General features: G+C 41.1%; 1 protein-coding gene, 1 long non-coding RNA gene and 4 pseudogenes across 4 annotated transcripts, besides 6 other annotated features; 3 read left to right on the top strand and 3 right to left on the bottom strand.

Annotated features, from left to right (window-relative positions):
- Window positions 1–25,426: 25,426 nt before the first annotated feature.
- LINC03098 (long intergenic non-protein coding RNA 3098) lies at window positions 25,427–69,508 on the bottom strand. Its single transcript, NR_110396.1, has 4 exons — window positions 69,416–69,508; window positions 36,014–36,132; window positions 34,720–34,855; window positions 25,427–27,987 (listed from the first exon to the last, which is right to left on the bottom strand). It is a non-coding gene; the product is annotated as a long intergenic non-protein coding RNA 3098 (long non-coding RNA).
- Window positions 41,438–41,939: an enhancer, noted in NCBI's record as "H3K27ac hESC enhancer chrX:118453061-118453562 (GRCh37/hg19 assembly coordinates)". NCBI's record gives its function as "activates a minimal SCP1, AML or CMV promoter by ChIP-STARR-seq in naive H9 embryonic stem cells {active_cell/tissue: H9 hESC(naive)}" and the evidence as "EXISTENCE:reporter gene assay evidence [ECO:0000049][PMID:30033119]".
- Window positions 87,330–87,389: a silencer, noted in NCBI's record as "silent region_20956". NCBI's record gives its function as "represses an Ori minimal core promoter by ATAC-STARR-seq in GM12878 lymphoblastoid cells {active_cell/tissue: GM12878}" and the evidence as "EXISTENCE:reporter gene assay evidence [ECO:0000049][PMID:35858748]".
- Window positions 94,297–94,591: a silencer, noted in NCBI's record as "tiled region #13303; K562 Repressive DNase matched - State 12:CtcfO". NCBI's record gives its function as "represses a minimal TATA promoter and a strong SV40 promoter by Sharpr-MPRA in K562 cells {active_cell/tissue: K562}" and the evidence as "EXISTENCE:reporter gene assay evidence [ECO:0000049][PMID:27701403]".
- On the top strand, window positions 103,364–114,496 carry AKAP17BP (A-kinase anchoring protein 17B, pseudogene; annotated as a pseudogene). The gene is made up of 4 exons (NR_171575.1): window positions 103,364–104,116; window positions 106,175–106,305; window positions 108,202–108,387; window positions 110,087–114,496. The product of NR_171575.1 is annotated as an A-kinase anchoring protein 17B, pseudogene (transcript).
- PGRMC1 (progesterone receptor membrane component 1) lies at window positions 116,571–124,752 on the bottom strand. 2 transcript variants are annotated; one of them, NM_006667.5, is made up of 3 exons: window positions 124,346–124,752; window positions 120,573–120,728; window positions 116,571–117,886 (listed from the first exon to the last, which is right to left on the bottom strand). In NM_006667.5, exons 1-3 carry the CDS (start codon window positions 124,671–124,673, stop codon window positions 117,783–117,785), a joined length of 588 nt encoding a protein of 195 aa, NP_006658.1. In that variant the 5' UTR covers window positions 124,674–124,752; the 3' UTR covers window positions 116,571–117,782. The 2 variants fall into 2 exon arrangements, with proteins under 2 accessions (NP_006658.1, NP_001269550.1); NM_001282621.2 differs by lacking the exon at window positions 120,573–120,728.
- Window positions 124,140–124,289: a silencer, noted in NCBI's record as "silent region_20955". NCBI's record gives its function as "represses an Ori minimal core promoter by ATAC-STARR-seq in GM12878 lymphoblastoid cells {active_cell/tissue: GM12878}" and the evidence as "EXISTENCE:reporter gene assay evidence [ECO:0000049][PMID:35858748]".
- Window positions 124,690–124,949: a silencer, noted in NCBI's record as "silent region_20954". NCBI's record gives its function as "represses an Ori minimal core promoter by ATAC-STARR-seq in GM12878 lymphoblastoid cells {active_cell/tissue: GM12878}" and the evidence as "EXISTENCE:reporter gene assay evidence [ECO:0000049][PMID:35858748]".
- Window positions 124,980–125,029: a silencer, noted in NCBI's record as "silent region_20953". NCBI's record gives its function as "represses an Ori minimal core promoter by ATAC-STARR-seq in GM12878 lymphoblastoid cells {active_cell/tissue: GM12878}" and the evidence as "EXISTENCE:reporter gene assay evidence [ECO:0000049][PMID:35858748]".
- On the top strand, window positions 125,324–138,531 carry NUDT19P6 (NUDT19 pseudogene 6; annotated as a pseudogene).
- A 564-nt stretch (window positions 138,532–139,095) lies between these two features.
- Window positions 139,096–140,316, bottom strand: HNRNPA1P28 (heterogeneous nuclear ribonucleoprotein A1 pseudogene 28; annotated as a pseudogene).
- On the top strand, window positions 140,319–141,032 carry NUDT19P1 (NUDT19 pseudogene 1; annotated as a pseudogene).

Genomic DNA, 144,179 nt, shown 5'->3' with positions numbered 1-144,179 from the left:
AACAGGTGGCATATACTGAGTGCTTCTTATGTGCTGGACATTGTGCTAAGTCTTCCGTGGTACTATCTCATTTAATTCTCATAATATAGTGGTAAATACTATTATGATCCCATTTTACAAATGAGGAAACTGGACTTCAGATATTATGATTCTGTTTAACAAATGAGGAAACTGGACTGAGATGCAAACACAGGCAGAGCCTACATTTGTCTTAAAAATTATTGTATAAATCTAAAACGTGCAAATGCAATTTTGTTCTGTGGATGTATTGCACAGTCTGAAATCCAGGCTTTTAGTGTATCCATGACCCAAATAATGTGCATTGTATCTATTAAGTAATTCTCAGCACCCACCCTCTCCCACCCACGTTCTTAACTACGCTCTTATTCCTATTCCTCCTTCTTGCCATTGCCCCCCCCACCACCATACACCTGCATACACTTTATGCTTTGCTCACAGTCCCTTCCTGGAGGCCCTCCTTAAGCCTGCCTTCCTAGACAGGGTTCTATATTTCAGAATCGTCTCTTGGACTCTGCCTGTTTCAGTGATGAGGTAGTAAAGAAAGAAACCAGTTGGCTGTTTGAGCGGGTCCTCCCAGGGGTGGAGGGTCTGTTTTGCAAATTTGAGGATTCAGAAACTTTGTCAGCTCTCCCAAAAGTGTTCAGGTCTAGGGATGGGATTGCCCTACCTAAATTTGTAACTGGTTGATTGCGAATCCAGAATACCAATTTGTGGATTTACACTGAGAAAGATGCCTGCAAAGTGTTGCAACCAGAGAGCAATATTGAAACGGGAGAGCTGCCCAGACAGGGCCTTGCCAGGGGTCTGATAGTGAGATTCTAATGCCCATGAGTAGGGTGCTGGTCTCTCTGCCACCGAAGGGAACAGGACAAATGGGCCGGGAGTGCAGGCCATGGGCTTGACTCCTGGGTAGCAGGGTCCCAGGGGCTAGGTTGTCTCAGGGCTTTTCCTCAGGCAGCCTGAGGCAGAAAGCCAGATACTTATGTGGAGAAGGGCCAAGGCTGTAGCAGGAAAGCCAGTGCCAGGACTTGAATTCAGAGGACAGAAAGGGGAACATGAGGAGGGAAATCAGTAGCTCAGGGAGATGTGGCCAGGCAAGCAGTGTTGGATTCTTTGCTCAGTCTGAGCCTTGTCTTGGACTCTTTGGATTTAGGCCTGCACCAGGTCATCCTGGTGATCAAACCCCAGCTTTCTCCTGAGGGCTTTGGCTTGACCTGACCTTCAGGTCCTTGGCAGACTGTGCTGCCTCTGGCAGAAGCTTCACACTCTGGCTCTGACCACATAAATCCCAGTCCTCCCCAGGATGGGAGGGTTCAGGTATTTAGCCACAAATCTATGGTTCCTGAGGTCCCCACTAGCTGCCCTGGCAATGCCCTGCCACCCTCCACTCCCTGAGTCTGCCATGGTCCAAGAAGGAAAATGCAAATTTCCATGGGTAGGTTTCCACTTTGGCACACGAAGAAAGTACAAGTGAGGGCAGAGTTGATTCCGTGGCTGGTTCAGAGATCGAGAAAGGCTTTAGGTAAAAGTCTTACAAGAGACATGTTGGATTTTTCCACTGCTGCTTGCTTTTCTCTTTTTGCATCATTGGATTAAAAAATCATTAGATTTTTTGCCTCTGTCGCATTGTCTGTCACTTTTGGACATTACTGCGACAGGCATTAACTTCTTATTTTATTAGTAGCCATTAACCATACATAATTGATCTATGTGGCTTCTAAAGAGCCACATCAACTGCACCTGTGTTCCAGTCACCTCATCTGACAGCTGGCTTCAGCAATCACCCAGCTGGATGAGCTGCCCTGGATCAGAGCATTGTCTGTTAATCGCTAGTGAGTACCAAGTACCTAGAACTCAGCAGGAAATATTTGTTGAATGAATGAAGAAATAAATGTGTGACTGAATGTAAACTTTTGTTTGTGGTCCAGTTTGTCCCAACATTCACAGAAAAGCAGACTGTGGTAACTGCTCTTTTTGTTATTTATTTATTTATTTATTTATTTATTGAGACAGAGTTTCCCTCTGTCACCCAAGCTGGAGTGCAATGGTGCGATCTCGTCTCACTTCAACCTCCACCTCCCAGGTTCAAGCGATTCTTGTGCCTCAGCCTCCTGAATAGCTGGGATTACAGGCGTTGCACCACCATGCATTTTTGTATTTTTAGTAGAGACAGGATTTCGCCATGTTGGTCAGGATGGTCTTGAACTCCTGACCTTAAGTGATCCACCTGCCTCAGCCTCCCAAAGTGCTGGGATTACAGACATTTTTTGTCTTTTAAAAAGTATACAGGTGATACAGGAATCATTCTCATCATAAAAGATTCAAACATTATAGAAGCATACAGAACAAAATCCTTACTACTCTCCCTCCCACCACCCATACCCTGAATCCCAGTCCTCTCCTTGAAGGTAACCACTGTTACCAGTTCAGTGGGCATAATTTCTGTCTACTTTTCATGTATTTACATACATGTAATGTATGTGTGCTCATATATACATGTGCCTTTCTTCCATAAATAGGATTACATTGTATTTATTGTTTTGCAACTTGCTTTATTGTATTTAGCAATATGTCATGAGCATCTTTCCACATCAATACATCTACATTATTGTCAATAATTGCATAATATTGCACAACATGGACATATCATATTTTATTTAACTAGTCTTATATTGGTAGGTATTTTAGTGGTCTACAGTTGGTCTCTAATATAAACACTGGTTAATAAACATCCTTGCTATCCGTATTTATTGTATATACTTTAATAAGACAAGTTCCTCCTGCCCCATTATTCTTCCTTTTCAGCATTTTTCTGGTTATTCTTTCTTATTTTCCATATGAACATCAAACAAGCTTCTCTAGTCCCCAGAATAGGCAGTTTTACTGGGATCATGTTAGATTTGTAATTTAAATGAAAGAGAATTGACCTATTTTGATGTTGAGTCTTATTATTCATTTATTTATTTTTAAATTAAATTGTATTATTTTGTTGTTGTTGTTGTTGAGACAGATTCTTGCTTTTGTCACCCGGGCTGGAGTGCAATGGTACAATCTCGGCTCACTGCAACCTCCACCTGCCTCCCGGGTTCAAGCAATTCTCCTGCCTCAGCCTCCCGAGTAGCTGGGATTACAGGCGTGCGCCACCATGCCCGGCTAATTTTTGTATTTTTAGTGGAGATGGGGTTTCACCGCATTGGCCAGGCTGGTCTCGAACTCTTGACCTCAGGCGATCCACCTGCCTCGGCCTCCCAAAGTGTTGAGATTACAGGCATGAGCCACCGCACCCAGCTATCTTTCCATTTTTGTCTGAAGTTTCTAAAAATATTTTATTTTAAAATCATTACAAAATTAATAAATGTCTGTTGTAGAAGCTTTAGAACACTTAGAACTGTATACATTAAAAATTATCAGCTTTCTGTGCCCCCCTCCCTGCCTCCCGGTTTCCTGTTGCCCACAAGTAACCACTGTTATCAGGTCATGGTCTCCCTCACGTCTTCAAAAATAAGATCATGCTATTCCTGTGATCTGCAACTTGCTTTTTTCTTAAAATATTTCCCAAGTAGCTTTCCATGTCAGTACACACAATGCTGCCTCAATATTTTTAAACTGCTGCAGTTTATTACCCTCTGTGGTTATGCTAGATTTTTAAAAAATGCAATGCCTTGTGATAGACATTTGTGTATGTCCAAATTTATTATAAACCATTTTATAATAAACAACCTTATTATATAGTGTCATGCACATTATGTGATTTTCTGTAGGATAAATTCCCAGCAGTGGAATTACTGATGTCAAAAGTTATTGTGTATTTAAAATTTTAATTGATATTGCCAAATCACACTCCAAAAAGTTTTTAACAATAGTTAAAAGACAGTATATGTTTTTCTAAAACCTTGTCATCACTAGGGCTATTAATCTTTTTAATATCTGCCAATCTGTAGTTTTCATTTCTATTTCTTAAATAAGTGTCAGGTTGAACATCTTTTCATATAATATGTTTGCTGGTAATTTGTAACTTGCCTTCTATGATTTCTCAATTTTCATCCTTTGTCGATTTGCCTGCCTTTTTAATCTTATTAATTTTATTTATTTATTTTTTTTTGAGACGAAGTCTCATTCTTGTCCCTCAGACTGGAGTGCGATGGTGCAATCTCGGCTCACTGCAACCTTCACCTCCCGGCTTCAAGCAATTCTCCTGCCTCAGCCTCGCGAGTAGCTGGGATTACAGGCACCTGCCCACCACGCCTGGCTAATTTTTGTATTTTTGGTAGAGATGGGGTTTCACCATGTTGGCTAGGCTGGTCTCGAACTCCTGACCTCAGGTGATCCACCCGCCTCAGCCTCCCAAAGTGCTGGGATTACAGGCGTGAGCCACTGTGCCTGGCCAATCTTATTAATTTATAACAGTCCTTTGTGTATTACCAATACTAGTCATTTGCTTTGTATATTTGTTACAAATACTTTCCCTATTTTTATGCTTCTTGGCTTTGTTTATGCTGTGTTTTGGCTGTTTATAAGTATTCAAATGTCATACAGGCAAATGATTAAATCTTTTTTATTTTTGATTGTAGATTCCAAGATTATAAAAATATTCTCCTGGCTGGGGCACAGTGGCTCACAACTGTAACCCCAACACTTTGGGAGGCTGAGGTGAGTGGCTCGCTTGAGGCCAGGAGTTCGAGATCAGCCTAGGCAACACATAACCCGGTCTCAAATAAATAAATAAATAAATAAATAAATAAATAAATTCTCCTACATTTGATTTTACTCCCTATATTGTTTTATTTTGAAATTGAAATCTTAATTCCATCTGGAATGTATTTTTGGGCAGGCAGTGAGGTAGGGATCTAGCTCTATATGTTTCTACATGGCTAGTGAGTTAAGGATATTTAGGTGCTAGTAAAGGTGCTAACTCAAGCTAGCTTGATGGGGGAAAAAAAAGGAATTTATTATAAGAATATGGAGTATTTCTCTGGAACCCAGATCTTGGATGGAGCTTAATCTCCCAAACGGCTGGAATCAGAGAAGGAAATGGTGTCAGGAATGCAAAGAGTAGCTTGTTGCCATTCCTCAGCTCTGCTGCCCTCTGAGCCTTGGCTTCATTCATCTCTGTGGCTGGGCTTTCTCGGCTACTTGGTCCTGTTGGTGGAAGCTGTGTATACCAAAGCTCAACACGTGAGCTTTTAGGTTTCCTCACTTAAAGATGCCAACCCTTCAGACTGGAAGAGACTCTGATCAGTCTAGCTTGGGTCAGGGGTTCACCTCTGATCCAACTAGCTTTGGCTAGGGAACATGGGTCACTTAATGTGTACATGGCTGTTGTGGACCCACTCCTGAAACCTTATGAATTGGAAAGGAGAAGATAGAAGATAGAAGTTCTCTGGGAAGAATCACTGTTACCTGGGCAGACACATCTACTACACTATTTGTCCCAGCACCATTTTTTTCAGCACTATTTTTGAACAATGTGTATGCCCACTAATAATCTCTTCCACTCTCCTGGATGACTTTTTCATGCTGCATTAACTATGGCAAGTGAACAGGGTTCCATTGCTAAAGGAGACTTAGAGGACTCAAATGGCATTACTCTCAAGTATATAGTTTACTACAGGAAAAGGATACAGCCAGGGGTCTGGAGTGGTCAGGTACAGGATCCTATTGTCCTCCTCTCTAAGAGCCGTGACAGCAGGATGCACTTTATCACTTGGACCAGGAACCACTGACATGTGCACAGAACACCTCAGAACCAGGGAGTCCAAAATGGACTCTCAGATGGGTTTTAAACAATTTTTTGACAGTCACACAGGCATATTTTAGCCTTAACAGTAGAGCCCTTTGAGGGAGGGACAGGTGTCACACTGAGACCAGGTACAAATAATCAGTCTCACTGTTACCAATACATAATGTCGACAAGCTCGGACAAACCACCATGAATCTGAAGACTCATGGCTACAAAACAACACCATTAACCAGTATGTTTTGTGTCTTGATAGGAGGTCAGTGTCATGCCAGAACTTCAATAAAACAACTAGGGCTAATTCTAGACCTGCTGGAATTAACCTCACAACCCATACTTTTTCCTTTCTCCTCTGTTTTTGGGTTCTGTTGTTTTAACAATTTCTTGTGATCTGAAAGATTTTTGTAAATCTTTTTTGCAGTAATTGAAGTCTGAATGTTCGATTTTATTTTTCTTACTTTGGACATTTACTTCAAATTTACTTCAAAATTTACCTCTAAAACATATGGACTACTTTGGAAAAACAAGGATTGATAACTCTTTATTCTATAGGCAGTGGCTAGCATTTGTTTTTTTGAGTTGACTTCTTAATCATTAAGAAAATTACTCGAATAATTCAGTTTACATCAAAATTCTCTTCTGCCTGCTTTTAGATTGAAAGTAAGTTCAACTTGCAGTATTCAAATACTGTGGAAACCCAGTTAATTTTCTAAATCATGCAAGGCAAAAACATCTTACCTAAAGAGCTTTCAAAAACTCACGATTAAAACATATTTTGGAATAGAATTACTTTATTTCAATTTTGCTTTATAAATGGAATGAACTGAAATGCATTAAACCCCAGAAACCTGTGTTGCCACCATTTGGTGTAATTCACATGCTGAAAATGTAATATTTTTAAAAGGCCCCAGAAAGCCCATAATAGGCTGTCTTACTCATGTTTGTACTCTCATCTTTGTTAAAGATAGCACATGGTCCCATTAGCCCCTGGACGTTGTCAGGCCAAATGCACAGAAGCATTAATTGAATACACAGAAGTCTCAATTAGGCAGTGGCTTTTTTTTTTGTCAGTAACATAAGGAGAAAAACATTTTGATTAAAGTTGGGAATGGGGAGGGGAAATTTTGTTTCCATTGCAGATACCTGATTAGCTATGAAAAGGGAACGTGCTCTCTTTAAGCTTTGGGTTAATAATCTGAAAACCTATTTCTCTGGCTTTTGTTAAAAAAAAAAACAATCAGATGTGATGCTGGAGGCAGAAACCATTAAAAGAAAAGAATGAAAGCATAGACCACATTTTAAAACTCTATTAAAATACCATAAATAATGTTGAAATTCAAACAATATATTTAGAAAAAAATATTTGCAGCCTATATGAGATGATTCTAACTAATTGATTAACATAAAAAGATACAAGCTTAAATAGAAAAAATTGGAAAGGACCCAGTTGTGATACAAAGTAAGAAATATAAATGGAAATAAAGATTAAAATGTGTTCTGCTTCACTGGTGATCAAAGTCATGCAAATTAAAATCATATTGCTATTTTTACAAACCTACCGGGGTGGCAAAGATTAAAAGATTATTAGTATCTAGTGCTTAAAATGGTGTGTCAAAAGGGCATTCTGAAATATTACTGATGAGAAAAGTCAATTGAGTGCAATTTGGTAATGTGTCAAAACTCAAAATGTGCATACTTGTTATTTAGCAATTCCAGAGATCAGAGATCTGTATTTTGCACATGCATAAAAATATGTTCAAAGATATTAATTGCAGCATTATTTATGATTGCCAAGGAGATAACTACCAAAATGTCCATCAAAGGGAATTGGGTAAATAATTATGGTACCGCTTACACTAAACAATTTTTAAAATTAATGAAGTAGATCTATATGCACTGATAGGAAAAAAATCCCAAGAACTATTACTGAGAAAAGCAAGTTCCAAGCCACAAAGTATGATCACTGTCTCTGGTATTTTTTGACATTTATTTCTAAAAAGGCTTTACCTGGGGTATATTTTATATAAAATAATTATCTCATGTTTTTACTATATGATTCCAAGCTTTTTAGTATATTTATAGAGCTATGCAACCATAATTACAACCTAACTTTAGATTATTTCTATCTTTCTTTCATTTCAATAGTTTTAGGGGTTGATATGGTTTAGATATTTGTCTCTTCCCAATCTCATTTTGAATTATAATCCCCAGTGTTGGAGATAGGTCCTGGTGGGAGGTGTTGGATCATGGGGGTGGATGCCTCATGAATGGCTTTGGTGCCATCCTCTAGGTGATAAGTGAGCTCTCGCTCTGAGTTTATGTAAGATCTGGTTGTTTAAATGTCTCCAACATTAGCACCTCTCCACCCTCTCTCTCTTGCTCTTGTTCTCACCATGTGATATGCTGGCTCCTCTTCACCTTCTCCTATGATTGGAAGCTCCCTGAAGCCCTCACCAGGAGCTGAGCAGATGTTGGTGCCATGCCTGTACAGCCTGCAGAACCATGAGCCAAATTAAACCTCCTTTCTTTATAAATTACCCAGTCTCAGGTATTTCTTTATAGCAATGCAAGAATGATCTAACACAGGGGGTATAAGTGGTTTTGGGCTGTATGGATGAATTGTATAGCAGTGAAGTTTGGTTTTTCAGTGTACCTGTCACCCAAATAGTGTACATTGTACCTAATAGGTAATTTTTTTCCTCCTTTATCCTCTCCCACCCTCCTCCCTTTCTGAGTCTCCAGTGTCCATTATACCACCCTGTATGCCTTTGCATACCCATAGCTTAGCTCCCACTTATAAGGGAGAACATGTGGTTTTTGGTTTCCCATTCCTGAGTTACTTCACTTAGGATAATGGCCTCCAGTTTCATCCAAGTTGCTGCAAAAGACATTATTTTGTTCTTTTTTGATGGCTGAGTAGTTTGTACTCCATGGTGTATATATGCCACATTTTATTTATTTTTAAAAAAATTATTTTAAGTTCAGGGGTACATGTGCAAATTTGTTACACAGATAAACTTGTGTTATAGGAGTTTATTGTGCAAATTATTTCATCACCCAGATATTAAGCCTAGTACCCATTAGTTATTTTTCCTGATCCTCTTCTTCCTCCTACCCTTCATCCTCCAATAGGCCCCTGTGTATGCCATTCCCCTCTATGTGTCCATGTGTTCTCATCATTTAGCTCCCACTTATAAGTGAGAATTTGTGGTATTTGGTTTTCTTTTCCTGTGTTAGGATAATGGCCTCCAGTTCCATCCATGTCCCTGCAGAGGACATGATCTTATTCCATTTTTATGGCCGCATAGTATTCCATGGTGTATATGTACCACATTTTCTTTATCCAGTCTATCATTGATGGGCATTTAGGTGGATTCCATGTCTTTGCTATTGTGACTAGACAACATTTTCTTTATTCACTCATCAGTTGATGGGCACTTAGGTTGATTCCACATTTTTGCAATTGTGAATAATGCTGTGATAAACACATGTGTGCAAGTGTCTTTTTAATATAATGACTTGTTTTTTGTTGGGTAGATACCAAGTAGTGGGATTGCTGGATCGAATGGTAGAGCTACTTTTAGTTCTTTGAGAAATCTCCATACTATTTTCCATAGAGGTTGTACTAATTCACATTCCCACCAGCAGTGTAAAAGTGTTCCCTTATCACTGCATCCTTACCAACATCTATTGTTTTTTGACTTTTTAATAATGGCCATTCTGGCTGGGGTAAGATGGTATCTCACTGTGGTTTTAATTTGCATCTCCCTGATGATTAGTGATGTTGAACATTTTTTGATATACCTGTGGGACATTTGTGTATCTTCTTTTGAGAAGTGTCTGTTTATGTCACTTGCCCACTTTTTAATGGGATTATTTGCTTTTTCTTGCTGATTTGAGTTCCTTGTGGATTCTGGATATTAGTCCTTTGTTGGATATATAGTTTGCAAATATTTTCTCCCATTCTGTAGGTTGTTTATTCTGTCCACTCTCTTTGACTCACTCCAACCACCTCTGGGCAACTTCTCCATTACCATTGATGCAAAATCTAATGTTCAACTGTCAGTCCTAACATTACTTGAAATAGTTGATCACTCCGACTTTGAAACACTTTTTCAGTTGGCTTCCAGGACCTCACGCTGTCCTGGTTTCTTTTGACCACATTGGTTCCTTTCTTTGTCTCTTTTATTAATCCCTCTTCTTTTCCCCAACTTCTCCAACATTAGAATTTCCCAAGGGCTTGGTCTTGGTCCACCTATTTTCTCTCACTCTCCTTGCTCCTATCTAATCTCATGGCTTCAAATATAACCCATGTGCTGCTGTCTGCCTAATTTACTTCTTCAGCAAGTCCTCTCTCCTGAACTCCAGATTCATACATCCAACTGCCTACTTGACATGGCTTAGCTGTGTTATAGACATCTTAAACTACTTTTCCTGTTCCAAACTGAATCTTCAGATGTTCATCCCCATAACTTATCTTCTGTTAGTCTTCTACATCTCAGGAAATGACAACTTCACTCACCCAGTTGCTCAGACCAAAAACCTTGGCATCATCCTTGACTCCTCTCTCTCACACACTCCACATCTAGTACCAAATTTACTGTGAAGCTAATGAAGCTTAAGCATCAGAGCCGCTCACTTGCAGGAGCCCCTTACGAGACACAAGGCTCCTTACGGTGGGGTAACACAGTCATGTGCTTTTGTAAAATTTGCAAAAGTAAAATATTTTAATTACAATCAGTTAAGACAGCTGTCTCTTCACTCTGACTTCCCCTGTATCACTCTTCCTTCATGGCGGGATTGGCATTGGGGTGGCTGTGAACATTGTTGGGATCATGCAGAGGGGAAATTGAATTGGGTTTACATTTATTTTTGATTTGATCAGATATATTTCCATGGCTGGCAGTCACCTCTATACCACTGTTAACCATCTCAGCATAGGAGTGGCTTCCAGAAATACTCTCACCTCAATTACCTTACTATGCTGGCTAGTGGTGCAGGGCCAAAGATCATATCTCAAATACTACCGCCTCCTATAGCACCCAGCATTGGGAATATGTGTAGCTGAGGAGAAATAGATTTGGAATGTACAGAGCCAGAAACTAGTCTGTGGAAAATTATTCACTGGACATGTAAAACTATATATGGAGAAGTCAGTTCCGCCTAGTCGGAATGGGAGTTTTCTTCTGTCACTAATATACTCAATAATGCAACATGTGTAACTATAAGCATAACATATGGTTTTTATTGTGGTAATAACACTTAACATAAGATCTACCCTCTTAATATATTTTAAACTAAACAATACAGTATTGCTAGCTGGAGGGACAATGTTTTGCAGCAGAGCTCTAGAAAATCTTCATCCTGAAGAACTGAAACTTCATACCTGTTGAACAACTCCCCACTTCCCTTTCCCATAAGCCCCTGGCAACCACCATTCAACTCTGCTTCTGTGAGTTTAACTATTTTATTTTATTAGAGACAGGGTCTCACTCTGTCACTCAGGCTAGAGTGCAATGGTGCAGTCCTAGCTTACTGTAGCCTCGAACTCCCGGGCTTAAGGGATCCTCCTGCCTCAGCCTCCTGAGTAGCTGGGACTACAGGTGTATGCCACCATGCTCAGATTTTTTTTTCTTTTTTTGTAGAGATGGGGTCTCACTATGTCCCCCATGATGGTCTTGAACTCCTAGGCTGAAGCAATCCTCCTGCCTCAGCCTCCCAAAGTGCTACAGGTATGAGCCACCATGCCCAGCCAAGTTTGGTAATTTTAGATACCACATATAAGTGGAATCACGCAGTAGTTTTGCTTCTCTGCCTGGCTTATTTCCTTTAGCATAATGCCCTACAGGTTCATCCATGTTGTCACATATGGCAGGATTTCCTTCTTTTTAAGGTTGGTTAATATTCCTTTGCATGTATATATCACATTTTTTTTATCCATTCATCTACTGATGGACATTTAGGTTGTTTCCACATCTTGGCTATTGTGAATAATGCTGCAGTCAAAATGGGAGAGGTAATATCTCTTTGAGACCCCAATTTTAATTCTTTTGGATAAATATCCAGAAGTAAGATTGTTGGATCACATGGTAATTCTATTTTCTGAGGAACTGCCATACTGTTTTCCAGGAAATCTTGTGAAATAGAATTTATCAGAAATGCTTTGTTTTCAGAGCATAAGCCTGTAGCAGTATTATAAATCATGATTTTTGTCTATGTATGAATTTGCATGTTTTATGCATTTTAACATATTGGATCATGTTTTAGTGTATCTGACTCATCTTGTTCTGATGAAGACTGGCAGTTTCAGATGAAATGGCATATGCAATTGTCACGAACACAGGAAAATAACCTGAAGAAACAAGTGTTCCAATCACAAAAAGCCTAAACATATTAATCAGTAACTCAATGTATGCAGTATTAAAAGTGATTTGATTATATAATTACATAACTCAATACAATGCAGTGTCCATTTTTCAATACACTGCAATTGTTCTTATAAATGCCTTATTTTCAGATGAATTTTGTATTGTTCTTCAGATTTTTGATGAACCTAAATTTAAATATGATAGGAAGGAAGAAAGCCAAATATGTAAACTGAAAGAAAGAAGACTAGCTTGTCAAAACTTGTCTTATTATTATTACAATGGCAATTAAAAACTTTATTAAAACAAAATAGAAGTATCAATAAAATACAAATTTTGGTTAATCATGTTAAAGGAAAAACAAAGTTATCTTTCTATTCTTTTTATAGAAAATGTTATAAAATCATCATATGGGCAGGGAAACAAATGGTATGCAACCTACAATATGAGAAAGTTATAGGGAGTGTGTCAGGAAGTTAATATTAAATTATTTTTCTAGATTTTCTGATGTTTGTAGTATTTGTAAGCTTTTATAAATTTGTAATATATTGTGATTTCTTTTCTCAGTTTAAAGAAATATTCACTTTTGTACCTAATTTTGTATTGTTCTTCTTAAGAGAGAACCCCCCAAATTGTATGTTAGGCCACACAAGCCTAGATCTATCCTCCTTATATGCAGTCTTTTAGCAAATACTGTTGGCTCTACCTTCAATATCTGTACAGAATCTGAGTACTTCTCACCATCTTCACTCCCACCACTCTGGTCTCAGCCACCCTCATTTTCTGCCTGGATTATTGCAATAGCCTCCTAATTTTTCTTCTTGCTTCTTCCCTTGTCCTCTTGTAGTCTAATGTGAACAGAATAGCCAGAGCGATTATTTTAAAGCCAAGTCCTATCTGGTTCCTCCTCTACTCAAAACTCTCCAGTGGTTTCCATCGTCACTCAGAGTAAAATCCAAAGTCCTTTTTTTGTGCCCTTCAGAGACCTATGTGACCTGTGCTCCCACAAATCTCTCTGACTTCCTTTCCTGCTCCTCTCTCTTAACCTGCTCCATTCTAGTCTCCTTGGAATGGAGTAAACATACTTCTATCTTGGAGCATTGGCATTGGCTATTCCCCCTACCTGGAACGCTCTTCTTTCAGATATCTGCATGACTTACCCCCTCAGTTCTTTCAGGTCTCTGCTCAAATGTCACCTTATCAGTGAGACCTTCCTAATATAAAATTACAGCCTCCCCATCATTCATTATCTCCCTTCTCTGCCTTATTTTTCTCTATATCACTTATCACATCTGATATAATACATACTTCCCTGTATATTTATATATTTTCTTTGTCCCCCATTAAAAGTAAGTTCCGCAAGGGAGAGGACATTATTCTGTTCACTAATGTATCCAGAGCATCTAGACATGTGCTTGGCACATAGCAGGCATCCAATAAATATCTGCTGAATGAATGAAGGAAGGACAAATCCTATATGCCCATTTAAGCAATGGGATTAGAGGGTCTTCTTCTCCTTCTCCTTCTCCTTTTTTTTGAGAGTTTAGCCCTTGTCACCCAGGTTGGAGTGCAATGGCGCAATCTCGGCTCACTGCAACCTCCGCTTCCCAGGTTCAAACAATTCTCGTGCCTCACGAGTAGCTGGGATTACAGGCGTGTGCCACCACGCTGAGCTAATTTTGTATTTTTAGCAGAGATGGGGTTTCACCATGTTACCCAGGCTGGTCTCGAGCTCCTGACCTCAAGTGATCCACCCACCTCGGCCTCCCAAAGTGCTGGGATTACAGGCGTGAGCCACTGTGCCCGGCCCCTTTTCTTCTTTTTTAAAAAAGGTACTTTTTTTTTAAAGTGTGGTAAAATATACATAGCATAAAATTTATCATTTTAACAATTTGTAAATGTACAGTTTGCTGGCATCAAGTATATTCACACTGTAGTATAGCCATCACCTCCATGCATCCCACAGAACAGTTCTTGTCTTGCAACATTGAAACTCTGTACCCTGTTTCTTCTTTATATACTAAGTTAATGCCTGAATTTTTTATAATAAACATTTATTACTATAATGTCAAAAGGCCATTTCCATTTTGGGAACAGACTAATCAGAAATTTATATTCATCTCATAAGACAATAATTGAGAAAAGACTGTGTTTCTATTCCTTGAACAGATTAAATGTGAAGCTGTCCAGTTTTTTAAATGATTCATTAACGTGGTCCTCTGGGAGCTTGAATATTCAGTACCAGCTGTTTCCCTCAGTAATATTTGAATTTAATATTTTACCTTAAGAAATTTGATGCCAAAGAAATAGTAAATATTTAACTACATATGGTATTATTTTAATATGTTAACATGTTTTCTTTACTTGGAGTTTGTTTAATTAGCAATACTGTCACAGTTCTGCAACATCATAATACAGAGAAGGGAGAGAGGAAAGTGGCACCTACTGAGAGCCTACTAGGTGTCAGGTGCTTTGCAGATATTAGGAGTGGCCTCCATGTCCTCAGATCTCACTCACTTGGCATTACACTCCAGATTGACTTTCACCATCTCCATTTTGTGGCAAATGCTCTTGACAAGATCACCAATTATTTCCCTGTCACTAAATCCCAATAGACAATTTTCAGTCTTTATTCTCTTAACCTTACAGCAGCAGTTAGCACAGATTATCATCCCTTTCTTATCAAAACCCCTTCTTCCTTTGGTTCATATTCAGAGCTTTTTTATTTCACTTCCTTAATACTTTTATTATTTTTCAATTTCTCTCCATATCCACTGTCCCCACCCAAACTGGTCTGACATTGTATACTCTTGCCTGGACTACTCTTCTAGCCTCCTAACTGGTCTCTTTGCCTCCAGTCCGCCCACCCCCAATCTGTTTCCTACACAACTGCCAATGACCTCTCCAAACTACGATCACACCACTCCCTTGTTTATAACTCCTTGATGGATTTTCTTTGCTCTAAAGTTCAGTATCTTTATTCCGGTCTACAGAGCCCTTCATCCTCTTGTTTCTGCCTGTCTTGCCAGACTCAGCTTGAGCCACTCTCATTTTTGATCTTTCTACTTGAGGATTCTTTAAGTTTCTTGAATAAGTCAAACACTCATCCCTGGATCTTTGCACATGCTCTTCCCTCTTTCTGGACAACTCTTTATTCATCTATTTATTCACTCAACAAATATTTATTGAGTGCCTACCAGGTGCTGGGCACTGTTCTAAGTATTGGGGATATAGCACTGAACAAAATAAAGATTCTTATGCTTGTGGAGCTTGCATTCTAGCCAGAGGAGAGAGAGAAAAATTAATGAAGGCAATAATTAAGTAAACCGCATGGTATTTTAGAAGGTGATAAGTACTATGGAAAAAAGAAAAGGTAGAGAGCAAGGTAAGCAGGATCTACAGTACAGAAGAGGGTGGGTTGGTGAAATTTTCAATGGCAAGGTCAACGTAAGCCTCCTTGAGAGGGTGATAGTTAAGCAAAGACTTGAAGAAGGTGAGAGAACAAGCCATGTGGATATCTGAGGGAAAAACATTCTAGGGAGAGGAAGTCGTCATTGCAAACTTGTGAGGGGGACTCTTGCATGCTGTGTTGGAGGAATGGCAAAGAAGATGGTATGGCTGAAGTGGAGTAAGCAAGGACAAGCACAGTAAGAGATGGTACTGAAGAGACAGCTGGAGCCTAGACTGTGAAGGGGCTGGGAGGCCACTTTATGGAGTTTGGCTTTTTTCTCCGAGTGAATTGTGAAGCTATTGGAGGGGTTTGAGCAGAATAGTCATATAATCTAATTAAATTTATTCCAACATCCCTCTATGCAATGTTGAGAATAGACTCAAGAGAAGATGTGGGTGGGGGAAGAGGAAGTGGGAAGACTGTTCAGGAGGATATTACAGTGACCCAAGTGAGAGATGATGGTGGCTTGGGCCAGAGTAGTAGCATTCGAGGTGGTGAGAAGGGGTTGGATTATGGACATATTTTGACAGTATAGCCATCTGGACTTGCTGGTTAGATATAAAGTGTGAGCAGGGCCATATCCTATACATAGGATCTGAAACTTACCTAGTTTGTGGGGCCTTGTTTAAAAAACATACAAAATAAAGTACAAATGTGAGTATGTATATAAAATGAGAAAAATTATGCCAATCAGGTAGACTTTGTCAGGAAAAGATGAGTCAGATACTCTATCTAATGCGTGATTTGATATGCTGGGATTCATAAAACCCGTGACTTCACACACATACTCATTGCTTGTAGTACTGCTACAGGTCTGTGTCCTATGAACAATTCTATTTAATGATACTCCCATCAAAAAAAAAAAAAAAAACAGAGTATGCTGCACTTATAATTGTGTATGCTGCATTGTCCAGTATATTCTTAACAGTTAATAAATCCCTTTTTTGGAGACAGGGTCTTGCTCTGTTGCCCAGGCTGGAGTGCAGTGGCACAATCACAGCTCACTGCAGCCTCGACCTCCCAGGCTCAAGCGATCCTCCCACCTCAGCCTCTCAACCAGTTGGGACTACAATACAGGTTCACGCCACCAAGCCTGGCTAATTTTTATATTTTTTTGTAGAGACGGGGTTTTGCCATGTTGCTCAAGCTGGTCTCGAACACCTGAGCTCAAGTGATCCGCCTGCCTTGGCATGAGAAATCCCATTTTAATCTAGGCATCAGTAAGAGCCAAATCTTCTGCATACAAGTCTATGTTTTAGAAGGATTTCCCACAGTCTAGCTTCTGGCTGTGTACATTTCAAACCTTGTGTCACCTCTACTACCTCTATGCTTCCAGTGTCAAGTACCATAGGACAGATTCATATCACAATATGACTTTATGACTTCTGGTTCTCTACTGTTCTGTCACTATACCAGGTGAGTCAGCACATGGGCTGTAAGGGGTGTTCCAGGAAGCCAGCCTTTTATTGGGACAGCAGTATGCAGTACACAAGGAAGTGACTGCAAACCACATAAATGTATCTTGCCAAAGCCCAGCTAAATGTATCCCTAACTCAACTTCACCTAAGCAGGATCCCAAAAATGTTCTTGGTCACTCCAACAGCACCTAATACAAGGGGAAACATGATGGAAGGAAATTTGGAATGGAAAGATACAGTGGTCTTAACTGACTGCAGTAAGAATATCTTACTGTCGCAAATTTTACAAAAATATATGACAATGTGAACACATTCCTAGGGGCCTTTCCAGGGCCTTGGAATATGAGGGTTCCTGAGGCTAAAACTTCATTAGCTTCAGGTAAAGCTGGCACTGCATATGGGGTGTGACAGAAAGGGAGACATTAAGGATGATTCTGAAGGTTTTGGCCTGAGGAATGAATAGGATGAAGTTGCTATTCCTGAGATGGTGAACACCTCAGGAGGAGAAGGTGGGCCAAGTGGAGAGGGCGGAGAGGGGGAAGATCAAGAGTTCAGTGTGACCATGATAAGTTGAGATGCCTGTTAGGCAGCCAAATGGAGATGCCAAGTAACTCTTACCATTCCATTGGTGGACTAGTCCTACTTGTCTTTCACAGTTCAGCTAAGTGTCATCTCTTCATTTTGGACTCACTGGGTAAGGTTAAGTCCATTGTTATACACTCTACAACATGCTGTACCTCTCTTTTTGTAAAAATTAACACCCCCGTGATGATTTTTTTTTTTTCTGAGACGGAGTTTCGCTCTTGTTGCCCAGGCTGGGGTGCAATGGTGCGATCTCAGCTCACTGCAACCTCTGCCTCCTGAGTTCAAACGATTCTCCGGCCTCAGCCTCCTGAGTAGCTGGGATTACAGGCATGTTCCACCACGCCTGGCTAATTTTGTATATTTAGGAGAGACGGGGTTTCTCCATGTTGGTCAGGCTGGTCTCGAACTCCCGACTTCAGGTGATCCGCTTGCCTCGGCCTCCCAAAGTGCTGGGGTTACAGGAGTGAGCCGCTGCGCCCGGCCGTGATGATACTTTTAATGGTTGTTGCTATGGTTTGAATATGTGTCCCCATCAAAGCTCATGTTGAAATTCAGTCCCCAGTTTGATGGTGTTGGGAGGTGCAGCCTAATGGGAGAAATTTAGGTCATGGGAGTGGGTCTCTCAGGAATAGATTAATGCCTTCCCTGGGGTGGGTGAGTGAGTTCTTGCTTAGTTACCTGAGAACTAGTTGTTAAAAAGAGCCTGACACCTCCCCTGACTCTCTCTTGCTTCCTCTCTTGCCATGGAATATCTGCACACTCTAGCTTCCCTTCGCCTTCCACCATGAGTGGAAGCAGCCTGAGGACCTCACCAGAAGCTAAGTAGATGCTATGGCCATGCTTCTTGTACTGTCTGCAGAACCGTGAGCCAAATTTTTAAAACAAATTACCCAGCCTCAGGTATTCCTTTATAGCAACACAAAGTGGGCTAAGATAATTGTCTCTCGCACTGCACTAGATAAACCTGGGACTGTGCATTACATACTGCGGCTATCTGTAATGTATAACACAGTACCCAGCAGTAGATAGATCTTCAAGAAATGTTGAAATATTTGTTGAATAAATGATACACAGTCAAGTAATTTTTCCAACTCATGGCTAGAAAATGGCAGAGCTAAGATTTACAGAGTCATATTTTTTCAATGTTTAAAAAACAAAGCAAATGACACATACAGAAAAGTGCTCTTAACACCAATGAATTTTCACAAATTGAGCACACTTTTTAAATTAGCACTCAGGCCAAGGAATAGAACATTGGCAGCATCCCAGAAGCGTCATGCTTCCTTTCTAAATTACTACCCCTCTTTCTTACCCCAATGTAACCAACATCCTGATTTCTAACATCATAAATTAGTTTTTCCTGGTTTTGAACTTTATATAAGTGGGATGTAATAGTATATATGCTTTTGTGTCTGGCTTCTTTTGCTCTATGTTTGTGAAATTTAGAAATGTTGTGAGTAGCAGTAGTTGCTCATTTTTATTTATTTTTATTGAGAATTACACAGCAGTTCTCAAACTTTTTGGTCTCAGGATCCCTTTAAATGTATGCAAATTATTGAGGAACCAAATAGATTTTGCTTATATGGGTTATAGCCATTGATATTTACTGTATTAGAAATTAGGCTGGGCATGGTGGCTCACGCCTATAATCCCAGCACTTTGGGAGGTTGAGGCGGGCAGATCACCTGAGGTCAGGAGTTCGAAACCAGCCTGGCCAACATGGTGAAACCCCGTCTCTACTAAAAATATAAAAATTAGCCAGGCATCATGGTGAGCATCTGTAATCCCAGCTACTCAGGAGGCTGAGGCAGGAGAATCGCTTGAACCTGGAAGGTGGAGGTTGCAGTGAGCCGAGATCGCGCCACTGCACTCCAGCCTGGGAAAAATTTAAAAATATTTATTAATTAAATAACCCATTACATGTTAACATAAATAAATAACATATTTTAGTGAATATAATTATATTTTCCAAAAGAAAAAGATTAGTGAGAAATATGGCATTGAGTATAAACTAGAGTCCTGGCAAATATGTTAGAATACTCACAGTGTATGCAGTGGCTGACTTCCAGAGGTCTTAGCCAAACCCCAGAAGAGCACAGGAATGATGGCAGCAGGAGGCACTACGATGGAGACCATGCATAGTTCCACAGTCTCTGGGTTTCATACTTCAACAAGCAGCAGGTCCGAATGAGTGTTCCAAGGAGACATGACATTGGTACATGGAAGGGACCCAATCAATTTGGTAAATGTGTAAATGCATGATGTGATAAAAAAAAAAAGTTGATCACTTTGGGTGGGAAATGACGATAATGGGAGGGCACAGACAAGGCAAGTAGGGAAGGGAGTGGTGGCAGAAAATAATATGCTTGTTTGGGAGGCAGAAGACCTACTTTTCAGGGTGCATGGCAAACCCTTTAGTGTGTTATTTATGGCTTCAATCTGTTTCTAGACCCATCTGCTACTCTGTCCCATGGTCCAGCCATTTCATTCCCCAGATAGGCAGGCACACACACACACACACACACACATTTCTGCCACTATTCATGCTATTTCCTTTACCTGCAATAACCTCCCTTCTTTGTCTCTCCTTTACTGTCAGTTAAATTCCTGATGATTCTTCAGGACCCAGTCGAAATGCCTGCTCCCACACACCCGCCCACCTGCCCAGACACTGACCTACTTCCTCGCCTTGGCATCTTAGCTCATCATTCTCTTCTATGTTCCCAGAGCACTTTGTGCTTACTCCTATTTCAGAATTTGACTCGTGTCATTATTGTCCAAGTGTCTGTCTTCCCCTCTAGACCAAGAACTAGATAAAGCAAGCCACGAGTCTTAGACACCTGTGAGTACCCAGCCCCAAACATAATTCCAGGCATATAGTAGGTGCTCAATACATGCTCACTGAATTATTAAAATGCCTGAGGTCTGTAGTGTTTGTCCTGCAGCTTCAAGTGGACAGCTCAGCTCTTCGTGACCTGGTAAGACACTTGCATATATATATATATATATATATATATATATATATATATACACACACACATAGTAACATGTTATCTCCTCTAAAGTGAAGAGCAATGGTCCTGTTAAAAGTTATGAAGCAAGAATGGATGGAAAGAGACAGGAAAAAGATAAAGAATGCAGGAATAGTCTGTTCTCACATTTTAAAAAATCTACTTGGGAGTATTTGTTTTTGCTAAGAAAGCGTAGAGGCAGCCCTGGTCATAGCACTGCAGTAGGAGACGGGGGCGGCCCATGAGGCGTCTTCCTCACCACAGGATTTCCATCAAATCCCTTAGTCTGCCCTCTGGTTAAGGACAATATCACCTTCTTCCCTTATCCCAAAGCTTAGGCTTTTCACATAGCCAAAGACCCTCTGAAGTTATGAGTATATTTTTAACAAGAGCCATAGGGAGATAATGTCCTGCCTTTACCATCCTCCTCAGTAAGGGCATATCACATATTCTGATTCCAAGTCCTCCCTTCTCTGGGAAGCCTTTCCTGAGAAAAGCCCACAAATTGTGATGCCTCTTGATTCTTTTGGCTGGGGAGTTGAGTGACACAGTATATGAGAATGTAAAGATGGACATGTTTCACATGCAGGCTTTCTCCCATCTAGACTTGAGCCCTTGTCCACAGAGATAGTGGCGCATCATTTTCTGTCCCCAGCAATGTCTCATATGGGGCATTCCACGTTGGTGCACAATAAATATTTGCTGATTGATCAAGGATGGGTGGGCAGGCTAGTCTGTACCTTTCAGAGACCATAGGTCATGCATATTTACTTTGTCTGTGGCTGATTAATTAACCTTCTGTTGTCAAGCCATCTCTGAAGCTGGAAAGATAAGAAAAAGCCCTGTCTCGACTTCAGATTAGAGGTCAGGAGGTGTTGGTTTCTAGCTGTGGCTTCTTCATTAACTGGTAAAAACTTGGGCAAGCCAATTTGTTGTTCTGGGCCTCAGTTTCCTGGACTGAAAAAAGAATGGGAGACTTAGGTTTCATGGCCAAGATAGAGTAACAGAACCCAGGTATACCCTCCTGCATGAAACAATGGGTTTTAAGACATTGAACGTTAGGCAATGAAGGACAGTAATCCCAGAGAGATGGGAACAAACAAGGGGAGCCCTATGATAACCTTAGTCTGTTTCCTTGAGAAAATTTCAGAAAGTGACATAGGGAAGGGTACTGAAGTAGAGCCTGGTGGACCTCCTTGAATTAAGGAGACAGAACTGAAGGTCAAGGGAGACCAAGAAAGGAGAGCTCATAGGACAGAACACCAGAGAGGAAAGAGCTACTCTAAGAAAGACCTAGAGTATTCAGCAGAGTACTGATCAGCATGTATGTGTGAGAAAACTACTCAAGGGTGGCAAATAACCATCTGACATGATTAGAGGGAACTGTGCCTTGTGCTCACATAGGGCCAGAAATAGTGCTTCTTCCCTCCAGGCAGACTGGAGAAACTCATAATTCATGGGACATTGAGTAGTCAGGAGGTCTTGCCTAAGTAATGGGAAATAACTAGCCAAGACTAAGTGCTGTTGCAGACCCACCTAACCAACCACAAAAGCAAACCCAGAAGAATCAAACTGTTTCCAAGTAATTTAACTGACCATACCAAGTGTTGATGAGGATGTGGAGCAACTGGAACTCTCATTCACTGCTGGTGGGACTGCAAAATGGCACAACCCATTTGGAAATCATTTTGGCAGTTTCTAAAAATGTTAAACATACACCTGCCATATGACACAGCCATTCTACTCTTAGGTATTTACTGAAGAGAAATGAAAGCCTATGTACATTCAGAGACTTGTACATGAATGTTCAAGGCATCTTTATTTATAATAGCCAACAACTAGAAACAAACCAAATACCCATCAGTAGGTGAATGCATAAATTGTGGTGTATCCATGCAGTGAAATACTACATGCAACAATGTGGATAAATCTTAAAATGATTATACTGAGTAAAAGAAGCTAGACAAAAAGAGCACATACTATATGATTCCATTTTTTTTTTTGAGACAGCGTCTCACTGTGTTGCTCAGGCTGGAGTGCAGTGGTGTGATGTCAGCTCACTGCAAGCTCTGCCTCCTGGGTTCAGGCCATTCTCCTGCCTCAGCCTCCTGAGCAGCTGGGACCACAGGCGCCTGCCACCATGCCTGGCTAATTTTTTGTATTTTTTAGTAGAGACAGGGTTTCACTGTGCTAGCCAGGATGGTCTCAATCTCCTGACCTCGTGATCCGCCCGCCTCGGCCTCCCAAAGTGCTGGGATTACAGGCGTGAGCCACCGCACCTGGCCTATATGATTCCATTGTTATAAAATTGTAGAAAATGCAAATAATCTATTGGGACAGGAAACAGACCAGGGTTTGCCTGGGGATGGTTTGGAGAAGAGAAAGAAGTGTGCAAGTGAGAGAATACAAAGGAGCATGAACTAATTTTTGGGTTTTTAGGTATGCTCATCATCTTTGTTATGATGCTGGTTTCACGGGTATCCACGTCTATCAAAACTTATCAAATCATACACTTTAAATATGTGCAGTTTATTGTATGTCAATTATTCCTTAATATAGTTGCTTTAAAAATCCATTAATTTATCTCGTACTTTGAATTAATCTTTTACCCATGCTTAATTTTGTAACAATATGCTTTTGGAAAATATTGTTTTACTGAGGTATGCAGGCAGACCTTCCAAATATTAACAGATTTTGCCATATATTATTTAAAAAATCACATTTGTTACTATTACCACAGACCTCATCAGGACAGTCTTTAAGCATGGGGACGCTGTCAAGCTCATACAGATTTTCTAAAATTCTCTTTTTTACTTGAAAGCTCCCATATATTTTATTCATTTATGTATTTTTTAGAGATGGGCTCTCACCGCATTACTGGGGCTGGTCTTGAACTCCTGGGCTCAAGCAATCCTCCCACATCAGCCTCCCGAAGTGCTGGGATTACAGGCGTGAGGAACTGTGCCTGGAGAAAGCTCCAATATTATCATTGGTAGCATATACTGCTAGTTAAGTGACAGACTCACTTTGTTCATTTTCCAGGAAATGTCTGCCAAAAGCCTAAATCTGAATAACTGTAGTTCGTCTGTTAGCCATTCTTTCAAGTAAAAATAGGGTTCCATGACAAAATTGTCTAGTTCAGCTCACAACTCTAACAAGTACTTTTCCTCAAGACAACCATTATACATTGGTGTGTAACAGATGTGCCTTATGCATGCTTCCTAGCTCATCATATGGACAATGTACCCAATGATTAGATTTGATAGAATTGATTTTTACTTCTTCATCAAGGACTTTGTTTACTGAGTGTGTAGGGTGAAGAATGCCATGAATACCAGTACAGTTGGTACCACTGCCTTGATTTGTGCTGAGGTGCTGGCAATATATATATCTTTGCTTTTGCACCATCAGTACAAATGTCAATGTGTCAATGCAATGAAGAAGGCAAATATCCTTTTAGTGTTATGAAAATGATTTTGACCTTGAGGACCCCTTGTAAAGGTTTTGGGGACTCCTCAGAGATCCACAGATCACATTTTTGAGAAAAGGTGCTATGCAGCATTATATTGTCAGAATATACTACAATCTATTGATTTTTACTATTGTCAGACATTTGGAATATTCTGTTCTGAGCTATTACAAATAGAAGTGATAAGAATATCTTTGGACACTTCTCTGAGTTATACATGTGCATGTATTTGTGTTGGATATGCTTAGAAGTAAATTTGCTGGCTCACAGTGTATATGTATGCTCAAGTTTAGTAAATCATGCCAAATGGTTTTCCAAAGTGGATGCATTATTTCACACTCCCACCAGCAGTGTCTGAGTTTTAGAGGATTTGAATTCAGATGCATCTGATTGTAAACTCAAGCTCTATACAGTGATAGATTTTGCTTTTTAAAATAAAATTAATAGTTGCTCATGATAAAAATTCACAATATAGACGAGTTTAAGTTGAAAAGTACCACAGAAATGAGAACACTACTATAAAAGGATATGTGTACAAGGATGTTAGTGATAGCTCAGTTTGCAGTGGCAAAGGAAAACAGTTAATGCCCATCAGTATTTAATAATACATCAATAATATTGACTATTAGCCATTAAAAAAGGAAGAATTAGGGCTGGGTATGGGCTCATGCCTATAATCCCAGTACTTTGGGAGGCCGAGGTGGGAGGATCTCTTAAGGCCAGGAGTTCAAGACCAGTCTGGGCAATACAGTAAGACCCCATCTCTACAAATAAAAAGTAAAAAAAAATTATCTAGGTGTGGTGGCATACACCTTTAGTCCCAGCTACTTAGGAGGCTGAAATAGGAGAATTGCTTGAACCCAGGACTTCAAAGCTACAGTAGGCTATGATTGCACTACTGCACTCCAGCCTGTTCAACAGAGCAAGATCCTGTCTCTAAAAAACAACAACAAAAACAAAAAAGGAGGAATTAAGTCTATACCAGCAGACTTAGAGGAATTCCTCAAAGTTTCATTAAGCAGCAAGGATACAATGCTGAGAAGCATATACAGTATGAACCCGTTTTGTTATTTGTAAAGCAAACAACAAGAACAGCCTATGCATGTATGAATAGGTTTGTATATGAATAACTGGACATGACTAAAGGTGCTAAAAGTCACATAACAGGCTGTTAATTATGTTTAGGGATGGGGCAAAAAAAAAAAAGTGTGAATAAACATGCCCGTGATAAAAACAGCATGTATGAGATCCCATCTTTGTAAAAGTGTGTGTGTGTGTGCACGCACGCGTATGAATAGGGAAAGGTAGGGAAGTATGGTCATTGTCTTAATCTGTTTCCTGTTGCTATAACTGAGTACCCGAGACTGGGTAATTTACAAAGAAAAGAAATTTATTTCTTACAGTTCTGGAGGCTGGTTGTCCAAGGTTGAGGGACCACTTCTGGTAAGGGACTTCTTACAGCATCATAATATGGCAGAGGGCATCACATGGTGAGAGGACAAGAACTTGCCAAACTGGCTTTTATAACAGACCCAGTCCCATGATTACCCATGAATCCATGAATGGATTAATCCATTAATGAGGGCACAGCCCTCATGACCCAATAACCTCTTAAAAGCCTCACCTCTTAATACTGTTACATTGGGGAGTACGTTTCAACATGAGTTTCAGAGGGGTCAAATATTTAAACCAGAGCAGTCTACCAAAACATAATTTGCGGTTATCTCTGGGTAGGATTTGTTTGTGATTTTTTTCTTCCTTAAACTTGTATTTATCACCAGAATTTTTAAAGAATAAATATATGTTACTGGGACAAAGATTTGTAAAAGGTGCTGGGTATACTGACTAGTTATCTGGAAAAATATAAAATGAGGTCCAATCTGTACACCACACACAGGAATTAACTCTAAATGGATCAAGGATCCAAGTGTAATACATGAAACTATACAGATATTAAAAGAGGCTGGGCGCAGTGGCTCACTCCTGTAATCCCAACACTTTGGGAGGCTGACATGGGTGGATTGCTTGAGTCAGGAGTTCAAGACCAACCTGGGCAGCATGGCAAAACCCTGCCTCTACTAAAAATACCCACACACAAAAATAGCCGGGAGTGGTGGTGTGTCCGGAATTGGTGGGTTCTTGGTCTCACTGACTTCAAGAACGAAGCCGCGGACCCTCGCGGTGACTATTACAGCTCTTAAGGTGGCGCGTCTGGAGTTTGTTCCTTCTGATGTTCGGATGTGTTCGGAGTTTCTTCCTTCTGGTGGGTTCGTGGTCTTGCTGGCTCAGGCAGGAGTGAAGCTGCAGACCTTCGTGGTGAGTGTTACAGCTCATAAAGGCAGTGTGGACCAAAAGAGTGAGCAGCAGCAGGATTTATCGCAAAGAGCGAAAGAACAAAGCTTCCACAGTGTGGAAGGGGACCCGAGCGGGTTGCCACTGCTGGCTCGGGCAGCCTGCTTTTATTCTCTTATCTGCCCCACCCACATCCTGCTGATTGGTAGAGCCGAGTGGTCTGTTTTGACAGGGCACTGATTGGTGCGTTTACAATCCCTGAGCTAGACACAAAGGTTCTCCACGTCCCCACCAGATTAGCTAGATACAAAGTGTGGACACAGAGATTCTCCAAGTCCCCACCAGAGTAGCTAGATACAGAGTGTCGATTGGTGCATTCACAAACCCTGAGCTAGACACAGGGTGCTGATTGGTGTGTTTACAAACCTTGAGCTAGACATAAAGGTTCTCCAAGGCCCCACCAGAGTAGCTAGATACAGAGTGTTGATGGGTGCAGTCACAAACCCTGAGCTAGACACAGGGTGCTGATTGGTGTGTTTACAAACCTTAAGCTGGATACAGAGTGCCGATTGGTGTATTTACAATTTCTTAGCTAGACATAAAGGTTCTCCACGTCCCCACCAGACTCAGAAACCCAGCTGGCTTCACCCACTGGATTCTGCACCGGGACTGCAGGTGCAGCTGCATGCCAGTCCTGCGCCATGCGCCCGCACTCCTCAGCCCTTGGGTGGTCAATGGGACTGGCCGCAGTAGAGCAGGGGACAGCACTCATCGGGGAGGCTCGGGCTGCACAGGAGCCCACGGAGGGGGTGGGAGGCTCAGGCACGGCGGGCTGCAGGTCCCAAGCCCTGCCCCACGGGAAGGCAGCTCAGCCCTGGTGAGAAATTGAGCGCAGCGCCAGTGGGCTGGCACTGCTGGGGGCCCCAGTACACCCTCCCCAGCCGCTGGCCCAGGTGCTAAGCCCCTCATTGCCCGGGGCCGGCCGGGCCAGCCGTCTGCTCCGAGTGCGGGGCCCGCCAAGCCCACGCCCACCCGGAACTCCAGCTGGCCTGCAAACGCTGCGTGCAGCCCCGGTTCCCACTGGTGCCTCTCCCTCCACACCTCCTTCCACGTTGGGGAGCCGGCTCTGGCCTTGGCCAGCCCAGAAAGGGGATCCCACAGGGCAGTGGTGGGCTCAAGGGCTCCTCAAGTGCCGCCACAGTGGGAGCCCAGGCAGAGGAGGCACCAAGAGCGAATGAGGGCTGTGAGGACTGCCAGCATGCTGTCACCTCTGAGTGGCACACACCTGGGTACCAGCTACTTGGGAGGCTGAGGTGAGAAGATCATTTTGTGTCCGGAATTGGTGGGTTTTTGGTCTCCCTGACTCCAACAATGAAGCCGCAGACCCTCGCAGTGAGTGTTACAGCTCTTAAGGTGGCGTGTTTGGAGTCTGTCCCTTCTGATGTTCAGATGTGTTTGGAGTTTCTTCCTTCTGGTGGGTTTGTGGTCTCGCTGGCTCTGGAGTGAAGCTGCAGACCTTCACAGTGAGTGTTACAGCTCTTAAGGTAGCACGTCTGGAGTTGTTCATTCCTCCCAGTAGGCTTGTGGTCTTGCTGGGCTCAGGAGTGAAGCTGCAGATCTCCACGGGGAGTGTTACAGCTCATAAAAGCAGCGTGGACCCAAAGAGTGAACAGTAGCAAGATTTATTGCAAAGAGCAAGAAAACAAAGCTTCCACAGTGTGAAAGGGGACTGGAGTAGGTTGCCACTGCTGGCTCAGGCAGCCTGCTTTTATTCTCTTATCTGGCCCCACCCACATCCTGCTGATTGGTAGAGCCCAGTGGCCTGTTTTGTCAGGGCACTGATTGGTGCGTTTACAATCCCTGAGCTAGATACAAAGGTTCTCCACATCCCCATCAGATTAGTTAGATACAGAGTTTGGAAACACAGGTTCTCCAAGGCCCCACCAGAGCAGCTAGATACAGAGTGTCGATTGGTGCACTCATAAACCTTGAGCTAAACACAGGGTGCTGATTGGTGTGTTTACAAACCTTGAGCTAGATACAGAGTGCCCATTGGTGTATTTACAATCCCTGAGCTAGACATAAAGGTTCTCCACATCCCCACCAGAGCAGCTAGCTACAGAGTGTCGATTGGTGCACTCACAAACCTTGAGCTAAACACAGGGTGCTGACTGGTGTATTTACAATCCCTGAGCTAGACATAAAGGTTCTCCAAGGCCCCACCAGAGCAGCTAGATACAGAGTGTCGATTGGTGCACTCACAAACCTTGAGCTAGACACAGGGTGCTGATTGGTGTGTTTACAATCCCTGAGCTAGATATAAAGACTTTCCACGTCCCCACCAGACTCAGGAGCCCAGCTGGCTTCACCTAGTGGATCCCGCACCAGGGCTGCAGGTGGAGCTGCCTGCCAGTCCCACGCCGTGCGCTCGCATTCCTCAGCCCTTGGGTGGTCGATGGGACTGGGCGCCATGGAGCAGGGGGTGGTGCTTGTCGGGGAGGCTCGGGCCACACAGGAGCCCTTGGAGTGGGTGGGAGGCTCAGGCATGGCGGGCTGCAGGTCCCAAGCCCTGCCCCGCGGGAAGGCAGCTAAGGCTCGGTGAGAAATCGAGCACAGCGCCGGTCGGCTGGCACTGGTGGGGGACTCAGTACACCCTCCACAGCCACTGGCCCGGGTCCTAAGTCCCTCATTGCCCGGAGCCAGCAGGGCTGGCCAGATGCTCCGAGTGCAGGGCCCGCCAAGCCCACGCCCACCCGGAACTCCAGCTGGCCCGCAAGCGCCTCACGCAGCCCCGGTTCCTGCTCGCGCCTCCCCCTCCACACCTCCCTGCAAGCTGAGGGAGTTGGCTCCAGCCTTGGCCAGCCCAGAAAGGGGCTCCCACAGTGCAGCGGCAGGCCGAAGGGCTCCTCAAGTGCCACCAAAGTGGGAGCCCAGGCAGAGGAGGCGCCGAAAGCAAGTGAGGGCTATGAGCACTGCCAGCACGCTGTCACCTCTCAATTTGAGCCTGGGGGGTGGAGGTTGCAGTGAACTGAGATCACGCCACTGCACTCGAGCCAGAGTGAGATCCTGTCTCAAAAAAAGAAAAAAAAAAAAAAAGAAAATGTGAACAAATTCCCTTTTACCCTTGGTGTAGGGAAAGGCTCTTTAATCATGACTCAAAATCTAGAAGCAATAAAAGAAAAAAATGGATAAACTTGACTACATTTTAAAATTCCATGGCAAAAAGCCTCATCATAATCAACACCAAAAAACAACTGAGAAACTGGAAGCAAATATGTGCAATATGCATCACAGATAAAGGGGCTAAAATTGTGACTCTACAAATAATGCTTCAAAATTGATGGGCATAGGTCCCCAAAACTGAATAGGAAAATGGAGAAATACGTGAACAGACAATTATCTATCATCAGTAAATAGCTCCTTAACCTTGTAACCTTACATATAATTAGGTAAATGCAATTAAAGCAACACCAGGATATCATTTCCCCCTATCAGATCAGCAAAAATTAAAAAGTACGGCAATACATTCTGTTGGCAAGTCCATAGTTACATAAATAAATAATTGAATTCATACATAGGGAGAAGGGAAAGCACTTTCTCACAGTAGAATGCCAATTAATAAATGTAGAAGGAATGACGGAAATAGAAAATCACCATTTGACAAATATCACAGTAATAATTGTGTTAGGCAAGAATCATCAAAGGGTTAGTGGGCAAAGTATGATGAGAAACAGGATATTCATATAGGCTCAAGCTATCTCTCCACAAGCTATAAACTAATTTGGAAAAGAAAAGGAGTAAATTTACAGTGGAGCAACCCAACAGACACCCCTTAACCAAGTGGTCAAAGTTAACATAACCAGTAATTAGACATATACATTGTGTGTCTCTTAATAGGATGCAGCGAAAAGGGCCTTGCATTAATTCTGTGATTTTCTTTTCCCAAATGCATAACCTGTACTTAGTCATAAGAAAACATGAGACAAACCTAAATTGAGAGACATTCTGCATAATAACTAGGCGTTACTTTTCTAAAGTGTCCAGGTCATGAGAAACAAAGACAGACCGAGAAGCTGTACCAGACTGCAGGAGACCGAGGAAATATAACAAGTAAATACAATGTGGGATCCTGGATTGGATCTTAGACCAGAAAAAGAGCAGCAGTGAGCCAATTGACAACTTCTGCATAAAGCCTCTAGATTAGTCAATAGTATCATATTGATGTTAATTTCCTGGGTTTGATTTATATAAGATGTTAACATTTGGGAAGCTGGTAGGGGGCAGATATTTGAATTCTTTGTACTGTTTTTGCAAGTTTTTTATAAGTCTGAAATTATTTCCAAATCAAAAGTTAAAATATGAAAAAAAGAATAAACATATATTGCTTATATAATCAGAAAAAAAAAACACAAAAAACTAGTTTTATTGTGAAAATAAGCCAAAATAAAAATAAACTCCCAAAATTCAAGTGAAATCTCCTTTCCCTTTACCCTCATCCGCAGCTCCATTCCGCAGGGGTAACCACTGTTACCATTTTCTTGTTTATCCACCCAGGAGTTTTTGCTGGGTGGATAAACACCGTGTGTGTGTGTGTGTGTGTGTGTGTGTGTGTGTGTGTGTCTGAAAGGGATACACACACACACACAGACACACACACACACACACCCCCCACAGATGAGATTGAGGCAGGAGAATAACGTCTGGAGGCAGGGAACCTAAAGCTGTTTCATGCTGACTTCCTAGAACTAAATTGAAAGGAAAACCCTAACTTTCCACGCCTAAGTAACAAAAGGACCAGAGGCTACTGCCTTTGCAAACCCCCACCTTTTCTGCACCACAGATGGGAAATTGAAAGTACCTCTGATTGGTTGCTTTTTGCATAGGAGGGCAACTTTGCAACTTCACTTCAGCCCCTAATTGGTTGCTGCAACCAATACTAATTGGGTGTAACTTTGTAACTTCACTTCAGCCTCTGATTGGAATCACACTGATTGCGGGCCACCACTTTATTTACATGAGGTGAGCACAAAGTGTCCAATGGGAAACTCTAGGGGGTACTTGGACCCCAGAAGATTCTGTATCCAGGGCTCTTGAGCCTCTACTCAGCCTGCTCCCACACTGTGGAGTGTACTTCCGTTTTCAATAAATCTCTGCTTTTGTTGCTTCATTCTTTCCTTGCTTTGTTTATGCATTTTGTCCAATTCTTTGTTCAAAATGCCAAGAACCTGGATATCCTCCACTGGTAACAAGATGACATTTATTCATACTATTCTGCTTCTATTTTCTTCATGAAACAGTATATTTTGGCTACTTATCAGTGCACATCCACATACATGCACCTCTTTTTTTTTTTTTGGTTTAATCTTTATCAGTCGGCCAGTCCTTGTTAGTTGTAATTTCTATTGGCTCCTGTTTTTCACTATTACAAGAAATGCTGCAGTGAACACCCTTGTTGATGTATGTTTGTGCATATGTGCAAGGGTATTTCAAGAAGGAAATTCTTCTTCACTTGGGGTTGGAATCACCTTTCTGCTTTGTATTCTGGCTGGACGGGAAACAAATGTGCATTAGACCATGGTGGAGTCTGGTCCTCTGTGGGAAAATAAGCTTAACATGGAAAGCAGTGGAGCCCTGGCCCCCTGCTCCATATTGGAGTACACATTCTCGTGGCCAGAATACTTGTGTCTTTCCCCTGAAGAGGAAGATAAATTTTTACTGCCCAGCTCTGCATTTTCAATATATCATTTATCAGTCACTCCACACTTCTGTCAGTTGAACTTTAATTTTATTTAACAAACACTTCTAATATGGTTAACGTGTGCTGGTCACTGAAATATTTTGCAAATGTTAACTCATTTTATCCTCATAACAGTCTTATGTGCTAGGTACTATCATTATCCTCATTTTTCAGATGAGGAAACTGAGGCACCAGGATGTTAAGTAACACACCCAAAGATACACAATAGCTCCAATGTCATCTCGCTGTTCCTCCTTTACCAGTCATTTTCTTCTAGTATACATATCACAAAGTACAGGGTTAGGCCCACATCCCTCCCTGAGCCATTCATCTGGCGGCTACTCTTCTCTGCTGTTCCATGGACCAACACTCAATTTTCCACTGATCTCCTCCAGAAATCCAGCACTCAAGTCCCCTTCTAAGAAGGATAAACAGACACTGGTGAGTGAATGAGGGGACACCATACATTCCTATACTGTCCTCTCATTTATACTTCCCAACATCACCACCAGGGTTGTACAGATTTTGCAGAAGGCCTGTGAATAACTGAAAGGAATTTCAAGTATGGGGACTTTTAAAAAATAATCTACTGCCCATGTCCATGTCTGTAGACCAAGAGAAAATCACCAGAGAGGCCCATCACAGAGAGAACCCTCATGCCCTTCTTCCTTGAATTCAGCTTCACTTTTTTCCTCTTCTTTCAACCCATCAAATGAAGCTCCACCCACTACCTACTCACAGGGCTTGGTCTTGCCCCAGGTCCCACCTCTATCTTCCCTAGAAGCCCACTGGCCCACATCTTAGTTATTCAGCCTGGCATATGGCTCTGAGCCTTCCAAATGGACAGGTTAGGGTAGGCTCTGGCATTCCAGGTGTCATCGCTTTCCAAAGGTCCCCATCAGTAGGGGTCACAGAGAGATAAATGCTTTTTTGTTTTTCCTGATATCCCGTGGGTGATGGTTGGATGAAACACATACGCACGTCTATCTCTTCAGGCTAAACAACAGATTCTCAGAGAGAATGCCGTCTAAATCCAAATGGAAGAAAAGAAACCTTCTCCCAACTTTCCCAGCTCACAGGGGCGATGGTGCCTCACATGATTATGCAGAGCAGTGCCCCTTTCTCTTCTCATTTTCAAGGAATGAGAAATAGACTCAGAATGGAATAATAATCACTAAGATTTAGTAAACATTTACTGTAGGTGAGGTTGTGGATGGTCCCATGTAAGCCTCATAACAGTCCCGTGATGTTACAGGGAGTATAACTATCATCTCAGAGATGAGGAAACTGAGGCACTGTATATCATAAAGGCCACACAGCTGGTAAGTGGGGCAGCAGGGATTTACACTTGGCAGCCAAGTGTCCAGAGCCTGTGTACTTTCTGTAACACCATACAGCTTCCTTATAGTTCAAACTGTAAGTGGTAGAGGTGAGATTTGAAGCCAGATCATTTGACTCAGGACCCTGAGCTCCCAGCACCTTAAGCCTCCTGCAAGGGCAGCTACTTACATACACAAAGAACTGGCTTTGGGATGATTGAATGGTATTGCTTTAAGTTGCCAGATGAGGCCCTTCCCTCTCACTGTTCTGTCAGCAGAAAAAAGGCAATGTAAATGTTTATGCTCTTCTAGTACAAGCAAACCCCTAGGGATCTTTTCATGATGGACACACTTTTGAAATCATCTAGATTTAGAGCAGATGAAAGACTGCTGGGGTTTCTGTTGTTTGGCTTGGTTTGGTTTCAGCATTTCTTCCTGCGGCTCTAAGCAGAGGATCTGGAATTTGTCTTGGGTCAAACCTGCCCTTTCTCTGGGACAGACCACTTCATTGAGGCCTCTTAGTAAGTTACCTATCTGCCAGTGTTCCTCGATGGTGGTGGAAAAGGGGAAGGCAGATGCTGTAGACTGGGGTTTTATGTATTCTATTAAAAAACGGTAAAGGTGGTCTTCACTGGGTTTTGCTTCAGCTGGCTCAATCTGGGAATGAGGTACAAAGAACACAGTGTTTGGCCAAGGCAGAGGGATGTGAAGGCCCCTCTCAGTAGAGGTTGGCCATCTATTTGGGGGTGACTTGATCAGCCTAAGAAAGAGCAGGATTGGACATGTCCCCTCCTGCCTTTCACTTCCTCCCTGCTAAATGGGGTGAGGTAAGATCAGTACTGGAGGTAGTGTCTTGCTCCAAAATTTCCCGTATTGTGTCTTTTGGGTTTCTTATTGTGCAACATTGGATCCTATGGGTATAAAGTACACAGTGAGGTGCTGGGTGGAGTTGAGGCCAGCTGAGTCTAGTGAGGAATGGTGAAAGATGAGGTGGGTATACATGAAAAAGGGGAAGCTGGAGGCAAAGGTGACAGGGTTCATAATCTCCAGATATGTAACTGGGCCCTGGGAGTGGTCCTTGGGTATGTAATAGCAGCAGGTGGAGCAGACACTGTAGTAGGAGAACTTGATGAAATATTTGGAAAATGCAGATGTCCCTTTGGCCTTCCTGGGGGAATCTAGAATGCTTCCAGTTAGCCACAAGACTCTTATTGTTCAATCCCCATATGCCTGCTGGGTACAATTGTTCACTGTACAAGGGAATCTGGTTGAGAGGATCAGTAAGGATTGAAATCCAGCCTTCGCTGTACTCACCAATTCATGCAACCTGGTGCAGAGGTGTGCATCTGGAGAGCCTTTTTCAAATTTGCACGCAGTCACCTCATGGCCTATGGGCAGCCATGACCCTCACATCCAGTACAGTGTCTGGTGCATAATAGATAATTGACATCTGTTGACCGAAAGCAAAAGATGGTGATGCAGCTGGTTGGTATGAGAAAGAAAGCTGCAATGACTATGAAAAAGGGTCCTCTAATAGATGGGTGCAGAGTATGGTAAGCAAATTTAGCATTTGGGAGGTGTGTGTCCCAGTTATCTTATTTGTTGAAGGTGAATGACAACCAGAAGTCTCCTCCAAAATCTATCTGGCTGTTGTTCAGTTTGATTGTTGTGGGCAATGGACAAGTGGATTTGGACATGGTGGATCAGAAGTGTGCTCTATAGAAACTTTGCACAAATTGGGCTCCCCAGTCAGATGTTACAGGGTAGGCTGTCTTAGAGGTGGAACAATTATGTCTCTGAAGAATAAGGTAGAGATAACTGGGGCAGAAAGTGGTCCAGCTGAAGAGAGAAAGTGGGTTGTTCTCATGAAGGTGTTGACTTCAATGATTATTATGCTATGACCACAGTTGGCAGAGAGTTGGTGAGGAATGTAAGGAACGTCTCCTAGGAATGCTTGGTGATTGAGGGAGGATGGGGTAGCTCTGTTGAGCTTCTTTAGCCTTTTTTGTTTTCCTGTGGCCAAAAACATGCCTCAGTGTAGTACAGGATGTTGAGTAAGTCAAGGTGCTTCATGCTGTGTGTTTCAAAAGAGCATTGGTAACGAGCTACAATAGCATCGTAGCACAGACTTAGGACCTACATATAGGGCTTTGCTGTCAGGTATGAACAGGCAGTTCTGCCTATGTAGTGGGTCTCCCTTCACTATGCTTCTCTGGAGACCCCACCTTGAGATGAGCCTGGATCTCTTCCTGGTGCTGCTGGACACGGGTTAGGGAATCATAGGGAAAGAAAGTGGTACTTGAACATTTTCCAACAAGTCACTTTGCAGCATGTCTTCCTTGTGCTGGGAACAATCACTTGGAAATGCTCTCTGGGTAAATCTGAGGCAGGTAGGTAATTATTGCTTTGGGCTAAGGGTGTAACAAGATCTTTTGTGGTTTGACAAAGACTGCCTCTCCGCAAATTCCTTGGTTTGTTGAGCTGGTTGCTGGGGAGGAAGTATGTAAATTTGCATAGGGGCCAGGGAGCCTCCTTGGAAGAAAGGGATTATGAAACCCCGTCTCTACTAAAAATACAAAAAAAATCAGCCAGGTGTGGTGGTGCATACCTGTAATCCCAGCTACTCGGGAGGCTGAGGCAGGAGAATCGCTTGAACCCAGGAGGCGGAGGTTGTGGTGAGCGAAGACCGTGCCATTGCACTGTAGCCTGGGCAACAAGAGTGAAACTCTGTCTCAAAAAAAAAAAAAAGAAAAGAAATCCTATACGTTTCTCATATAAAAAAGTATTTTAGCTCAAATTTTACTTCTTCAGAGAGGCCTTCCCTGATCACTCAAGTTATTATCACTTTATTTTGTTTTATAATTTTCATTGCACTTAATATTTGTACCTATCTTTTTGGGGAAACAATTTACTTGTCTATTGTATACCTTTGCCCACTAGAATATGAGTTCCTTGAGGGCAGGAATATTCTCCGCCTTGTCTATCCTGTATCCCTGTGCTTCGAATCATGCCTGGTACAATAATAATGTTCTATAAGTATTTGCTGAAGGAATGAATGACTGAATGGAATAGCTATGTGGGAGGTTACAAAATTAAAAGTACAAAGATTCTTCCTGCTCTTACCCTCAGTCTTACTAATCAGAGTATCATTTGATACCTTTGAGCTTCTTTTGACCATTTCTGGGATTTTTTTTTCTGTTGGTTATTTCCATAATTCTTAATAAGATGCTTTTACTTTGAAATCTTGATTTATTTCCTTTAAGCAGTATTGACTTTCCTCTTTTTTGTTAGCTCCTCAATTGTTTACCATTAACACTTTGCATAATGTACTTAAGCTTCCATTTACACTTACTTCTTGAGGCTTACTGTGTCAAATGAAGAAATTACTCCCCACTCCTCCTGGTTATTTGAGTACTTTAACATTGTTAAAGTTTAAACCATTTTCATATTTACATTCCATTCTATAACTATATTTGTCTTTCATACTTTTTCTATAGGTTGATTCTGAAAGCCAATAAACATCACTTACAAAATTATAATTTTGTAAATGTTATTAGTTGCAGAAAACAGAATGTGTGATTTGATCACTGGAGGAGATGTAATCCTGTATCCCTATACCTAGGCCACTTGAAGGGAAATAGTACAAATTTCCAGTTCAAATGGTTTTTCTTTTCTTACACTCCAATTGCTGAGTTATGCCACATTTTAGATTGTTTGATATATGGATCATGACTTTTTGGGAAAGTTTTCCTTTCTTAAAATTTCTAATTATTTTTTGGCAGAAGATATAGGTGCCTTTGTCACCATATTACTGATACCTTCCAATTGTTCACATAGACGACTTGTTAAATGCTCTAACATATACCCACTCTTTCTATGCCTCACTCCTTCACAGCTACCATTTTAGGATTTTTTTTTTCATTGCATTCCTGGGTTATCATCTCTGTTTCTTACATCCTAGGTCTTTCTCTTTCTTGGATCTCTTTTTTTTTTTATTGTTAGAATACATCCTCAAGTAATTTTTTTCAGAGAAGAGGGCTAGGGGTAAAATTTCTGAGTTCTCTCATGCCTAAACATGTCTTTTTATTTTTATTCTTATATTTGACTAATATAGAATTCTAGGTTCAAGGTCATTTTCCCTCAAAATTCACAGGTATTATTGTCAGGCCTCTGAGCCCAAGCCAAGCCATCGCATCCCCTGTGACTTGCACGTATACGCCCAGATGGCCTGAAGTAACTGAAGAATCACAAAAGAAGTGAAAAGGCCCTGCCCCGCTTTAACTGATGACATTCCACCATTGTGATTTGTTCCTGCCCCATCTTAACTGAGTGATTAACCCTGTGAATTTCCTTCTCCTGGCTCAGAAGCTCCCCCACTGAGCACCTTGTGACCCCCGCCCCTGCCCACCAGAGAACAACCCCCTTTGACTAATTTTCCATTACCTTCCCAAATCCTGTAAAACGGCCCCACCCCTATCTCCCTTTGCTGACTCTCTTTTCGGACTCAGCCTGCCTGCACCCAGGTGAAATAAACAGCCATGTTGCTCACACAAAGCCTATTTGGTGGTCTCTTCACACAGACTCGAGTGAAATTTGGTGCCGTGACTCGGATCAGGGGACCTCCCTTGGGAGATCAATCCCCTGTTCTCCTGCTCTTTTCTCCATGAGAAAGATCCACCTACGACCTCAGGTCCTCAGACCGACCAGCCCAAGAAACATCTCACCAATTTCAAATCTGGTAAGCGGCCTCTTTTTACTCTCTTCTCCAGCTTCCCTCACTATCCCTCAACCTCTTTCTCCTTTCAATCTTGGTGCCACCCTTCAATCTCTCCCTTCTCTTAATTTCAATTCCTTTCATTTTCTGGTAGAGACAAAGGAGACACGTTTTATCCGTGGACCCAAAACTCCGGCGCCGGTCATGGACTGGGAAGGCAGCCTTCCCTAGGTGTTTAATCATTGCAGGGACGCCTCTCTGATTATTCACCCATGTTTCAAAGGTGTCAGACCACACAGGGATGCCTGCCTTGGTCCTTCACCCTTAGTGGCAAGTCCTGCTTTTCTGGGGAAGGGGCAAGTACCCCAACCCCTTCTCTCTGTGTCTCTACCCCTTCTCTGCTTTTCTGGGGGAGGGGCAAGTACCCCTCAACCCCTTCTCCTTCACCCTTAGCAGCAAGTCCCGCTTTTCTAGGGGGCAAGAACCCCCAATCCCTTATTTCCACACCCCAACCTCTTATCTCTGTGCCCCAATCCCTTATTTCTGCACCCCAACCTCTTATCTCTGTGCCCCAATCCCTTATTTCCATGCCCCAACCACCCTTCCCGCTTTTCTGGAGGGTAAGAACCCCTGAACCCCTTCCCTCCGTGTCTCTATGCTCTCTTTTCTCTGGGTTTGCCTCCTTCACTATGGGCAACCTTCCACCTTCCATTCCTCCTTCTTCTCCCTTAGCCTATATTCTTAAGAACTTAAAACCTCTTCAACTCTCACCTGACCTAAAATCTAAGCATCTTATTTTCTTCTGCAATGTCGCTTGACCCCAATACAAACTCGAGTAGTTCCAAATAGCCGGAAAATGGCACTTTCAATTTTTCCATCCTACAAGATCTAAATAATTCTTATTGTAAGATGGGCAAATGGTCTGAGGTGCCTGACATCCAGGCATTCTTTTACACATCAGTCCCTTCCTAGTCTCTGTGCCCAGTGCAACTCGTCCCAAATCTTCCTTCTTTCCCTCCCACCTGTCCCCTCAGTCCCAACCCCAAGCGTCGCTGAGTCTCTCTAATCTTCCTTTTCTACAGACCCATCTGACCTCTCCCCTCCTCGCCAGGCCAAGCTAGGTTCCAATTCTTCCTCAGCCTCCGCTCCTCCACCCTGTAATCTTTTTATCATCTCCCCTCCTCACACCTGGTCCGGCTTACAGTTTCGTTCTGTGACTAGGCCTCCCCCACCTGCCCAGCAATTTACTCTTAAAAAGGTGGCTGGAGCCAAAGGCATAGTCAAGGTTAATGCTCCTTTTTCTTTATCCCAAATCAGAAGCGTTTAGGCTCTTTTTCATCAAATATAAAAACCCAGCCCAGTTCATGGCTCGTTCGGCAGCAACCCTGAGACCCTTTACAGCCCTAGACCCTAAAAGGTCAAAAGGCCATCTTATTCTCAATATACATTTTATTACCCAATCTGCTCCCGACATTAAATAAAACTCCAAAAATTGGAATCTGGCCCTCAAACCCCACAAGAGGACTTAATTAACCTCACCTTCAAGGTGTACAATAATAAAAAAAAAGTTGCAATTCCTTGCCTCCACTGTGAGACAAACCCCAGCCACATCTCCAGCACACAAGAACTTCTAAACGCCTGAACCGCAGCAGCCAGGCGTTCCTCCAGAAACTCCTCCCCCAGGAGCTTGCTACAAGTGCCAGAAATCTGACCACCAAGCCAAGGAATGCCTGCAGCCCAGGATTCCTCCTAAGCCATGTCCCATCTGTGCGGGACCCCACTGGAAATCGGACTGTTCAACTCACCTGGCAGCCACTCCCAGAGCCCCTGGAACTCTGGCCCAAGGCTCTCTGACTGACTCCTTCTCGGCTTAGCAGCTGAAGACTGACGCTGCCCGATCACCTCAAAAGCCCTGTAGACCATCACAGACGCCGAGCTTCGAGTAACTCTCACAGTGGAAGGTAAGTCCGTCCCCTTAATCAATATGGATGCTACTCACTCCACATTACCTTCTTTTCAAGGGCCTGTTTCCCTTGCCTCCATAACTGTTGTTAGGTATTCACCGCCAGGCTTCTAAACCTCTTAAAACTCCCCAACTCTGGTGCCAACTTAGACAATACTCTTTTAAGCACTCCTTTTAGTTATCCCCACCTGCCCAGTTCCCTTATTAGGCCGAGACACTTTAAATTATCTGCTTCCCTGACTATTCCTGGATTACAGCTACATCTCATTGCTGCCCTTCTTCCCAATCCAAAGCCTCCTTTGCGTCCTCCTCTTGTATCCCCCACCTTAACCCACAAGTATAAGATACCTCTACTCCTTCCTTGGCGACCGATCATGCACCCCTTAACATCTCATTAAAACCTAATCACTCTTACCCCGATCAATGCCAATATCCCATCCCACAGCATGCTTTGAAAGGATTAAAGCCTGTTATCACTCGTCTGCTACAGCATGGCCTTTTAAAGCCTATAAACTCTCCTTACAATTCCCCCATTTTACCTCTCCTAAAACCAGACAAGCCTTACAAGTTAGTTCAGAATCTGCGCCTTATCAACCAAATTGTTTTGCCTATCCACCCCTTGGTGCCAAACCCATATACTCTCCTATCCTCAATACCTTCCTCTACTACCCATTATTCTGTTCTGGATCTCAGACATGCTTTCTTTACTATTCCTTTGCACCCTTCATCCCAGCCTCTCTTTGCCTTCACTTAGACTGACCCTGACACCCATTAGGCTCAGCAAATTACCTGGGCTGTACTGCCGCAAGGCTTCACAGACAGCCCCCATTACTTCAATCAAGCCCAAATTTCATCCTCATCTGTTACCTATCTCGGCATAATTCTCATAAAAACACACGTGCTCTCCCTGCTGATCGTGTCCGATTAATCTCCCAAACCTCAATCCCTTACAAAAGAACAACTCCTTTCCTTCCTAGGCATGGTTAGTGCAGTCAGAATTCTTACACAGGAGCCAGGACCACACCCTGTAGCCTTTCTGTCCAAACAACTTGACCTTACTGTTTTAGCCTAGCCCGCATGTCTGCATGTAGCGGCTGCCGCTGCTTTAATACTGTTAGAGGCCCTAAAAATCACAAACTATGCTCACCTCACTCTCTACATGTCTCATAACTTCCAAAATCTATTTTCTTCCTCATACCTGACGCATATACTTTCTGCTCCCCGGCTCCTTCAGCTGTACTCACTCTTTAAGTCCCACAATTACCATTGTTCCTGGCCTGGACTTCAATCTGGCCTCCCACATTATTCCTGATACCACACCTGACCCCCATGACTGTATCTCTCTGATCCACCTGATATTCACCCCATTTCCCCATATTTCCTTCTTTCCTGTTCCTCACCCTGATCACGCTTGATTTATTGATGGCAGTTCCATCAGGCCTAATCGCCACACACCAGCAAAGGCAGGCTATGCTATATAGTACAAGCCACTAGCCCGCCTCTCAGAACCTCTCATTTCCTTTCCATCGTGGAAATCTATCCTCAAGGAAATAACTTCTCAGTGTTCCATGTGCTATTCTACTACTCCTCAGGGATTATTCAGGCCCCCTCCCTTCCCTACACATCAAGCTCCAGGATTTGCCCCCACCCAGGACTGGCAAATTAGCTTTACTCAACATGTCCCGAGTCAGGAAACTAAAATACCTCTTAGTCTAAATAGACACTTTCACTGAATAAGTAAAGGCCTTTCCTACAGGGTCTGAGAAGGCCACCATAGTCATTTCTTCCCTTCTGTCAGACATAATTCCTCAGTTTAGCCTTCCCACCTCAATACAGTCTGATAACAGCTGAGCCTTTATTAGTCAAATCAGCCAAGCAGTTTTTCAGGCTCTTAGTATTCAGTGAAACCTTTATATCCCTTACGGTCCTCTGTCTTCAAGAAAAGTAGAACGGACTAAAGGTCTTTTAAAAACACACCTCACCAAGCTCAGCCACCAACTTAAAAAGGACTGGACAATACTTTTACCATTTTAGCTTCTCAGAATTCAGGCCTGTCCTCAGAATGCTACAAGGTACAGCCCATTTAAGCTCCTGTATAGACGCTCCTTTTTATTAGGCCCCAGTCTCATTCCAGACACCAGACCAACTTAGACTGTGCCCCCAAAAAACTTGTCATCCCTACTATCTTCTGTCTAGTCATACTCCTATTCACCGTTCTCAACTACTCATACATGCCCTGCTCTTGTTTACACTGCCGGTTTACACTGCTTTTCCAAGCCATCACAGCTGATATCTCCTGGTGCTATCCCCAAACTGCCACTCTAAACTCTTGAAGTAAATAAATAATCTTTGCTGGCGGGACTATGCTGAATCTCCTTAGGCACTCTCTAATCAGATGTCCTAGGTCCTCCCAATTCTTAGACCTTTTATACCTGTTTTTCTCCTTCTCTTATTCCATTTAGTTTCTCAATTCATCTAAAACTGTATCCAGGCCATCACCAATCATTCTATACGACAAATGTTTCTTCTAACATCCCCACAATATCACCCCTTACCACAGGACCTCCCTTCAGCTTAATCTCTCCCACTCTAGGTTCCCACGCCGCCCCTAATCCCGCTTGAAGCAGCCCTGAGAAACATCGCCCATTCTCTCTCCATACCAAGCCCCAAAAGTTTTCACCGCCCCAACACTTCAACACTATTTTGTTTTATTTTTATTATTAATATAAGAAGGCAGGAATGTCAGGCCTCTGAGCCCAAGCCAAGCCATCGCATCCCCTGTGACTTGCACATATACGCCCAGATGGCCTGAAGTAACTGAAGAATCACAAAAGAAGTGAAAAGGCCCTGCCCCGCCTTAACTGATGACATTCCACCATTGTGATTTGTTCCTGCCCCATCTTAACTGAGTGATTAACCCTGTGAATTTCCTTCTCCTGGCTCAGAAACTCCCCCACTAAGCACCTTGTGACCCCCGCCCCTGCCCACCAGAGAACAACCCCCTTTGACTGTAATTTTCCATTACCTTCCCAAATCCTATAAAACGGCCCCACCCCTATCTCCCTTTCTCCCTTTCCTGACTCTCTTTTCGGACTCAGCCCGCCTGCGCCCAGGTGAAATCAACAGCCATGTTGCTCACACAAAGCCTGTTTGGTGGTCTCTTCGCACGGACACGAGTGAAAATTATTTTGTTTGTTTTGCTTTGCTTTGTTTACATCTATTGCTGCTAATGAAGATTTCCATTTCTTTGTACATCATTTTTTCCCTTTTTCTAGAAGCCTTAAGTATCATCCCTTTATTCTTGATATTTTAGAGTTTCATGAGGCTGTGTTTAGGTGTGAGGCTTTTTCTTTCATCCTAATTCCCACTCAGTGATCTTTCAAACTGAGATCTTTCTTCAGTTATGAGACATTTTTTTCTGTTTTTAAAATTACCTCTTTCCCTCTCTTGTTTTTGCTTTCTTTCTGGAATTTCATATGAATGGATGTTAGGCCTCCTACATGGATATTTTATATATTTTTAAGCTTTTCTCTCAAATTTTGCTGTTATTGAGGCTGGATCCAGACACACTAGCATGGAAGGCATGCTTTGGAAAGGAAGACTCAAGGTGTGGTTTTAAACACTGGAAGCTAAAGCCTGAGTTATGTGAACCCCAAATATCTGAGACAGGTCTCGGTTAATTTAGAAATTTTATTTTGCCAAGGTTGAGGACATGTACCCATGACACAGCCTCAGGAGGTCCTGATGACATGTGCCCAAGGTGGTCAGAGTGCAGTTTGGTTTTATACATTTTAGGGAGGCATGAGACATCAATCATCATATGTAGGATGAACATTGGTTTGGTCCAGAAAGCGGGGACAACAACTCGAAGAAAAAGTGGGACAACTTGAAGTGGTGAGGGGGCTTCCAGATCCTAGGTAGATAAGAGACAAATGGTTGCATTCTTTTGAGTTTCTGATGAGCCTCTCCAAAGGAGGGAATCAGATATGCATTCATCTCGGTGAGCAGAAGGGTGACTTTGAATAGAATGGGAGGTAGGTTTGCCCTAAGCAGTTCCCAGCTTGACTTCTCCCTTTAGCTTAGTGATTTTGGGGTCCCAAGATTTATTTCCTTTCACATTCCCCCCCTTTTCTTTTTAAAAATCTTTTGGAGAAAGCATTTCAGAAGAAAATGAGTCTCTGGTCTCAGGTTTCGTCTGATCTCTTATGGCTCGGTTGGTTTATTTCTAGATGGTTAGGTCCTGAATTATTAGGAAAGTTCATTTTTAGCAGGTTGTGAAGTTTCACATCCTAGGAAGTGAAAATAGGGAGAAAAACAACAACAGGCTGGGTGTGGTAGCTCACGCCTGTAATACCAGCACTTTGGGAGGCCGAGGCGGGCAGATCATCTGAGGTCAGGAGTTCAACACCAGCCTGGACAACATGGTGAAACCCTGTCTCTATTAAAAACACAAAAAATTAGCCGGGCATTAGTAATTACGACAACTAACTAGTAACTAGTAGTCCTAGTTACTCAGGAGGCTGAGGCAGGAGAATTGCTTGAACCCAGGAGCAGAGGCAGCAGTGAGCTGAGATTGCGCCACTGCACTCCAGTCTGGGCGGCAGAGTGAAACTCCGTCTCAAAAAAACAAAAAACAAACAAACAACAACAACAAACAAAAGAACAATCCTGGAAAATTGGTATAAGCCATATTACTCTGAAGTCCATAATCAGTAGGCAGGTTTGAAAGTGGTTTATGTATGTAAATGGGTTGCTGTTATTTTCTTCTAAAGTTTAAGTTGTCTGACTTCAGTTCACAGGGCTTTATGAAAGCACGCTTAGTTTTCAATGACTCCTAATTAGGAAAAATGGGGGAAAAAAGAAGGAAAAAAATTGAAAACATTATCTTGAAGACTTGTAACCAAGAAAAAATAGAATTTGGTCCAGACTGTAGAAAATAATAAAAACTGAAAAGGCCGGGCGCGGTGGCTCATGCCTGTAATCCCAGCATTTTGGGAAGCCGAGGCGGGCAGATCATGAGGTCAGGAGATCGAGACCATCCTGTCTAACACGGTGAAACCCCGTCTCTACTAAAAATACAAAAAATTAGCTGGGCGTGGTGGTGGGTGCCTGTAGTCCCAGGTACTCAGGAGGCTAAGGCAGGAGAATGGCGTGAATCCAGGAGGCAGAGCTTGCAGTGAGCCGAGATCGCACCACTGCACTCCAGCCTGGGCAACAGAGCAAGACTCCATCTAAAAAAAAAAAAAAAAAAAAAAAAAAACAACTGAAAAACATTAGGCAAGACTGGAATCTAACAACAGGTGTATTATAGTTTTTGAAACATAATTTTTCTCTCTCCAGTTTTCCATCTTTACTAAAGACAAATCATGGAAGGACTGATTTGCTTTATTATACTTGGCCTGATTATTTGTATACAGTGCAGCAAGAATTATTATTTTTTACATAGGCTTTTAAATTGGCATTGATGGAACTTTGTTCCATAGAAAGAATCTCAGATAAGACTTTTTTAAAGCCAAGCCCAGCCATAGATTTGTACCATCAAATATCTATGAGTTGGGGCCAGGCACAGTGGCTGATGCCTGTAATCCCAGCAATTTGGGGGGGGTCAATGCAGGTGGATCACTTGAGGTCAGGAGTTCGAGACCAGCCTGGCCAACATGGTGAAATCCTGTCTCTACAAAATACAAAAAAATTTAGCAGGGTGTTGTGGCACATGCCTGTAATTCCAGCTACTTGGGAAGCTGAGACAGGTGAATCAGTTGGACCTGGGAAGCAGAGGTTGCAGTGAGCTGAGATCACACCACTGTACTCCAGCCTGGGCAACAGATCGAGATTATGCCAAAAAACAAACAAACAAAAAAACCACTCTATGAATTGGGTGAATTCCTCCCCTCTTGAGGTTCCAAGATAAACTTAGGGCTCCTGCACCTGTCAGAAAGTGGCATTCTTTACTTACCACATGTCAGGAACCCTGTACAGGGACTGTGTAGACAAGGTATAAGGCCAGTTTTCCCATGGGACTTTTATTGGCTCCATAAGTCAAGTTTGATTCCTTAAAGGAAAGCACACCATTCCAGTCAAAGCTTTGGTAAAATAACCAGTTTCTCAAATTGTGTCCTGTTATAAATGAAAACAGATTCTTATTGTACTTATGCATGTCAGTCCATGTAGTTAATTCCTGTTCTGCTTGATATTCATGAACATTTCAGTTCTCCATGAGTCCTGAAAATTTTTCTTTTATTCTGATGTCACAATCTCAAAAATTTTCAGAAACTTGTATTCAAGAGCACCTGTTAGAATTTTATAGCTGATTATAAAACTACCTTCTAAAGAGGACGAAAACAAGACAAAAATTGTCCATGGATGAAAAAAGTTTTAGGGCAGCCATAGTCAAAGACACAATGGACAAGGAAATTTGTTGCCTCTGTGGCACACAATAATTTAAGAAAACAATTATAATTATTACTGATTATGTACAGTAAGTCATATCAGAATTATAGGACTTTCCCATAATTTTGGAACACATACCAATAACATATTTATATAGATACAGCTCAAAGAAAACCAAACACCATTTCACACTTGACAATGTTTCCTGTATGATGTTTATATGAAATAGGCCAAATTATGTCATTTTTGGACTTTGGGGAACCTAATATCTTAAAGGATTAATTAGATCAGAAAAAGACATAATTTATAATTTGATTTTGGAAGGTGTCAAATATCAAAGGTTTAAAACACTTGATATCACAGATCATTGTAAAATAAGCCATTCATTTCACCAAACTGGTAACTCAAGGATTTCAAAAAAAGACAAAATCCTTCATTCTTTGAGAGAGGAGACTTTATTTTCCAAACAATAAGCCCTAATAAAAACAGCATGACGCCAATTAAATTTGTTTTTCAAAATTTTATAAACAATCTATAAAATTTTAATCTTGAGCATAAGATATAACTTCAATAAGCCTTTTATAATCTTTATAACCTTTATTAAGGAGTTGGTTAATGCTTCAAGAAAAACTTATTAATCTGACACAGGGGCCCATATGCTGGTCTTCCATCAGTGTGCCTTCGACATTAATGATTAATTCATAGAGAAACTGAACTTATTTTATCTCTCAACATTGGCCCTTACAATCTCATGCCCACCTCTTCTGCAATAGTCCCTGGCCTTGAGGAGTTAGATAGCTTTAATTTCTGGCCTGTGTCTCAGGAATGCAGTTTATTTTGATTGGCATCTCTACTGGGCCTGAAGATGAGGCTTTAATTGCTGTCAGCGTTTAAGATTTCGGAGGACTTGGTGTCCTTTTTAGATCCAGGAGCCAAAGCCCTGTAACTCTATGTCACAATGACTTTACAAGCCCATACAGAAAGATACATGAATATAATAACCTTAATGAAAAAATTTTTTTTATTTCATTTTTTTCCCTAAGTAAACCAAAACTTAATAATAATAGCATAGGAATTGTTTCAATAAACCATAAAATCTGTTAGGCCAGTTACCAAAAGGCAAAAGAAAAGACCTTCGGCACTGCACAGAATATTATGTTGGAAGAAAGAATTTCCTTTAGACTTTTAAGAAAACATTGTTAGCATCAGGCCACAACAAACAAAACTCAAGGAGAAAAACTTATATGAGTTGAAAAATGAGTTGGAGAGCATTACTATTTCTTGCCCTTTAAAAGGGGAGAGAAAACCAAAAATGGCAAGATGCAATACAAATTGAACTTTGGGTTAAAAAATTAAAATCTCTCATAATTTATTAAGAGTAAATCAATCCCTTAAGAAAATTTCATTATTCTAACCAATTATTTAGTGTGTAAGTGGTTTTTTCTTACATCAAGCCCAATCTCTAGAAAGACCATTATAATTTCCCTTTAATTAATAGACAACTTGATCATATGAAAGTTTTTTTTTTAATAAATCCTCTTTTCTTTTTTTTTTTTTGAGATAGGGTCTTGCTTTGTCGTCCGGGCTGGAGTGCAGTGATGCAATCTTGGCTTACTGCAACCTCTGCCTCCCAGGTTCGAGCAATTCTCCCACCTCGGCCTCCCAAGTAGCTGGGATTACAGGTGCACGAGACCACACCTGGCTAATTTTTGTACTTTTAATATTTTAAATATCTATTATTTAATTTAATATAACTTTAGAGTCTAAATTATGATGAGTTTGTTGTCTACAAGTATTCATCCCATTACGTCTACCTAATTATTTCAATTGTTTACCTAGATTATTTATGAAAACTGCGGCAGTCATCATTTAAAGTTATGGAACCGCCATTGCAAAATTATAACTGAGACAGTTGAAAAGATCTGACCTAACTGACTCCATCTTGCTCCTAACCTCCAAGCTGTCCTTGTTCATTCCTGAGCACAGGCCAAACTAAGTTTGGGAGGAATTCAATTTACAGTTTGACTTTGAGACAAAGATGGTAACAGTCCCTTCTGAAAACAAACCTTACTGCCTGTGGGCTGGACTGCATAAAGCCAGAAGATTAGAAGTTATGGCAATCTTACTAAATTCAAGATGTTGCTATTTTCATTAAACTAATATCAATGTCTTATTTATTAAAGATTACATGACAAAGATCATTCTGTTTTGGGCTAGGTTTATGGTTTTGTAACCCCTATGCCAAATTTTGACACCTTGTAGTATTTGGCAGGGATAAGTATGAAATTGCTTGATTAATAAATGCAAACAAAAATGTATGCTGGCAATTCTTAAGACATTTTTAATATTACTTTACCAATAATTTTAAAGCTAGCTTATTTATTGAAGATTTTACTTAAGTTATGTAAACTTGAAAAAGCATTTGACTAGTCTTTTGTTTTTTCCTGATAAAGTATTTGATTCAAGTGCTTTTATTTTCTTAAGCCAATTAATTAGAGCTCTTGCATATATTTTCAGTAGTGAAACATTGGGTACATAAATACATAGACGTATTAGGCATGCTGATAGAATGTACATCTTATAGAGTCATAAAAACCTTTTATTTTTCCCTATCTTGGGCTTTCAAATTCTTCATAACCTGTTTCACTACCCTAGGCAGTTGTCAGCTAAATAGGCTTAAATTTGCATATTAAAGGAAACAAGTCAGGTGAAAATCAAATAGCAAGATATACATCATAAGGTATGGAGATAAATACTTTGGTGTGCTAGAGGGAAATTAAAACGGATTTAATTGCCAATTAAACATAAAATTATAAAAATTATAAAGGCCTTTAAAATACACACACACACACACACACACACACACACACACACACACACACACACACACACACACAAAGATCCTATCGCTTTTACTTCAGAACCTTAGCCATGAGGTAAATACAAATTCACCAGCTTGCAAAAAAAAACCGTGTTGGATCCAAACAGTGGTTTTTATCTTAATAGAAAAATAACAGCTGATTTGACTGGGGGCCATGTGGGAATGTCTGGGGGATTGACCCCTCGAAACGTTCAGTGGCCCTACAGGGAAATCCCCAACAAAAATTAATTTAAAAAAAAGGCTTATCCAGGAAATACACCCTGGAGTGCCTTTTGGCTGGGAGGATCAAAATGCCCTTTCTCTTCAGAGCTGAGAAAACTCAGTCCCTCATTTATCTATGAAAACAACAGTTCAGTTCCTCACGCAAATGCGCACAGACAAGCTGAATCGAGATTAATTTTGGGAGAAAAAGCAATAGAGAAGGCCCTTTAGAATACATCTCTGAACTAGAATTAAGATCCTTAAATAACAGTTTCCTAGGAGGGAAACAACAACAACAACAGTGAAGACCACTTCCTGTAAACTGTGCTCAGCCACCCCTAATTTTGTAGCTCTCGTCTGCCATTACACATGCCGAGGTCAAGTTCTCTCATAGTACAAGGTTATTTCTGGTACTCCCAAAGCCAAAAAGGTCAGGTCATGCAATACAGGAAAACAGAGCTTTAGACCTAAGAAAAATCTGTCCATGACTCTTGGAACTCCACAAGGAAAACAGAACACTCCAAAAGGGGTGAGTGGTATCTTTGTTCTGATTTCTTGAAAGGGGCTCAAGTCATTGGAAGCCTTCTCTAGATTTTTTGGTACTGCAGATGGCATAGGGGGAAGGAGGTATAGAGTGGAAGAAAAGTAAACGAAAGAACATTTGTTTTTTAAGACAGGAAGCAAACACAAAATCCAAGCGCATGGCTTTTTTTGTTTTTTCCTCTTTTGCAGCTGCGAGGAATTTTTGCCAAACTAGAGAGGCTTTGTTATCCATAATTTGGAATTCTCACTCGGATTTGACCAAGTCAGGTGGAGTTGGTCAAATCTGATGGGAGAAAGACCAGGACAAACAACAACAAAAAACCCCGACAATATGATCACTGAGCACTCTAATGGTAAGGAGAAATTAAAACCAGCTGGTTGTTAACTTACCTAGGAATGGGTCTCAGGTTGAAGACTGCTTTCTACTATCCTTGAAGCAGGAAAAAAACTCAAACTCGTCTTTCTTGTTGGGAGTGAGCTCAAACTCCATAAAGGAGGTACTTGCTTTCCATCGTCATGGAAGCAGGGAATCTTGCCTTCCGTGTTAGAAGCAAGTAAAACTCCAAAAAAAAGGGAGTTGTACAGCAAAATAAACTTTAGATCTCTACCAAATTTAGGGATATCAGGGATTCTCTGGAGGGGGTGCTCCCAGACCTCAGCAAATTGTCCTATTGGTTTGAGCCACAAAGTTGCTCATGCTGGTACCAAGCACCAATATGAGATTTGTCAAAGTTCAGGGGTACCTCCACTCAGAATCCCTTTGTGGTTACCGAAATTTGAACACTGAATATCTGAGATAGGTCTCAGATAATTTAGAAAGTTTACTTTGGCAAGGTTGGGGTCATGTGCCCGTGACACAGCCTCAGGAGGACCTGATGACATGTGCACAAGGTAGTCAGAGCACAGTTTGATTTTATACATTTAGGGAGACATGAGACATCAATCAACATATGTAAGATGAACATTAGTTTGTGGTTTGGTCCAGAAAGGCGGGACAACTTGAAGTGGGGAGGGAGCTTCCAGGTCATAGGTAAATAAGAGACAAACGGTTGCATTCTTGTGAGTTTCTCATTAGCCTCTCCAAAGGAGACAATCAGATATGCATCTCTCTCAGTGAGCAGAGGGGTGACTTTGAATAGAATGGCAGGCAGATTTGCCCTAAGCAGTTCCCAGCTTGACTTTTTCCTTTAGCTTAGTGATTTTGGGGTCCCAAGATTTATTTTCCTTTCACAGGTGCATATGGAGATCTATCAGCAAAGTTGTCACTGAAGTCTTTTCTATACAATTGTACCACGGGGTAGTAAAAAATTTGTTGATGGGGAGTTTCTTTTCATAGGAGTATTCCAGTTAATGGGTGAAGAAAGAATGATAGAATATTGCCATTTTGAGAGACAGGACTAGCTGGATTTCCTAGGCCGACTAAGAATCCCTAAGCCTAGCTGGGAATGTGACTGCATCCACCTTTAAACACGGGGCTTGCAACTTGGCTCACACCCGACCAATCAGATAGTAAAGAGAGCTCGCTAAAATGCTAATTAGGCAAAAACAGGAGGTAAAGAAATAGCCAATCATCTGTTGCCTGAGAGCACAGCGGGAGGGACAAGGATCAGGATATAAACCCAGGCATTTGAGCCTGCAACGGCTACCCTTTTTGGGCCCCCTGCCTTTGTATGGGAGCTCTGTCTTCACTCTATTAAATCTTGCAACTGCACTCTCTTTTGGTCCATGTTTCTTATGGCTACAGCTGAGCTTTCGCTCGCCATCCACCACTGGTGTTTGCCGCCGTTGCAGACCCGCCACTGACTTCCATCCCTCCGGATCCAGCAGGGTGTCCACTGTGCTCCTGATCCAGCAAGGTGCCCATTGCCGCTCCCGATCAGGCTAAAGGCTTGCCATTGTTCCTGCACGGCTAAGTGCCCGGGTTTCATCCTGATGGAGCTGAACACTAGTCACTGGGTTCCATGGTTCTCTTCCATGACCCACGGCTTCTAATAGAGCTATAACACTCACTGCATGGCCCAAGATTCCATTCCTTGGAATCCATGAGGTCAAGAACCCCAGGTCAGAGAACGCGAGGCTTGCCACCATCTTGGGAGCTCTGGGAGCAAGGACCCCCTGGTAACAATTTGACAATTCCTAATGAAATAGTGGACTAGGCAATGGTCATCAATGGCTGCCAGCATCATAAGAAGAGAGACAACCAGATATTATGTACCTCTGATGAAAGTACACAGCACCACTTATGAAGCTGTCTTGCTAAAAAATCAAACCTGAATCTGAACAAGCCCCTAGATCTAACTACCAGTTTACTTGAAATATATTACTAGGATGCAATCAGCAAAATCCATAGACAGTGGGAAACTCTATAGGAAAAATTAACTAGTATCTTTACTAATCAATTCTAATGGGAAAAAAAAAGAAATAGTGGAGGAACCTATAGATGAAAAGAGACTTAAAAGACGTATCAACCAATTGTGATATGTGGATCTTATTTGCATGCTGATATCACCAAAAAATGTATGAAACTCTCAGGAACTTTTTTTGTTTTTGTTTTTGTTTTTGAGACAGGGTCTCACTTGGTCACCCAGGCTGGCACTGGCAATGCTGTGAGCAATATGGGCTCAGATAGCCAACCATTCTGGTTTCCCAGGACTGATGGGGTTCCTGAAACAAGGCTTTTTCTGGAACGTTCCACTCAAAGCAGAATGAGTTGGTAGCTCTAAATGGTAAACGTAGGACCTAAGTACAATAGAACAATTTGAGGGTATGGTGTACAATACCCAAAGAAATTTTCCTTGGCTCCTCAGCCTGAAGACATCTCCGTAAGTATTTTCTGGGGAAGACTCACAGAGGAACAGGGTTAGGACCAGTGGGGTAGGGGTTGAAGTAAGATAAACATTGACATTTCACATATGACAACTTGCCTTCCAACTGAAACTTAAAGTCCTTAGGAATAAGAGCTGGGTTTTGCCTTCTCTTTTATTTCTCATAACCCCTAGCACAGTGTTGAAAAGTCGTTCTTTATACAATGACCACATTTTGCATAGGTAACTCTGTACTCCTTTTCATCTACATACGCACAACAGCTATTGGGAGATGAGTGACTACTTCATTTATGCCTTTCCTTCTGTATTAGTCAGGCAGGGTTCTCTAGAGGGACAGGACTAATAGGATAGATGTATATATGAAGGGGAGTTTATTAGGAGAATTGACTCGCACGATCACGAGGTGAAGTCCCACGATAGGCCGTCTGCAAGCTGAAGAGCAAGGAAGCCAGTCGGAGTCTCAAAATCTTAAAAGTAGTGAAGCCTTCAGTCTGTGGCCAAAGGCCCAAGAGCCCCTGGCAAATCACTGGTATAAGTCCAAGAGCCCAAAAGCTGAAGTCCAAGAGCCCAAAAGCTGAGTCTGATGTTCGAGGGCAGGAAGCATCCAACACGGGAGAAAGATGAAGGCCGGAAGACTCAGCAAGTCTACTCTTCTACCTTCTCCTGCCTGCTTTATTCTAGCCATGCTGGCAGCTGATTAGAAGGCGCCCACCCAGATTAAGAGTGGGTCTGCCTCTCCCTGTTCACTGACTCAAATATTCATCTCCTTTGGCAACACCCTCACAGACACACTCAGGAACAATATTTTGCATGCTTCAATCCAATCAAGTTGACGCTCAGTATTAACCATCACACCCTCCAAATGCAGGGATGATTTAACCATGATGGAGAAATGAGCATCAGATTTACCTTCTTGCTGTAAATAAATATAAATAAAATATATAGAACAAATATTTTTAGACATTAGATAAGTAATAGCCTGCCAGAAAAAAATTCAATGTCCCCCCAAAGCTCAACACTCTTTAAAGGAAGACAAAACATTCCAGAAAGATAAGATATAGTCAATTGTTATTATTCAAATTATTTATTTGCAAATTCACCTACTTGCTACAATTTATTTGTAACCCCAAATCAATTCTCATGGTACTTTCACCAGCTTTCAGGGACACATGGAGAGCAGCAAAAAATTTGAATTGCCTAAAGTGCATGTTCCCAGCTGAGGCCAAACAATGCAATGTTCTGCCTTCTTGCTTCAGTTCTCATACTGTAAAAAAGTGTCATTTCCATGGTCTATTTAGTGTCACATTTTCCACATTTTTATTAGTAATTTCACTATCTTAAACGGTCCCAAAATGTAGTACTGAAGTGATGTTTAGCATTCCTAAGTGCAACAAGGCTGTGATATGCCTAATGGAAAAAAAAATGTGTTATTTAAGTTTTGTTCAAGCATAAATTAAAATACCATTGGCCATGAGTTAAATGTCAATGAATCAACAGTATCTAATATAGAAGATATCTTCAAACAGAAACACATATAACACACGGCTACATATTGATCAGTTGATGAAACTGTTGTGACCAGAGGCTTGTATGAACCTACTGTATTTCCCCTAGGATCAGTGGTTCAGTATTTCTTAACTCAGTGTGTGTGATGACTTTATAGATCCCCAAATAATGAGAATCAATTATAATTCATCCCAAGCTGACTTGCTCTATGAGAAACGTTAAAGGAAATTCTGCAGGCTTGAGGGAAATTATGCCAGCTGGAAATTCAAAGCTACATGTAGAAATGAAAATGGTAAACACTTGAGTAAATATTTAAAAACTTGTTTTTTGAATTTCTTAATGTACTAGAAAAGACAATGGACTATGTAAAGCAAAAAGACTAACAATGTATTATGGGATCTATAAACTATATAGAAGTAAATATGCATAAAAACTATAGTACACTGGAAAAGGGAGGAGTAAAAGGAAATATACTGTTATAAGGTTTTTACATTATATGTGTGAATTGGTACAATATTAATTCAAAGTACACTGTAATAAGTTATTGGCCAAGTGCAGTGGCTCATGCCTGTAATCTCAGAACTTTGGGAGGCCGAGATGCGTGGAGTGCTTGAGCCAGGAGTTAGAGACCAGCCTGGGGAACATGGCAAAACCTCGCATTTACCAATAATGCAAAAATTAGTCTGGCATGGTGGTTCAAACCTGAAGTCCCAGCTACTTGGGAGGCTGAGATGGGAGAATTGCTTGAGCCTAGGAGGCAGAGGTTGCAGTGAGCTGAGATAGCGCTGCTACACTCCAGCCTGCGTGACAGACAGAGACCCTATCTCAAAAAAAAAAAAGTACGCTGTAGTAAGTTATGGATGCATATTGTAATCCCCAGATTAGGACAAGTTGATTGATGGTGTCTTAATGACTATCAACTTGTATTGATTACTGAGAAAGGAGCGTTACTGTCTCCAAATATAATTGTGGATTTGTCTATTCCTCCTTTAAATGCTACCAGTTTTTGCTTCAAATGTTTTGCAGCTTTGTTATCAGGTACATACACTTTAAGAATTCTGTCTTCGTATGAATTAACCCTTTAATTCATAAAATACTACTACTAAAAATAAAAAAATCAAATAAGAAATATGGCTAAAAAGCCAAAATAGACTACTAAAAATATTCAAGTAATGTCAAGGAAGGGAGAAGAGGAGGAAAAAAAGAACAAGGAAAATATGGGACAAATGGAAAAAAAATACCAAGATGGAAGACTTAGAAACAGCCATATCAATGATTACATTAAACATAGGAAACACCCCAAATGAAGGCATAAGTTGTTCAGGCTGCCGATAAGAAACCTACTGTAAATATAAAGACAGGTTAAAGTAAAAAGAAGGAAAAATATACTATGCACATACTAATCATAAGAAATCTACTGACAATATTATCATGAGATAAAGTAGACTTTAAGACATGAGGACTACCAGAGATACAGAGGGATATTTCATACTGATAAAATGGTTCATTCGTAAGAAGACAAAATTCTAAGTGTGTGTACCTGGTAACAGAGCTGCAAAACTTTTGAAGCAAAGTCTGGTATAATTTAAAGGAGAAATAGACAAATTCACAATTATATTTGGAGACTTTAACACTCCTTGCTCAGTAATCAGTTGAACAAGTTAACAGTCATTAAGACACCATCAATCAACTTGTCCTAATTGACATTTATAGTTCACTCCTCCCCACTCTCCCAAAACAACAGAAGACATTCTTTTCAAGTGCATGAAAAACACTCACCATGAGAAACCATATGCTGGGCTGTAAAGGAAGTATCAAAAAATATAAAATGATAAAAATAATAAAAGATATGCTTACTAACCATAAAGGAATTAAAGTAGAAATTAATACTTAGAAAGATATCTGGGAAAAACAAAAGTGAAACAAAAAAAACCACAACAAAAAAGAAAGATATCTGGGAAATTCCCTAAATGTTTAAAAATTAATCAAATGCAGTGATAACTGTGCACATTTGATGGACTGAACTGGAATCCAGTCACTACTAAAGTATACAGTCTCTTCTTTCCTCCTGTTTCCTAAACACACATCAGTGTCTATTTGCATTCACTTATATATGTGGGGTCATTTGCTTTGTAACCATGAGATAAGACAAGAGCTTTTGGTGATGAGAAGGGCTAGAAGAGGATAAGAAGAGCTCCAAGGGGATAATATGGCATCAATTCCCTTTCCGGACCTTTAACTTCCATGATTAAATGAATGAACATAATAAATTGCTGGCCCTGCCTAAGGGAGATTTTAAGAGACTGAGCAAAAGCTGAGTTGTTTCAAAGCCTCAGTGACAGAGTATGGCACAGAGCTGGGGAGGACACCCTTCTAATCCAAAACCATTTGGGGATCTCAAAGATTGAAAGCTTTGGGAGAAGTGATAGAAAGCACTGTTAGCATGTACATTGGCATTTCATGACGGACACGAAGCAGTTAGATTTCTACAGGTAACCTTGCAGGTAGAAGACATGGAGAAGTTGAAACTGGAACAGCATAGGAGAAACATGGTGGGACTCCCAGAAATATGGTATGGGCCGGGTGCAGTGGCCCACACCTGTAATCCCAGCACTTTGGGAGGCCGAGGCGGGTGGATCACCTGAGGTCAGGAGTTCAAGACCAGCCTGACCAACATGATGAAACTCCGTCTCTACTAAAAATACAAAATTAGTCGGGCGTGGTGGCTCATGCCCGTAATCCCAGCTACTCAGGAGGCTGAGGCAGGAGAATCGCTTGAACCCGGGAGGTGGAAGTTGCAGTGGGCCAAGATCACACTGTTGCACTCCAGCCTGGGCAACTCTGTCTCAAAAAAAAAAAAAAAAAAAGAAAAGAGAAAAAGAAACTTTTAGTTCTTAGCAGGTTAAATTTGGAAAGGACCCCCACAAAACCAATAATAAATGCAGGAGACTGGTGTAGACCTACATAAACAGTGTCCAGAAGGCTAAACACCAGATGTAGACCTGAGGCTTTCAAGAAATGATAAGAGCAACATAAAGAATTTTTACAAAGTTACATAAATAATTATTACAAAGTTGTGTTAAGAGCCAGAAGACAATTGAGAAAGGGGTCCAATTGATATTGACATACTGATGGATGATAAAGATAGAGCAGAACTCCTCTGTTCTCACTTTGCACCTATATTTTTTGTCAAGGAGAAATTTACATACTGAACAGTCTAGCCCAATGCTTTTCAAACTTTAACACACTTATACATCACTTAGGAATTTTGTTAAAATGAGATTGTGGTTTGGTAGGTCTGGGTGGGGCCCAATAATTTGCACTTCTAACAGGCTCCCAGGTAATGCTACTGTTGGTCCTCGAACCATACTTTGAATAACAAGAGTTTAGACCAAATATTGATAAAAGAAGAAAAGTCCAGGGTATGTAAAATGGTTGTCAAAGAGTATTTCATTGCTTTAACCAAGTTCAGTTGTCTGGACAAATTATATCTCTCAGAATATTGGAAGAACTAGCAAATGAGACCTCTAAACCACCCTTGGGGATAATTTTATTTTCATCAATTTGGAGCATATGCAGGGGGGTCGTAGAAGCCTAAAGACAGGCAAATGTGATCATGGATTTCAAAAAGGAAATAATAGAGGAAGTGTAAATGGACAGAACAAGCTTGTTGTTGATTCCAGGAGACAATCTAAAGTGGATTATTTTAAAAGGATGGTTTATGTTCACTGGACCCAGTGTAATTTCACTGGGAATGAAACCTGTCAGACTAGTTTCATTATTATTTTTTATTATTTTTTAATTTTTTTTTTTTTTGAGATGGAGTCTCGCTCTGTCACCCAGGTTGGAGTGCAATGGCTCGATCTCGGCTCACTGCAACCTCCGCCTCCTGGGTTCAAGCCATTCTCCTGCCTCAGCCTCCTGAGTAGCTGGGACTACAGGCACCTGCCACCACACCTGGCTAATTTTTTGTATTTTTAGTAGAGACAGAGTTTCACTGTGTTAGCCAGGATGGTCTCGATCTCCTGATCTCGTGATCCACCCTCCTTGGCCTCCCAAAGTGCTGGGATTACAGGCGTGAGCCACTGTGCCCGGCCTAGTTTCATGATCTTTAATAGGTTTACTAGAATGATCGGTCAGGGCAATGCAGCAGATAAAACAAGTGAAATTTGGCAAAGCACTACCTGAGGATTTTCATGATATTTGCAAAGCAGCACAATAAGGACTCGCTGTGAGAATAATAAGGGGGTTTAGTAGCTGGTTGACCAAGTCTGCCCCAAGGGTCCTGATAAATGATTAATAGCTTCTCAAGGACAGTCTCCAGGCCTGTTACAAGTCTTTATTATTGGCCTGATCTCCTTCAGAAATTTTATCAATGGCTTAAATCAGAGGTTCTCATACCTTGGGGGCAGGAGATGATTGTTAAAATATAGGTTCCTAATCTCCAATCCTGGGCTCTAATTCAGCAGGTCTAGATCAGGACATGGTATTCTATGTCTTAAATTATTTCAAGATAATGCTGAGGAAGGTACTCTGCGGAGCTCACTTTGAAAAAAAAAAATACTTGATGAATAAGAATGAACACAAGCAGCTCAAAACACAAGGGGCTCTTTTAAAAGTGCATAGTTTCCCTATTGCTTAAAGGATAGTAAAGCCAAGGGTAATATTTCCTTAGAGACAGAGCCCCACACCTTGAGGCTACCCATTTTCTTGATTTGAATGAGACTAAGAGTGTGAAAATATTTTTACCTTTGATCTCTATCCTTTGAATTAATTATTTTTTAAAGTCTCGGACTTCTGCTTTTGGGAAAGTGGAGTACACATAACTTTTGCTATTTTTTCACTAAGTATAACTAAAAACTCGTCATTGTATATAAAACAAACATAAGAAGGCTCTGAAAGGTGAAGAGAAGGCAGACCGCCTAAGGATCTTGGGACCCAAGAAATGATATGGTGGTGAGTTTCTTGGGTGGTTATTTTTATTTTTTTTGCCTCATATATCCTAGACTTGGGCTAAAGAAGGCAGCGACCCAGAACTGCAGAGGCTGGCAATTCAGAACTGCCAATGAGTAGAGATAAAAAAAGGCCCCAAGGAAAATGTTTTCTCTAGCCCAATAGACCATTGCAGCAACACCCTTATCCATGCCAGCAAAGGCCTAGTGGGAAGCCTAGACTTCCACCCACACAAGGTTATATAAGAAGGCCTCCTAACCCTCCTGCCTGGTGCTGTCAGAGGAGGCTTGGAAGAGAGTCAGGACTTTAGCCACTTCCTGGGAGTAAAAGAGCCTCCTCCACTTATGTCAGTAGAACCCACATGGAGACCATTAAGAAGCCTTCCTGTACCTCTCGGCCAGGTATCAGTGGACCCTGAGTGGGGAGCTGGAACTCCTACCCCCACTCAACAGCCCCCTTCAGGTATGAAAGGAGGCCAAGGGTGTAACCTGGACTTTCACTACTGTGTCCGGAATTGGTGGGTTCTTGGTCTCACTGACTTCAAGAATGAAGCCGCGGACCCTGGCCGTGAGTGTTACAGCTCTTAAGGTGGCGCGTCTGGAGTCTGTCCCTTCTGATGTTCAGATGTGTTCGGAGTTTCTTCCTTTTGGTGGGTTCGTGGTCTCACTGGCTCAGGAGTGAAGCTGCAGACCTTTGCAGTGAGTGTTACAGCTCTTAAGGCAGAGCGTCTGGAGTTGTTCATTCCTCCCGGTGGGCTCGTGATATCGCTGGGCTCAGGAGTGAAGCTGCAGACCTTCACAGTGAGTGTTACAGCTCTTAAGGCAGAGCATCTGGAGTCGTTCCTTACTCCCGGTGGGCTCGTGATCTCGCTGGGCTCAGGAGTGAAGCTGCTGCAGATCTTCGAGGTGACTGTTATAGCTCATAAAAGCAACGTGGACCCAAAAAGTGAGCAGTAGCAAGATTTATTGCAAAGAGCAAAAGAACAAAGCTTCCACAGTGTGGAAGAGGACCGGAGCGGGTTGCCAATGCTGGCTAGGGCAGCCTGCTTTTATTCTCTTATCTGGCCCCACCCACATCCTGCTGATTGGTAGAGCCCAGTGGCCTGTTTTGTCAGGGCGCTGATTGGTGCGTTTACAATCCCTGAGCTAGATACAAAGGTTCTCCACGTCCCCATCAGATTAGTTAGATACAGAGTTTCGACACACAGGTTCTCCAAGGCCCCACCAGAGCAGCTAGATACAGAGTGTCGATTGGTGCATTCACAAACCTTGAGCTAAACACAGGGTGCTGATTGGTGTGTTTACAAACCTTGAGCTAGATACAGAGTGCCCATTGGTGTATTTACAATCCCTGAGCTAGACATAAAGGTTCTCCAAGGCCCCACCAGAGCAGCTACATACAGAGTGTTGATTGGTGCACTCACAAACCTTGAGCTAAACACAGGGTGCTGATTGGTGTATTTACAATCCCTGAGCTAGATATAAAGACTCTCCACATCCCCACCAGACTCAGGAGCCCAGCTGGCTTCACCTAGTGGATCCCGCACCAGGGCTGCAGGTGGAGCGGCCTGCCAGTCCCACGCCGTGTGCTCGCACTCCTCAGCCCTTGGGTGGTCAATGGGACTGGGCGCCCTGCAGCAGGGGGCGGTGCTCGTTGGGGAGGCTCGGGCCGCACAGGAGCCCATGGAGTGGGTGGGAGGCTCAGGCATGGCGGGCTGCAGGTCCCGAGCCCTGCCCCGCGGGAAGGTAGCTAAGGCTCGATGAGAAATCGATCATTACCATGATCAGTGGGATTTATTCCAGGGATGCAAGGATAGTTCAACATACACAAACCTATAAATGTGGTACACTACATTAACAGAATGAAGCGCAAAAACCATATGATATCTCAATAGATTCAGAAAAGCATTTAACAAAATTGCTTGAAAACATCCTTTCATGATTAAAAAAACTCTGGAAAATTAGATATAGAAGAAATGTACTTCAACATAATAAAAGCCATGAATGACAAACCCACAGGTAACATCATACTCAATAGTGGCAAGTTAAAAGCTCTTCCACTAAGATTAGAAACAAGACAAGAATGACTACTTTTATCACTTCTATTCAGCATAGCACTGGACACCCTAGTTAGAGCAATTAGGCAAGAGAAAGAAAGACATCCAAATTAGAAAGGAAGAAGTTAAATGAAATTGTCCCTGTTTGTAGATGACATGATCTTATGTGTAGAAAACCCTAAAGATTCTGCCAAAAAATCCTGTTAGAACAAATAAGTTCAGCAAAGTTGTAGGATGCAAAATCAACATACAAAAATTCGGTAGTATTTCTATATACTAACAGCAAACTATCCAATAAAGAAATCAAGAAAATAATTCCATTTACAATAGCTACAAAAAATACTTAGGAATAAATCTAACTAAGGACGTGAAAAACCTGTATACCAAAAACTATAAAATTTTAATAAAAGAAATGGAAAAAGACACAAATAAATGGAAAGATATTCCATGTTCACAGGTTGGAAAATTAATATTGTTAAAATATCTATACTACCCAAAGCAATCTATTGATTCAGTGAAATGTCTATCAAAATTTCAGACATTTTTCACTAAAATAGAAAAAGCAATCCTAAAATTTGTATGAAACCACAAGACCCCAAACTGCCAAAACAATCTTGAAAAAGAACAAACCTGGAGGCATCACACTACCTCACTTCAAAATCTACTATATAGCGATAGTAATCAAAACAGCGTGATACTGGCATAGAAACAGACACATAGACCAATAGAACAGAATACGGAGCCCTGAAATAAATCCACCCATTTATGGTCAATTGATTTTGACAAAGGTGCTAAGAACATACAATGGGGGAAATGGGGAAAAGCATAATGGGGAAAGCAGGAAAGGAGAGTCTCTTTAATAATTGGTGTTTGAACAATTATTTATGTACAAAAGAATGAAATTAGATCCTTGTCTCACGCTATATACAAAATCAACTCAGAATGGAGTAAAGTGTTAAATGTAAGAACTGATACTATGAAACTACTAGAAGAAAACAGGGGAAATAACCATGACATTGGTCTAGGCAATTATTTTTGCATATGACCTGAAAAACATAGGCAATAAAAGTGAAGATAGGCAAATGGGATTACATCAAACCGAAAAGCTCCTGTACAGCAAAGGAAACAATAAACAGAGTGAAAAGATAATGTATGTAATGAGAGAAAACATTTGCAAAGCGTATGTCCTATAAGGGGTTAATAGCCAAAATATATGAGAAACTAAAATAACTCAGCAGCAAGAATACAAATAACCTGATTAAAGAATACAAAAATACAGGAATACAAAAAACCTGGGCAAAGGACCTCAATAGATGTTTCTCAAAAGAAAACATGCAAATGATGAACAGGTATATGAAAAATGCTAAGCATCACTAATTGTCAGAGAAATGCAAATTAAAACCACAATGTGCTATTACCTCACACCTGTTAGAATGGCTATTATCAAAAAGACAAAACAAAAAACAAAAAACAAGTGTTTGTGAGGATGTGGAGAAAGGGAACCCGTGTACATTGTTAATGGGAATGTAAATTAGTACAGCTATTATTGAAAACAGTATGGAGATTTTTCGAAGAATTAAAAGTAAAATTTTTACCATATGATCTAGCCATCCCACTACTGGGTATATACCCAAAGAAAATACAATTAGTGTATTGAAGAGATATCTGCACTCCTATGTTCATTGCAGCATTATTTACAATAGCCAAGATATGGAAATAATCTAAGAGTTCAACAACAGATGAATGGATAAAGAAAATGTGGTATACGTACACAACGAAATACTATTCCGCCTTAAAAAGGAAGGAAATCGTGTCATTTGTGACAACATGGGTAAAACTGGAAAACATGTTAAGTGAAATAAGCCAGGCACAGAAAGACAAAGACCATGTGATCTCACTTATATGTGGAATCTTAAACATTTGAACACATAGAAGTAGAGAATAAAATGGTGGTTACCAGGGACTGGGGGCAGTGAAGGGGTTGAGGAAGATGTTGGTCAAAGGATACAAAATTTCAGTTAGATAAGAGGAATAAATTCAAGAGATCTATTGCACGATGTGATGACTATAGTTAATAATGATATATTCTGTTTTTAACTTTTATTTTAGGTTTAGGGGTACATGTGAAGGTTTTTTACATAGGTAAACTTGTGTCATGGGGGTTTGTTGTAGAGATTATTTAATCACACAGGTATTAAATCCAGTACCCAATAGTTATCTCTTCTGTTCCTCTCCATCCTCCCAACCTCCACTCTCAAGGAGCACCCAGTGTCTGTTGTTCCCTTCTTTGTTTTCATGAGTTCTCATCATTTAGCTCCCACTAATAAGTGGGAACATGTAGTATTTGGTTTTCTGTTCCTACGTTAGTTCGCTAAGAATAATAGCTTCCAGCTCCATCCATGTTCCCACAAAAGACATGATACTGTTCTTTTTTTATGGCTGCATAGTATTCCACGGTGTATATGTACCACATTTTCTTAATCCAGTCTGCCAATGATGGGCCTTTAGGTTGATTCCATGTCTTTGCTATTGTGAATAGTGCTGCAATGAACATTTGTGTGCATGTGTCTTTATGGTAGAATGATTTGTATTCCTCTGGGTATATACCAGTAATGTGATTGCTGGATCAAATGGTAGTTCTGTTTTAGTTCTTTGAGAAATCTCCAGGATACTTTTCACAATGGTTGAACTAGTTTACACTCCCACCAACAAATGTATGAGTGTTCCCTTTTCTCCACAACCTTGCCAGCACCTGTTATTTTTTGACTTTTTAGTAATAGCCATTTTGACTGGCATGAGATGGTATCTCATTGTGATTTTGATTTGCATTTCTCTAATGATCAGTGATATTGAGATTTTTTTCATATTCTTGTTGGCCGCATGTATGTCTTCTTCTGTAAAGCATCTGTTCATGTCCTTTGCCCACTTTTCAATGAGGTTGTTTTTCTCTTGAAAATTTGTTTAACCCAGAAACAAATCCACACATCTACACTGAACTCATTTTTTACAAAGTTGCCAAGAACGTACGCTAGGGAAAGGGCAGTCTCTTCAATAAATTGTGCTGAGAACACTGGATATCCATATGCAGAAGAATGAAACTAGAGTCCTATCTCTCACCATATGAAAAAACAAAAGGGATTAAAGGCTTAAATATAAGACCTCAAACTATGAAACTACTACAAGAAAACATCGGGGAAACTCTCCAGGACATTGGACTAGGCAAAGATTTCTTGAGTAATACCCCGCAAGCACAGGCAACCAAAGCAAAAATGGACAAATGGGATCACACCAAGTTAAAAGCTTCTGCCTGGCAAAGGAAACAACAAAGTGAAGAAATAACCCACAGAATGAGAATATATTTGCAAACTATTTATCTAAAAGGGATTAATAACCAGAATATACAAGGGGCTCAAACAACTCTATAGGAAAAAAAAATCTAATAATCTGATTTTAAAACGGGCAAAAGATCTGAATAAACATCAAAAGAAGACATACAAATGGCAAGCAGGTACATGAAACAGTGCTGAACATCACTGATCATCAGAGAAATGCAAATCAAAACTGGGGTGAGATGATATACCATTCCAGTTAAAATGGCTTTTATTCAAAAGACAGGCAATAACAAATATTGGCAATGATGTGGAGAAAAGGGAACCATTGTACACTGTTGGTGGGAATGTGAATTAGCACAATCACTATGGAGGTTCCTCAAAAAACTAAAAATAGAACTTCTATGTGATTCAACAGTCCCACTACTAGGTATATACCCAGAAGAAAGGAAATCAGTATATCAAAGAGATATCTGCACTCTCATGTTTATTGCAGCACTATTCACAATAAGCCAAGATTTGGAAACAACCTAGGTATCCATCAGTAGATGAATGGATACAGAAAATGTGGTGCTTATACACAATGGAGTAATATTCAGTCATAAGAAAGGATGAGATCCTGTCATTTGCAACAACATGGATGGAACTGGAGGACATTATGTTAAGTGCAATAAGCCAGGTACACAGAGACAAACCTCACATGTTCTCACTTATGTGTGGGAGCTAAAAATTAAACCAATTGAACTCATGGAGATAGAGAGTAGAAGGATGATCACCAGAGGCTGGGAAGGGTAATGTTGGAGGGGAAGAGGGGATGGTTAATGGGTACAAAAAGATAATTAGATAGAATGAATGAGATCTAGTATTTGAGAGCACAATAGGGTGACTACAGTCAACAATAATTGTATATTTTAAAATAACTAAAAGAGAATAATTGGGTTGTTTGTAAGACAAAGAAAGGATAAATGCTTGAGGGGATGGATGCTCCTTTTACCCTGGTGTGATTATTACACATGGCATGCCTGTATCACAATATCTCATGTACCCCATAAATATATAAACCTATTATATAACCACAAAATTAAAAATAAATTTTTTAAAAAAAGATATTAGCAAATAGAATTCAGAATGTATAAAAGGTATTATGCATAATGACAAAATAGTGCTTATTTCAGAGATGCAAAGCTAGTTCAATATTCAAAAATCAATCAATGTAATCTGTGATACTAAAAGGCCACTGAAGAAAACTTACATGATCACATAAATTGATGCAGAAAAGTGACTTGAGAAAATACAACACCCATTCAGAATAAAAAAATACTCAGTTTTCTAGGAATAGAGGGAAATTCCTCAACTTGATAAAAGGCAAGTACAAAAACCTATAGCTGACGACAAGAATGCCCTCTCTTGCCACTCTTTTATTTTATTTTATTTTTAAGACAAGGTCTCACTATGTTGCCCAGGATGGTCTCCAACTTCTGGCCTCAAGTGATCCTCATGCCTTGGCCTCCCAAAGTGTTGGGATTACAGGCATGAGCCACCACGCCCAGCTGCCACTCTTATTCAACAAAGTGCTGGAAGTTTTAGTCAGTGCAATAAGATGAGAAAAGGAAATAAAAGGCATACAAAATAGAAAGGCATAAATAAAACTGCCTCTATTTGCAAATGACATAACTGTCTACACAGTAAATCTCAGGAATCATTTAAAAACCTAGAACTAATAAATGCATTCAGCAAGGCTGTCAGATACTAGATCAACAATGAATGTGTGGACACTGAAATGAAAAATAGAATACTTTTACAATAGCTAAAAAATTTAATACTTCAGTGCAAATCTAACAAAACATGTAAAGCACTTGTATGCTGAAGACTACAAAATTCTGATGAAGGAAATCAAAGATCTATATAAATGGAGAGACATACCATGGATGGAAAACTGAACACAGTAAAGACATCAATTCTCCCCAAATTGATATACAAGTTTAATGCAATAATTATTAGAATCATAGCAAGAACTTTTGTAGACAAAGACATGTTTATTTTAAAATTTATATGTAAAGCAACAGGCCCTAGAATAGTTAAAACGTAGTGAAAATAAGTTAATAAGATTAAAGTATATGGAATCACTTGTGTTATGACTTAATATGATGCTACGGTAGTCAAGATAGTGTGGTATTGGTGGAGGGATAAACACAGATTGGAGGGACAGAAGAGAGAATCCAGGACAGACTCTTAAAAACAAATATGGCAAACTGATTTTTGACAAATGCACAAAAGAATGTCAATGGAGGAAATATAGCTTTTTCAACAAATGATGCTAAAACAATTGGATATCCACAGGCAAAAAACAAACAAACAAACAAACAAACACCTTGACCTATATATCACATCTTACACAAAAATCAACTCAAAATGGATTATGAACTTAAGTGTAAAACACAAAACTATAAAGGTTTTAGAAAAAAAAACACAGGAGAAAATCTTTGGGATCTAGGGCTATGTGAATAGTTCTCATACCTGACACCAAAGGCATTAGCCATAAAAGGAAAAATTTATAAATTGGACTTAATCAAAATGAAAAACTTCTGCTTTGCGAAAGAGGATGAAAAGGCAAGCTATAAGCTTGGAGAAAATATTTGCAAACCACATATCCAACAAAGGACCTGTATACAGAATATTTAAAGAACTCCCAAAAACTTAACAGTTAAAAAATAAAACCAATCAATTCAATCAGAAAATGAACAAAAGTCATGAAGAGTCATTCCATGAATGAGGAGATATAGATAGCAAATAAGCATAGTTAATGATGTTCATTGTAAGGGAAATGCAAATTAAAACCACATTGAAGTATCACTATGTATTTGTCAGAATAAATAATATTAGAGACAACATCAAATGCTAGTAAGGGTGTGGAGAGATGGAATCACTTATGTACATTGTTGTTTGGAATGTAAAATGATACAATCATACTGGAAGGGAGTATGGCAGTTTCTTTCTTTCCTCTTTCTTTCTTTCTTTCTTTCTTTCTTTCTTTCTTTCTTTCTTTCTTTCTTTCCTTCTTTCTTTCTTTTGGGGTCTCCCTCTGTCACCCAGGCTGGAGTGAAGTGGTGTGATCATGGCTCACTGCGGCCTCAAACTCCTGGGCTCAATCGATTCTCCCACCTCAGCCTCCCAAGTAGCTGGGACCACAGGCATGGGCCACCATGCTGGCTAATGTTTTGTATTTTTTGTAGAGATGGGGTTTTGCCATATTGCCCAGGCTGGTTTCGAACTCCTGTCCTCAAGTGATCCACCTGCCTCGGTCTCCCGAAGTGCTGGGATTACAGGCATGAGCCACTGCACCTGACTATGGTTTCTTAAAAAACTAAACATGCAACTACTATATGACCCAGCAATTTCACAGAATAGTTCCTCTTCCCAGAGTTGTTTTACAAGGCATAATTGACTGAAAAATACTGCCCATAAGACATTAAGTCACATGAGTGGACTATACATGGACATTGAGAATTACTAGGCCTGAAAATTATGGGTCCCCTATCTTCTTGGGCTTCTCTATTTCCATGGTGGCCAAGCTCTGTCTCTCCCCTTGGCTGGTCTTTGAAATTCAGGAGCTGATAGCTCCTCTGCTGCCATCTGTCTAGCTTGCCTGGCATTGTGCTGAAGAAGTTGACTTTGGCTCCCTCTGAAACCCCAAGTGGGTTATGTAGCTTTCTCCTCCAGATCTAACCAGCTACCTAATGGAAGAGTTACCAAACTCTTGAGGCAGGCAGGAAACATCCCTTTTGCATTCCTGCCAGTCAGACTGGCTAGGATAGGAGTGGGGGTCAGGATGCTGGATGGGACCCTCAGCTGGGATCCAACCTGCTCTACTTCCACGGGCCATGTAGTGATTTGTGGCTTCTCTCACTCCTGCATAGGCCTCCTGGCTTGCTTTCAAGATAAGAGTCAAAGGTTGTGAGCCTTCGCCAATTTTTCCTGGGTAAGGAAAACTCATTTCCTTTCCTTGGCATTTGTCCCCTTTCCTCTCTTTCTCACTCCAAGTGTCTCTTTTACAGTCTCTTCTGGGAACTTCCTCTCTCCAATCTGTGACACCTTCTATAATTCCTGCCCTTCTATTTTCAGTTTATGTTGATGCCTGTAGGGTCATATGTGAAAGCCTTTTAGAAACTCCAGCTAAAATTATGCAATTGCAAAGCATCATTGCTGCTTGCCTGTTAGATGGGCAAGGTCCTGTGCTATATGCTAACTGAATCTGCCCACAAGTAGCGTACATCTAATGGGAAGATAACTAATATTAATACAGAGAAACATATGCCAAGAGCCACAAGAACAATAAAGAAAATATGCTATGAATTCGGATCTGTTTCACTCCCATCTTCCAGGAATCAACAGGCCAGACAGGAGGCTTTGCCAGAAAGCCTTTTCAAACCTGGCATTCTAAGTTTCCATCATGTCTGTATTAATTTCCTATTGCCACTCTAATAAACTAACACAAATTTAGTGGCTTAAAATAATGCAGACTTACTATCTGACAGTTCTAGAGGCCAAAAGTTTTACAATCAAGCTGTCAGTATGTATTAGTCCATTCTCACATTGCTATAAAAAAACTACCTGAGACTTTATAAAGAAAAGAGATTTAATTGACTCACAGTTCTGCAGGCTATACAGGAGCCATGGCTGGGTAGGCCTCAGGAAACTTATAATCATGGCAAAATATGAAGGGGAAGCAAGCACACCTTCACATGGTGACAGGAGAGAGAGTGAAGGGGGAGGTGCTACACAGTTTTAAACAACCAGATCTCGTGAGAACTCACTACCATGAGAACAGCAGGGGGGGAATCCACCCCCATGATCCAATCACCTCCCACCAGGTCCCTCCCCCAACACTGGGGATTACAATTCAACATGAGATTTGAGTAGAGACACAGAGCCAAACCATATCACAGCAGGACTGTGTTCCTTCTAGAAGCCCTAAGGGAGAATTTGTTTTCTTGCCATTTCCAGAGGCCGTCTGAATTTCTTGCTTGTGACTGTATTCTCCATCTACAGAGCACATCACTGCAACCTTTGCTTCTGTCATCACATCTTCCCTGACTTTGATCCTCCTGCCTCCCTCTTACAGGGACCCCTGTGATTACACTGGGCCCATCTGGATAATCCGGGATAATCTTCCCATCTCAGGATCCTTAACTAATCCCATCTGCAAAGTCCTTTTTGCCATGTAAGGTAACATATTCACAGCTTCCAGGGGTTTAAGACATAGACATCTTCGAGGATTCATTATTCTGTCTACCACAATTTCCTATCTCTCTACCTGGAGAAACCCTTTTTCTCAATCATCTACAGACTCCTTTCCCTGTGGCATCTCCCATAATGCATGGCTCTAGGCTTTCTGTTTATATTCACTGTGTGGTTATATAAGAAATTTTGCCTTTTCAATTTGTTGTATTTTTGTTTTGCTTTTAGTCAGAGGCCCCTCAGGATGAAAGAAACTGTCTCAGTCTTCAGTGGTATAGAGTTCTTTATCCTTGAATGTAAACTAGCAGACCCTGGGGGATTCCTTTCAGTCCTGATATGTCTCAGTTTCATTCACAGTAGAATTTCAGGAATGAAGCTGACTAAATGTGTTATCTCAGAGATGTCTGCTCTTAAAGAGGGACTCCAGCAGATCCAGTACCTTAAGACATTCTCTCAAGGGTCAGTTATTCACAACTGACTAAAAGTTTTGCTATATCCCTTCAACCTCTTCTGTACTTTAGCTAACACTTTTCTTTTGTTTACATTTTAAAATTGCAATTATATCTGAAAAATCATGCATTAGGTGTACTAGTTACCTTCTTCTAATAAATGTTAAACACAAAGCTACTAAAATCCCCTCTTAAGTGGTACAAGTGGTACATAAAATGTGCCTGTTTTGCGGGAACACCTGAAAGTAATCTCATGCTGACACTCCAGGCAGTGTGGGAGAATGCAGGAGACACTTTCGGTTTGCCCTAAAAATCAGAGTATCAGAGGACAATTGCCACAGACCCTCAAAACACATCTACCCATCTGCCTGCATTTTTGCCTATATTCTGCCTTCCATCACATTTCTGTAGATGACCTATCTGTACAACCCTTCCACCTGTACTCTGGATCTCATTCTTTCTTACTACTTCAAGGTCATTGTTCCAGCAAGCCCTCTCCTCCATACACATAATCGAACTTTCCTTCTTATTGGGCAATTCCCATCGGCATATAGGCATGTTTTTCTTCCATAATAAAAAATTCTCTTGACCCCACTTTTTTTTTTTTTTGAGATGGAGTTTTGCTCTTGTTGCCCAGGCTGGAGTGCAGTGGCACGATCTCGGCTCACCACAACCTCCACCTCCCGGGTTCAAGCGATTCTCCTGCCTCAGCCTCCCAAGTAGCTGGGATTACAGGCGTGCACCACCATGCCCAACTAATTTTGTATTTTTAGTAGAGACGGGGTTTCTCCATGTTGGTCAGGCTGGTCTTCAACTCCCGACCTCAGGTGATCTGCCCACCTCGGCCTCCCAAAATACTGGGATTACAGGTGTGAGCCACCACACCCGGCCTTGACCCCACTTTCTGTTCTAGCTAATGCACCCATTTCTCCACTCCTGTCTACAGCCAAGTTCTTTGAAAGAATTGTCTACACTTGCCAACTCCAATTTCTCTCTCCTCTTTCTCTCTTGAACAAATTCAAATGAGGCTATCACCCCAACCACTCCACGTAAGCTGCTTTTGTCAGGACCACTGTCATGTTACTAAATTCAATGGACTATCCTGTCATCATCTTACATGACCAAGCAGGAGCACTTGACATAGTTGATCACTCCCTCCTCCTTGAAACACCTTCTTCACCTGGCTTCCAGGACAAGATACTCTCCTGGTTTGCCTCCTACCTCACTAGCTCCTTCTTGTCTGTCTCCACTGTTGTTTCCTTTTCATCTTCCCAACCTCTAAACATTCGTGTTCTCCAGGGCTCATACCTCAGATCTCTTATCTATCAATATTACTTTTTTTGGAGGCTTTAAATCTCATACAATCTCATAGCTTTAAATACCATCTATGTGTTGATGACATCATAACGTACATCTCCAATTCAGACCTCAGCCCTGAGCTCCAGACTCATATATCCAACTGCCCAATTGACATCTGCTCCCGTGATTCCTGCCCCCTGGTGTACATACCATGAATAATCCCCTTCCTTTGAGTGAGGGTGAAACCTGTGAATATGACGGATGTCACTCTGGTGATTAGATTGTTATGTGGTAAAGGTAAAGAAATTTTTGTAGATGTAATTAAGGTCCTTAGTTAGAAGTTAACTTTGAGTTAATCAAATGGAAAATTACCCAGGGCAAGCCTGACCTAATCAGGTGAGCTCTTTAAAACGAAGTCTAGAGATCACAGATCTACTCTCTCTTGTTAGCCTGAAAGAAGCAAATTTTCATGAATTCTACAGCTGCAAGGAAGCAAATTCCGTTAACAACTATGTGAACTTGAAAGGATATCCCTTTATAACACTATTCGCCATCTCATATGTTATTTTCATATGTAATTTGTTTATTGTCTGCTTCAGCCCCCTCCCCCCATGTAAATTTCCAAGGGAAGGGATTTTTCTGTTTTATTCATTGATAAATCCTTCAATGCTTTAAACAGTACCTGTTACATAGTAAATGCTAATAAATATTTGTTAGATAAATGAATAAATGAATTTTAATTATTGAGTTTTTCATGTTCCCCACAACCCTTTTCCACTACTAACTATTCTCTCACCAAATTCCAGCATTACAAACTTCTATCCCTTTCATTGAGACGTGAATTCACTTTGCACTCTTAAAAATGACATCCTGAAAGATTAGTCCCACCTCTACTGAGGGAGTTTCAGGTACTCTAACCAGAAAGTTATCATCCTTGGCAGATATCTTGGTTTGGGGGACCAGATGGACCTGGATTGGAATGCTAGCTCTGCCATTTGGTAACTGTGTAAGACCTAAAGTACATTGCTTCATTTCTCTGAGCCCCAGTTTCCCCTCTGGAGAGTAAGAATATTGTCTGCAGTCATAGGGTTTCTGGGAGGACTGAAAGCAGGCATGCATTTTTTATGTGAAGAACAGTTACTGGCATAAAGATGCTATCATACTACACACATGGCTCTGTAACTCGCTATTCCTATGGTTTTGTACATCTATCTTTACATTCTGGTATTTTAATTTCTATAGGATAAATTCCCGAAGTGGGGTTCCTGGCCCCAATGGTATGTGCTTTAAAAAAGTTAAATGGTGCTGGATTATTTTCCAAAAAGGTTTTAACAATTCATAGTCTTTTTTTGTGTGTGTAGCAGGGTCTTACTCTGTTGCCCAGGCTGGAGTGCAGTTGTGCGATCTCAGCTCACTGCAACCTCTGCCTCCCAGGTTCAAGAGATTCTCCTGCCTCAGCCTTCCAAGTAGCTGGGATTATGGGCGTGTGCCACCATGCCTGGCTAATTTTTGTATTGTTGGTAGAGATGGGGTTTCACCATGTTGGCCAGGCTGGTCTCAAACTCCTGGCCTCAACTGATCTGTTCGCCTCGGCCTCCCAAAGTGCTGGGATTACAGGAATGAACCACTGTACCCGGCCAATACTCTTAACAACTATGTATGAGAACGCCTGTTTCCCTGATGCTTACCAGTAGCGGATGTTACCAGTGTTTCTCATTTTTGCTGATGAAAATAGTAAATGGAAAAATGGTATCTCACTGTGTTTATTTCCATTTCCTTTATCACTTGTAAATATAAATATATTTTAATATTTATATTCATTTGCATGTCTCCTTCTGTGACTTACTTTCCTTTGTCCAATCTTCTTTTGGATCATTTGCATTTTTCTTATCAATTTATAGGTTGAGAGTGTGAGGAGTGACTGCTAAGGGGTACGAACACTCTTTTGGGGCGATAAAAATGTTCTGAAATTAGATTGTGGTGATAGTTTAATAACTCTGTAAATGTACTGAAAACCTTTGAATTTTACACTTTAAATTAGTGAATTTTACACTTTAAATTAGTGAATTTTATGGTATACAAATTATTATCTCAGAAAACTGTTACAAATGATAAAAATTTTTGAAAAGATTTTTTTGAGATGGTGATTTTTCATGGCTGCATACAATTCCCTTTTATGGAGTTATTGTATTTCATTTAAGCACCCTCAATTGTTTTAAATTATTTCCAATGTTTTACTCTTATAAAAATTGTGATGGGGGCCAGGTGTGGTGGCTCATGCCTGTAATCCCAACACTTTGGGAGGCTGAGGTGGGAGGATTACTTAAGGCTTGGAGTTTGAGACCAGTGTGGGTAACATAGCAAGACCCTGTTGCTACCCCCAATTTTTTTTTAACTGGCTAGGCATGGTGACGTGTGCCTGTAGTTCCAGCTACTCAGGAGGCTGAGGCAGGAGGATCTGAGCCCAGGAGTTTGAGATCACAGCGATCACTCCACTGCACCACAGCCTGGGCGACAGAGTGGGACTTTGTCTCTAAAAAAAAAAAAAAAAAGGAAAAAACAGTGATGAATTTCTTTGTACATGAATCTCTGCTTTTTCTTAGGATATATTCTTAGAATAGGAATTACTGGGGGTGGGGGAAGATGGTTTTTAAGGGGGAGATATGATTTCTTTCTTTCTTTCTTTTTTTTCTGGTGTTGTACTCAAAAGGGAGGTAAGGTTCTAATAAAAAATTTAAAAGTAGTTGATGGTGATTCCATGTCAATCTGAGTATTTTGGAGTTTTCTCGTTAAGTTCAGAATGCCATATTCAGCATCTCAAAATTGTTGGCCTGGTCCCTCCTACTATGGTGACACCAAGTAACACTATAGTTGGTGACAGAGAGCATTTTTAGTTCTCATCACACAAATATATACAATTTATTTCTCTCTTTATCATCAGTTGTTTAACTTACAACTGTCTAGCAACTTACTGATTGCTAGAAAAACAAGATGAGAAGCTACATTGCTTTCCCTGGCTCAAATCCGTGGGGATTAGGGGCTAATTTTAGCACAGTTTTAGGCAAAAGCAGGAAGCGGTGCCTATGTGGTTTCTTGGCTACAGTTTCATACCACCTTCACATCTTGCTAACATACGCTGGAGAAAATACAATAATAATAAGAGTAATAATAATGATAGGTACTATTGACAGATAATCATAAGATCCTTCTTTAGACAGAAAGGAACCTATCTTCTCCGTTAGTTGTCCTAAATACTAAGAAAGAAATTCATCCAGAAGGAATGTAAAGGAAAAGAGTTTATATCTCCTACCTGTTCTCTAGACCCACCCTCAAGCCAAGCCCTTTTCCCATCATCAAATCTTCAGATTTAGCCAGGCAAATTGATTAATGATGGTTGATTCACTGATTTCCAGGACATTAGCAATGCTTGAGAGAAGAGGCTCGGTGTTGTCATAGGGAGTTGATTGGGTTTGTAATAAGAATCCTGGGTTTGGCCGGTCTTGGTGGCTCACGCCTGTCATCCTGGCATTTTGGGAGGCTGGGGCAGGCAGATCGCTTGGGGTCAGGAGTTTGAGATGAGCCTGGCCAACATGGTGAAACCCCATCTCTACTAAAAATACAAAAATTAGCCGAGTGTGGTGGTGCGCGCCTATAATCCCAGCTACTCTGGAGGCTGAGGCAGGAGAATCGCTTGAACCCAGGAGGCAGAGGTTGCAGTGAGCAGAGATTGTACCACTGCACTCCATCCTGGGCGACAAAAAAAAAAATTCCTGGGTTTTAGTTCTGACTCTGCCATTAACCTGTTATATGTCTCTGGGCAAATCATATGTCCTATCTGGATCTAAGTTTCCTATCTGTAGTTGATTTCTAAGGGCCCTTCCAAGTCTCACATGCTGTAATTTTAAGGAAACAATATAATTAGGTGTCTTCCATTGAAAAGTAAGGCAGGGAACACACTTGAGAGTTGAAGTCAGAGGAAAGAAACTGAGTATGTCAGAAACCTATTATAATCTAGGTTATTTTAAGTTAGATTCTTAAGATTATCATGAAAAACTATGCCTTTGAGGTTGCACAACTCTTTATATTTACTAAAAATCATAGAACTGTACATGTACAATAGTGGATTTTGTGGTATGTAAATTACACCTCAATAAAGCCATTAAAATATAAATTTGATTGTCATTTTATCACCAAATAATCATCGGCAGGGTGTATGAAATTGTGGATTGAGAATCTGCTGATTTATACACATGCATGAAGATGAGTGAGAGCAAAGGGATATGTTAATAATCTTGGGGGTTTTGTTGGCTCAGAGAAGCTACTGGGCTCCAAGGAGATTGATGAAGCTAAAATGTCATTGTCATATGGGAGGTAACTATTGATTTCACTGACAAGCCCTGTAATTATAGAACACAATGCCTAGTTACATTAATTAGAAGCGAGTAAGAGAGTGGAGCTGGAGCCATGCTGGCAAGGAGAGAGGGAAAGTGGAGATCAATCTTCTCTAAGATGTGGCTGGAGCATGCAGCGAGTGAAGAGAGGGAAAGCTGAAAAGTAGGGTGGAGATTGGAACCAGTTTGAAGATCTCTATGAGAAAGGCATAATACTTACTACTTTGGATTGCATATATATTCAATAAAATTATATATTAAACAATATTTTAAAATTGTAAAGCACTATACAACTAAAATTATTTTTAATAGGCAATACAGGCCTTTGGCAAAAATGCAAATGGTACGAAAAAAATGATGTAAAGAGACAGTGAAAAGTATATTTCTTCCCCACCTTTGTCACCCATTTACTCTCTACAGAAGTATCCACTATTTCATTTTTTGTGTGTATTCCTCTGGAGAAATTCTATTATTCTATCCACATACAAATTCATGTATATATATATGTGTATATATGAATGTATTTTACAAATGACAGGATACTGTTCACACTGTTTTTTATTTGTATTTGTATTTACTTAACAATGTAGCTAGGAGAGCACTCCTTATCAACACATATCGATCTGTATCATTCTTTTATTTTTTTTGAGACAGAGTCTCTCTCTGTCGCCCAGGCTGGAGTGCAGTGGCACAATATCGGCTCACTGCAACCTCCGCCTCCCAGGTTCAAGCAATTCTCCTGCCTCAGCCTCCCAAGTAGCTGGGATTACAGGTGTGCACCACCACACCCGGCAAATTTTTTATATTTTTGGTAGAGATGAGGTTTCACCATGTTGGCCAGGCTGGTCTCAAACTCCTGACCTCAAGTGATCTGCCTGCCTCAGCTTCCTAAGGTGCTGGGATTACAGGAGTGAGCCACTGCGCCCGGCCTGATCTGCCTCATTCTTTTCAAACACCTATAGAGTATTTCCTTGTACTGCTATTTATTTAACCAGTCTTCTTTGGAGGACATTTAATTTATTTCAGTGGCATCTGTTTTATCTTCTTAAATTAATCCTAACCACTTAACAGCAAAACCAGTTCTCAACATAGTGATGAAGGTGTTGGATTTTTTTGCTTAATATATCAGTTTATTGCTATGTTAATTTTTTCAGTAAGAGTAATAATCTTAATATCCCCAAGACTTTAAAAAAATTTTTGATGATGCAATAAAGAGCTGCAGGGAAATTCAAGCACAATTCACTTCTAAAGAGCTGATTTGGCCTGGCTAAATATAGTCTACCAGGCAGCTTGGGCAGGGGTTTCAATATATTCAGGCTCCAACTTGGAAGGGGAACTTAAGCTTTCAAGAATACTTCTTTGAAAGAGAAGAACCCAGAGAGGCAGTAGAATAAAGTGGAAAGATTTCTGGACTGGGTTTGGTTGCTCACACCTGTAATCCCAGCACTTTGGGAGGCCGAGGCGGGCGGATCACTTGAGGTAAGAAGTTCGAGACCAGCCTGGCCAAGATGGTGAAACCCTGTCTCTACTAAAAATATAAAAATTAACTGGGCGTGGTGGCAGGTACCACCTGTAATCCCAGCTACTTGGAGGCTGAGGCAGGAGAATCTCTTGAACCTGGGAGGTGGGGGTTGCAGTGAGCTGAGATCGTGCCACTGTACTCCAGCCTAAATGACAGAGAGATTCTGTCTCCAAAAAAAAAAAGATTCTTGGGGCTGGAGTCAGAAGACTTGAGTTTCAGCCCCAGTTTTGTTACTAACTGGCTATGTGACCTTGGGTAAATCGCCCCCTTTTAGGGGTTCAGTTTTCCCTCATATGTTAAACAGGGGCAGAAATAGCAAACTCCTAATGCTATTATATGGACTGGATGAATTAAGAGAGTCACATAAAGTACCTTATAAACGTTAAGTATAAATATTACCCTAAGGGACAGAGAGACATAAAGCCAGACTAGCTTGAGCTCCAGGTAGAATAAATACACGTATGACCACATACTGTAACCTGAAAGCTAAAAAATGGGCTAAGAAAGAAATGACCCCTTCTCAGTTAGATTTTTATGCATCTGGAACTTAACAAAGAGCAAAGGAACCCTTTTTGGAAAAGTTCCTGTATGTCTACAGTTTAAATGCCCATCCTTGTCACAAGCTGTTGGAAAGCATATTCCTATAAATACTTCCTTTTTTTCCTCTTTATAGTTCTCTATATTACAACTCACTGACCAAGGATATAAGTCCCTAACTGTCAGTGAGAGTGAAAGAGAAGATTTGCATTTTGAAGGTGGAAATGCTCCCTATTTAGATATGCCAGTTCAGATAAACCCAACTGTTTGTTTGTTTGTTTATTTATTTATTTATTTATTTATTTATTTATTTGAGATGGAGTTTTGCTCTTGTCACCTAGGCTGGAGTGCAATGGCGCAATCTCAGCTCACTGCAACCTCTGCCTCCCGGCTTCAAGTAATTCTCCAGCCTCAGCCTCCTGAGGAGCTGGGATTACAGGTGCCCGCCACCACAGCCGGGTTTTTTTTTTTTTTTTTTTTGTATTTTTAGTAGAGATGAGGTTTCACCACGTTGGCCAGGCTGGTCTCGAACTCCTGACCTCAGGTAATCCACCCACCTCGGCCTCCCGAAGTGCTGAGATTATAGGCGTGAGCCACTGCCCCGGGCCGATTTTTTTTTAAGAAGAATTGGACCATTTGACATTTCATTGGGAGGAAACCTAGAAACAGTGAAGGAAAAGCCAACCAGCACCCTGTGAGAGAAGAAAGAAAATGGAGAGGGAGGCCGGGCACGGTGGCTCATGCCTGTAATCCCAGCACTTTGGGAGGCTGAGGCGGGCGGATCACCTGAGGTCAGGAGTTCGAAAGCAGCTTGGCCAATATGGTGAAACCCCGTCTCTACTAAAAATACGAAAATTAGCCAGGCGTGCTGGTGCATGCCTGTAATCCCACCTACTTGGGAGGCTGAGGCGGGAGAATTGCTTGAACCCGTGAGGCGGAGGTTGTAGTGAGCTGAGATTGTGCCACTGCACTCCAGCCTGGGAGACAGAGCAAGACTCGGTCTCAAAAAAAAAAAAAAAAAAAAGAAAGAAAAGAAAAAGAAAAAAAAGGAGAGGCAGACAGAGATAAACTAAGTGTAAATTGATACAAGATTTTTGGAGGGCAATTTGGCAAGGGGTTTGTGTGTAGAAGACAGGCTGCTATGAGGGATCAGAGTCAAGCAAGTTGGTGAAGGCATCCCTGTGGAGGGGCAGCCTGGTGTGGGAAGTCAGAGCCTCAGAGGGCTAACAAGGACATCCGCATGATGGAGTGGCATGGCATGGGCTGTTGGAGCCTGAGTGGAACGAGGAGGTCATACACATGGGGGAGAGGTGATGTAGGGAGCCAGAGTCTGAGCAGGCTGCAGAGGGAATCCATGAGGCAGGGAGGCTGGTTATGGAGAATCAGAGGCACCCAGGCAGGGAGAACAGAGCTGTCAGGGAGGGGTGGCAATGGACATGGGAGATTGATTACTTTTTCAGTATTTATTTCTTTGCTTTTTTTTAAATTTTTTTTCTGAGATGGAGTCTCTGTCACCCAGGCTGGAGTGCAGTGGTATGATGATCTCGGCTCAGTGCATCTTCTGCCTCCCAGACTCAAGCGATCCTCCCACCTCACCCTCCTGAGTAGCTGGGACCACAGGCACACACCACCATGCCCGGCTAATTATTGTATTTTTGGTAGAGACAGGGTTTCACCATGTTACCCAGGCTGGTCTCAAACTCCTGAGCTCAAGTGATCCACCTGCCTCGGCCTCCCAAAGTGTTAGGATTACAGGCATGAGCCACCGCACCCAGCCAAGTGTTAGTATCTTTTTCTGTGTGACAATTTACCCCCAAAACTCAGCAGCTTAACACAATACACATCTATTATCTCAGTTTTTATGTGGCAGGAATCTGGGCATGGCTTAGCTGGGTGTCTCTGGCTCAGAGTCTCTCACAAAGCTAAAATCTGAAGCTTCAACTGAGGGAGGCTCTGCTTCCAAGCACACTCATGTGGTTGTTGGTAGGATTTATTTCTTCAAGGGGCGTTGACTGAAGACCTCAGTTGCTCAATGGCTGTGGCCAGAAGGCTCTCTCAGCTCCTTGCCATGTGGGTCTCTCCATAAGGGCATCTAGCTTCCCTCAGCTACTGAGAGGGAGGATGGGAGGGGGAGAGAGAGAGAGAAAGGGAGGAGTGGGTAGGGCAAGGGGAGGGAGGAAGAGAGAGACTAGAAGCCAGAGTCATCTTATAACCTAATCTCGGAAGTAACATCCCATAACTTTTGCTGTATTCTGTCATTAGAAGTGATTCACTAAATCCAACTCACACTCCAGGGGAGGTGATTCCACAAGTGGTTGAATACCAGGAGGCAGGGATCACCGAGGGCTATCTTAGAAACCTCCCGGCACAGTTACATAGAGGAGTATTGATAAAAATGAGTAAATATATTAAGAATGATGTAAGCTATCTTCTCATTGTCATAAATTATTACTAATGCAGAAAGAAAGAAAATTAGAATGAACCCTGTGGTGTTGGATTGGATATATCAGAGTAAACTCATGGTTAGATAAATGACAGATGGATAGATAGATAGATAAAAATGTGTGTGTGTGTGTAAGTGTATATAAGTGAGGACTCTGAGAGGCTCAGGGAGCAGCAACACACCAACAACAATATATACACCTGCTGCTCAGATTTGGCTTCTAGATACCATTTCCACTAAAAGGAATCAGGGCTTCTCCAGGCTGATTTTGGGACTACAGAAGGCAAAGTACAAGATGAGCCTGGAATATTTTGTGCCAGAAACTAAGGAGGTGCTCGAAAAATGATGGGGTCATGTCAAAGGGACATGGAAACCAGCTTAAAGGGGCTCCCAGTGGCCAAATCTAGGACAATTTGAGCATCAAAGTAAACAATGATAATAATGGACTATAATCCATTGAATAAAATAGGAAACCGTAAGTCTATACTGGTATAAACAAATAAATGAATAAATTGAAAGTTTGATGAGGAATGGAATATTTACACAGTTTCAACGTACTTCCCCAGAAGGTATGTACTAATTACAAAGAATAACTTCACAGTGGAGAAGCCTAGCACTTACCACCTTAGTCAAGAGATCAAAATGACCATCATGAGTAGTAATAGGACACGTTGAAATTATGCTCCACTTGACAGAATGCAATTAGAGCCTAGCGTCACTTCTGTGATAGCCCTGCCAAAAATAAGTAACCTAAATTTAATCATTGGGAAACATCAGGTAAACTCAAATTGAGGGATATTTCCCAAATTAACTGGCCCATAGTCTCCAAAAGTGCCTGAGTCTTAAAAGTCAACAGAAGACCAAGGAACTCTTCCAGACTGAAGGAGATGAAGGACACATGACAATTAAAAGCACTGCACGATTCTGAACTGGATCCTTTTGCTGTAATAGACCATTTTGAGACATCTGATGAAACTTAAATAGTACCTGGGGATTCAATGTTAGTAATCTATTAATGTTAATTTCCTGATTTTTGATGGTTGATTCATTCATGGTTAGACAGGAAAGTATCCTTGTCATTAAAAATATAAAAAGGTACACACTAAATTATTCAGGGGAAATGGGACATTGGGGTGGCAAATCACTTTCAAAGGGTTCAGGAAAAAAAAACCAGAACAACCTGTATTACACTTCCAACTTTTCTATAAGTTTAGGATTGGTTTAAAATGATAATAATAGTAGTAGTAGTAATTTAAAAATAATGAAAAGAATGCCATAATCATGAAAGTCAAAGACAGTCTGAAGAACAGTTTCAAGATGAAAGAAGGCTAGATATAAATGAAAAATGCAATATATGATGCTGAATTACATCTCAGACCCCCTCCCCCCAATTTTTTTGCTACAAAGAACATTATCTGCACAATTGGAGTATTATGAGTAAGGCCTGTAGGGTAGATAATAGAACTTTATGATATTAACTTCCTGATGTTAATATTTGCACTGTGCTTATGTAAGGAGATTTTTTCGGCCGGACACAGTGGCTCACGCCTATAATCCCAACACTTTGGGAGGCCGAGGTGGGAGGATCACCTGAGGTCGGGAGTTCGAGACCAGCCTGACCAACATGGAGAAACCCCGTCTGTACTAAAAATACAAAATTAGCTGGTCATGGTGGCACATCCCTGTAATCCCAGCTACTCGGGAGATTGAGGCAAGAGAATCACTTGAACCTGGGAGGCAGAGGTTGTGGTGAGCTGAGATTGCGCCCTTGAACTCCAGCCTGGGCAACAAGAGTGAAACTCTGTCTCAAAGGAAAAAAAAAAAAAAAAGAGATTTTTTTCTTTTTTCATAAATGCATCTAGGACAGAAAGAGAAATATTTTGTTCTAAGAAATACATACTGAAGTATTTAAAGTTAAATGGACCTCATAGCTAAAATTTACTCCCACATGGTTCAGAAAAAAGGTAATATGCATATATAGAGAAAATATGATAAAACAAACCGACAAACTGTTAACAATTGGGGAAATACGTGTGTTCCTGCAACTTCTCTGTAAGTCTGAAATTATATCACAATAAAAAGCTACAAAAATATACATATCCTTTGTCCTCACAATTATCTTTCAAAAGGTATCCAACATATATATAAAGATATTCATACATGGATGTTCACTGCAGTATTGTTTGAAATAACTGAAGATCAGGCTCAAACAAATTGTTTATTGATAGTGGATTTTTCATACTATGAAACACTGTGTAAGATAATTGGGTATATACCTGGGCTAAAAATAAGGAACAAATCACCTTACGTTGATTAGAATGGCTGCTATAAAAATAAACAGAAAATAAGCATTGGCAGGGATGTGGAGAAATTAGAACTTTTGTGTACTGTTAGGGGAATGTAAAAATAGTACAACTGCCATAGAAAACAGTATGGAGGTTTCCAACAAGCAAACAAACAACAACAACAACAACAAAACACACACACAAAAACCCCCAGAGCTATCATATGATCCAGCAATTTCACTTGTGGGTATATATCCAAAAGAATTGAAAGCTCAAATAAATGAGCTGCCTTGTTTCAAAATAATACATTTTCTACTAGTTTCTGCTATATTCATTGATTCAACCAATTTTTAAATATAAAGGTAACAGAGTTACATTCCACAGTGACATAAATATATTAAAGTAAACTAAAATTTCCACAAAAGTCTTTTCTTTTCTTTTGTTTTTTTCTGAGACGGAATCTTGCTCTGTCGCTCAGGCTGTAGTGCAGTCACGCGATCTGGGTTCACTGCAACCCCCACCTCCTGGGTTCAAGTGATTCTCCTGCCTCAGCCTCCCGAGTAGCTGGAATTACAGGCGCGTGCCACCATGCCTGACTAATTTTTGTGTTTTTTAGTAGAGACGGAGTTTCACCATGTTGGCCAGGCTGGTGTCCAACTCCTGACCTCAAGTGATCTATCCACCTCGGCCTCCCAAAGTGCTGGTATTACAGGTGTGAACCACCGCGCCTGGCCTTTTTTTTTTTTTTTTAATGAGATAGATTCTCACTCTGTCATCCAGAGTGAGGCAGGGGCATGATCTCAGTTCACTGCAACCTCTGCCTCCTGGGTTCAAGTGATTCTCCTGCCTCAGCCTCCTGAGTAGCTGAGACCACCCGAGTAGCTGGGACCACAAGCATGTGCCACAATGCCTGGCTAATTTTTGTATTTTTTGGTAGAGACAGGGTTTCGCCATGGTGGCCAGGCTGGTCTCGAACTCCTGACCTCAAGTGATCCGCCCACTTCGGTCTCCCAAAGTGCTGGGAGTGAGCCACCACGCTGGGCAGAAATTTCCACAAATAGTTTTAACAGGCAAGAGAGTCAAATGAATTGAGTGGGCTTCATGGCTGCCTTTCAATACAACTCTGTGCTTTCAGGTTGTACCCACGGCTAATGATTTTATCCAAAAGACAACAGGCCAGGCACAGTGTCTCATGCCTGTAACCCCAGCACTTTGGGAGGCCAAGGCATGCGAACCACTTGAGACCAGGAGTTTGAGACCAGCCTGGCCAACATGGTGAAGCCCTGTCTCTACTAAAAAAAAAAAAAAAAAAAAAAAAAAGAAAGAAAGAAATTAGCTGGGCATGGTGGCCTGTAATCCCAGCTACTCAGGAGGCTGAGACAGGAGAATTGCTTGAACTTGGGAGGCGGAGGTTGCAGTGAGCTGAGATCGCACCACTACACTCCAGCCTGGGTGACTAAGCTATACTGTGTCTCAAAAATAAACAAACAAACAAACTAACAAAAAACCAAAGTACAACATTTGGAGACTGCACTTTTTGCTGTTTCTCGGGTAAGGTAAGTTGATTTTTTTTTCAGTGCTATCAGTAACATAGTAAATCAATGCTACATGACACTTTTCCAATGCTACATAACATAACTCTTATTTTGTCCAGACTCAGAAGGAAGCTTACAGTAGGTGAATCCCTTGCAACCTGATTCATTTCTCACGTTGATTTCCAAAGGTCTAGAATAGAATGGCAGCATTTCAAATTATTGAACACTTGAATAATCTGCTTGGATTTTTTTTATTCACCTTAAAACTTGATAGTAAACAGGCATTACTGATTGGGGGTTATAAAGGATTTATGGCAGCAAAAGTTAAAAATTTGTTTTCTTTCTAATATTTGGATTCTGTTGTCACTTCGGTTGAAAATTAATGATAATTTTCTGCCCTGTGTATGGATATGGACCTTAATAAGATAATTGGGTATCTGCTATCAAATTTATATTCTTCAAGAGAAAGCCACATCAAATAAAAGAAACTGCTTAAGCCCCTTTTATTTTTATTTTGCAATGCTAGAGGGAATTCTAAGCCATATTGCTTACTGCTCTTTAGGTTTTATTTTTCTAAATTTTAATGGTGTCTTACACTTATGATGTATTTAACTTACATTAAAATGTAGATGTTTTAAGAATTTTAGTTTTGTTAAGGCTTTTCTAATTATAATTTAAGTAATAAAGGATTATTATAAGAGTAACAACTAGGATTAGGAATTTTTTTAGGTTTATCTGTGCTATGTTTACTGATTATGTCACTTAGAGTGACATTATATTTTGAAAATATATATCAAATGATAGCATAACAGGGTAGTTCTGTTGCTAAATATTTTGTGCAAATCTTTAAAAAAAGACTAATTTTTCTGATAATCTCTTCTTGTAACTGGTATATTCAAGGGTTTGGTCTCACTCCAGGAAAGCCTTTTCATTAAAAGATGAGATTGAAGCATTATGTCACTGACATTTATTAAATGCTCACAATGTGCCAGTCTCTGGGTTAGGTGTTCCAAATACCAATGTTCAAAACGACATTGCAAAGAATTATTCTCATTGTGCAAATGAAAAAATAGTGGCCTAGAAAATTAAGTCACTTGCCCAAGCTGTGTTATAAAGCTAATAAGTGGGAATAACTAGATTTTGAACCATGATTTTTTTTCCCAGACATTGGTAGTAATAGGTTTTCAAGTCAGTTTTCTTGGTATTATTTCTATTTTTGTTTTTATTTTTAATTGTTGTTGCTTATGCCCCAAAATGAAATGAATGGCATGCATTCTTCATGTATATTGTTTGAAACAAAAGTCCCGGAAATACACTAACAGGAATATCATTTATTGATAAGCTGAATTCTGTTTTACTTTTCCCCAATAGTCTATGCATTAGAAAAGAAAATATTTCACTAAAGTAATTAAAGCACAAAATCATTAAGATTCAACAACAACAACAAAAAGCTTTAGATGACAAGAGAAGCAATTTTCCCATTGTTATTACTTTAATATATCCCATTTGGAGCATTGGATAACCTAAAATACAAATCAACGTAATGATCAGCAGCATAGCATCTAGAACTAAATTGCTCAGATTAGAATCTCAGCTCTCGTTATTTAATCGCTCATGTAGGGCTGTAGCTTAAACTTTCTATGCCTCGGTTTCTTCATTTAAAAAATGGGGACAAAAAATGGAATTTCGGTCACAGTTTTTTAATTAGTACTAAATACCTTTATACAGTTTGTATATGTAAAACCCTTTTCATGGTACCTAACACAATAAGGAATAGCTATTAAATTTTCAGGTCAATTTATTTAACTGAAATGATTATGTATACTGCATCAGTGTACACAGATTTGTTTTATATTGGATGGAATATAACTTAAGAGATTAAATGATACAAAATATGGTTATATTTGATTTTATTTTGAAGCATAAAAATATTCAAAATATTATAACTATATTAAGCTATATTCTGTAGTTTTAATTATATATTAAAACTATATTCTATAGAATGGGCCTTGTGATATGGAAGTCAAGAAAGTGAATGCTACCTGAGGGAGCTCCACCAGAGAAGTCTATATAAGGGACTTGGCCATCCTGGTCTCCTCTGTGCTGAAGGGTCTATACTCTGGGGTGGGGTGGGGTGTAAAGGATAGACTCAGTTCCTGCCTTCCACTTTCAAAAGATATAAAGGAATTAAATTCAGAGACGAGCCTTGAACCCAGGTCTTTAGAGCAACAGAGCCTGGAGGAACGTGGCTGGAATTGTGTTCAAATTGTTGGACCACCATGGGCAGGAGGAACAAGACTGACTTTGCATGTCCTCAAACGTGCAGAAGTTACCAGGGGACCGGTTTCGCTCACTCTCAAGCCAGGAAGTCGGAGACCCGAACGGTGGTACACGGAGCCAGTGAGTCCTGGTCGCTGGAAGTTGGCCAGCCTCCGAAAGCAGGCCCCAGAAACAGAAAAAAACAATGCGAGGATAGTCAGTCGATGGCCTTTGTGGTTCTTCCTCACTCCCTGATGTGTAAATTTGGCCGAGCGCGTGGCCACTTCTCAGCAGTCCCACTTCAGGGATGAGGTGAACAACATCACCTCTCTCGTTAGTTGTATACTCGTTTTTTCAAAGGAAATAGGTCGCGTGGGGGTTAGTAGGCCAAGTGAGTTTCAGCCTCTAAATCACTGTAACTTCGTAGGGGTTGACGGGGGAGTAGCATGATCAAAGCCTCGAAATCTTCGGGAGTAGCGGCGCCTTGGGGTAAACTTTGGCTCGGCCTTTGCAGCAGGAGAGGGGCGGGGTTACTTGAAGGGCTCCTCAGGAGAAGGCGATTGGCCCTGGGGGAATCAGGGGGCGGGAAGAGTCCATCATTGCCACTGGTCTTGCCTGCAAGTTCAGGGCGAGCCGCCAGGGCGGCAGAGCTCTGAGGGCAGCCCGCGCGCGGGCAGACGAACCCGCAGTCGCGAGCTACTAGGCAGCCGCGGTGAGCTCGCCAGAGCCTCAGGGGATCGAGGAGGTCACGGGGCGTTGGCACCGGGTCGCGCGCCAGCGTTGCCCTCTTAGCGAGGACGCTTCTGCGCGCGGTGAGCTCGACGCGAGCCATTCAACAGCTGGCCTCGCGAGCGACAGTCGCACGGGGTGACTGGGACCGCTGACGGTTGCGACTGCGGCGGTTAGAGGGAGGCGACGACGGCGGCATAGACGTTGGCGGCAGCGGCAGGGACGGCGGCGGCAGTCCCGTTATCCTACCGGATCCTGGAGTAGAGACGAACGGTTCCTGAAGCTCCCGGTAAATGCCCTCGGCTCTGTCCTCAGAGGAGGCAGCCACGCTGGGCCTTCGGTAGGGACTGGGGAGGGGCTGCGCAAGAGACCCGAGTTCCCCGCTTGCCCCAGCAGAGTCACGTTTTCCAGAGTAACGCCTAGGCTCTTCCAGGTCCACTCTCCCCTCACTCGAGACCCCGCTGAGCCAGGGAGCGCACCGGAACCCACTCGAGGGCTCACCCAGGCCGCTGTTGGGCGAAGGTCGAGGCATTCCCCTGAGGCACGTTGGCAGTGACATCCCGCTAATGGGAACTGAAGGTGCCCTCTCCTGCTCGACCGGTACGCCAAGTGCCCATCATTAGCAGGGCTCTGCCGCTGCCGCCCCCTGATGACCCTCGTCCTTGGCTTTAGGGACTTCTCAAGAGATTCTGAGTCTCGGCTTGAGGTTTCCGGCGGGGTGGATTAAGACCGTTTTAATCTGACTGTGGCTTGCTCACCCACAACGCTTTCGGGATGCAAGATCCTGAGCTTGGGTTGGTGGGCCGAGAGGCGAGGGGAAGAATCAAGTTGGGGAGGCCCATGCTGTAGGATATGCATGCCATACCCGCACTCAGGGGAAATCATAGTCGTGGTCCTTGGGACCCGTGCCGCCTTTTGGTCTCCTGCTTTTTGTGTTTTTATTTAAAGTCGACCATTACAGGAGGCAGAACTTTCTAGTGCTGCTAACTCCGAGGGGTAACAAACGTGTATTGGAACGCTGGGTTCCAGTATGGGAAACTGGTTACCCTTTGGGCCTCTTCTTGGTGTCTTTTCTAGATTGAGAATATGATCTCAAAGATCATGCCCATTTCGCCCTGTTTTCCGGCCTATGTCTGATCTAACCTTGGAACTTCATGCTGTTGAGAGTGTAAACTTGTGCAGTGCAATCGGTAGGGCTCGTTCTTCATGCTAAGAAAACCATTTTTTGGAAAAATATGTTGGGACCTCTCAAATTCTGGTTTTTTGTTTGTTTGCCTTTTGAAGCATGTGACATTCCAGCAGTTACATTTTTCTGTGCTCTGGTTTTTTGGGAGGAGGGGAGAGAGGCGGGGGGAGGGGAGAGAGGCTGGGGGAGGCCTTCAAAGAATGGAGTAACTTGAAGCATGGAGTAACTTCCATGAAGGGATTTTTCCTTCAACCCTTGTGGAGCACAGAGGAAAGTGACTAGTGGAATAGGCCTGCTGGCAAAGGTGCCCGGAGGATCCCAGCTGCCACACACATCAGGATGGATGGGGCTGACTTGAGGTGGAGTAACATTGGGCAGGAGGGGGACAGGGCCTGCAGAGTCCACCTTGGCTTTTGTAGTGGCTTTCCATTTTGTTCCAGCCAAAGAGTATACCTGCAGTGCAGCCTGTTTGTCCAAGTTCCCATCATACACTTACGTGAAGAGAGTGGCCTTTGCTGGCTTTATGTGTCATCTCTACCCACAGTAAGAAAGGCGAGGTACAGAGGTTAGAGAACATGGAGATGATAATGGTGGTGGTGGTGGTGGTGGTGGTGGTGGTGGTGATGCGTGTGTGAGAGAGAGACTTATTCCAAACAGTGAAGCAGTTTATCTTCCCAGCATGCATTCCTACCTTTGCTAGAGAGAGAGAGACTTTTGCTGAGTTATTTCAGAGCCAGGGCGCTGGTAGTTGTCCAACTCTCTGATTCAGTGTACACTTGGGTCTGTGGGTTCTATGTTGTATCCAACATGCTTCTGGCACTTTAAGAAGCTATAAAACCAAGCTGTGGGCTGAGGCAGGCTAATGCCTGGGGCACAGAGCAAATGTGGACATCATGGAATCTAGTTGCCCTTTGCTCAGAAGAGACAGCGCAAGGGCTGGAGCACTTGCAGAAGAAGAGGAAGGTCAGTGAAAATTTGGTAGTCATAATAATAATGAAAATTTACTGAACACTTACTGGAAGTTAAGTACTTTACTTGGATCATTTTAATTAATTTATTTATTTTGAGACAGAGTTTCACTCTTGTTACCCAGGCTGGAGTGCAGTGCATGATCTCGGCTTACTGCAGCCTCCATCTCCTGGGTTCAAATGATTCTCCTGCCTCAGCCTCCCGAGTAGCTGGGATTAAAGGTGCACGCCACTACACCCTGCTAATTTTTGTGTTGTTGGTAGAGATGGGGTTTCACCATGTTGGCCAGGGTGGTCTCGAACTCCTGACCTCAAATGATTCACCTGCCTCAGCCTCCCAAAGTGCTGGGATTACAGGCGTGAGCCACTGCACCTGGCCACATCATTTTATTTAATCCCACCTGTAAGGTAGGCACTATTATCATCTTCTGAAGCTCAAAGAGGTTAGGTAGCATGCCCAAGGATGTCACCAAGCTGGTCAGTGGCAGAGGCGGGATTTGAACCCAGATCTGCTTGACACCAGACCTGGAGCTCAAAAGCATTTTGGTTTTTACTGTCACAGAGAAGGTTGCATAAAAGAGGTGAAATGGAGCAAGGTTTTGAAGGGTGAGTAGGCTTTAGATGAGGAGATGGGATATTTGGCTGAGGGGATCAACATCTTTAAAGGAACTCAAGGAAGACTGGCCCAACTAGAATGGGGGATGGACACACGGGTGTGGTGAAAATAGGGCTGGCAAGGTGGGTAGGATCATGTTTTGGAGACCTTTGAAGGGAAACTGTTACCTGAAGCAGTAAGAAGTGGGGGATGTTGAGAATTTTGGGGCAAGGAAGAGCATGGCAAAGGCAGTATCAGTCACCTGGTGTGACCAGCATGTGCCTCTCTCATCCTCATTCTCATTTCTCATTCTTGAGAACCTTACCCAATGGTAGCACATTTAGACATTGTTTTTGGATTTCCTGAACCCCTACAGAGTAGCAGACATGTGCAACCAAATACATTCCTGGGTCCAGTGTGCAGAAGGAACACGCTAGGGGCCCTGGGTCAAACTCAGCCTTAGATGAGTGTGCTGCGGCCTGCACAGGATTTGAAAAAGCAATTGAATTAGTGGTCAATGTTGAAAAAGCAAAAGAACTCAGTAAGGATCAGGATTTCCAGCTTATCTTGAAATGCTGGAAGGTCTGGTCTGCATTTCACTTGTGGAGGGCAAAGCTGTGCAGAACTGACTTCTTTAGCAAGGGGCAGGTGCTCTGCTTTCCCATGGTCCTACCCAGTCCCCAGCCCCCGTGCTTAGTACCTGCCTAATCCTGTAGGCCCTGGGCCACTGCTCAAGGGAAACAAGCCCCCACTTGGGAAGTTTCACACTCAGGATTAGCTTCTTGTCTTATTGTGTAATTAGGAAATTGTCAGACATGCAGTGAAACTGTCTCTGTGAAGGGTGAATAATCTTAACACACAGGAATGCTGTGTACCTCATTGTGGAGCATTATCCATAGATAGTAGCTTTCTTTGGGCCTGGGGCTGAAAGCCCGCTGTGCTAGGGCCCCAAAGAGACATTCTGGTGGGCCTTGCTGTTCTTCATCCTTTGCTTGCACTCAGGTTTTCTGTTTGCTGAATAGTTGATGTGTATAGGATCTGGGTCAAAAAGATTTAAAAAAAATTGCGGGGGGGGGAAAAAACCCCGAAGTGACTACCTAAAAGATAGCATGTTAAAAATATTAATCTGGAGTCCCAGAAAGTGGTCCATACGTTTTAGATGGGCAGGTATAAGCCACTCTGTGTTGGCATTTGAGGTGCGGAGTTCTTTGTTGTGCAGGTCTGTTTAGGAACTTCAGGGCAGTTAGCATCGCTGGCCCCTTGCTTACAAAATGGCAGTGGTGTCCTCCCTATGCTAGTTATTGTGACAGCTACAACTATTTTTATGCATGTCCCAACACTCTTGAAGGGAGCAATACTGACACACTTAAACATGACTGTAGCCTATTCTCAGGAATTTTAACACTCATGTGAAAGAATGTTAAAACCATTATTGCTTGTCTGTAGCCCAAAGTACCAAATGTCTCTCCTGACATTCACCATTTTCTTCCTTAGATTCCAGTTAATTGTCTCAATTTCTTTCCCTTTCTAGACTCAGTTGTTTGAGGGTGACTCTTCACTGTGGTCCCCAAACTGTCTTAAAGGTGCTTGGTAGGTACACTTAAATTAATCTCAATGTTCACTGATTAATGTTAATAGGTCTAGGAGTCCAAAAGAACAAGCAAGTCTGCATTATCATTTCACTGTGGGTCTTTAGGTGCTGTTATTAGTATTTTAAGTAGGGAAGTAATACTTTTTTTTTTTTGAGACAGAGTCTCAGTCTGTCACCCATGCTGGAGTGCAGTGGTGCGATCTTGGCTCACTGCAACCTCTGCCTCCTGGGTTCAAGTAATTCTCCTGCCTCAGCCTCCTGAGTAGCTGGAATTACAGGCGTGCACCACCACGCCCGGCTACTTTTTGTATTTTTAGTAGAGACGGGGTTTCACCATGTTGGCCAGGCTGGTCTCGAACTCCTGACCTTGTGATCCACCCACCTCGGCCTCCCAAAGTGCTGGGATTACAGGCATGAGCCACTGTGCCCAGCCGGAAGTAACATCTTTTAAATGTAGTTATTGCACAAAGTCTCTGTTTTACATAAGATTTAGCATTATTAAGTTCCTACTATATGTTAGGTACTGTTCTAGGCTCTAAAGATATAATGGTGAACCAGACAGATGCAGATTAAAAATAAAATGTTAACAATGACACAGGATGATCAGATGGTTTCTGTGTTACAGTGAAAATAAAATGGTATGATAGGCTACCAAGTCACAGGGGTGATAGCAGTGCTATTTCAGAGAGTGTTTAGGGCAGGCTTCTCTGAGGAGGTGACATTCAAGTCAAATGAGAGCAAAGTGAAGGAGCCAGCCATGAGAAAATCTTGAAGGAGAACCCTTCAGGTAGAGGGAACCACAAGAGCAAAGGCCTGAGGAGTGAACCTGATGCATTTGAGGGGCAGTAAAAAGGCCAGTGGGGTGAGATGGAGAGAACAAGGGTAATAGGGAGAAGGGTAAAAAGCTGAGTTGAAAGAGGTGGGCGGGGGCCATGTTTTGAAGGTAAGTAGTTTGGATTTCATTCAAAACATGATGAGATGCTGCTGGAGGGTTTTGAACAGAGGAGTGACATGATCTGATTTAGGTTTTTAAAAATATGACATTGGCTGTTGTGTAGAGTAGACTCTGTAGGGGCAAGGATGGAAGAAGAAGGACCAGTTAGGAGGCTGTTGCAGTAATCCAGGTGAGAGATCACAGTGGCCTGGACTGGGGGGTAGCAGCGAAGATGGAGATGAATTTGGGATTTGTGGTAAAGGTGGAGTCAAAAAGACTTTTGGAAGGATTAACTCCTAGGTTTTGAGCCTAAGCGCCTGGGTGCAGGGTGGCTCTACTTAGGGAGCTGGGAATCACTGGGAATCAGGGGAGCAAGTGTGATGTGGAGGACAGGTTTAGGAGATGCAAATTAAGGGCTCTGATGCACTTGTTAGGTTGAGATGCCAATGATACATTCAACTGGAGACATTGAATAGGCAGTTGAATATCAATATAAAAGTTGGCTGGAACTACAGCCTACATAAAATTAAATGCAAATTAAAGCTGCTTTAAGTTGTCATTTTATACTAATAAAGGTAACAGAAATAAAAATGATAATGATCCAGTGTGATCAGGACTGCAGGGGAATCAAGTATGTTAATAATGCTGATGGCCTAATAAATTGGCTTTTAAAAAATATTTACATAAGACCTGGAACGGTGGTTCACACCTGTAATCCCAGCACTTTGGGAGGCCAAGGCGGGCGAATCACTTGAAGTCAGGAGTTCGAGACAAGCCTGGCCAACATGGCGAAACCTCATCTCCACCAAAAAAATACAAAAATTACCCGAGCGTGGTGGCATGTGCCTGTAATCCCAGCTACTCTGGAGACTGAGGCATGAGAATCACCTGAACCCGGGAGGCAGAGGCTGCAGTGAGCTGAGATCATGCCCCTGCACTCCAGCCTGTGAAACAGAGTGAGACTCTGTCACAAAATAAATAAATAAATAAATAAATAAATAAATAAATAAATAAATAAATTTACACAAAGATTTCCATGGTAGCACTTGTTCTCATAATAGTAGTGTAGAGTAGTGGCAGTACTCTTTTGGAAAGAGTTATGCTCTTTCAAAAATAATTGAAGACACAAATCCCCAGGGAGAATATCCAACTAAATATATAGTAAGTATAGAGTTTCTATAGAATTTTTCTCTATATAGAATTTCTTTTTTAACAACATTTAATTTTTATTGACACATTGTAATTGTACAGAATTTCGAGAGAAACTCTCTATAGGCATGAAAAATGAGGAATTGTGTTGACCATATCAATATCTGGAATTGCTAATAAAACAGGTGCAAAAATCAGATCATGATGGTATATACAATGGTGTAAATCTTACATGCTGTTCATGCTGAATATTGTTAATATACAGTTGTCTTAATTTTAAAATAATTTCATTCGCTTTTGACTTTGTACCTTTTTCTCTCTGGCACTATTCCCTGGTTAGGATGCCATAACTTCATTTTGGTCCACTGTGAAGAGTTCAAGTGAATTGTGGCTTCTCCAGTCTTTCTTCCCTTGATCACATTTTCAGCACGAGGTATTGGATAATATCCTATTCTGTGGGACTTGTATTCAAATAAGTTTACCTTGGGATTTTTAAAAGGTTGGGAAGTACTGTTACTCTCAAAAACTGTGTAATAGTGCAAAGCAGGGTCCCGTGTGAAGGTTGCTTTTGACCTGTAGGTGGCGACTGGTGGGCAGGAATTTTGCTGGTAATTTTCAGATTGTGGAAATACAACTGAGAAGCAAAACACTGGCAACCTCATGATACGCATTTCCCACAAATAATACTGATTATTCAATGATGGAGGCAAAAGTATGGAAGATACTCAGCCACATTCCTTTAATTCCCTGATAGCTTTTTTTTTTTTTCATGAGAAGAGAAAGCAGTGAGTCTTCTTCAGTAGCATTGTTTATTAATCCAAGGTATAAAGCAGCATTCCTGGCTGGAGGTGTCTGGAGAGAGGTGTTCTTCAATAAAAATGTTCCTGGTGCAGAAGAAGGGGCAAAAGACCAAAGGACTGGTCAGATAGGTCTGCTGACTGCTCTGTGCAGGTTTTTAAAAATAGCTTCTTCCCTTGTTATCTTGGAATGACTCCTATACACACTAGCTTAGAGTTAGTTATGTGAATGCATTTGCACAGAAAGGCCAACACAAGACTTTTCTTCAGGCTAATTTATTTTCTATTAGCCTCAGAAACACTCAGAACACTTTGCTTCCACAAACATTACCACATACGGAAACTTTAGGATGATGTTTTAACACAAGGAAAAGAAAACAGGAAATTAAGTTGCTCAGAGTTAAATTAATGTGAATCCAGCTTTCTTCATCTCAGGATCAAAATTCCACATACTAAATTCTACCTTCGAGCTGATTTTCTTTGAATGGTGGTAGAAGAGATTCTCTCTCAGTAGGACTCTAATATTTCATTGTTGCAAATTTATCATTGCCAAATGGCTGTGCATCTCCAAAAATCCCTTCCATTCTGCCCAGAAAGCCCCCAGTGCCCCCATAAGCCCAGACCATTTTAATTTTGGAATTCGGTCATTTGTCGGGCCATATATTGGCTATATTCTTATTATTGCAAAACTGAGTGCCACTCATTTTAATGATGTGATTTTTAAATTATTCAAGATCAGAGCATATGGTCAGCCTCAGTTTTAAAATGTTGTTGGGCTAATGGCGTGTCAGAATACTTGAACGTCCATGCGTGGCATCTTGACTGAAGAACCATGGAATGTTTTTATTTGGTCAAGATATACTGGGATTCTGTAGTAGCCAGAAAATTGAAAATTGGCTAGGTTAATTTGACCCAAATAAATTCTGGCTTCCCTGCTATTTCCATAAATATGTTGTATAATTGCATACATCTTAAATGTTTTCAAAATGACTAACCTTAAAATTCAAAAGCCTGGAGAAAAAAGAAAGGCAGCAAAGAGCTACTTTGAAAGAGGATATTGATTGCATAGATGGTCCTATTTTTTCCACTTTTTTTTTAAGTACCTCATTCAAATGGCCTTTCTAATACTATGACAGCAAATATTTATGAGAGTGAGAACAAGCAAGAGAGAATGAATAGGTGGCTACTTTGCTGATTACTCAAGTGCTTTTAAAGTTTCAAGTTATATTTCTGATCTAAAAATCCTGAGATATATTAGGTGAATCTCTCCAGTATCTCCTGAAACAGGAGAAGATATTGGAATGTCTTAGGATGCAGACTGTGCAGAATTTACTGAGGTTTCACTGCTGGTTAAAATAAACATTTTAGGCTTGTGACAACATCTCCAGTCTATTTCCTTTTCTCTATTCCCTTATCCTACTGTTATTCAATCAACTTTGCTACGAGATATAGAGGCAAGGAAGATGAGGTGACCGTGTTCTCTGAGAATCTCCTAGAAATGTTTTGGCATTGGGAACATGTTGAGTGAAATGTTTTAGTGAAGCTACGTACACAAGATACTGCTAGAATGCACACTGTGTAAACATTATTAAATAACTATAATTTTTTAAGGTTAGAGGAGCTCCCATTTTCCTATGCAAAGATATTAAAGAATAAGTCATCTCAGTAGTGTTGCTTTTAATCATAAGGCTAAAGGAAAGATATGTGCATGTGGGTGGGGAGGATTGGGGAGGTTATGGTGAACACAATAGAATATGGGAATACTAGAAATATTTATTAAAATTTGACTTTTTGATAATTTGTGAAGGTCATGATTATGGCATTTCTTGCCATTAAGGCTTGGTTTATCTAGGCTCCTGAAACTTTGTTTAATAAATTAATCTATGCATATAATAGTGATTGGTGAAAATGATGGGAAAGTTATTAATGAATTCTACCATTACGGTCAATTGAAGCACAGGCTAATTAAAAGGGAAATTAGAGACAAATTAAGTTGTTCTAAAGAGTCAGTTTTAAGTCAAAGCCTAATAATTTGATCTTAGTGATTCCACACATTTTGGTATGTATATTTTGATGAATATATAAATATGCATAAAATACATAACTATATCTACAGTATAATAACTAAGCATAGATTATGTTTTTGTGTATTTGGCTTAAACAGGGTTAAAAACAAGGATTGTGTAGGGGAGAAAATGACAATCCTTTTTTTTTTTTTGAGACAGAGTCTCGCTCTGACTCCCAAGCTGGAGTGCAGTGGCACAATCTCGGCTCACTGAAACCTCCGCCTCCCAGGTTCAAGTGATTCTCCTGCCTCAGCCTCCCGAGTAGCTGGCATTACAGGCGCCCGCCACCACGCCCAGCTAATTTTTGTATTTTTAGTAGAGACGGGGTTTCACCACGTTGGCCAGGCTGATCTCAAACTCCTGACCTCAGGTGATCCATCTGCCTCAGCCTCCCAAAGTGCCAGGATTACAGGCGTGAGCCACCATGCCTGGACTAGTTGAGTATTTTCCAAAAACATCTGTTTGCTTTTGCTGTGTTATAAATTATCATTTATGAGTTAAACGCTGCAGCTAAGCCAGGAGTGGTGGTTCACGCCTGTAATTCCAGCACTTTGGGAAGCTGAGGAGAGAGAGGTGAGAGGATTGCTTCAACCCAGGAGTTTGAGACCAGCCTCAGCAACATAGGGAGACCCATCTCTACAAAAAATAAAAAATTAGCTAGACGTGGTGGCACGTGCCTGTAGTTCCAGCTACTCAGAAGGCTGAGGTGGGAGGATGGCTTAACGCCCAGGAAGTCGAGGCTGCAGTGAGCCTTGATTGCACAACTACAGTCTAGCCTGGGGGACAGAACAAACCCCTGTCTCAAAACAAAATATTTTGCAGCTAGATCAGTGATTGATGAGGGTAGGGAGGAAATGTGGAGGGACAATGGGTATTTTGACTACCTTGATTGCAGTGATAGTTTCATAGGTGTGTATACATATGTCAAAATTTATCAAAACATACAGTTTTGATACATGTGTAGTTTATGTTATGAAATCTGTAGTTTATTATATATTAATTTTGCCTCAATAAAGCAGTTCTAAAAGATAGGTTCTGCAGCCCATTGTGTAGCTAGTATTGCAATTGCCAAGTGAGCCTGTGATATTCAAAGTCCTGTTCTGATCTCCCAGGCTTCCATCGTGACTCACACAAACTTTGACTATGGGTTCAAATGCCTATAGGCATTTACAGAGATGGCAGACAGAGGGGTGCTTTTGGTGGGTGAAGGGAGTTGCTATTGTATTAATCTGTTTTTTTTACCCTTTTCTGGACAAGTTGGTGTCAGCGGTTATAAATTGCTTCCTTTTAGTAGCTTGTTATTATCATCTGAAGTTCCTCTTTTTAGTTAAACAAAGTACAAAATTAATACATTCTTATTGTAAACATTAAAAAACTGAAGCATTAAGAAATGTACAACATGGGCATATAGAGTAAAATAATAGATTGGAGACTCCAAAAGCTGGGAGGGTGGGAGGGAGGTGAGGATTGAAAAATTACCCACTGGGTACAATGTACACTATTCAGGTGATGGGTGCACTAAAAGCCCAGATTTCACCACTGCACAATACATGCATGTAAGAAATTGCACTTGTACTCTCTAAATATATAAAAATAAATTTTTAAAAAGGAAATGTACAAAGTATTTAATAAAAAGGGAAAGTTTATTCTTCTCCTATAGTCCCAATCCATTTTCTAGGGGAAATATTGTTAACAATTTGATGTATATTCTTCCAGACATTATATATTATGTCTGTGTGCATGGCCATGTGTGTTTATATTACTTTTATAAGAGCAATATCATATGTTACTTTATTATTCTGTCACTTGCTTTTTATTTTTTCCCTAAAAACTATCACAGGCATCCTTTTTTGTCAGTAAATACAGATCCACTGTCTGGCTCCCTACCTCCCTCCCTACCTCCAAAAGGTGGAAGGGTGGGAGGGAGGTGAGGATTGAAAAATTACCCTTTGGGTACAATGTGCACTATTCAGGTGATGGGTGCACTAAAAGCCCAGATTTCACCACTGCACAATATATGCATGTAAGAAATCTGCACTTGTACTCACTAAATATCCAAAAATAAAATTACTCCCTCCCTCTGTTCCCTTCCTTCTCCTCCTCCTCTTCCTCCTCCTTCTTCTCCTATATATTTTATTAGCTTTTGACTTGAGGTCTCCTTAAGGAAGAAGCATCACAATGGGAGTTGGTTGTTGTGCACCTATGTACCAGTCACTATGCTAGTTAATTTTTAATGACTTAGAAGAAGTTGCCAATGACACTTCTATAGCAATGAAGCCATGCCGTATATAAAAAGCTTACTTCTTGGTCATACTAGGTCCTCAATATTTTTTAAAAGTAAGATTAGAGAATTAGCCCTCTATTTTGGGAGAGTAATTTAAGATGAAATATTTATTGACATTCAATTTTAAGATCTAAAGCCTGTGAACCACTATGAAAGATATGAGAAGAACAAATGCCTCAGTTTCTTGTCATTTTTGTCCTTGGGAAACAGGAATTTAAGTTGTGAGGATTTTAAAGGAGGTCAGTTTTTTGTTTTTTTTTTTTTCAAAAACAATTGGGTCTTCTTGGGAAAATCAGTTTGTTCTTATAGTCATCCATTTTATCCAACATTCTTGATTATACATAATTTGTGATAATTTCTAAATATCAAATCCATGATAAAGGAATTTAGAAATTGGCCTCCATGAAGCTACTTAAAATAATGTAACCCAGGCTTTGAAATCAATCCAAGAGAAGCATTCTACAGTGTTTTAAACAAAGGCAGTATTGCTGGAGCAAGTGGAGAGCTTGACAAACCTGATTACTTTGAAGAGAGTAATTCTGTTTTGGGTGAATATTTTCTGGAATTTTTTTAAAAAAACTATTGCTTTATATTAGGTTGTATAAATAAATACCTAATGGTTATAAATAAATTTTAGAGTTCAGTATATCTTAATTGAATATCACATTAATTTTTCTCCTAGAGGGGGCTTAGTGTTGACTCTTATTGCAAATTGCAGCAAACTAACTGGATTTTTTCCATTTTGCTACATAGATAATGCTTTTGGAGAAAGAAAACATGTTTCTTCTCATATCATCCCATTTCAGTGTTGCTGTCATAAGGGTTTCTAGAACATAGTATCTTAGATACTGCTTTTGATGACCTTTTATAAAATCAGTCTCTACAAACCTTGCCTTCTAAAGGAAGTTAACTTGGATTGTCCTTTAAGGGTAGTTATTAAATAATTCTGTACCTATAAAGTTAGCCAAGATTTCGCAGTAAATTTTGTGTTAGAATTTCTGTCATCTGGCCATATATGTTTGGCTCTAAATTTCCCTAAAGTTGACGTTAATGAGAAATTCTGGTGACATAGAGTCTGAATATATCTGCTCAGAAAAAAACTCCTTTATTAGGAAGTGCTATTTAAAGTAAGCAAATAGAAGCTTAAATCTCTAATTCCCAGCATTAGTGATCTTGTTCACCTTAGTACTGCTTCAAAGAGTTTGTTAATATGAAGTAAACAGGAAGCACTCATGTTTTGGGGTTTTTCCAGTCCCCAAGTAGAGGGCAAATTCACTTTGTCACTCATTAGAAAAGGCTGTCTCTTCTTAACTTTAACTTAGAGATCAATTTAGTTAAAGTCAACAGACTGGAGGAACAAGAGTAGATATGTCCATTTTAGACTTGGAAACCAACGTGGACAAGGGATGCTAAGTCAGGTGCATGGGTTAGAACTATAAGTTCTATGTATGTTCGGTGCATGTTCATTAATGTGCCACCCTTGCCCTGTTTGTGTACCATCCCCAGCAGATTTTTAATGGAACTTTACATTTAAGATCAATTGTACAATAGATTAGAGATTTAGAAAATCTTGGCTTCTCAATGTATGGGCAAGTCATTTAATTTTCCTGAAACTGTCTGAATTTCCCCATCTGTAAAACAGGCAGGCAAATACCTACTCACGGGTTGCTTCATAAATCAAATGAGATAAAGTAAGACTACTACCACTAATAGATAATATTATAACTTATGTTTATTGAGAACTTCCTGTGTGCCAGGCACATTCTAAGGATTTCACCTGTACACACTCATTTAATTCTCCCCCAAATCTTATTATCTCTATTTTATGGTTAAGGAAACTGAGACACAGTATATACTCTTTGAAAACTCTAAAAAACATTAAATATTATTAAGTAAATATTACATATTATTATTATTATTCCCTTATAGAACAGATATTATTATTTTTAATAGGCTTTATTTTTTAGAGAAGTTTTAGGTTCACAAGAAAATTGAGCATAAGGGACCTGGCGTGGTGGCTCACGCCTGTAATCCCAGCACTTTGGGAGGCTGAGGTGGGTAGATCACCTGAGGTCAGGAGTTTGAGACCAGCCTGGCCAACATGGTGAAACCCTGTCTCTACTAAAAACACAAAATTAGCCGGCCGTGGTGGTGCACACCTGTAATCCAAGCTACTCAGGAGGCTGAGGCAGGAGAATCACTGGAACCTGGGAGGCGGAGGTTGCAGTGAGCTAAGATCACGCCACTGCACTCCAGCCTAGGCGACAGAGCGAGACTCCCTCTCAGAACAAAAAAAAAAAAAAAAAAAAAAAAAGAAAAAAGAAAAAAATTGAGCAGAAGGTAGAGAGGTCCCATATACTCCTGCTCCTACACATGCCCAGCTTTCCCCATGATTAACGTCTCCCACCAGAGTGGTTATAGGTGTGACAATCAGTGAACCTACATTGACACATTATCATAACCCAAAGTCCATAGTTTACATTAGGGTTCAATCTTGGTGTTGAACATTCTGTGGTTTTGGACAAATGTATAATGACATGTATCCATCATTACAGTATCATGCAGCATAGCTCCAACTGCCCTAAAAATCCTCTGTGCTCAGCCTATTCATCCTTCCCTCCCCTCTAGTTCATGGCAGCCACTGATCTTTTTACTGTTTCCATAGTTTTGTCTTTTCCAAAATGTTATATAATAGGAATCATATAGTATGTCACCTTTTCAGATTGGCTTCTTTCACTTAGGAATATGCACTTAAGTTTCTTCCACGTATTTTCATGGCTTGATAGCTTATTTCTTTTTGGGGCTGAATAATAATCCATTGTCTGGATGTACCACAGTTTATTTATCCATTCACCTACTGAAGAACATCTTGGTTCCTTCCAGGTTTTGACAATTATGAATAAAGCTGCTATAAACATTATATGCAAGTTTTTGTTTGGACATAAATTTTCAGTTCCTTTGGAGAAATAACAAGGAGTGCGCATCGCTAGATCATATGGCAAAAGTATGTTTAGTTTTGTGAGAAACTGCCAAATTGTCTTCTGTAATGACTGTACCATTTTGCATTCCCACCAGCAATGAATGAGAGTTTCTGTTGTACCACATGCTCATTGTGATGCTTCTTCCTTAAGGAGACCTCATTTGGTGTGGTCAGGGTTCTGGATTTTGGCCATTCTAATAGGTGTGTGGTGGTATCTCACTGTTGTTTTAATTTGCATTTTCCTGATGACGTATGATGTGAAGCATCTTTTCATATGCCTTTTTGCTATCTGATATTTCTTCTTTGGGGAAGGTGTCTGTTAGGGCTTTGGCCCATTTTTAAATCAGACTGTACTCTTATTGTTGAGCTTTAAGAGTTCTTTGTATATTTTGGATAACCGTTCTTTATCTGACATATCTTTTGCAAATATTTTCTGCCGGTCTGTGGCTTATCTTTTTATTCTCTTGACAGTGTGTTTTGCAGAGAAGAAATTTTAAATTTTAATGAAATCCAGCTTATCAATTATTTCTTTTCTAGAATGTGCCTTTGGTGTTACATCTAAAAAGTCATTGCAATACGCAAGGTCTTGTGGATGTTTAAATGTTCCAGCACCATTTTTTGAAAAGGCTATCTTTGCTCTGTTAAATTGTCTTTGCTCCTCTTTTTTAAAGATCAGTTGACTGTATTTATGTGGGCCTATCTGGGCTTTTTATTCTGTTCTATTGATGTATACGTCTTTTCTTTTACCAAACCATTATCTTGATTACTATAGCTTTATAGTAAGTCTTGATTTTGGATAGTGTCAGTTCTCCAACTTTGTTCTTCTTCAATATTGAGTTAGCTATTCTGGATCTTTTGCCTCTCCATATAAACTTTAGAATCAGTTTGCCAATATCTACAAAATAACTCACTGGGATTTTGATTGGGATTGCATTGAATCTATTGATCAAGTTGGCAAGAACTGACATCTTGAGTCTTCTTATTCGTGGACCACATATTTAGTTTTTCTTTTCCTTGTATAGATCTTGTACATATTTTGTTAGATTTCTAACTAAGTATCTCATTGTTTTGTGTGCTAATGTAAATGGTATTGAGTTTTAAATTTCAAGTTCTACTTGTTCGTTGCTGCTATATAGGAAGGCTATTGTCTTTTTTGTATTAACCTTATATTCTGAAGCCCTGCTGAAATAACTTATTAGTTCCGGGAATCAGAAGATATTATTTTAATTCTGCTTGTAGTATAGCTTTCCTTATCAATTTGTTCTAAGTCCAGCAATGCCAGCACCATTTCACAATCCAAATCTGTGTATTACTCCATCTGTATCAAAATTTTCTCTTTCGTTCTCTAAGGTGGTCTGAGGACAACATGACAGTCACAGTGGTGTATGATAACTCTGAGGCAACAGAGCTCTGTGCAGCTCAGCACCTCTACCTCAAGCCCATAGCAAAATTGTTGATCAACATATTGCTTCCAGGGAGTCTAGAACCTGTAAGGCCCTTCTCTAACTGGGAAGTTCTTGACCAGCTGAAGAGCCTGATTTGCCCTGACCAGTTCACCACAGTTCAGCTCTCCAAGAGTACAAAGGACTTCATTCAATTGGAGGGTGAGGCTGAAACCCGAAGTTTGGTTCAGATCCTGAAGGCAAAGTTACATGGGAAGATTATCAAGCTAAATGGTTTGAAAAAACACTTAAAAGTAGTGGCTACAGATGCCCAGGGAGAATGGGAGCACTTCCCCAAGGAAAAAGAGCCCTCGTTGAGTGATGGGGCTGAAGAGCAGGAGAAGAGCCCAGATTCCATATGTTTTGAAGAGTTGCCCTGTAAATGGTTTGCACCTAAATGTTCTAGCAAAGAGAAGCCATATGAAGAGATCCTTTGGGTAGTCTTTGAAAGTTTTGGGAAGATCAAGAATGTGGATATCCTTATGCTTGGCCCCTACAGAGAAGTGATGACTGACAGGAGCTTTGGGGGTTTTAGCTTTGGCTTACAGACATTTGAGGCATTCATACAGTAACAAGAGGCAACTGACTTTGTAAAAGCCATGGAGTCCCTTTGAAGAATGAAACTGATGCTTAAAGGAAATGATGGGAAAGCTCTGGCATGTAACATTAAGGTAAGAAGTAGCCAGAGTTTCTTTTATTTTCCACTGTTCAGGTGATCCTGAATAAAAGCTGGAAGGAAGCATCTAGAATAAATTTTCTTAGACCCTACCAGGCTCTGATCAATAACTAATATATAAAGACTTTTATTATTTTTAATAAATGGATGTTTAGGAAGAAAAAAATCCTGATTTGAACACTCATTCTTGTGCTATCAGGCATGCTGCCAGCTATGACTTTAAAGTGATGGTTCTTATAATCTGAGGTTCTGTCTCAACTACTTGAGGGCATTAAAGAATTCTTCATGGCCCCTATGGAATTATCTCATATGCTTATTATATTTGACAAGTTGCTGAGAGAGAGGAAGAGAGGAATACATGCAGTTTGAAACCACATGGAGGCCAGGTGTGGTGGCTCACGCCTGTAATCCCAGCATTTTGGGAGGCTGAGGCGGGTGGATTGCTTGAGGTCAGGAGTTCGAGACTGGCCTGGCCAACACGGCAAAACCCTGTCTCTACTAAAAATAGAAAAATTAGCCAGGCGTGGTGGCACACACCTTTAATCACAGCTACTTGGGAGGCTGAGGCATGAGAATCGCTTGAACCTGGGAGGTGGAGGTTGCAGTGAGCCGAGATTACACCACTGCACGCAGGCCTGGATGGAAGAGTGAGACTCAGATAAACTGCTAAACATAATCCTAACAAACTTGGATTCTTTACTTTCAAAATCAGCCTGTCTACTCCATCATGTCATCTCATTGATGTCTACATACTTTCGTCATCTCCTTCTTGAAGTTTTAACCCAGCAGTGGAAAAGATGCAACTAAACTCTCCTTTTTCTGTAAATCAGTCTTTAGCATGAATTTGGACTTTCTGCTTCCAGTGTATGAGTGTGTGTGTGTGTGTGTGTGTGTGTGTGTGTGTGTGCATGTGTGTATGTGCATGTGTGTATATGTAGCTAGCTAAGTTAAAATGTATATTTTTAAATTATGAGCTATTCAGTCAGGCAAATGATATAGCAAATACTGTCATGACCACCCATGTACCACTGCTCAGCTTAAAAAATAAAAAATTAGGCTGGGTGCGGTAGCTTGCACCTGTAATCCTGGCACTTTGGGAGGCCGAGGCAGACGGATCATTTTGAGCTCTGAGACAACATAGCAAAACCTCATCTCTACAAAAAGTACAAAATGAGCCAGGTGTGGTGGCTCTTGCCTGTGGTCCCAGCTACTTGGGAGGCTGAGGCTGGAAGATCGCTTGAGCCGGGAAGCAGAGGTAGCAGTGAGCCAAGATCATGCCACTGCACTCCAGCCTGGGCGATAGAGCAAGAAGCTATCTCAAAAAACAAACAAATAAACAAAAATAAATAAATAAATAAATAATAAATAAAACATTACCACAAGATGAGAGACCACTTCCCGCTGTCCAGTGTCTGGTTATAATTTTCTTGTGATTTGGTTAACCAAAAATTTTAACCTATTTTATACTATTCTGTAGTATCTCAATCTAATTTTCACTTTATTTCAAGATTTGAAAAGTTGTTTACTAATCATGATAGATCTTCTCTCTCATCAGGTTAGTTTTTGTGCATCTTTGCTCCCCCTGCACCACACACACTTCTGATTATTTTTGTTTCTGATGATTAAAAAAATACATTAGCTCATTTGATCTTTTTAACGAACCAGAAGTAATATATTGACATTTCTCAGCCTGTGCCTACGATGGCACTGTGATGGTGTCTATGACCATATGTAAAGTAAGCTCCTCAGGTTTTTTTTTTTTTTAAACAGCTTTATTGAGGTACGACTGACAAGTAAAATTGTGTAAAGTTAAGGTGATGATTTGATATACTTATTCAAGGGTTCTGCCAAAGAAAATCCTCAAGCCTACGAGCACTGTTTGGCTGGTGGCTGAGAAGCAGTAGGAATATGAATACTGGGATGCAGTGAGGACGTTTTGAATTCAATTGATTTTGAATTACCATGTACCATCTTAGTTTTATCTCTCTGACCTGGGACGTACCCAGCCAGCTGGCAAACTTTTCTAATGAAACTTTGAATTGTTTTGGAGCAGGTTACGTCTGATACGACCAAGCACTTCAGCGAAGGAGCTATAAGGAGGAGAAATCAGGAAAGGCTAAAATTACAAGAACTAGAAGAAGAAAGGAAAAAAGAAAAGAAAAGAGAAGAGGAAGTAGCTGAAAGGTGTGTGGACCAACTTTAACAAAGATTTTTTTTCTTTGATTTATGGATTAATCCTTTTGGATGAACAGCCAGACTTGGTAGATAACATTGAGATGGGGGGCAAGAATTGGAGCAGATTGGAAAACGCCACTGAAAGCTACAGTCTTTCAGCTGTGCTGTTACAAAACCAAAATGGCAAAACTGTTGAAAACAAGAGACTTCAAAAAAAAATATGTTTGTCAGGGAGGACAAATAATGAGGAATGATGGAACTAGCTAGATTAAGATGTCTGGAAAGAAATGATTTTTTTAAAAAGGGACAAGAAACTTTTATAGTGAAAATCCTAGCCTGCCAAGTTAAGAATTTTACCAGTTTACCAAATATTATCAAAATTACCTAGCCTACTAATTTAAAATTTTTAAGAATTTAGTGCTGGGATGGAATTTCTTCTTAAAATGTTCAATAACCAAGCTAACTTGTATGCAAGAAGGCATGGATTGATTGGGAGTATTTTTCTCGTTCGCCATGTTGGCCAGGCTGGTCTCGAACTCCTGACCTCAGGTGATCTGCCCACTGTGGCCTCCCAAAATACTGGGATTACAGGTGTGAGCCACCGCACTCGGCCTCTTTGTATTTATTTCTTTGAGCTTATCGTTGACGTCCAGTTCAGGAGTTTGAGTCTAGAAGGGGCTATTGGATTGCCAAAGGTTGCCAGTCGAGTACAGTTGAGCCAAAACTACAGAGCTTTGAAAATTAATTTTACTTCCTGGCCCTTCCTCATGCATGTTTATTCTTTTATTCTTTCATATAAATTGTAGCCATTCAGAAAAGGAGATAAGCAGGCTCACGCCTGTAATCCCAGCACTTTGGGAGGCTGAGGTGGGAGGATCACTTGAGGCCAGGAGTTCAAGACCAGCCTGGGCAACACGGGGAAACCCTGTCTCTACAAAAATTAAAAAAAAAAAAATTAGCCAGGCGTGGTGGCACACGCCTGTAGTCCCAGCTACTCGAGAGGGTGAGGCGGGAGAATCACTTAAGCCCAGGAGTCTGAGGCTACAGTGAGCTATGATCGTGCCACTGCACTCTAACCTGGGTGACAGAGCAAGACTCTGTCTCAAAAAAAAAGGAGATAAAGAATACCCTTCCATGTGTCCCTTACTTTTTTGGCTAGTGGAGTGATAGGAATTACTTGAGGTCATGTCTGTGAAACTTGGCCAGAGCTTGAGCCTAGTAAATATAACTAGTCCCCCCCAAATCCAGGCTAAACATCCAATTTAGATAATCCTCTGAGTTTTGGCTAAGTTCTGACTTAGGTAATTGTCCCTTCTTTCCCTTTCCCCACGTTCCCATAAGGGCCTAACCAAGACAGTTTTAATTTTCAGAAAACAGCAGAAAAAAAGCCCATATTCTTCTAAGCCAGTATGTTTTTCTGATAGTGTGCTGTGTTAAGTAATATGTACCAAGGACCAGTTCTTACCCTGAAGATTTTCTGAGTATTTTGACTCACCTTTGTCTGTTTGAAACCAACTCATAGGTTTTATTCACAAGAAAAATGAAATAGTCTCCATGAAAGCTGGATTCTGTGATCCCTGCTTGTGGTTTGAGAATGTGGGGGCTAAAGGCCCCTCCTTTGAATTCTGTAGCCTTCTTTATTTGATACTCTATCTCTGCAGAAGGCCTCCTTTACAGCTTCTATTTGACTAAGAAAATGATGTGTCTTTCCCCTTGACTGGTGCTTAACAGTGTTTTGTTTTGTTTTGTTTTTTTATTATAATTGTCTATGTTAGGCACTGGGGTTAACAGTGGTGGATTCCTGGAAGCTGAGATGATCTGTTCTTCCTTGGCAGTGGGAGGGAGGGAGGAAATCAAATGCCTAATAAATACCTTCTGAGTGGTTTAATCTTAATCATTGTCCAGAAAAAGAAAAGATGATGAGCAAAAAGTCCGAGTAAAGAGGAAGAAGGCCAGGGTAAGGAGACAAGCCCTGAAGGAAAGAGACAGACACCGGCACAGGAAACAGAAGCCCAAAGCCAAAGCTGAGGCACCTCAAGAGCCAGACTCTTCAGAGGAGTGGGAGGAGAGGAAGTACCTAGTGGCTCAGAGGTGAGTTGAGGCACTTCGGTTCCTAAGGGTACTCCTGAGGAAAATTTCAGGAAGGCTATTGCCGAATTGTTCTTCAAGTTTGGTAGGTACTCACCTTTCTGAGACATTACCTTTGCATTTGAGCAGTGGCCTATTGAAAATTCACTCCATGGAAGACTCATTGCATCCACTGGGGCTTATTTTAAATAGGCTGACCTCTAACAATCCGATAGATTTACAAAAGGGATATCCACATTCTCTAAAGGAGTTGCGTCCCAACCTTCCATTTGACTCTCTCTCTCTTTCTCTCTCTCATTCTCTCTCTCTTTGTGTCTCTAAACTTCAGGACAGTATTACCCAGAGCATTTAGCTAATGCTTCTACTTTTCTAAGTTCCTAATGGATGTAACAGAAAAATGCCAGAGGGAAGAAACGGATGGGGGGTGGGTGTCAGGTGTTATTAACTTTACTTTTCCACTCATCTGCAGTAGGTTTGGTAGAGTCTTGAGCCTTGTAACAAGCTCGTGATAATCTAGTCTTAAACTATTTGATAAGAAATTTCTCACCTCACAGAGCAATTGTTATGTTTGGAGAGTTTCATTTTTGGAAGGTGTTTCTCCCCCTTCCTGACCTCCTAAAGATAGCCAGATTCTGCAGATGTCCTGGATTAAAAGCCAGAAAAGCTACCAAAGTGTTCATTTAAAAATCCATATTCAGTGTTTTAAAATATGAATAGTAAATGCCATTAGGATTACACAGAGTTACTTTTATGTATATTTGCAATCTTGACCTCTTTCTCATTAGTGTGGACAATCAAACTTAGTGAAATTAGGATCAGAAAAATGTCACATTTTTATTGATAATAAGGCTAGCTGGATCTCTTTTCATTTTCCTTAATGACCTCTGAGGGTGACTCCTAAAGAATCTATCTTTTTCAATGTGTGTGGTGTCTGATTCTTGGCCTCGTAAATACTAATACCCATTATGCAGTCCCAGGTTCTAATCCCAGGTAGTGTGTAGGCACTGTGCTCTGATGTGTGTCAGGTGTCAGTGAGAGCACAGTACAAAGCCTCCAGCAGGGTGGGGCCTGTGGGCAGCACCTTTCACCTGCTGTGCAGTTATGGAGAGCAGATAGCACTGCAGACATGATTGCAGATAGAACCACGATCACGGCCACATTTGCTACTTGCTACCTTGCTTCTTACTGAGCACAGGGGAATGGGGAGGAAACTCGGAGACAGCCTTACCTGCAGTCCACAGTAAGAGGCTGGTATGAAAAGAAAGACAGTTTATCTTTTAAGCTAGTGGACCCTTTTAGATATACGATTCACCTGTCAGTCTTTTCTTGTACTGGGATTTTTCTGGGAGGGCTATAGATAATTTCTTATTCCTCTTTGTATCTCCAGCTCCTAGCACAATACCTGGAACATCAGGCTTATTGATTTTCAAACAAGTGAAAAAAGAGTCATGTGCTTTGAAGGCTATGTAAAGTGTGGTGCCTTCTCACATAAGCATGGGCATAGACCTACTCAAAACAGTTCATATTAGACTAAGACATTTAATTTTGCCTTCTATTTCCTCAGTGCAATATTGTTCCTAATTTGGATCTATCCCAGGTATTGGAAGTCTCTTCAGAACAATGTCAGAAAGCACAATTTTTCTTTGGAATTTTTTAATCTGTTTAGTTTTTCATGAGAGATTTTTAATCTTTTTCTTTGAAGGGATCCATACAGTTTAACCCACAGGAAGTCGACATTATTGGCACCAAAGCTAATGATTCTCCAGGGAACACATTGAAAACTCTGGAAGAACAGCTAAACACTCTGTACCTTCAAAATCAAGAGGAAATGTCAAAATGTCAGGTTGCCAAGTCAGACAATAAACAAAAACAAAAAATGAAGAAAACAACTAGGGATCACTTACAGAAATCTTCCCACTGCCTTGGGGAAGAAAATTTAAGGTATTCCCCTAGAAAACAGAGAGCTGGAATATTATTAGATGATGAGGAATATGAATACAGTTTGTTTTTTAAGCATAACTCCTTGGAGATTACGATAATTGAAGGCCAGTCTCTTGAAAATGAAGACCACCACGGTTCTAGTGAATCCTGTTCCAGATTATCTGGGAGAGGCCAAGGCAGGAAACCTAAGATCCATGAAACAGATGCATTTTTTGACTATCTTTTCAATTATTATGAACCTCCACAATATACTCGTATCTGCCTAGAAACAAGTCAGGTAGCAGGCACATGTCAGTGGCAGAGGGATGTCCAAGCTAAGGGAGATGGATTTCAGATTAATTTGAGAAAGTGTAGGCATCACTCAATCAATTCGAGCCAAGTAGAAAACCTGGAAAGGAAAGAACAGGTTCAAGAAAATAATTACTCATCAAAGATTTGTACTCAGGATCCTGAGCGTAAACGAGGAAAAGTAGATTATGCCAAAGAATGTACTAATGGGTTTGAAACTCATTGCCAGGAGACAGCCCATAAAGCTGGTGGTCAGCTGTCCCCAACTGATGGAAACAGCTGTCTGTTGGAAAAGACTCATAGTTATCATATTGAAGATTCCAAATCCACAAGGAAAAGCCAAGTGTCCCCACCCCATGAGTCAATAGGCTTAGGTTTACAGTTGACAGATTTCTTAGAGGAAATTAGTAGTGATTCTGAATGCTTCAGTGAAACCCTTAGTATAAACAAAGAGGAGAAAGAGAAATCTGTGGCCACATTTAATAGTTTCTCAGAAAAAGAACCTCTTGACACTGACAAAATGATCACTCGCAAACAAAATACAAGGTCGAGTCAGCAGACCTTTTTTTCAAAGTGGAAGCGTGATGGTGAGGAAAAATACTCTAATTACAAGTTTAGGACACCAGGTAGGAAGTCTGAGTATGAACCGAGATGGATATGTTCATGGCCTAGGGGTGAAAGTCATTTCATTAGACATGAAAACAACAATGGACAAATGAAGGGACAACTAGCCCCCAGATACTTGTTTGATGAAGGCTACTACCAGGAACCCAGTTCCAGTTATCTAAAGAGGTTTAGTGATAGTACATTGGACCAGAAAGTGAACTATGGGCCCTCTCAGGTGCCCGTAATGTCATCAAGAAGTGCTAGGTCTTTCTATTTTGGTAATTTTCACGGAAGAAGAGGGACTCCTTGGAAGTCAGAATATAACCAGAATTCAAGATTTAGAGGATGTAATTATAACTATTTGAAGTTCAATTCTGATTATTACTATAATAGACATAATGGTCAGGAGTATATTGACTATGGAAGCTATTCAGGAAATAACTGCACTGGTTCTTTAAATTTTAAATGTTTTGATGACCACTTAGATCAGGAGTATCCTTTTTCACAATAAACATGTTACAAGAAGAAAATTTAAAACCAAATGTAGCCATGTAATTAACAACTACACAGGAAGACAGCAGCATTAAAAACTTCAGAACCTGTGTGTTTTATATTTCCCAAAGCTTGTCAATACACCTGGAGTCATTTTGACCTATGCTTTCAACTTTGGCAAGAGAAATAATAATTTGTATTTGACCCTGCTCAAGCTTTTAAATGCTGCTTGATCCAAGGATAGACATTTCTATGGTTCAGCTAAAACTTTACTTCTACGCCAGTGAAGGAGCAGATTAACATTGAGAGGGGTTGAGATGGCCCTCTATGGCTCCTTAGGTGTCATAACATCATCATTTAGTGTCATTTATCTCCAAAGACGACAGCAGTGAATGAATAATGATCCTTTTACATGTTCTTTGATTTGGTCAGAAACACCACGTGCAGCAACAAACTTTCCTGACTTTTATTTAGAAATAATTGTAGATAAAAGAGACGACAGTTAGAACATAGACTTCTTCATGACATTAAAGAGTTGCATGAGCACCCACCAGGAGAAAATTAATCTTATTACTATGTTTAAATACTCAAAGAGTTGTCTTTTTCAAGACAAAGTCTTGGAAGAAGAATCTAAAAGTGGTCCAGATTGTCCTTTGAGGTTTAAATGGATAGTATTTAAACCCATTAGCAGAGTTGTTGTTTTTTTTTTAAGAACCCCATGTCTTTCCATTTTAGAAAAACAGCAAGATTGAAGTAATATAACCACTGGAATTTGCAAAAGGAAATATTGAAAAATTGTGGGGCACCAATGATGTCACTTGAAAAAAGATGCTGTGACTATTCCACTTCAGGTTATGTAACCCTTTCACTCAGGGCTGGATTACATCAGTTTGTAAAGTCACTGAATATCCCCCAAACTGAACTTTATTAAACAGTAACAAGTGCCTCTCTTCTCAATCCTCAGTGATGCCATCAAGTTTTCAAAAAGAGTAAAGAGAAAAGCCTATAGTTTTGTAGCTAGGGAAAAATGTATATGTGTAGGATTTGTAAACTCTCAACATAAGCAATTGATCTTTTTACCTACTAGTTTTTGACTTCATAAATGTTTTTAAATTGAAATATTTTATGGATTCTTAAAGACTTACATCTTAGTGCAGTGCATGTTTTATAGAAAGCTCCGCTGATTCATTCTGCCTTACCTTGCATTTAGGACCTCAGGGGCAATCGATTACCTTTTTTTTCTCCAACAAAACTATGCCTGACCTGGTAATTGAAGACATTAATGAGATTAGAGACTGTCAGCAACAGGAAAAAGTCATTTTTAATCCACAGAAGCAGTAAAGGGCAACACTTTGATGTGACATGATTCATTCAAACACTCTTAATTTGACATTCTGTAGAAAAGTACCAGCTGATAGAGCCAGGTAGAATGCCAGTCATTGTGGTTGCCCAGAATATCACAATGTGTGCATATAACCAGCCTTTTGAGCAAACGGGTATGTGAAAGGGCTACAAAAGCTTATTTATCTGAAGGAAGAGCCACAAGTTGTTTCATCGATCTCTTCTAATCATAGAGCTATGTTAGTACATGCAAGAAGTCAGAAATGAATGTACCATAGCAGATGATGTTTATTATTAATAAGATAATAACCAGTGGATGATTTGTTGGCTCCCTTGTGTTCAATTCCACTTTCAAGCCAGTGACTCTTCCATCAAAACTAGATTTGGCTTGTCAAATCTGAAAAACATTGCTTATGGGGCAAGTGCCTTGAATGTTAATGTTCAAAGTACTGTTGTCCAGAGTAGCCTTTTGAACTGCTAACAGCTTGTATTTTGTCAGGCAACTTTCAGTAACCAGGTATTATTTTTCTTTGACGAAAACCTGCCTCTTAATTTTTCATGTGTCATGCCATTAAAACAAAGAATATTATGAGTTTGTAATGAGAAGCAGCTATGCTTTTGAAAAAAATCTCACTGTGTTCTGTCACTTGATTTTTCTTTGCAGAGTTTTTAGACATGAAAACAGTTTGCTGCTCAGTAGTCAGACATAAAAATAAATTGCAGAATACAGCATGTGCAATTTTTATGTGTAATAGAACCGGTGCTATTTCTATATAACATTTTTGTCTTTTTTTTTTTTTTTTTTTTGCTAAATACCATCCTGGGACTTAGAAGAAAGTAAAAATACTGGTTTTATGTTTACATTTTGTATAACCCTAGACTTGTATATGTCTTATAAAGAGTCAACCTTTTTGGTGGGTAGGCCCTAAATGAGGAAGATAACTTATCCTGTACTTTTTAATTGAATGGCTTAGTAAGGAGTAAAATACAACTAAAATATTGTAACCACCTTCTTAATTAACACTGCTATTGTTTGTTGTGCTAAGTGGTGCAAAAGTGTTTTCTCATATCTTTTTCTATGTCCTATTAAGGGCCTGAGCTTTAAACTTTGTCTTAAGGTATTTTCATGTTTTTCTTATGAGTTGTTGGTAGTTATGCAAAAAAACTAAAAATATGTCAATGTGCTTTCAATTTGTTTAAATTTCTCAGGTAGAAAGCCATGTAACCTGGTAATTTTGAAAATAAGAATCAAATAAACTTATTTTTACTTGTTGCAAAATTGTTTAAAATAGTCATTTTTAAATAAATGCTGATAAGTCCACCTTTGGGGGAAAGTTCCTACTTACAGTATGCTGCTTTGCACTAATGTTGCTGATCTCTTTTCTCATTTGCATTGTTAGAGAATACATATTTGTCAGATATATTAAAAATAAAATTATCATAGTGAATATTCTTTGTTCATTTATCACATGTATTGGCTAGCATGTTGCACATCCACAATAACATTTTCTGTGGAAATATAGATGCCTAATTTTAATATCATTTCTATGCAACTTTTCCCATTTTGTGGAAACTGACATTGTCAGAGTTCATGGGACTAAAGACCATAGTTTTATTTTCATTTTGGACAAACCGAAATAATGTTATTTAGATTTAAGATGATCCTCCCTTTAGCACATTTTATCAGTGCTAATAAGAGGTAGCAAAATTGACTCCATGGAATTTCACCTAATTCCTTCAGCCCTGGGTGGAAGTGTTCAAGTTATACAATGTGCAAAAACAATTATGGGTTTGGGATGGACAGTCTAGTCAGAGAAGGTAGGGGCCTCAATAATCAGTCTTTGACCATTCAAGAGTTAACTGTATTTTCATGTGAAATATACAGCAAACTGCCTCTAAGTATCATAACAAAGGCAGACTACCTTGGAGTAAAATCTGGGCACTTTAGAGCTGAAAGCGTCCGTCAGGTTCAAAGAGCTCTTTCTGAAACAGCAAGAAATGTATTGATGCTTGTTCTTGATCTAGGATTTGCATAAATTTGGCCCTCTGAAGTAAGGTGAATGTTACATTATGCAGGGAAGCCAGATATGCAGATACTGAAAACACGTAGTAAATGCTGCTTATGAACCACAGACGCTAGTTGAGAACAAACTGTCTCTGCAGCTGGTAGGATGACAGCAGGTGGGGAGCAAGCCAGATGTTAACCTAACACCTCCCTCCTTCACTGGACATGTGGTGGTTGTAACAACTACCCCCCCTCCCCCCGACACCACCATCTTCTTGAATGGTGCCTTTTACATGAATATGGCTTATGTATATGCTAGCTGGATTTGAGAAGTTTTTAGATCAAAGTCCTGCCTTACAGCAATATTCCTTTCCAAGTAACCAACACAATGTTGATTCAGCTCTGAATGGAAGAGAATCAGGTTATTGGGAGTGAAACTTTAGTGAGGCTCTAAATCAGGGGTGCCTAATCTCTTCGCTTCCCTGGGCCACATTGGAAGAACTGTCTTAGGCCACACATAAAATACACTAACACTAACGAGAGCTGATGAGCTAAAAAAAAAAAAAAAATTGCAAAAAAAACCTCATGTTTTAAGAAAGTTTACAAATTTGTGTTGAGCTACATTCAAAGCTTTCCTGGGCCGCATGCAGCCCGTGGGCCATGGGTTGGACAAGCTTGCTCTGGATATTTTCCTCTTGGCAGCAGACAAGCCTGTTTAACTTTGCAAAATGAGTAGCCTAATCTTCACATGCACATGAGATTTCAGGCTGCGAAGGTGGGCCCAACTTCTCTCCCCCACTCCTTCTCCAAAGCATAAGGCATAACAGGTTACATGGCACAAAACAGGCACTCAAACATTTGGTGAATGAAACCAAGTGGGAAAAAAAAAGAGCACATTAAAAAAAACTCACAAGTACCTGCAATGTGGTTTGATAACATGAAAAATGGAAATTTCTTTGGTTCAGGAAGTATATCTCTTATAAGAAAACTCTGCCAATGTTAACATTAAAATGACAAAACACTAATAGGTTGTCTTTGTTTATACAACTGACTGCATATGCAAATCTGTTATGCTTCTTTTGACACGAGGTGAATTAACTTTGCTACTGTAAGGATTCCTGATACTTTCCTGATCAGACAATACATTAACACAAAAAAACCCAAACCCTTCCTTAGCACTTGGCAATGACAATGCCTTCAGTAACCTTACTTCTTAAGAACCTTGCTATAGACTTCAAGGTGGAGGTCTGCCATTTACAGTTTAGAAAGTTCTGATTTAGGCAAAACTTTGACAAGTCACAAAAAAAGCAATTCAATTCACTATTTCTTAAACAGGACAAGCTGGTATTTGGTTTTTGGTGTGGGGTCTCCATGAAATTTTGCCCCTTGTTTCTTTTGGAATACAAAAACTCTGCACTCAAAAATGAAACTGAATTTTAAGCCAAAGTAAAATGTCTGAATCAGATTCCCTAGAATAAGGTTTTTAAAAAAATTTAAATAAGTCACCACACTATAGTGGGTAAAACCATTTTTATTAACTGACCAAAGCACATCATTTTGTTTTCTGATTTGAGGTAAAATCATAAAACACAGTTCACAAGAAAATACAATGACTATTTAACCACAATTACAAGTTTGAAATCTCACTAGGTGTTCATATACTTTTACAAATTCATACAACTGTATAGTCTACTTAAGCTTAGTGTTAACCAAAAGAGCAATATCAAAGACCTAGACACTTGACTACTACTTTTGCAGTGGGTATAGTTTTATAACAACAGAATAACTGTTACCTTATGAATATACTTTACTTTAAAAACCACTTGACTAGCGACTGTACTGTTTCCTCGTGGTTCAGGGGTGTGCATGAAGGCTCTTAGGAGAGCAAACACCTGTTCCTATTCTGTATGTCCCTCCCTCATTTCAAATGAGAGTAACCAATTGAGTAAAATAACCAAATAACCATTGCCCCACCATGAACATGGGGCTTGGGAAGACAGTCCTACAATCTTCATCATATATTTAGGTTTTTAGGCCAGCCAGCTCTTTTTTTCCAAAGCTTTCTTTTGAATGTTCAGATCCTATTTTAATCCTAACTATAGACTACTGTGTTTGTGAGGGTGTCTGAGTGTCTATGTGAGGGCAAGGACAACAGTGCAGTCCAGAAACACAGAAAATATGCTTTTTTGCAGCTGAGCTCTGTTTTGAGATTTCATTTTGTTACTGGACAGCGCTTAATCCATACCAAAGTCTTTGGAACACTGCAGATTTGCTTTAGAGGTAGATAAAACAGAAATCATGCAGTTAAGTCAATTGAGAAAAAAAAAGGGATTTGTTGTCTTTACAGAACATCATGACTAAAAGTTGATCCTTTGCTCTTGGTGCACATTTAAGATTTTTACCTGTTTTGGGAAATACCCAAGTCTTCCTTGTCTCTCAGGAAAAACACATTTAAATTCATCCTGTACTAACTACAGATAGAAGAAAAACAGTATTAACATGTGTATTACAGCACTGCAGTTCACTTTCTGGATTTGTGACACACAAACACATCATGCATTCTAAGAAGTTAATTTTATTAGTGTCACTAGTGATGTTAATTAAAAAACTTATAGCAAGTGCTCAAAACTTTCTAAATATTGTAATCACTATGTTTTAAAGACAGAGTGGACTGTTACAAATGATTTTGCAAAATACAAAAATAGATATACTTCCACTGAATGCTTTAATCATTTTTCCGGGCACTCTCATCTTTTGGTTCTTCCTCATCTGAGTACACAGTGGGCTCCTCCCCCTCCTTCAGCAGTTTGCCCACGTGATGATACTTGACTGGAGGTAGAGAAGAAAACACAAATGGTCATTCTCATTCTTTCTAAAACATCATTACCACGTTTCAATTTAAAGCATTTATTAGAGGCCTGCAATATACTCAGCAATGTGTTGGGCTTCTTGAAGGATACAAAGGTGGTTTATACCACCGTCCTTGCCAACAGGGAATTTGTTTTGTTCAGAAGACAGACATATAAAACAGGTGGCAACGTCTGGCAATGAGTGTGCAAGGTAACGTCAAAATGAATTGTTTGTGTGTAAGGAATGTTTAGAAGAACAAGGGCAAGTGATGAGTTCATCAGAAGGGTTACAGAATACTTCATGGAAGGAGGATATATTTTGGAAAAATGTATAGAAGGATTTAGGGAGGGAGTTCCAGAAAATGCAAACGCCATGTACAAATGCATACAGGTGAGACAACGTATCTGGGAAGCAATGAAGAGACCAAGTTGGCAGGAGTAGAGTTAACATTTAGAAGTTAGTAGGAGATAAGATTGGCTAAGTAGTGTGGGGAAATATTATGAAAGATCTGAAAAGCCAGCCTGAGTTTGGACTTATAGGTGGCAAAGGGCACTGAAGGTTTATAAGCGAAGGAATGACACAGTAAAATAGTGCTTTAACAACGATATTATCAATGTGGTGTATAGGGCAGATTTCAGTAAGGAGAGACTGGGAACAGGGCGATCCAGAGGCAGAGTGCAGATCCAGATGCAAAGGAACCAGCGCCAGGAGCAGGGTGGTGTCCAGGGGAATGGAAAGGGACAGATGAGAAGTACTTTGAAAGAAAACTGGAAGCATGAATTAATTAAGTGAAAATTGGAGCTCCCATGGACCAAAATGGGAACTCTGTGGAGGGAGCCATTCTGGAGGCTCACATGACAGGAGATCTAAAACATGGAATGGACAAGTGAAGTCAGGATTGGCAAGAAAAAAAAAAAAGGTTTCCCTGAAAATCTTTCAGAAAGAGAGTTCAATCCAATTGTGGGGATAGAAGCCATATTGTAGGGAGGAAGAAGGTATAGAGAGGAAATGAAGTAGTGGTTAGGAATAAAAACTTGTAAGAAGTTTGTTTGACAGTGAAAGGAAGGAATAATAGTCTCATAGATGAAGAGGAGAGCAAGAGACAGAACGTTTTTCCCAGCACAGAGAAAAACCTATGGGTGGTTAAAGGAAGTGGTAAAGGAGCCAGGAGATGACTGGAGGTGTTGGAGAAAACAGATGTAAGGGTGCAAACCAGAATGCAAAAGACTTGAGAAGAGATGGCATCAGCAAACCACCTCATCACTGTAGCCAAACTAATGCAGGGTCGATCATCTGAATGTCCAAAGCCAAGAGTCTCCTCTTCCTGAATATGAGTAGGAATTAGAGGAGTAACCAACCTGTCTAACCAGGTAACTAAAGCTGCTTTTGTGTGAAATAACCGTTGGGAACAATTGGAACTGTGTGAGACAAATAAAAGCCAGGTGGCTCCTGGGAAACCTGCCTTAAGGGGAATCCACACCAACTTTAAGTGTAGCTGAGGTGTCACAACAGCATCTGGGGCTAGCCTTAAAGTGGAAAAAAAAAATCACACTTTTTCTCCCACTGATGAAGGCAAGCCCTAGAAAATAGAGCTTTGTAAGTTAGACACTACAATTCACTGGTTTCATATAGAAAACTAATTACAAAGGCATCCTTATGATGCCAAAAATTAGGGACTCTATTAGGTAACTGAACTATGTTTTCCAAAGTATAAAAACTTGCCTCTAGACTTGGAAGTTATATGTAGCCTGCTTGAGACCAAAACTCAAAGGCAGAGACACATCTGGCTAATTATTAATCCAGAACTCTCTCTGAAGTCAGCATTATTTTCAAAGAAAATGGTTGGATATAGCCAAGAGAACATGTAATATTTAACTGATTATAGAGAACACACATAGAAAACTACATTTTAAATGAAAAATCTTCAAATAATGCTCATGGTCTTTATATACTGTTTCATAAAAGCTGGGAAAGACTCTTATTCAAATTCTTGGCAGTGAAATATTGCTAGAGTGACAATTAAACAGTTAGATTTGACAGAAACCAATTCCTGAATTCTCAAAATCTGAACTTAACCCCTCATTCCTATTTCTCCCCAAAGACCTCAGCCCATAGCATAAGCCAGAAACAAGCATCTCCTTTTTACTTTCTTTTTAAAAATGCAGACACCATTGCTGCTGGGCACATTATAAGCATCATTTGTAGATGAGGCCTATAGTTAGGTTCAATTAGATTCAAAGAGAAGCTGTTTCACAGAATACAAGTCTCCCATTCTTCAACAGAGATGTGGGCTGCTTTTAAACGGCAAGCTCTACAAGAGAGGGCTTATGAAAATCCCTTTCTGTAGCCAAGATGGACACTGTCCTTTCCCTGACACACCAAGCACCAAATCCTCATTTGGAATCTAGCAAATCTCTCAAAAATTTTAAAATCAAAACCAGAAACCCAAGTTTCCATAGAGAACTGGCTAAAAATTGGTATGCAATCATAGCAAGTGACTCAGCACTGCTACAATTACTTCAAGCCATGAACTTGATGCGTCCAAGATTAAGGAGCCTATCAAAATGCACCCAAGTTTCAGGCTGCTTAGTAATAACTATTGTCCTGCCACGAATCCCCATTACTGGTAGAAATTTGACCCAGACACAATTTTAAAAATGCTTACAAGTGAACTGAGACTCCCAGTCACTCAGAGTCTCCTGCTGGGCAGCAGTGAGGTCAGAAAGGTCATCGTACTCATCCTTCAGTGCTTCCTTATCCAGGCAAAATGTGGCAAGGCCCCTGGATGCATCTCTTCCAGCAAAGACCCCATACGGCCCCTCTTCAAAAACAAAACCAAAGATCAATTCTTTATTAGACAGTCAATTTCTCTGTGATTTATACACAGAAAATGGCTTCCCTATTCATCAACATAGCCCCATTTTTGAATATCAAATTCCATTAGGAAACCATAGTAATGCTGATATTCTGAACATTATGTAGGAGACACAGAAAGACCTGTTGTCATTTAACTTTTAAATAACTAAAAGTAAATCAAACTGCTATACATTTGCGTCAGTCTCCTGTGGTTTCCAAATAGCTAGTAAAAAAGTCATACGTGGTTAGTGATCTCTTGGGGTAGTGGTAGTAGGGAATCATACAAGAACATTGAACTGGGAGCCTGACAGTTCTAGGCACTTGGGGCTACACCAGTGAGAGTTATGGTTTCTTAAGATAATAAGCACTGATGTGTACATGAAAACACATTTCCTTATGAATATATTCTGATATGTTTTAATGAAACAAAGGTATCTTATAGAGATCTTTGGTTCCAAGGCTCAATTAAACATTAACTCATGGCATCTGCAGAAGAACCATTTTATAACAGTATCGGTGGTTTAAAAATCTATCCACATTACATAACCTTCACTGTCAATAAATAGATAACACAGAGATCAGTCTTCATTATCTGTTTTTTGGTGGGCTTGAGAAGACTGTGAAAATACTAAAATTTTCATGGAAAAGAGGCTGAATCAATACTGCAAAACAACTCTATAAAACAACTCTATAAAATGTGATTATTTGTGATATTATACTGAACTTTTGTCTAAGAGAGCAGAGAATCATTCTGTGGGTACACAAAGTGGATATTTAGACTTATTTAAATATTGCACAACTAAATGAAGAGAATCCAGTGTACTTTAAACAATGTGTTGTTTCCCCCAAGGCAGATTGAATAGCAGCCCTGACATTAAAATGTTTGTAGGGAACCAAGTATGAGAATAGATCAAGTTTCAATATGGCCTGTTCACCTGAAACCTCAATACACTCAGAAATTTTTTACAAATTTTACAACTTTTAAATGCAAGTAAAATTCCAAAGAAAAATGCTTATTTTTAATCATCATTACATGCTGCCACATTCACTAAAGAAGGTAAAAAAAAGCCCACATTTTTCATAAATGTACACCCCTAGTGGAAATGGCAGCACCTAGTGCTTGAGAATAGGCAAATGCAATGGTTTGAACCTTACCATTTCAGAAATTATGGTCATTGGCTTGGTAGAGTGAGTCTTTACCAAGCAAACCTCATAGAATATTTAAACATAGAATATTTAAACCTCATAGAATATTTAAACATTTAAACAATTAAATGTTCTCTAGTGGGAACATTAAAAGTCTTTTAAAAATACATATTATTCAGTGCAACATATATTCACTAGAACGTAAGCTCCATAGGCAGAGATTTGTGTCTGTTTTGCTCACTGCTATATTCCCACATCTACAACAGTGCCTTGCACAGAATTAACAGGCACTAGAATGACTAATTTTTAGGAATCCTTTACAACATGAAGCATCACTTTCTACCAAGATGTCACGTAGTCATGGGCTCACTGAATGACAGTGCAAGATAGAGACAGAGATCTCACAATAGGCCATCTTTATCACTTTTCAGAGGGAAAACTAAGGCTCTGAGAGAACAATGCTTTGCACAAGGTCACACAGCTAGTCATGACCCAATCAGGACTAGAACGCAGGTTGCCTGACTCCCAGTTTTGTGCTCTGTGCACAGGCTGACATCCTCTCAATGACTCTGCAAACTACAGTCATGATGATGCCTCATGCACATGTTTTCACTCCTTTAATATTGAGCTCAATATTAACAGGTATTTACATGATTATGTTTATTGATAAAGCAACTATGTGTGCTACTCTAAGTGACAAATAATGTATGTGGTTTTCAAATGATTTTGACAGTTACATGCCTATAGAAAGCAGGTATTCTAAAATATCCACAGGCCCGGTGCAGTGGCTCATGCCTGTAATCCCAGCACTTTGGGAAATGGAGGTGGAAGGACTGCTTGCGCCCAGGAGTTCGAGACCAGCCTGGGCAACACAGGAGGGAGACCCTGTCTCTAAAAAATAAATAAAATTTATTTTTTATAATAAATAAATGTCTGCAAGAAAAAACTGAGCTCCTTAACCTTAACACATCTGATTTTGATCAGTTGGACTGGGAGACTAAAATGAATGCCTGAGTTTGTGTACTGCCTTCTGTACTCTTCCCTCTCTCAGGCCAGTGTGGAATGAGCACCGTCCATGTGGACATCCTCTAAGCTCCCTGTGTTTAGAGGAGTCCATATTGGAGGAGCCAAAACCTCTTCTTCCTCATCTCCAAGTATTCTATAAAGCAGGACTTTGCAAGCCTGGCTGCTTTTCAAATTCGCCTGGGAAGCATATTAAAATACAGACTCCCGGACCACCCGAGACTCATTTGCAGCTCTGGCGGTTAGACTGGGAATCTGTATTTTTCCTCAGATGCATCAGGTGATTCTGATACGCAACCAGGTTTGCAAAAACCTCGCCTCTAAGGAACCCATCAGGCCTGCCTTCTCCAACAGCTCAGCAGTGCAGCAGTCATCCATTCTTCATTTCCCTCTGGTTGGCTTTTCCTGATATCCCCCCACCCAGCAGTCTTCTTAGCTCTACTCCTTTTGTTTCTTGGTATCCTCCCACTTCTCCCTCCCTCCATTTTAATTTTTCTTGGCTTCTAATCCTTTCTCTCCTGCTATAGACTAAATACCATATTACCTTAAAAGCTTGCCACGTTACCATTGTCCACCATATTCAGCCTTTATTCCTCCCTCAAACAGCCCCCTTCCTCCTTGTTCACCTTCCAGCCTTTCCCCATCTGCCACACACAGCACAAGCGCACACAGACCAAACACATGCCACACACATACCTGACGCATGACCCATTTCAAGCGCGCATGCACACACCACACACACACACCCCTGATAAATCACATACACTAAACACGCACACACCGCGCATGCACACACCACGAGTGCACACACACATCACTATCCACCGGGCACAAAGCTTTTACCTGCTGCTAATCCCGTCTCGGCGTTTTCTCCCACACCCTCATATTTCAAACCTACTCCCGGTGTCATTGGCCTTCCCGTCTTCTCTAGGTCTGGACCTTTTCTCACTCTCGCCCTCCCCCATGCCTCCCTCGGAACACCCTCATTTCCTTCCTAGAACCCGACACTACCCCCTCCTCCTTCCAGGAATCCCCAAGCCCAGGACCTTCGAAAACTACCCCAACAGCCTGGGCTTTGATGTGTCCCCCCTCAACGCCTTCGAGCTTCGTGGTCCCACCCACCCCCGGCTTAAGCGCCTCAGCCTTCTTTCTCTAACCCCCTCCCAGCGCTGTCAGCGCGGGCCGGGGATCCGCGTCCCTGACTGGCCCGCAGCCCCTCTAGAGCGCCTCTTGTTCCCTGCCCGCCCCGGGAGCCTCCCGGCTCTCCGCCTGCCCGCCTACCCGCCTACCCTAGCTCGCCGCCATTCCTCCCTCCACTCAGGGGCGCCCCGCTCCCGCCTCGCCTCTCTCCCGCCCAGCCCCGTGCCGGGGCCCCCTTCTTTTGTCTCCAAGCCCCCCTCGCCGGCCGCGTACCGGGCCCGTAGAATTTGCGGCCTTTGGTCACATCGAACACCTTGCCGTTGATGGCCATGAGTATGCGCGGGTCCTGGACGCCGTCGAAGCGCCGCAGCTCGGCGGGGGTGAAGTCGCGCCGCTTGAGGCGGGGCAGAGGGGGCGGCTCGTCGTCGTCGCTGTCGCCGCTGGCCGCCGGCTGGTCCCCGCGCACGATCTTGTAGAGCAGGAAGATGCAGAGGCCAAGCAGCAGCAGGTTGAGCGGCGACGTGAAAATCTCATGCAGCAGCCCGCCGCTCTCCAGATCGCTTGGGTCGGCGCCAGTCGCCACCACATCCTCGGCAGCCATGATCTCTGGAGTAAAGGTTGGGCCGCGCTAGGCAGGGATCCGGAACTCGCCACTTTCTCCTCCCTCTGAGCGAGCGAGTGGCGCGCGGGGTTCGGCGGCGGCCAAAGACTAGCCGGGGAGGAGGCGGGGCCTGAGGGGCGGAGCCTCCAAGCCCCGCCTCCCCCGAGGCCACCTAAGCGCCCCGCCCTGCTCGGTCCCGCCCCGCAGCCCTCAGGCCCCCTCCAAAGCCTCTAGAGTCCGGCGCCGCTCCCCCGCGGCCGCGCGGTGCCCCCCTCAGTTCTACCTGGGAGGCCCCAGCCCAGCCTCACGCCATCCTCGCGCCATCCTATAGCTGAGCGCGACGCACGCGCTGCCCTCCTCTGAACCCCTTTTTTGCTCCTCGCAGACCGACCCGTTGGGAGGGCCTCGGCATTGCCGGGCTCTGTGCGAGCGCCCCTCCGCCACCTGATGCGCGCCAGACACCGACTCCCTTTCTGTTGCTGCAGGCTTTTCCCTGCCTCCCATTCTGAAGCCCCTCATCTTCCCCCTGCCGTTCCCGGGCCCTCCAAGCTGTCTTAGGAGACAGGAAACTCATTCTTCGAACTCCATTTTCTATGTTAGAGCCCTACACGACTCATTTTCACCTTGGGAACCCCCATTCGCTCTCCTTGATGGCCCTTCCCCAATTCTCCCCCAGATGCTGTGGGACCGACACCCCCGGGATTGCTAAAGTCAGTGCACAACTCTCCCTATTATCTGGGGAAACGAATCTGATCGCCCAGTTAACTTTGGGTTTGTTCTCCGAAAAACCCTTTTGCAATTACTGATTTGCTCAGTCACCAGGCATTAACAAGCAACGTTCTCTTGTTGCTCTTTTTTCCCCCCTCAGAATAATGTGAAAGTTTCTTTGTTTGGCAGCGTTCTTCTATTTGGAGTCTGTCAGGCTACCCTTGGCAGTCACAATAACCCTGAGCTGGAGCCCAGACAAAGGCGGGAGTTTGGAAGGATCCTAGGCCTGGTCCCTTCCTTTCCTAGGTATTTCATCCGGCCTTTGATGTGCTAACAGGCTGCACAGAAGCAGACCTCCACGGAGGAAGGGGTTGCCTCGTCCTAATCTGGCCCTTTTTCTGGTGGCGGGGGGAGGGGAGGAGAAGAAAGGATAGAGAGGGAAACAAATAATTAAAACCAAGCCGTGCACACATCTGCAGCCCAGAGCAGTACTTTTCCACCAAGTGTTCTGTTGGCTTGCACATAACTTACTCCTCCTCCCAACACGCAAGAGACTTGAGTAAAGATTGGCTTCCTACCTCAGAATTCTAAAAATTTCTGGCAAAAACTGCTTCCATCCCTGCCCCCCACATCTTCTTAAATCATTATAAAGTGCAATGAGCCAAACAATCTTTGTATCGGGCCCAGGCATTTTTCTCAGAGCTAAATTTGGGATTAGCTGAAACAGCCCCTCCAAATCTTTTGTCAAAACTCTTCAATTTAATCATGGAGAAACAGGCTCAAACTGAGGGCACTTGTCTATAGTTAGAATCTATCTCTTTTAACATGTATGGCCAAGAAAATTTAGAAAGCTAATAAACTTATAAAATATTTTCATTTGCAACTAATATGACAAAGGGTTAATATTTATTTGAGAGATCATTTGGATTGATAAGAAAATGTATAAGATTCTAGTCAATAAATGGGAAAAAATAGGAACAGGTAGTTCACAAAAGAGAGCATGCCAGTGGTGAATAAGCATATGAAAAATGTTCAGTCTCATTAGTAACAAAAAGAAAAGCATGGAGATGCCGCTGTCACCTACTACTTTTCTACAGGAAAGATAAAAGGGAAAAAAAAAAGGATAACACACTATTGGCGAGAGAGTGGTGAGACTCACATACGCTGTTGGGTATAACCTTTTATTATCCATAAAAATATTTTCTATCCATTAATCCCACTTCTAGAAATCTGCTCTTTGACCTAGTAATTCCATTTTCAGGAATCCATCCCAAGGAGACAGAAACGCAGACAAATATTTCATTACTAAGATGCTCAGCAGAGATTCATTTTTAATACAGAAAAACTGGAAACAACCTAAATGTCCGACTTCAAATAAAATGGCGAATTAATTCACTTGAATTGTGACAAAACCATTAAAAGGCCATTCAAATATCATCATTCTGGAGTCCTAATTAGGGAAAGGGAATCAGGCTGGTGGGAGCATGAAATAGCAAAAAGAAAAAGCAAATAAGCTACAAATCTCCCTTTCTTCATGACCAAGATGCAGCCTTCCTGCGCAAATAATTCACAATCTTCCCATGCCCAGCTATCACCAGACACCTGTAAGTTAGCTCATTGCGACCTTGGCATTATCAATATTACACAAAGACCTCTTCAACAGACAGCATAAACGCCATCCTATAAAATTTCCAGCAAGCCTTTGTCTCCTGGCAGTTGGCTTCTCTCTTGCAGGCTGCCCTTTGTCTCTCTGACAACATATTTTCCTACTTTATCTAATAAATCTACCTTCTTTTAACTAAAACTGTTTTGGTAAATTCTTTTACCAAAAATCATGACATGGCAAAACGCTTGTGTTTTAATCTTGAGGGAAAAACAGGATACAAAACTATATACAGTATGAACTCAACTATGTCAAAAAATTCATAAAACAAAGCGTGGAAAGAAATATGCTAAAATGTTAACTGTTGTGATTGTTAGTTTCTTCCTTATACCTTTCTACATTTTCCACAATGGGCATGTGTCACTTTTAACCTCAGGGGGGAAAATGGTTTATTATTTATTTTCTGAAAAAAAATGTAGAATGATAATACATGTTCACTATAACAAACTTAAACAATACGTGAGTGTATAAAGTAAAAAATGAAACTCCTTTCTCCCTCTCCAAGTTCCCCAAACAGTACTTAAATCAGGCCCATACATTAGCAGTTTGGCTTATATTCTTGCAGACATGCAACATACACACACACACACACACACACACACACACACACACACATTTTGTTTTATAAAACTGGGGGAAATTTTATATAATAAAAGTTTTATCATTTTTTTCCAATAAAGAGAGACACAGAGTAAAAAAACAAAACAAAAACCAAGCCATTAGCTCCCCACCCAGATAACCCCTGCTGGAATGTTTTTTCAAAGTAATATTTGTCTAAAGTTAGAAAATTCAAACTATGGGAAGATATAGAAGACAACTGAAGTCCCTCTCCTCACTCTTGATTCTCTTTCCTCAAAGGTAACCGCTATTAAATCTGGGGAAAGTGTTTTCATGGAGGGATGGGGAGGATTAATAATTCTCATTTATCGTAGTCCAGTGTCTCTTCTGCTACACCTCTGTGTCCCCTTGGAGGATAATGGATTAAAGGAAGTCCTGCTTCACAAGGAGGGTAGAAAACTTGTGCAACTTAAGACCTCAAGAAGTGATACAGTTTAAAAATATAAATGCTTGCAAACCAGATTTGATGTTCAATAAAGTGGGCTATTAGCTAACACTGGGATGTAGAGATTGTTGAAGAAAAGCATCCCATCATTCAGGCTCATGTCAGAATCAATGCTGAGTGGAATGGTCTCCTCCAGGGTGGCAGTTCTCAAGTTATCTGGAAATAAGCAAGAGTGCTCCTGAATAAAAAGCCCCCTTCAGAACATGAGAGTTGCCTTAATATGCTCTTTGGCTCCAAGTCAATTCCTAAAGCCGATGTACTTGACCCAAGGACTACTTATTTCCCAAGATACATGTTAAGTCTTTTAGTGTTTTCAAACTTTCTGTCTCCTTTTAATTATTTTCAAAGGTTTTAAAGAGCTTTCAGAGAAAAATAGAACAATTGGCTGATTAGCTAGAAAATGTTTGGGAAATAATTCAGCCTAGTAAGGAAGCAAATAAATCCAAAGGAACATAAAAACAATGCACCATTTCTCATCATTCAAATGACTGGAGTGTTCTTTTTTCTCTTGTTTCTTGGAGCTTTTTAAGAATGGTAATACTTGGTGTTGGCAAGCACAGAGTAAAACAAGCACTCTGACACAATTGGCAAGAGTGAAATTGCTAGAATGCAAGATTCATTTTGTTCACCAATGTATTTCAAGCCCCTAGACCATGTCTGGCACATAGTAGGCATGCAATAAATATTTGTTGAACTTAATTATATTGTAAAAGGGTCTAGGCTTTCTAGAAAGTCCTTTGGCAATATGCAATAAAAGCCTCAAACTATTCCTAGCCTGTGGCCAAGAAATTTAACTTCCAGGAATTTCCCCTAGGGAAGTGTTCAGAGATGTGAACAGAGATTTGAGTAGAAGAATCACAAAGCATGATACATGATAGCAAAAAACTGGAAACAGCCTAAGTATCCAAAGATGCTCCCCATCTCACTCAGAGTAAAAGCTCAAGTCCTTATAGCACCTACAAGGCCCTACAGGATCTGCGGTACTCTACCCACCCTTACCTTTAAGACATTAGGATCTCACCACTTTCTTCCCTGGTCACTCTACTACAGCTACAGTGGCCTCCTTGCTGCCCTTTGAACAAGCAGCCATATTTCCAATTCAGGGCCTCTGTACTTGTCATTCCATTTGTCTGGAATGCCCTTCCCCAGACATTCTCATGGGTCATTCCCTCGCTACTTTCAAATCTCACACCACCTTCTTCCTACTCCTCATCCTCCTTCCCTGCTTCATTTTCCCCCATTGCATTTACTGCTTCCTTATATACAGTATCACTTCTCATTTTTTTTATCTCTTCCAACTTGAACATAAGGCGCACAAGAACAGAGGCTTTTGTCTATATTCTTCACTGTTGTATTCCTTGTGCTTAGAATAGTGCCTGGCATGTAGTAGGTGCTCAATAAATATTTGTGGAATTGAGTTTGAATATGGAAGCCCATTATGTTAAATACCCATGCACAGAAAAAAAAATCTGAAGGAAATGCACCTAAGAGTTATCTCTGGGTTGTGAGATTATAGGTAATTTTTGCTATCTTCTTTATCCAGTGAATATAAACTCTTTTTATTATTGTAACAAGCAATAAAAAGTTTAAAAATTTAAAGACTAGAAAACAAAATTCTACAGTTGCCAACTATGTCTTGAGTGATAGTATATGGATCCACATTCCCAATTTCAGAGACTGGAGACTTCATGCTGAGATTTTAAAGAGACCCCAAAGGAACCTGCCCATCTACATCCACTCAACCAACCTTGATTGAGCTCTAGCTCCATGCTAAACTCTGTGGTGAGCCTACGGATGCAAAGTCCTTTCCCTCAAAGAAGGAGCTCACAGTCTAGCAAGGGGAGACAGACAGTCAAAAGGTTACAGATGCTGCGGTTGAGGTCTCCACATGGTAAGGGGGAGGTTGGCAAGGGATGGTGGGAGGTGTAATCTAGGAAGGTTTCATACAGGAAATGACATTGAGCTGAGTCTTAAAAATTTTCATGGCACCAGTTAAGCCTATCAGTAAAAAAAAAAAAAGAGAAAAAGAAAAAAAATTCACCAAGTGGACAAGGAAGGGGATAAATTTTCTGGGGAACCAGTAGTTGTCAAACTTTAGTGAGGATCAGAATAATCTGGAGAGGGGGAGGGCACTTATTGAAATGTCCATTCCTAGGACCAGCCCTCAAAGATTCTAATCCAATAGGTCTAAGGGAAAGCCTGAGAATCTTTAGAAATAGCTGACATTGTTTGAGCACTTATTACTTGCTAGGCAATGTTCTAAGCCCTTTTGTGGATTAACTCGAGTACTCTTCCTAAAAGGCAGTTGGTTATATTATCCCATTTCACGGCTGAGGAAACAGGTACAGAAAAGTTAAGGAACTTGTCCACTGTCTCACAGCTAGTAAGTGGAATGTCAGAATTCAAATATAGTGAGTCTGCTTCCAACCTTGGCTGTTTACCATTAAGCTATTTGACCTGCATTCTAACATGTGAACAAGCACCCCAAGTGATTCCAATCCAGGTCAGAAACACTGAGATAGAAGAAGCAATCTGGGGCCGGGTGCAGTGGCTCACGCCTGTAATCCCAGTGCTTTGGGAGGCTGAGGTTGGTGGACTGCTTGAGCCCAGGAGTTTGAGACCAGCCTGGGCAACATTGCGAGACCCTGTCTCTACAAAAAATGCAAAAATTTAGCCGGGTGTGGTAGTACATGCCTGTAGTCCCAGCTACCTGGGAGGATCACCTGAGCCCAGGAGGTCAAAGCTGCAGTGAGCCATGATCATGCCACTGCACTCCAGCCTGGGCAACAGAGCGAGACCCTGTCTCAAAAAAAAAAAAAAAAAAAGCATTCTGAACAAAGGTACAGAGGTGCAAAACAGCATGTCCCATTCTAGGAAAACCTTCTAATGACTCCCCATTGTCAGTGAAATCAAGTCCAGAGTCCTTGGCATGATTTACCCAACTGTGGTGTGATACCTACCCAGATTTCACTTCCCACCCCCACTTCAGGACTCACGCACTCATTCTCCCAGGTCCCCAACTGCTGAAAGTGTTGGTGACTGACAGCTTGCAATGAAATCCTCTTCCTGAGATTGCGCTGGGCTAAAGAGAGCTTTCTAGCCCAAAGTCACAGATCCTTCTTAGTGCAGCCTGCAGGTAATGAATGGCCAATACAGGGATATAAAGGCCTGTCTCCCTTTCCCCATCTAAGGACAACTCCGAGGAGTCATACCAGGCTCAGAGCTCCCTGTGGGATTCATGGAAGCTGCATTGTGACTGCACTGAAGCTCAGCTTCTCCCTCCACCCGATCCTACTCCCTTGTCTTACATTTCAGGTGTAGATCCCAAGAGCACTATTGAGTCAATTTTCTACATAGTAAACTCCATCACAGAGTCTCTTTCCCAGGCAACTCAACCTTCCATGATCTGGCCTCAGATTACTTGTCCAGCTTTATCTCTTTCTACTTTCTCCTTACCCTCAACACTCCAACCATAATGAAGCTAGGAATGATGTGGCCAGTGTCACAGCTAATGTGTATTTACTGAGTGCTATGAACACTTTACATGTGATTCCATTTGTCTGGAATGCTCTTCCCCAGATATTCTAATGGGTCATTCCCCTTCCTGCTTTCAAATCTTATTTATCTCACAAGTGAGGGTCTATTATCATCCTCTTTTCATAGATGAAAAAAACCAATACATAGATAGGTTAAGCTACTTGTCCAAAGTCACACAATTAGTAAGAGGCAGTGCTGGGATTTAAACTCAGCACTCCGGCCCCAGAGCCCATGCTTTACATGAGATCATTTTGCTTTTTCAAAGTGTCATGCTCGTAGGAGCATGGAGGTTGCAATTGGAGGGGTGGAGACTAGAGCAGGGACACCAGCCTTACCGCAGGAGAAAATGAAGGCTTAAATCAATGTTGGGATAGTGAGGACATAAATGCAAGGGTAGATATGATAAATATTAAGGAGGTGGATGAGACAGAGCTTTGGATTCCTCCTCTATTTCTCCCATTCCTTCTACATCTGACTTATGCCCCCAATTTTTGCATGGGTGGATGGCGTATCATTCATCAAGAGAAGATAAGTAGCAGGAGGAGCAAACTTGCAAAAAGGACATTGTATGCAAATGGGGATTGTGTTTTAAAGTGTGGTTCATAAACCAGAAGCTTTGGCATCCACTGGGAGCTTGTTGGGAATGCACGATCTTGGGCAGTATGCCAGACATACTGAATCAGAATCTCCATTTTAACAAGTCTTCCAGATGATTCACATGCACATTAATGTTTGAAAAGCACGGGCATAAGGAGCATTCTGGTGGGGATATCCAGTAATATGTCCAGTTGGATATTTGGGTTTGGGGCTCAGGATGGAGGTCTAGACTGGAGGGGTAAAGACAGGAGGTAACAGCCTATGGGTGGTAGCTGAAACCACTGGCATTGAATTAGATCCCAAGGAGAATATAGGGCAGAGGTCTCTCTCTTTTCAAGGCTCATTGCACAATGTTCTAAGCCAAGGTTGAAAATTGTTAGCCTTGGTGACTACAGCTGGCTCAAGCACATGTTTATTTGACCCTCACATTATTTTAATTTTTAAAATATTAGATGTAAGCAGTTAACCAACAGATTTTTACATAAAACCTGTATTTCTGACATAAAAATGTTCTCGTAAAAAATGAGAAGATCACTTTGGGAGGCCAAGGTGGGAAGATCACTTGAGGCCAGGAGTTCGAAACCAGCCTGGCCAACATCATGAAACCCTGTCTTTACTAAAAATACAAAAATTAGCTGGGTGTGGCACGAGAATCACTTAAACCCCAGCCTAGCCAACAGAGCAAGACTTTGTCTCAAAAAAAAAAAAAAAAAAAAGAGAGAGAGAGAGAGAGAAGATCTGGCATTATATCTCTGATTAGCAGCTGCCTCCTTTAGCAGGTACACCTAAAGAAGCCCCACTTCTCCCTGCTGTATCCCCAATGCTGAGAATAAGTATCAGCTGTCTTTTATCACATTTGCTCTGTTTTTGTTAAAGCAGAATTAAGTGGATAATCAAAATTTTTTTGTACCTATGACTCTATCAAAAGTGGAAAATGAAAGATAACAGGGTTACTATTTCAAAATAAAAACAGGGCAAGATCACATTTCTTTGTGATTTCTGGCATATACTACATTGTCACACATCAACCAGACTCGCATTACTTACTCATATGACTGGCCTGACATTTATAGGCAGGTTGCAGAGAGAAAAAGAGGGCCAAGATAGAGTCTTGGGAAGATTAACATTGTAGGAATAAGTAGAGGAAGAGAAACCCACCAAGGAGATTGAGAATAAAAACCACAAGTGGTAGGAAAATGGCAGAATAATGTGGTCCGATAGAAGCAAAGGGAGGAGAGAGGGTTTCCAGGAGGGAGAGGTTTACAATGCCAAGGGCTGTAAATGGATCAAGAAAGATGAAAACTAAGGTGTAAGTTGGACTAGGCAGTTAGGAAGTCCTGGGTTACCTATGCCAGACTCTTTTTATTGTGGCATGAGAAGGGTGGAAGTCTGGTTCCAGTGGCCTAGGGAGTGAGTGGAACATGAGGATTGAGGAGATCTATCTCTCAAAAAAGAAGTTTGAGAAGCTTGACTAAGGCAGAGGAGGTAGGGAAAAGAGGGAATTGGATTCCCTGGTTTGATTTTCGTTCTTCTGAAAACTATCATAGACTTCAGTTGCAGCAAGATAGGTAGTAAGGCTTAGAGGTTGAAAATACAGGACAGAGTGGGTACTTTTTTTTTTTTTTTGAGATGGAGTTTTGCTCTTGTTGCCCAGGCTGGAGTGCAGTGGTGGGATCTCGGCTCACTGCAACCTCCGTCTCCCGGGTTCAAGCGATTCTCATGCCTCAGCCTCCAGAGTAGCTGGGATTACAGGCACCCGCCACCACGCCTGGCTAATTTTTGCAAATTTTTTAATAGAGATGGAATTTCGCTATGTTGGCCAGGCTGGTCTTGAACTCTTGACCTCAAGCGATCCACCCACCTCAGCCTCCCAAAGTTCAGGGATTACAGGTGTGAGCCACCTCACCCCGCCCAGAGTGGATATTAATCAAACCTGTGGCATGGAATGAGACAAGAGAGGATGAAATCGAAAGAACAGGTGGAAGGATCATAGCTTCTCCTTTAAGAGGAGAGGGAGAGGGAATTCAAACCTGACAGCTTCAATGCTTTCCATGAAGTAGGAGGCAAGGTCAACTGTGAGGGGAGCAGAATGGGGAGAGAGAGGGAAACAGCAAGGGCTTGAGTGTTGGCCAAGGCTAATATTTTTACCATTCCCTCCATAGGGGCTTTTGGAAACAGGAAGAAACAAGAGAAATACAGGCATTATGTTGCCTAGGAAACACAGTGGTTTGCTAAAGCAATAGTACGTTCTTTCGAATCTTATTAACCCTTTCATATCCATTGTCACCTCAAAGAGAGCTAACTGGTGAATAGGGATGGAAGTAGAGAGAATTTTGCTCCATAGAACACACAGTGGATATCCTCTTTAGCCTGAGGAAAATATGAGGGTAGGGACAGAAGACTTAAATAAAATAGGAGAGACCAACAAAGAAGTGGCAGGCAGTAAGGTGTCAAAGATATTCCCCTATTCCCTTGTGCTTGTATGTGCCCCAAACCACACACACACACACACACACACACACACACACACACACACACACACTCACACTCTCTCTCTCTCTCTCCATCCCTTTGCATGTATACAGGAGCGATCCCACTTTCCCACCAAGCAGAAATATCTAGGGTTAATATCTAGGGTTAATATGTGGGAATTATCCTTTCCTTGATTTTTCTTTTTTTGGTATGGTAAGATAATCTAATTGAAAATGAATTGTCTTCTGTTTTTTTCTGCTATAAGTTCATCGCTAAACAAAATTTGTCTTTCTCTCTTTTACTCTTGCCACAGAGGATGGCCAGGGCTTTGTGACAAGGAGATCTGAACTTTACTTATGCCAGGAAGAAAGTAGAGAGGACTTTGTTTCTAAAAAGTCTCTAGGTTATTGAGAGCTTTGAGCTGAACTGAGAGTGAAGGTCTCTGAGGGTGGGGAGGAGGGGAGTGTGGATCAGCTATATGCCCAAGCCTAGGCACATATTGTGGTTGGGAGGCAGTGTCCCAGAGTGTCCAGGATCCATGTCCTGGTCTGCACACCCGCACCCATGACTCCCCAGAAGCCCATAACAGAGGGTGTGTAAATTCTACTGAGGAAGCCTTTCCCTCCAGACTCAGTTGTCCTCCCCAAGCTGATGCTGGTCCATCATTTTTCGTGACTTTAACATCAATGTGGATGACCCATCCCACACCATGACCTTCCACTTCCTTGACTTTCTTCACCTCCAACCACCTTTTCCTCTACCCCACATTAGCCACTCTCTCTTGGTCATACACTAGACCTTTTCAAAAGCCCAGCTGTGATTAAACCCAACTGTTCCCCCATTCCCTAGCTGCACATAAACAACTGAATATTGTAGTAGAAAGCACAGTACTCTACTTGCTGGTCTCACTTGAAAAAAAAACTATGGAAAAGAATCAAAACTGTTTTATTCACAGATGACATGATCATCTATGTAGAAAATCCAACGAATTCTACAAAGAAGCTACTAGAACTAATGAGTAAGTTAGCAAGGCTAAAGGATACAAGATTGATATATAAATATCAATTTTATTTCTGTATTCTAAATATTCAATAGCAATGAACAATCAGAAATCAAAATGAAGAAAGAGACAATAACATCCACAACAACATTAAAACATCCACAACAACATATTAAACATGAAATAATTTGGGACAAAAAGTATATGATTCCATCTATGTAAATGTCCAGAAAATGCAATCTAACATATAGTGACAGAAAGCAGGTCAGTGGCTACCTGGGGATAATGAATGAGGAAGAGCTCACCTGAAAAAATTTCACTAAAATTTACAAGTGAATTATGCTGTACAAGAATTATACTACACAGTTGTGCTCGATTTTCTCTCCCACTGTCATTCCCTGTGAGGACTCTATGACACCATTTTCACTGTCTACAAACCTTCAGTGTCCCCTCTCTATTCTTACTTTCAGCTGATGATATTGCATTTCATTTCTTTAAGAAAATAGAAACAATTAGATGTAAACTATCATCTCCCTGCCATCAAACCCAACAAACCCTACCTGCAGCTGTATTCTCTGTTTTCCTTCTTGGTACTGTGCAGAGAATGTCTTTACTCCTATCAAGGGCCTTCCCCTTGAACTCTGCATTTATTTGCCTAATTCTCAAAACCCTGGCTCTCACAGTTTATCTTCTTCTCTCCTTGATCGTACTTATGAGCAGATAAACATGCTTTAGTGTTTCTTCTCTTTTAAAACACCTTCCCTGGGGCCAGGCCCCGTGGCTCACGCCTGTAATCCCAGCACTTTGGGAGGCCAAGGCGGGCAGATCACTTGAGGTCAGGAATTTGAGACCAGCCTGGCCAACGTGGTGAAAGCCTGTTCTCAACTAAAAATATAAAAATTAGCTGGGTGTGGTGGCACCTGCCTGTAATCCCAGCTACTTGGGAGGCTGAGGCAGGAGGATCGCTTGAGCCCGGTAGGTGGAGGTTGTAGTGAAGCGAGAGTGTGCCACTGCGCTACAGCCTGGGCAATGGGAGAGAAACTCTGTCTCAAAAAAAAAAAACAAAACGAAACAAAATAAAACAACAACAAAAAACCAAAACCAAAACCAAAAACCTTCCCCTAACCCCAAATCTTCCTAGTAGCTACTCCCCTGCATTTTCTGTTCCCTGTGTATCCAAACTTCTACAAAGGGTTGTCTATATGTATCATCTCCACATTCTTGCCTCCCATTCTCTCTTCTACTCATTCTACTGGGCTTTTGCCTGCATCACTCCTTCAATGCCATTCTTGTTTATGTTCTGATTCCATGGACACTTTTGTAACTTTGTCTTTGGACTCTGTCTCTCAGAGTACAAAGTACACTCAGAGCACTTTGTACACACAGTACAACATTTGATGGAGTTGATCACTACACCCTGAAATACTTTCCTTACTTAGTTTCTGGGATACATCCCACATCCTTTGATGGTTTTTCTCCTTTCTTATTCACTACTCCTTCTCAGCTGCCCATACCATTTTCACCTCCTTTGCCAAACTTTTAAATGTTGGAGTGTGCCCCAGATACGTCCTGGGCCAGCATCTGGTCTCGTTCTCTGCTCAGGTGATTTCATTCAGTCCTAATGTTTTTCATATACTTAAGACTCACATATTTAAACTTTGTATGAAAGACAAAAGGAAGGAGAAAAAAGCATAAAATAAACTTTTTACCCTGGTCTTACCCCTGTACTCCAGATTCTGTATACATTAGGCATACTTGACATCAATAGGTATCAGAATATTTACATGTCCTAAACAGAACTTTTAATTTCATCCTTGTATTAGTCGCTGTTCAGTGGTGAGAAACAGAAACTGCTTAGTTATTTAGAGGAGAAAAGGATGGGACACAGGGAATTAAGAGCTTACAAAAATCAGTGGAAAGGCTGGAAGAACAGGCTATAGCCTCGGGCTGTAGGAATGACTACCAGGACTCTATCACTAAATAGGCCCATTAGGGGTACTGTGACCTCTGCCCTCAGACAGAAAAGTGGGTCATCAGGAAGCCTCCGCTAGGATGATTGGCTTCAAGAATAGAACAACGCCCAGGACCTCCCCGCCCGGCCCCGCGCCAGAGCCCCGCCTCGCCCTCCAGCCGCAGCCGGGCCTGGCCGCCTGCTGCGCCCGCTTGCGCCCGGGACCCGCGCCATTTCCTGCGGCTGTGCGCGCACCTCGACTGCACGCCCGATATCTGGGCGCTGCACCACTGGAGCGTCTGGCTCACCCCTTTCTCGCGCCTCGCAACTCGCCTCTTGGACGCGGCCTTCTTCCTATGCTGCCTGCGCGAGCCGCCGCCAGTCTACTCCGACTTGGCGGAGGTGGTGGGCTGCCAGTGGTCATCTCCATCAAAGGCAACTGAAAGTTTCTTATCAAAAGAAATTTGGCTGGCACCCCCACAGTTCTACGAAATGAGAAGACTTGAAAATTTTGCCTCTCTCTGATTTGCACAAATTTTGTTTGGATCGTGCATTAGAAGGACTGGAAAGATGGCTGCCGATCACCTTGTTAACTGCTGATGGGATGCTCTAGCTTTTACCAGGTGATGAGCTATACTTAGAATATTCAGACTTTTTAGAAAATCTTTTGTCTGCTGAAAAAAAGACTGAAGAAATCATAAAGGAAGGCAAGCAATTTCACTGGAAAGTGATATACAATCGCCATCTTTATGATACTCACGTGACTGTTCAAAGTATAAACACGTTTATCCTAAGAACTCCGTAGTAAGAGCCGTTTGTAGGGTGCTCATGCTTGTTTGTAAACTGGTCTATTTGAAGTCCTTGTGAATAATAAGGGTTGAATTTCAACTTGCTTGAAACTTAAGGAAGTGTGTGCCTATAAAAGTTATACGGCTGGGTGCGGTGGCTCACGCCTGTAATCCTAGTACTTTGGGAGGCCGAGGCGGGTGGATCACTTGAGATCAAGAGTTCGAGACCACCCTGGCCAACATGGTGAAACCCCGTCTCTACTAAAAATACAGAAATTAGCCGGGCGTCATGGCACACGCCTGTAATCCCAGCTACTAGGGAGGCTGAGGCGGGAGAATCGCTTGAATCCGCGAGACGGAGGTTGCAATAAGCCGAAATTGCACCACTGCACTCCAGCCTGGGCGACAGAGGGAGATTCCATCTCAAAAAAAAGGGGGGGGGTTTATTATAATGCAGTGTTTCTAATTTCAGGGAGCTCTCTTGCTTATTTTATTTATTTATTTTTTTAGAAAAAGACCTTTATTCAGCATCACGATCAGACTGTTATATTTAGCAATCAACAGCATGGGTGCAAAAAAAAATCTACATTTAAAACCCTTTGTTAGAATGCTTTATACTTTCCGCAGAACAGAAACTAAAATAACCTGTTATACAATTAGTCGCAAATACAGTTCTCGAGTTTTTTGCCCATATACATGAGTATTTGTCTAAAACATGTCTTCATTGTAGCAGCTAGGCCCTGCCACCACTGTGCTTGGCTGAGTTCACAAATCTGTTGTAACCTGTAGCTTCCCTGGCACTTCTCTGGCTCTCCTCTCCTGCTAAGCTTTGTTTCCTAATTTAAATCTTCTGCCACTGCCACAGCTACTGCTGCTACTGGAACCGCCATAGCCACCTTGGTTTCATGGTTTGGCAAAGTATTGGCCTCCACCATCATAGGGGCCAGAGCTTCTGCCTCCAAAATTTCCTCCCTTCATGGGTCCAAAATTTGAAGACTGATTGTTGTAATTGCCAAAATCACTGTAGCTTCCACCACCTGCAAAATTGCTTCCATCATTACCAAATCCATTATAGCCATCCCCACGCCACCATATCCACCACCACCACCACAGCCGCCACCAAAACCACCACGATCACTGAAGTTTCTTCTATGACCAAAGTTGTCATTCCCACTGAAACCACGTCCAAGACCACCACCAAAGTTTCCAGAACCACTTTGTCCTCTTTGGCTGGATGAAGCCAGTCGCCATCTCTTGCTTTGACAGGGCTTTCCTAACCTCACAGTTGTGGCCATTCACAGTATGGTATTTCTGAATGACAAGCTTATCCACAGAGTCATGGTCGTCAAAGGTTACAAAGGCAAAGCCCCTTTTCTTGCCACTGCCTTGGTCAGTCATGATTTCAGTCACTTCAATTTTTCACTGTTCAAAATAATCTCTTAAGTGATGTTCTTCAGTATCTTCTTTAATGCCACCAACAAATATCTTTTTCACAGTTAAGTGGGCACCTGGTCTTTGAGAATCTTCTCTTGAGACAGCTCTCTTTGGTTCCACAACTCTTCCATCCACCTTGTGTGGCCTTGCATTCATGGCTGCATCCACCTCCTCCACAGTGGCATATGTGACAAACCCACAACCCCTGGAGTGCTTGAAGTTTGGATCTCTCATTACCACACAGTCCGTGAGCATTCCCCATTGCTCACAATGGCTCCTCAGGCTCTCATCGGTTGTTTCAAAGCTCAACCCTCCGATGAAGAGCTTCCTCTGCTGTTCAGGCTCTTTAGGAGACTTTGACTTAGACATGACGGAAGGGAGAAGAGAGACTTTAACGATGCTTCTTCGGCGGCGTCCATGGGCAGAAAGGCCCTTATTTTATTCTTTAAACCTTACAGTGTGCCACATGTATGAGGTTTGTAAAGTATTAATGATCTTGTTAACCAAAACAAGAAAAAAAATTTCACAAGGGTTCCCACTTCTGTATTGTTTTATTATCTCAAAAGTTTAAATAAGATGTTCTGCTGCTGTTGTTCTTGATGTCCACTGTTTTAGCACCTTCCCTGATGTGCTTAGGAAGTTGATCGATGAATTTCTTAGACTTTCTGTTGGAATTACTTTAAGGGTGTCTTATTAGATGGTGAAAATTAGACTGAGACACCCTTCAAGTGACCATGTCATTGTTTTCTTGCTATGTCTTTAGCTTGATGATTAAGATACAATTCTTTTAAAAACCAAATAGCATTAGTTATGTTTCCCAAATTAGAAATCTATTTTAGTTAATGTTTTAAAGAAACACGAAGCCATAGCAAAAATCATTATTGTTTTTACTCCTGAGTGTTAATGAATGTAAAGAGGTTACAGATGTAGTGTTTAATTAATGATGTTTATTTTTTCTATATTTAACATAAGTAATTTTTCATTGTCTTTAAAGAGGAATGTTTATTGATTAAAGGTGAGAAATGATAGTTAAGACACCAATTCTGTGTCAAGATCTTTGACTGTATTATGCATTGTACAATTGACTTCATTTTTCATGAAATGCCTTAGTTTTCCTACTATAAAATAAAGACAATGATGAATTAAAACAAAACAAAACAAAAGAATAGAACACCATACCTGCAGCCCAGGGAAGCTGAGCCACTACCACTGCCACCATAAACTGACTCTCAGCAACCATGAAACTAGAGACTGAGACATGGAAACACTGACTTAGGTTGCTGCAATTATTGCAAAAGTCCCTTGACTGCCATCTCTGTCTCCTCTGCCCCCTCCTCAAACTTGCATATACACACACACACTCCAGCCAACACATAACACTTGGTATGTGCAAAGCACTATTCCAAGTTCCATTCTTATTACTATTATTATGCCATTTTACGGAGGAGTAAACTGAGGTAGAGAGAGGTTAAGTAGCCTAAGATTACAGTTAGTGAGTTGTATATGCTATTATCTGCCCTGCTCTTATCTCTGAACATTTCTTTGTCAGTTTTCCACGTATCTAGAATTCTTCATGAACATATTTTTAATGACTGTATAAGATGCTATCATATGTATTTGCCACAATTTATTTGGCCATTCTCTTATCTTGCATATTTAGATTTATTTCCAATTTTTCTTTATGAACAGTAACTGCAATGAGCACTCTGCATACAAATTATTTTGCCTATTTCTGATCATTTTCTTAGGATACACTCCTTAAAATTCAGCTCTTGGGTCATAGGCTATGAAGATTCCTAAAAACAGTATTTGAGGGTCAGCAGTTGTGAATATTTTTAATCCACTTGAGTATATTAATGGGCATACCAACCAGTAATATGCAAGAGTACTCGTCTCACTGTACCCTCCACACTTAAACCGGGCATTTTCATCTTTTCAAGTTTTTGCTATAAGTATGCTGCATGTAATATTGGCATGCTCATACTAAAAATGTGTTCATTGTTTTTCTGAAATTCCAACTTAACTGTGTCTCCTGTATTTTATCCAGTAACCCTACTTGATGTGGATGTCCAAACTCTCTTCTTTTTTGAGGTATTCCTCCATTGTGAGCCTGGAAAACAAGGCTGAGGCCTCTTACTGTGGAAACTAAGGGAAGCACATATTCCCTCTCCACAAGCCCTGAGTGGTCAGGGAGTCCATAGGGGACCCAGGCTCTTACTGAAGACTTTGGATCTTGAGAGGTTTATACAAAAAGTGGCCATTTTGAATTCATTCATAGAAACTGCATCTAGCAGACCAGAATGTCAGATCAGTAGAGTCCAGATGTAGCAGTGTTTTGTGGTGGTGGTGTGTAGAGGCAGTGAAGGTGGTTGTTGCCAGTAGTGACATACCAACCAAGCTGGTCCTATGGCAAATCTTGACTGAGGTCCTCCCATGATTCCTGATCATTTCTTTATCCTGGTTTACCTGCCTTTCTGTTGATTCTGTGAAATGCCCAATAATTTGCTAAATTCAGCCAGAGTCAGTTTCTGTCTTTTGCAACCAAGATCCCTGACATTTATAAATAAAAGCCCAGATAGGCTGGAGAAAATTTGAAATCATGATATTTCCAAACTCCTTTTGTATTCCTAAAATTGGAATTTTAAAAATTCTCCTCACCAAATGACTGTTGTTCAAGGGAAAGGGATTTGGCATTTTCCAAAATAAGCACTAGATGGTGCTATGAGGTAATATGTTCTTGATTGTGTCGTTGCCCAAATAATAAGGATTAAGATCGCCAATAACACTATCACCAAGGATACTGTCAACAAGAATAGCTAAAATTAATTGAGTGCCTCATATATGCCAGAAACTGTTCTACATGTTTGATAGAGTTGTAAACCAAAAATAAAATTCTAACCCCCCAACGAACTGATGGACTCTCCCCTCGGCTAAGTGAATTCCAAAGCCAACTTGAAAAACTAGTTCAGGCCATGATGGGAAGTGGATGTCAGACATGCTTCATTATAACCTTCTCCATTTTGGAATTCAGGCACAGCTGACCAGCATTAATATCAATACAGAGACATTAAGACTGTTAGAGGCCAGGCGCAGTGGCTCACGCCTGTAATCCCAGCACTTTGGGAGGCCAAGGCAGGTGGATCACCTGAGGTCAGGAGTTCGAGACCAGCCTGACCAACATGGTGAAATCTCATCTCTACTAAATACAAAAAATTAGCTGGGTATGGTGGAGCATGCCTGTAATCCCAGCTACTTGGGAGGCTGAGGCAGGAGAATCACTTGAACCCGGGAGGCGGAGGTTTCAGTGAGCCAAAAGATTGTGCCACTGCACTCCAGCCTGGGAGACAAGAGCGAAACTCTGTCAAAAAAAAAAAAAAAAAAAGAAGACTGATAGAACAGACTCTTTAAGTTTGATAAGAAACATTTACAATCTATTCTCTCTGAAGCCTGCTACCTGGAGGCTCCATCTACATGACAAAACCTTGGTCTCCACAATCCCTTATAGTAACCTAGACATTCCTTTCCATTGAGTTCAAGTCTTTAGATAATAACTCTTTCAACCAATTGGCAATCAGAAAATCTTTGAATCCGTCTATGACTTAGAAGCAACCCCCTCACCTCTGCCCCTGCTTCCAGATGTCTCCACTTTTCCAGATAGAACCAATGTACATCTTACCTGTATTAATTGATATGTCTCCTTAAAATGTATAAAACCAAGCTGTAGCCCAACCACCTTGGGCACATGTTCTCAGGATCTCCTGGGGCTTGTGTCATGGGCCATTGGCCACTCATATTTGGCTCAGAATACATCTCTTCAAATATTTTACAGTTTGACTCTTCATTGACAGAGTGAACTCATTTCTTACAACCAATAAAGCAAGTAATTTTATTAACACATTTTACAGAAGAAGAAATCAAGGCACATTCAGTTTAGCTAACTTATCCAAGATCAGAAAATCATTTACTGATGAAGATAAGATTTGAACCAAAGAAGCCTGGCTCCAGAGGCTGTACTCTGAACCAAAATGCTCTACTACCTGTCATAATTATATAATATAGCCAACATTTACTGATGGTCAACAGTGAGCCAGGCATTTTGCACAATGGAGTCATTATTGTCATTTTCCATATGAGCGAACTGAGGCTCCAAAAGGCTAAGTAATTCATGTTTCCATAGACACAGAGACAAAGCTGAGAGCATTTGTAAATGTAATTCCATGATGTTAGTAATGAAACAAAAATAAATACATAGATAAGATACTAATGTTTGTCACTTTAGAGAGTAATTCCACT

Source organism: Homo sapiens, chromosome X, assembly GCF_000001405.40.
Source record: "Homo sapiens chromosome X, GRCh38.p14 Primary Assembly".
Lineage (NCBI taxonomy): Eukaryota > Metazoa > Chordata > Mammalia > Primates > Hominidae > Homo > Homo sapiens.
Note: the sequence above shows the minus strand (reverse complement) of the source record. Positions and strands in the feature narration are given on the sequence as shown.

Excerpts from the sequence above, each read along its gene's own strand:
- PGRMC1 (NM_006667.5), bottom strand. The coding sequence starts at position 124,673 with ATGGCTGCCGAGGATGTGGTGGCGACTGGCGCCGACCCAAGCGATCTG. Across the intron at positions 120,729-124,345 it reads CCGCAAATTCTACGGGCCCG|AGGGGCCGTATGGGGTCTTT; the intron begins GTACGCGGCCGG and ends TTGTTTTTGAAG. Across the intron at positions 117,887-120,572 it reads CTGGGAGTCTCAGTTCACTT|TCAAGTATCATCACGTGGGC; the intron begins GTAAGCATTTTT and ends CTCTACCTCCAG.